The sequence below is a fragment of the Rhamphochromis sp. 'chilingali' genome (assembly GCF_963969265.1).
Source record: "Rhamphochromis sp. 'chilingali' genome assembly, chromosome: 3".
Lineage (NCBI taxonomy): Eukaryota > Metazoa > Chordata > Actinopteri > Cichliformes > Cichlidae > Rhamphochromis > Rhamphochromis sp. 'chilingali'.
Window position 1 is genome coordinate 3,077,034 of NC_137931.1, and position 144,179 is coordinate 3,221,212.

General features: G+C 43.4%; 3 protein-coding genes across 5 annotated transcripts; all 3 read left to right on the plus strand.

Moving 5' to 3' along the window:
• The first annotated feature begins 8,344 nt into the window (after positions 1–8,344).
• LOC308394661 (histone deacetylase 4-like) lies at positions 8,345–95,664 on the plus strand. 3 transcript variants are annotated; one of them, XM_080879068.1, is made up of 27 exons: positions 8,345–8,835; positions 12,880–13,231; positions 34,287–34,355; positions 43,581–43,897; positions 52,602–52,752; positions 56,238–56,361; positions 58,295–58,413; positions 67,195–67,323; positions 67,416–67,525; positions 67,992–68,126; positions 68,249–68,441; positions 74,481–74,704; positions 80,650–80,865; positions 81,151–81,346; positions 82,022–82,155; positions 82,260–82,362; positions 82,524–82,570; positions 82,689–82,796; positions 84,204–84,259; positions 84,554–84,641; positions 84,740–84,859; positions 85,740–85,837; positions 86,607–86,725; positions 86,913–87,046; positions 88,430–88,514; positions 88,876–89,020; positions 90,881–95,664. In XM_080879068.1, exons 2-27 carry the CDS (start codon positions 13,210–13,212, stop codon positions 90,921–90,923), a joined length of 3,285 nt encoding a protein of 1,094 aa, XP_080735194.1. In that variant the 5' UTR covers positions 8,345–8,835; positions 12,880–13,209; the 3' UTR covers positions 90,924–95,664. The 3 variants fall into 3 exon arrangements, with proteins under 3 accessions (XP_080735194.1, XP_080735192.1, XP_080735193.1); XM_080879066.1 differs by lacking the exons at positions 8,345–8,835; positions 12,880–13,231 and adding an exon at positions 17,572–17,714; XM_080879067.1 differs by lacking the exons at positions 8,345–8,835; positions 12,880–13,231 and having other exon boundaries at positions 34,226–34,355; positions 90,884–95,664.
• A 2,062-nt stretch (positions 95,665–97,726) lies between these two features.
• Positions 97,727–108,742, plus strand: LOC308394563 (ribose-phosphate pyrophosphokinase 2-like). Its single transcript, XM_080878937.1, has 7 exons — positions 97,727–98,052; positions 100,743–100,926; positions 102,922–103,020; positions 103,325–103,449; positions 106,282–106,455; positions 106,540–106,699; positions 107,722–108,742. The coding sequence occupies exons 1-7, from the start codon at positions 97,931–97,933 to the stop codon at positions 107,812–107,814; spliced, it is 957 nt and encodes a 318-aa protein (XP_080735063.1). The 5' UTR covers positions 97,727–97,930; the 3' UTR covers positions 107,815–108,742.
• A 2,217-nt stretch (positions 108,743–110,959) lies between these two features.
• Positions 110,960–112,832, plus strand: LOC308394564 (thymosin beta-12). Its single transcript, XM_080878938.1, has 3 exons — positions 110,960–111,117; positions 112,418–112,530; positions 112,622–112,832. The coding sequence occupies exons 2-3, from the start codon at positions 112,431–112,433 to the stop codon at positions 112,651–112,653; spliced, it is 132 nt and encodes a 43-aa protein (XP_080735064.1). The 5' UTR covers positions 110,960–111,117; positions 112,418–112,430; the 3' UTR covers positions 112,654–112,832.
• Positions 112,833–144,179: the final 31,347 nt, after the last annotated feature.

Sequence of the window (144,179 nt, forward strand, 5' to 3'; positions counted from 1 at the left end):
AGTGTAATCAAATTAACGCATTCTCATACCAAAATATGGCAACTACTGATTTTTTCCCCTTTTAAAAGAGCAGGTAGAAATTCTTTGAGGCTTAGCAGTTTCTCAATCCCATGTGGTCCTTAAATGAAAATACTGACAATACAACTGAATAAAGTCTGGGATGGTGGATATACAGGCTTACTGCTAGACTGTTTATACAGTCTTTGGTCAGGAGCAACAGGAAATAGCACATGACCTCAAAAAAACATGCGATGCAGTCTCAGGATGTTCACTGAAACATCAATCATAAGCTGCAAAGAAACTTTCTGCAGCCTTGCCTGTGTTCTCGCCGCTACTAGCACATGTTTCGAGGTTACAGACAGATTTTCCACAAGCTCCTGTTCGCCGGGGGGCAGGATATTTGGTTGTGGTTTCAAGGTGAAACGTCACCAGCGGTGGAAAGCAACCGGCTACGTGAACTGCTGGACACACAGTTTGCTTCATGCTCCCACTTCACTACAGTTCAGATGGAAATGTAGTGTTTAGACATCATTTGCTTTTCAAAAAAGCAAACGTAAGAGCCTACGGAGGCGCCGCGGCAGGAAGGTTGTGGGTTTTAATCTCTCTCTTCGTGGGCTGGGACCTTTTGCCGTGGAGTTTGCATGTTCTTGCTATGCCCAAGTCAGTTTCCTTTGGGCTCTTTGGGTTCCCCCTCCTGTCCAAAAACCTGCACATTGAGATAAATGTGACTGTACACTGGGAATGGATGTAGGTTCACAAAAACAAAGCCATGTATAAAATGTCAAGCATATCGCATTAAAAGTAATGTAAAAATCACTTTTGTTCCCCACTCTGACTCTCACTTTGAACTTCAGCAGATTGTTTTGATCATGTCTATATGCCCACATGCATGGAGTTGCTGGCATGCGATTGGCTGATTCGACACCGCTGCTAATAAACAGCGGAGCAAGTGGAGCTAAATAAGTGGTCAGTGAGCGTATATAGCAGCCCATTTCCACTCCATCCTAACATGCTCACCATGATGAGTTTGCCTGTTAAGCATGCCAGCATGAAACAAAACGACACAGTGGTTCTATCATGTTCAAGAGAAGGCAGGCATTTCTACAGCTCATATGTCATGGACTGCTTATGAAAATGATGTGGATCGCTAATGAGCGCTGCTGCTCAGTAGGAAAATAAGTCAATTTGACCTCATGTCAGAAGAATTAGTCAAAGGCTCCAATTTGAAACCACCAAAAAGCCAAAAATGATCAGACCAGTTACTTTATTGATTCTCACAATATCTCAGATTTATCTTGTGAACTGGGAACTGTGCCAATAGATGGCCTGATTTGTTTTTCTTCTTGCTAGGAGTGCTCTTCAGAAAGGCTTTTAAGTCTGCTTTTTGGTTTTTTAACACCCAGATGCTCTGGAACATCATGTTGGGTGGGCTCCCCTCTGCCGTCATCAGGACAGCTAAGACCGAGAGCGACCCGTCAGAACAACATTTCTCAGTTTATCGCCCCAGCAAACTGGTTTATGTGTAAAAAGCAGGACAATCTGGGGTGCTATTACTTTATAGGCACACACATGGAAACGCACACTCTGCCTGAATGGGACATGGAGGCATATTCGTCTGTCACGAGTGAGCGCGTGCAGTACATGCACCTTTTACACACATGCACACGCACATAAAAACAGTATCAGTAATAAGGCCTGGGAGCTGTTGCTGTGTGAGAAGTAATTACTCCATGCAGCTCAGCGGGGCTTTGATGGAAACTTTTAGACTAACTGGCTCGACTGTAAGAAGCCTCGGCTCTGCTTCTTTTTAACAAGAACTCTTTATGGCTTCATTTGCTCTCTTTTCTCTCTTAAACGCTCCTGTTTCAAGGAAACCTGGAAGGGCCTGATGTTTTTTTTTTCTACACGCACGCAACCTAACACACAGAGAAAAAGTTGCAAACGCCATAATTCCACCGATACGTTAGAAGTTGTGGCTGCGCAGGCCGATCACACGCTGCCAAATGCGGTGTGAAGATGTTCAGAAGCGCTTTCTCCATGGCTGCCGAGGTTCTTTATGACACTGAGGTCTGCGAGCTTTGTCTGCACGCTGCGACTGACTCATGTGGGACCGCGCTGGGTGAGACGACGGCTTCCCTTCACAAACCACTAACAGCCAGTTGTGTGTGCACTGCAAGTGGTCTGGTCTACAGCCCGTGTGTGATGTGTCTGCTGTGGTAGCACAGCCGAGGTTTGCGCAGGCCCTGCACGCTCACCAGCCTGTTGACTTTCTAGCCTGATTACTACTCCTCTTCCCAGCCTCTGGCCAAAAAACATGGTGTATTTTTGGAACAACATTACTCAGGATCTGTGTTTTTAGCCAGAACCATGTAAGGTTCTTTGGACCGATGCTTTTAAACACATCATGCTCCAAAGAAGCACTCATGACCTAAACTCTAAAGTGGAAGGAGGTGATGGCTACTCCCCTGGATGCAAAACAGTTAACACAATCAGTGATTTGGCAACTCGAGTGTGTTCGCTGAATTGCAAATGTGCTGCTCTGGGCAATATAAGCCAATCTAATCCCTGCTTTGACATCATTGCCCTGGACGCACTCACACACTTGCTCGTACACGCACTTTTGACTGTTTTATGCATGTCTGCGTCAGCAAAAGCTTGTACACAAACAATACAGATGCAGATGTCCAAGAGCAATTTGTGCTCCCTGACAACACGAGTATAAACTCTGTGCTTTTGTGCAGAGCATGAGACAATGAGGGCATATTACCTTCCAAATATACCGAGAGCCATGATTCTTCTTATTAACACAGCTTTTACAGCTGTTTATTCGTTGCATTTGCTCAGCTACAAACAAAATGTGTCATTTTGCTCAAGACAAAAGTAATAAACTACTGGATAGACTGTCATGTGATACAAACGTTTAGTCAGACCAGCCATTAGCATTATTTTTCACTCTTAACTTGACTAACTTTTGGTAGTTACCTTTCTATTTTCTATTTATTTTTTATATCGTAGAGAAAGGTATGATTTTGCAGTTGGCCCTGAAAGATATTAATTAAACTGGAAAGTCATGTCTAAGTTCTGTAATTAGATGGTAAATGTATCTTATGTCTGCATACATAAAGAGAAAGAAGGTCAACAGCTCCAAAGACCTTACACGAGCATATCAGAGATGCCTCCAAGTCCGACTGCCTTACGTAACTGAAACTCCCTAGCTCATCCCTAAATGATCATCTTTTGTTGCTATGGATACAGCTGTCCCTCAGGGGCCTGCTGCAAAGGAGGAGCGACCTTGATTAATAAATGCAAGTCGTAGTGGAGCAGCACAAAGCTGGCCCGAGTTAAAACTAATAAAGAAGGTCTTCTGACGGCAGTGAAAACCTTGACAGTGAGAAAGAGAAGGTCAGCTGGGGCAATTAAGCATCTGCCCCAGCTGAGGTGCCCTTGAGCAAGGCGAGGACTTGCTGGTGGACCCTGACCTGTGATCTCCCTGTAGAGGAGGAGAGTGAATGAAAAATGATAATGAACCAACTCCATCCAACATTAATGATAAAAGAAACTACCAGTATGATGCTATGTAATTCTAAATTATTATAAATTACTTGGAGATAAAATAGAAAAATACATAATAATTTAAAGCATGTGACAAATTTTGTGTATGTTTGCTAAAATAGTTACGCTAATATTAGATAAAAATATTGCATGCTAAATAGCAGGCCAGCTAGAAGAACATGTCTAAAGTAGTTGATTGTGTGTAAATTATACACATAATCAACTGAATTACCTAAAAGGAGTGAAAGACTGAAATTTGCAACTGTTAATTAATTATGTTTGAAAATGTAACAGGTGAATAATTCAACAAAAAACAAACAAACGCATTAAATAGCGGGCTAAGGTAAAAGTAGGCTAACTGTTAATGCTAGCCAAATAGCCAATATTAAAAGTACTTTAAATTTATAAATGGTGCAAATAAACTGAAAGAGGAAGAAGGAATGTGTTAAATAAAAGTAGCCCTATCTGAAAAGCCTGTTAGTTGGAACGAAACTATAATTGAGCTTAGGTAAAAGTAACAAAAGGTAGAGTAATTTAACACATTTAACATATATTGTGTAACAGTCACAACACTGTGGTTACAAAGGTGTGACACGGTAGGAACAATACTCAGGTAGGCTGTGACGTTTAAATTATCCCTAGTTGATAGTAAGAGACCCAAAGTGTGCCAAGAAAATGTCCCCACACCATTACTGCAGCATCAGCCTGAACTGTTGATGCAGCATAGATGCTTTCATGTTAATCTTTGCCAAATTGTGACCCTACCACCTGTCACAGCAGAAATAAAGAACTTTTTTCAGTCTTTAATTTGTGCACTTTTGGTGAGCCTGTGTGAAATGAAGCCTCAGTTTCCAGTTCTTAGCTGACAGTAGTGGCAGCCTGTGTGGTCTTCTGCTGCAGTAGCCGTGTGCTTTAAGGTCCCAGCCGCTGTGCATTATCTTCTGTGAAGTTGCTGCCATGTGATTGGCTGATAAAACATTTGTGCTGACAAGCAGTTGAACAGGTGTACATGGCAATAAGTGGCCGATGAGTGTAGTTCTTCACGGTAATGGGTAAAAAAGTTTAGAACAGGTGCTTTACTGATGAAGCCTGGAGCCATATAAAACCTGGAGGTAGGGTTCGATTTTAACTTGACCCACATATTGACAGTTCAGTCATGTTGGGAAAATTCAAATCAAAGATGCTAAAACATCTACATACTAGATAAATAATGGCTTAGTTGCTTGATGTGACGGCTAAAATTATCGCACGTCACATGACAGCCTGGGAGACAAGTTTAGAAAATTTAGAATCAACATTTCTCCTTCAAATATATTGAAAATATTTGTGTGCTGCACAATATTGTTTATTACTTAGTAAATACTGATATCTATGACTAGCTAGTTTATTGTGATGGTGCTTTGTTTTCTCTATTATTATGTTGCTCTTTGTTGTTTGCTGTCTCCTCTGTTTGTTTGTTTGTTTGTTTGTTTTTTTTTCTCCATACAGGTGACCCAGGAGTTTTTTTTTTTTTTTTTTTTTGTCTCTCTTCCCCCCCCTTCTCACCGTCTCTTCTCCCCTTTGGTTTTCTTTCTTTCTCTCCCCCTCTCTCTCTCATTCATTCCCCCTGTCCTATTTATTAAAAAAAAAAAAAAAAAAAAAAAAAAAAAAAAAAAAAAAAAAAATGACAAAGGATGAACTGAAGCTCTGCCATCACGTAATGTCGCATACTGCTGTTTCTGATGTCATTTAGAAAAAAAAAAAAAAAGAATGTGTTTTATGTACGCTTTTTGCATACCTTGGATTTGTACTAATTATTACTAATTACCATATTAGCTTATAATTAAAGATATTGTTCCATCTAAAAAAAAAAAAAAAAAAAAAAAAAAAGAAAATATTTGTGTTGGAGCAATGTTCATGAAAATAAAAAATGAGCTTCTTTCCTTTCCTGAATAACAACTTCAGAATCAAATCTTTCCAAAGCGTCTCCGCAGACTTCAGCGAGCCACCGGAGCAGCCTCAGGGTTATTAGAGCAGACTGAAATCATAGCAGAGCTCTGTAGTCTACTCACACTGGGTGAATAATAACGCTGTCTCCGCCCTCAGATGTAGCCTATATAGAGACTGGTTAGCATATTACAGTAATTGAGTCAGCTGAGGCAGGCAGTAGTGTTGCAGGTTTGCCTGTGGGTGGCTGCTGAGATGCACAATCAAATACAGAGTAATGGAAATAAAAGCATATTGGATTAGAGCAGGCAGCATGGAGGGCGTTTCATGTTGCAATGCACAGGAATTGGATAAAAATGTTTGTTCCATTTTGCTGCCGTTGAGCAACTGAAGTAAGGCTAGAAATATTGCATTACAGGCAGAAAACTGCTGTCACATAGTAATTACAACATAAATAGATTAATGACGCATTATGAAATGTTCGGTTACTGTTGAGGATTTGGTCTCTTTCTGCTTTTGATGTCAGTACACTGACTGGAACTTAGTCTACAGACTGACATCAGTGTTCTTCAAGCTCTTTCTTGTTCTGTTGCAGCAACAAGTATTGCTTTTACATAAGTGCTCAGATACCAGTTTAAAACTCTATTGGCCTACTGCAATAGCACTGCAGTACTGCTACTACTAGAACCTTCTTGGAGTGTAGTAATGACACTAAGGCAGATAAAGCTTCTATAAACTAAGATAAGGTTATTAGAAAAAGTCATTTATAGAAGTCAATCAGCAGAACACGAAAGAGCAGATTAATGATCACAACCCAGAAAAATGAAAGATCCAAGACTCTTTATTGCCATTATGCAAGCATCACAAAATGATGGCAATGCTTCCTCACCGTGCATAAAATTAAACACACACCCATGCCCATATATAACTAAACATAGATACGTACGCACATACAGTGGGGCAAAAAAAGTATTTAGTCAGCCACCGATTGTGCAAGTTCCCCAACTTAAAATGATGACAGAGGTCAGTAATTTGCACCAGAGGTACACTTCAACTGTGAGAGACAGAATGTGAAAAAAAAATCCATGAATCCACATGGTAGGATTTGTAAAGAATTTATTCGTAAATCAGGGTTGAAAATAAGTATTTGGTCAATAACAAAAATACAACTCAATACTTTGTAACATAACCTTTGTTGGCAATAACAGAGGTCAAACGTTTACTATAGGTCTTTACCAGGTTTGCACACACAGTAGCTGGTATTTTGGCCCATTCCTCCATGCAGATCTTCTCGAGAGCAGTGGTGTTTTGGGGCTGTCGCCGAGCAACACGGACTTTCAACTCCCGCCACAGATTTTCTATGGGGTTGAGGTCTGGAGACTGGCTAGGCCACTCCAGGACTTTCAAATGCTTCTTACGGAGCCACTCCTTTGTTGCCCGGGCGGTGTGTTTTGGATCATTGTCATGTTGGAAGACCCAGCCTCGTTTCATCTTCAAAGTTCTCACTGATGGAAGGAGGTTTTGGCTCAAAATCTCACGATACATGGCCCCATTCATTCTGTCCTTAACACGGATCAGTCGTCCTGTCCCCTTGGCAGAAAAACAGCCCCATAGCATGATGTTTCCACCCCCATGCTTCACAGTAGGTATGGTGTTCTTGGGATGCAACTCAGTATTCTTCTTCCTCCAAACACGACGAGTTGAGTTTATACCAAAAAGTTCTACTTTGGTTTCATCTGACCACATGACATTCTCCCAATCCTCTGCTGTATCATCCATGTGCTCTCTGGCAAACTTCAGACGGGCCTGGACATGCACTGGCTTCAGCAGCGGAACACGTCTGGCACTGCGGGATTTGATTCCCTGCCGTTGTAGTGTGTTACTGATGGTGACCTTTGTTACTTTGGTCCCAGCTCTCTGCAGGTCATTCACCAGGTCCCCCCGTGTGGTTCTGGGATCTTTGCTCACCGTTCTCATGATCATTTTGACCCCACGGGATGAGATCTTGCGTGGAGCCCCAGATCGTGGGAGATTATCAGTGGTCTTGTATGTCTTCCATTTTCTGATGATTGCTCCCACAGTTGATTTTTTTCACACCAAGCTGCTTGCCTATTGTAGATTCACTCTTCCCAGTCTGGTGCAGGTCTACAATACTTTTCCTGGTGTCCTTCGAAAGCTCTTTGGTCTTGGCCATGGCGGAGTTTGGAGTCTGACTGTTTGAGGCTGTGGACAGGTGTCTTTTATACAGATGATGAGTTCAAACAGGTGCCATTCATACAGGTAACGAGTGGGGGACAGAAAAGCGTCTTACAGAAGACGTTACAGGTCTGTGAGAGCCAGAGATTTTCCATGTTTGAGCTGACCAAATACTTATTTTCCACCCTGATTTACGGATAAATTCTTTACAAATCCTACCATGTGGATTCATGGATTTATTTTTCACATTCTGTCTCTCACAGTTGACGTGTACCTCTGGTGCAAATTACTGACCTCTGTCATCATTTTAAGTTGGGGAACTTGCACAATCGGTGGCTGACTAAATACTTTTTTGCCCCACTGTATGTCTATGCACATGTCGTCATCCACATAAACACATAAACGTTTGGCCTGAAGATGTGCAGGCTATATATAGCTGTGATCACGTGGAGCAGACCATCACGATAAATGCCATAAGGTAGCATAGGTGCCTCAGGATAGTAATAATAAAATAAAGGATAATAAATCCCAACATTTAAAAGCAATATTTTTAGGGGGGGGGGGGGGGGGGATGCAACAAACTGCAATAGTGTCTAATTATAGTGCACTACAGGAAGGGGATAATGATCCCGTGATTCCATAAAAACGCAGTAAAAGTGGAAAGTGTGTGCATGCACATCTATAGCTGGCTCATAAAGCTGCAAAGTTATAAAAACATGGTAATGCGTGTATGTGACGCTCGGGGAACCGCATGCACGGATATTACAATACAGGACACGCCCCAGAAAAAGTTCTTTTCCTCGGCCATAATCACAAGCATTTATCCAACCTGCCACACACACATACAGAGACACACACAGACACACACACATATACCACGCTGTCTGCTCGTAGATGATCACATTTTCATCAGCCTGACCCCGCCTCTGGTGAATGCAGGGGCGCTCCATGTGACGCTGGGGCTGTAACAAAAATCCAGTATGGCGGAATCTGTCAGGAGATGATTTTTTTCTTCCCCTCCTCCTGCGTTGAGGAAAAGAGGAGAAAAAAGCCTCGGAGTGCTAACATGGGAGAGATTTTTTTCTTTTTTTTTTTTTAAGAAAGGCCAGCCGCTTTGGGACACATGCTGGGACGACTGGCCTCCTCCCGGCCCGTGTATAGGTGAGCTGTTTTGGTGTGCCTGTGGCCGCTGTGGCTGAATGTGTAGCCTCGCTTTGATGTTGATATCCAAGGCAGGGATGCGATGCACGGGCAGGCTTCATGAAAAACCATGTCCGGCTGAAGTTTTCACTCCGCTCATCTTCGCTTTCGCCCTCTCGCTTGCGATTGAACGTTTTAAACGACTCCCCTCGGAGTCTGAGTCACATCTGAATCCTGGTAGAAATTATTATTTTTTTCTTTTCTTTTCTTTTTGCGACTTGTAACGATTTAGCTACAAAATATCCTTCACGGTTTTATTGCACTATTTGCGGGCGGGAAGTGTGTTGGCAACAAGGGGAGAAGGGGGGAGAGGCAGGAGGAGTGTGTGTGTGTGTGTGTGTGTGTGTGTGTGTGGGGGGGGGGGCAGGCGGTGTTTATTATGCCGATTGTTGCTGAGCTATTTATAGAGCCAAAGACTCTAACGCGATAAAACACTGAGCTCGTGCGCATTTTGTCGCTTTTCCCCGTGCTAATGGCGAGGAAGGGAAAAATTGCTTGAAATGAAGGTAGGGGCCCGCGTGAGTGTGTGTGAGTGTGTGTGAATGGTTCGGGATGGGCGGTGGTAATTCTCTGCATGCGTCAATCTTTCTGTTTTTTTGTGAATGGGGGCGTACGGTGCCGTTAAAGCGACATCAAAGCAACGCGTTAGGGGCCGATTCAAAGTGTCGCCTTCCGCACGAAATAGTTCTTATGGGGAAACGTTAGTTTGGGAAGGTGAATGAAGCCGTTTGTCGTGTTTGAGAGTTTGGGTTTGGGCTGAAAGGGGGAGGAACTGTGTGTACCCACCTTTTTGTGCGCTTGTGGCTGTCATCTGTAGCTGTGATGTGCATATTAAATTTCTTTTGAGGGTTATTTTTATCTTACATGCGTTCTCTTTTGCTAATACTGGTGTCATTTTGAAGCATCACTCTGTTTTTTTTCACTCTTTGCTCACTTTGGGCTTCAGGGCTTGTCTCCCCAGATCTGTCACCCTGCATCAAGCAAGCTCATTTTTAGGGACAATGGCCTATGGGATACACGCACACACACACATATGAGTACCCCTCCCGAGACAGATGAGATGCCCCGGGGGGATTGGTGTTGCATGAAGCCCCCCTGGAGTGTCAGCATGACACACACAGCCCCCCCACCCTACCCTGCCTGCCTGTGCCCTCCCTCCACCAATCCTTGCTTTGCTTTTCCATCACAAAGCGCAAGTGTGCGTGAGCTGTGCAGTGACCGACTTTTTTTTGGTTTGGGGGGGCCAATTTGTCCTGCGGCTGCAGTGTCTGGTCCTCTTGTCTTGAGAGTCCCCCCTTACCCCCACTCCTTTCCTTTTAATGCATACACACACACTCGCATGCACATCCCATCCTGCTTCAGAGGACGGTTGAGACCTCTGCAAACACACACACACAAGGGCGCTGCCCCCATACCTCGTGTCTCCGCGGCCAAATCTTTCAACCTCACCCCCGGGCAGTCTGGCCCCTTGAATTTTGTACTAGTAGTAAAGTCGACTTGATACTTTAGGGCTGAGCTGTTATTACATCTGACACCGGTGCTCCGGGCCCAAGGAATCCAGGCCACTCTCCGTAAACAAAGAAAAGAACAATCGTATATTTCCAGAAGCAACAAGAAGACAAATCAGTTACCTCCCAAAAAACAAAGAAGAGCCTCCTGCCAGGCAAATAACAGAATCATTGTCTCTTTTGCTTTTTAATGGGATCTTTCCACCAATTTCTGCCGTGAACGCAGTGCATCCTACTGGGGAGTTTTGTGAAATCCCCAGTGCGCCTCAGTCAAAAAGACGCTATCTCAAGGAAAAGCTATTTATTGCCTGATTGGTTTACAGCTCCTCGCAGTGTATCATTGAACCCGGGGTTGCGTTGACTTCTTGGAACTCTGTATTTTACTCTGAAAACTCACCGGTGCATTTCTAGGAGCAGGATTTGATGATTTGCTAAGGTTGGAAATGTTTGCAAATCCGCATTAAGATGGATTTTGTATCCCTGCAGCCAGAAGACTTTCCAGTATTGTGAAAGTTGTTTATTCTTATTAAGACTGCTTACAAAGTGAAACCATTAGTTCATTAACCAGATGATTTATTTGCAAGTATGAGAAAGGATTAATTGTGCAAACCTGCGTTGGCTATTTTTGGGCCTCAATCTGTTGTTATGCAATAAAAGACCTAAAATATGCTTTACTAGCTGTAGTTAACTCATGACTTCTACTTACAAACGCATGTTGCTAGAGTTATAGCAACAATTATAGATGACCAAGCTAAATCTGTCTGTAATGTAAGTGATATGTCCTCAGTAAGCAGCTGGCGCATCACTATAAGATCAACGCTGTAAATAACTGCGAGTGAGAGGCATTTAAAGGATGCACGTGTTGTTTTTGATACTAGCAGCAGTCCTTGCAGTCATCTTGTGTACAGACCTGATAACAATACAGTAAATATCACGGCTTATATAACTGTCTGTAATATCTGGATCGAATAGAGTACTAGAGCTTGGCTGATACTGGATTTTTAGGGACCGCTCCTGCTTTGTTCATATCAGGGGTGTCAAACGTAAGGCCCGGGGCCCACAATAGACCCGCCAAAGACTTTAATAAGTTTTACAGCTTATAAAGAGCTTCCCCTGCAATCATTCTGTCACGGTCCTGGGTCAGTGACCCAGTGTTTTGAGTTTCTTGTGTATTCTGTTCTTAGTTCTCTTTGTTGTCCCAGCTTGTTCTTTAGTGTTGTGTCTTAGTTTGGTTTTCTTGTATTCTGTTTAGTTCTCTGAGTATTTAGTAGCTGCCCTCTGTGTCTCTTTGTTGTTGGTGTTGTCTGTGTTTCTTAGCTCCTCTGTCTCCTCTAGTCTAGTTTGCGTCTGTGCTAATTCCTGTTTTACTTTGAAGGTCTGTGTCTCATGTGAGTGTATCCTACTTTGCTCCCTTGTCTCGTCAGTTCTGATTTCTCCCAGCTGTCCCCTCCTTCTGTGTCTCATCCCCCTCGTTACTTCCCAGTGTATTTAAACCCTGTTTCTCTGAGTCAGTGTCGTGTCGACCCTCTTGCTGTGTGGATCGCCCTGTGTCTGTGTGAGTTTTAGGTCATTGTTTCCCCAGTTTAGCTTAGTTTGCTCGTTTTTCTGTGACCAGCAAATAAAGCTGTGATTTTGAGTTCACCCCCTGAGTCTGTGAGTCCTGCGCTTTGAGTCCTCATCTCCTGCCTGCCACACAGCGTTTCATGACACATTCATGCTCCGCTAAAGTAAAGAAGTAATAGATGAACAGTGAAATGACAGAAATGTTTTTGGGTTTTTTGCTAATTTAGAAATTTATGATTTTTTTAAAAAGATTCACAGTAAAAAAAACACTAATGAAAAAGAAAACCCAGGATATTTTCTGTGTATTAGCAAAAACCTTTTGTCTTATAATTTCTTGAAAGTCTTGGCGTTGAGCTAACAGAACCTTTTCTGTCATTTTACACATTAATTTCTTACAATTTGGCCGTGAAGAGCAGTGCTGGCAGATTTCTTTCATTTTTTAAAGCAGAATTACTTTATGATGTAAAAAAAACATGAAACGTGCCGTTGAAATCGGCTCGTTTTCTTTGAATGAAATGTCTGAGGGGTTAAATGTTTAGTTAAACTTTAAAGTGACAGAAAGGAGAGCTTCACTGGTCCCGCCCACTTTGACATCCTCGGTTCATATGCTGTATAAAAATACCGTGTACATGTAGCTACAGTACATCGGCGCTGTTTGGAAACGATATCATGGGGAAATTGCTTCTTAACTTTCTGCTAATGCAGTTCCGTGTGCTCAGCTGTTATGCTGCGTGTGCTGCACGGTCCTGGGAGTGCAAACCATGTGAACAGCATCTTTCTGCTGTAGTGTCTCCTGCAAAAAAGGTTTCCTATTTATTCTTATGGAGCAGCATACACACAGCACCGACCTGTGACAGGCCAGCTGGTGTCTCTCCTTTGCTCTCTCTTACGTGAAGCGTTTAAATAAAACATTGTCCTTTTCATCCTCCCACAGGTTGGTGCTAAACAGCGAGTTGCCACTCTGATTGGAGTTGCCGGATCAATAAGCTAATGGAGATTGGCTGCTGCCGGACGTCTGCTTCCTGTTTCCCGTTTGACCGTCCTGAGTGTTGGATCAGCCTGAACACGCATTCAAACCCACACTGTCCTCCTCCTCCCAGCTCTGGCAGGCTAACAGGCTCCTGATCACCATCCTGTAAACCACATCCGTACTTCAACTCAAACACACACAGACATCTGTCCTTCAGTGAACACACGCTCACACGACGAGCTGGGTGCACACTCGCCGTACTGCGTGGACGTCTGCCTGACCGACCTGGCAGCAATGACTTCACACAGCCACCAAGGTAAGATGTTTGTCTACCACTTTTTACCTGTTATGCACCGGGTGGAAAGGGCCTGCTCAGTCTTCTAACTCTCACAGGAGTAAAAGGCCAGGCACATGCGTCCGGCTGATATTGCCCTTGTGTTAAACAAACAAATACCACAGTCTACAGCTGCATGCAGATGCTGCTTCACTATCCAGGAGTTTAATGTATCAGTCTGCCTTGTAGTCACGACGTATTTGCCGCAGAACAGGAATTAAACCAGAGAAAAGCTTTAAATACTTTTAATACATGAAGAAAAAGAAAGAGAAAGTCTGTGAATGTTGTTTCAGAAATACAGAAGTACAGAGACTGCACCTGTAAGCCGCTTTGCAACCCACCCCCAACCCAGCTCCTCTTGTACCTTCCACTTATTGTCATATCTGATGTGACTGATGCCTGCCTCGCCTCCACACCACCAAATAGAAACCCTGCAGGTGGAAACAGCAATCCTTTTTGATTATAGTGGGCCTGGCTGAATTGTAGGTGTGTCTAGGATGCTGTTTAAAACCATTTTTAGAGACCTAAAAAACTACCTGTCATGTGCAGATTAATGAAAATGTATCCCCTTCGGCGCCGTCACATTAAGGGAAATCTGTCTGCTGCTACATCTGCCATATTGGCGTATGCGAACGCTTTGATTGTGAACAGAGGCGGATCGTGGCTCGCTTCAAATGCAATAAAGCATTTTAATCTGGTCTTATAACTGTTAATGGGCTCGATTCAATATGAATGAGCTCCGGAGGGGCGAGAGAAAAACGTCCACGGCATCAGCTTAGTAAAAAGAGCCTCCCTTTTTCCTTGTTGATGACTGATCGCTGCTTTGGAAGCCTTCACTTGCACTTCCGCGAGCTGATACATTATTTAGCGACCAGCTGGTGGATGAGAAAGGTTAGCTTCCTGCCACTGGCCGACGCGGTACCTGACAGCGTCGGCTGTGTTTACTTTATACACCTGGGAGTGTGTGCAGTATAAATACCACAGCTGGGGCAACCGCTGGGCCCCGAGGGATCGGAGCGAGCCGTAGTCTCAGCCGGCGTCCTCAGTCCTGCAGCATCGCCACATGTGATGCACATCACAGAGGGTAGAGTGGATATTTGGCCTTACATGTGCACGCTGTTTAAGATGACTATAGATCAGCCAGAGAGGTCACACACTTTCCTTTTCCCTAAGTGTTTCCTTTATAAACTTGGATTAGAGCTGTGCAATATTTGCGCGCACGCGCGCACACACACACACACACACACACACACACACACACACACACACACACAGTTGTATTTTACTATCTTAGTGGGGACATTAATTGACATAATGCTTTCCCTAGAGCCGCTTACCCCGACCCTAACAATCAAAAATGAATGCCTGGCCCTAAACCTGACCAGAACCTGATTGTAGTGAGTCTCAAAAATGCCTTCAGACTCGGGATGAGCATTTGGTCCCCATCAGTATAGTAACTTCCCAAGTTTTTGGTCCCCACAATATATGTAAGCATGGCACACACAGACACAGACACACACACACACACACACACACACACACACACACACACACACACACACACACATTAACTCATTGTCATCCGCTGAGCTGACAAAGCTAATAAACTGCTAATCCCGAGCAACGATTTTGACATTAATAACTGCTAATTTATGCAAGGTGACACGTTAAATGATGACAGTGGAAGTGTCAAACGGAAGATAACAAGTGTCAAATAATATTCAGTAACTACATTAATTGCACGTAGGCCTGTGAGCCTAGAAGTATGTTTTTATTTGTTTTTTAAATAAGTTTCAGTTTCTGTTTGAGGATGACTGAGCAGTGAGAGTGACTCACACCTGAACATGTTCAGTTACTAGCAGCCTGTAACAAAAACACACCATTTTTGGTTGAATCCATGAAAAACACAAATATAGACAAAATATAGGCAAGAAAGCTGAGAGCTCCTTACTCCTCCTGAGAGTAGAGCCAACTCTCTTTTTCTCTTAGAAACTGCATTTTCATGCATATTTGCGTGTTTCAACAAGTCACTGCACCTATTTCTCATTTTGCTAGCGAAACACAAAGAAACCAGAGGTGGCTCAAGGCTTTTGCACAACATAAGTGAGCGCGCAGGCGCCTGAGGGGTTAATGAGTGGTTGATATAATTCGGGGAAAGGTCTTTCAACGCTTTAAAAGTGGTAAGTAAGCATTTCAAATCGAGTTATGGTAGCTTTAAGTTAAGGCTGTGAATGGACGTTAATAAAGTTAAACGCAGCGGCTCATTTCGTTACGTTTACAGATGCCTTAAAGGGCTGATTTAACATTGCACTTTGGAGACTTGCAAGACACCGATCCTCACCTTTTGCTCTTGAGTGTAGATTCACTTCCCAAAATATCTTTCATTAGACCGCGTCTGCTTAGCAGAGAGTAGCTGAACTCCACGAGAAAAATCAGCTTCGGTAAAGGAACTGAAAAGGTAACGCAGGCTCACGGGGTTTTTACGATCAATAGCTGCTCTTGATTTATTTATTTATTGTTTTTCCTCCAAAAACCTCTGAAATAACACACCACTCATTATTTGATGTCAGTGCGACTGTTAGAACGAAGCAAACAGTGATATTGAATCAATGCCCAGCTGTGAGCAGGAGCCAGGGCAGGAAGCTTCACTCTGTTCTGGGCTGATAGAAGAAGATAAACTAACCAGCTCCTGTCACAATATGAAATGAACCCTTTTTAATTTCCCTCCGCTCCCTCTCGCATCCTCAGCGTGCTTCACCCCCCCTCCGCTGGAAGCGTGCAGAGGGATGCCCCCTGTTAGCTCACCTCTCGCCGACACAGAAATAGCTGCGATTCTTTGTGCGAGGCCCGGAGATTACGACTCATACCTGTTGAGCGGCTGTTTCCCGCTGTCTTGTTTGCTGGCGGGAAAGCCTTCAAGAGGAGGCGATCCCGGCCCTCGAGAGCGCTGCCAAGTGTGGGCGTCAAATTTGAGGTGTTGCTTGTCTCGTTTGAATGACAGCTTCGAGACGCACTTGTTGGATGCCGGCGCAAAGAGGGAGACGGAGAGAGAGATGGAGAGAGGCAAGCCAGGAGACATTTTAAAGGAATGCGACGCTGACCTTGTCAGCCTTCTGTTTCTTTTTTTTCCCTCATGAAAATGTGTGTGACAGCAGTATTTACAGAGCGAGGAATCTCTCCGGAGATCTCTCTGCTAATAACTGCAGATGCAGGAGAGGCTTCTTTAAGACTGTCTGCCGCTATCACCGTTAAGGCCAATTACTTTCATTTAGAGTCACAATTAAAACAACAGCGCCTGTGTTCTCGAGGTGAACAATGAGACTTTCAGATCCACGGCTTTGTTGTGCAGTGTGATCCAAAGCTGCCAACTTTCTTCTGCTCTGCACTTATTTCCAATCAAGCTGTGTGTGTGTGTGTGTGTGTGTGTGTGTGTGTTTGCCATTTTTTCTAATCTGTAAATGAGCTTACTAGCAAGCACTGTTATTTATTTTTCCCCTTCCAGGACTTACTCATTTTCTTAAAGCAGCTAGATTGGCAGGATTAGGTTAGATTAAATATCATTTATCACAAATCTCTTCCCAGAAAAATGAAATATAAAACAGATTCTCAGGTTTGATTTCCAAGAACAACAACAACAACAACAAAAAAAGGGGGTCAGCAAACAGGCTGGAGTGTTTGCACAGGAGTGATTGCTGTGTGTGCCAGGAGCTTTAACACATTAGCCTGCGACATTTGTTTTACACTCGTGCTTAGCGGTGAGCTAACGTGCTCGGTGTGTGGTGTTAAACAGGGCGGTTGTCTCTCTAAATGTCACGCACGGGATTGATAAGAGCTCAGAGTATAGAGTCCTGCAGCGCCCACGCAGATTCAGAAACATCAGCTCAGGTCCTCGGCAGGTGTTGAGCTCTTCTCCGTGATGACTGAGGGAGCCTTCATGGTTGTGGTCGTTCGGCGAGCACCCTTATCAGTTTCTGGGCTTCCGCCTATAAAAATAAAAGGAAGCAGGGCCCAATAAACTACACAAGTCCGAAAAAGAAAGGGCAAAACGTATTAATTATTAAGTAACAGAGAAATGGATGAAAAGGTTTGGGTGGTTCCTGTCTCTCTCCACTGTTACTGTCCAATAAAGGTGAAAAACAAACAAAGAAGAAGACGCGTGTTTTCCTGCGATCCATAAACCATTTGCATATAAACATAGAAGGACTACCTCGGAGTGGAAAAATCCATCCTTTATTAAAAGTATTTGAAATATTAAAACCAGACTTTAAATCCGCTTGATGTTACCAACAGCCTTTGATTTCTGCTTTTAGAGGTGGAAGCCGGTTGGTTGGGAGCGTGCAGAGAGCGAGAGAGACGCTTTATTGTGGAACTGATGCGGGCTGGATGCGCTGTGAGTGGAAAAGGAGGATGTTAAAAAAAGAGCAGCTGGCCTCCTCTGGTGTTGCAGTGCTGCTGAAGAGGGAAGGTGATGCCGCTCGTTGGCAATGATTTGTTTTCATCTTAGTCAGAATCGCGCCGGCTTTCCAGGAAAGCCTGTATTGTTTACCGCTTGGCCTGCAAATGAATCACACACACACTGTCACACACTCTCACACAAGCATGCACTCAGGCCACTGAATGGTTACTTAGTAAGTGGCAGGTGTTATTTTGTGAATGAGAGGTTTGAACTTTACATTGTTGCATGGGGGGGGGGGGGAAATTAATAATTAACACGTTCTGCGAACGCTATCAAAAGCACGTTGACAGTGGGACATAAAGTGTGTTCAGATTAGATTTTTTACTGCTTTATTTTGCAGGGTCTGTGTGGGCGTGAGCGCCTTTTATGGCTCTGAACCGGTGAACTTGACACAGTGCTCTTTTCCTCGAAGGCTCAGCGGTATCTAGGTTACAAGCGCCCGTTAGGTTTACGCAGCTCGGAAACGCCACAAATCGGCGAGGAAAATAACATAATTTTAAAATAAACACTAATGAGGAGGGTCAGGACATTGCATTGCATGGGCTGGTACCCAAGATTAGATAATTCTCTCGAGGTCTCACACATCCGCTGATTTATGTCTTAGACAAGCTAGTCGTGCTGCGGTTGCATTAAAAAAGGATTTATGGTCAGGGAATAGCAGTAATTTGGTACAGTCATTCCTGTCCTTTGCTTTTTGGTATATACAAATATTGCTTACTACCGGTAGGTTAAAAGTACACTTTTAAAACCGTTTCTAAGTTAAACGCTCTTGTGTTCCCCCAGAATATTTTTTTTTTCATGTTTTCACCGATCACTGTTTATACGATGCTTATAAACATCAGGTTTGGCTGTGCAATAGACCGGCGACTTGTCCAGAGTGTACCTGACCTTTGGCCCTATAATAACTGGGATAGGCTCCCTGAATTGGATGAGCACTTAAGAAAATGGATGGGTGGTTAGATGGACTCCTGGTTTGAGCTCTGCTCCACTCTGTAAAAGTGTCTGTAGCTTTAATGGAGCTACTGCTGTTAATTATGAACCTTCCAGGAAGTGGTCTGCAAGTTACTGTAGATAATGCTAGAACACCGACTCTCTGGGTTTCTGGTTCCACTTGTGATAAACTCTAGAATTAATGCAACTGTGCACCAAATCTTCATCATCTTGGGGTAAACCTGTTCCTCCTCCTGACATCGTTATCACATCATGTTTTTGATAGAAAGGCTTCAGGTCAATAGATGTGGTTCCATCATTGGATCTTTTTGCAGATTTTGATTGTAGTAAAGCATCTTTCTGTAAGCCTCAGGGATGTCACAGCAATAGCGCTGGCACGATTAGTCGTCTAGTCACGATTACGTCGACTATCAAAATCGTCAACGACTGATTTAATAGTCGACTCATCGTTTGAAGCTTTGTAAGATCCCAAAAGACACAGGAATAAGTAGTAGGATTTAAGAGTGTAATAACAGACTGAAACAGAAGATGGCAGCACTGCATGTACAAGGATGCCAGCTGCCGTTAAACCCAGAAGAAGAAGAAGAAGAAGCTGTGTCCGGTATTGTAGCTGTGTCCAAATTCAGGGACCGCATCCTCCTGTGCCCGCATTTGTAGGCCGATTACGTTACAGCGACACGACGAAGACTGTCCAAATCCAAAGACTCCAACAAATGCGCCCTTCATTTCCCCAGATTTGAAGGATGGGTCGGGTGTATACTTCGTGGCCCAACCTATCCCAGAATTCATAGCGCAGCCCAGCTCAGTTTCCAACAATGGCGGCAGCTAGTTAGTTTTAACTTTACTCTTATTATTCTTTCTGGGTCACAAAATAAACGTTGAACATATTTTCAGGCGAGAATGTAGCTGTGTAAACCTCAAATATCTGCTCAGTTTATCAAGACACCACATATTTTCAAAAGCGCCCCGAGGTTTTCGGAGACGTCTGTTACCCACTAGCTCGATAGCGAGCCGGGGGCTAGGCTCACTAGAGCCGTGAGAGCACCGGACTCCCGGCAAATCGTTTTCAAACCCACCGCCGTCTTTCGCTACTCAGGTTAAACATGATATATGAGTCACTTAGATAACTTAAAAATGTTATTGTTTGGCTTTTTTCAGTATTTTATTTGTTCCTGAGTGAATCGGTTTGTCTGAGATTAAAGTTATAGTTTTTACACAGCTGAATAAATGTCAAGCAGACAGCTGATTATCAGAAGTGTGAGATGCTGGAGAATTTACTCCGGTGTCCTGTTATATTTTAGATAGCAAGGAGTTTATTAAACTTCACAGAAACAATCTGCAAATATCATTAAAATTTTAACAACTATCATCTTGTCTTTATTTTTAGTTAGCACAGACCTTAACAACTTAAAGCTGTAAGCTAATGATAGTTATATAAGAGCAGATGCTGCTGGTGCAATAAGCAGTACTTTTACGTCCAATGGATGATGATCTGATTAGTCGACTAATCGCAAAAATAATCAGTGACTAGTCGACTATCAAAATAATTGTTTGTGGCAGCCCTACACAGCAACACGAGACGGTTTATGGCATCCAGGCATGAAGAGAGCAGTAGCAGAGAATTCCTAGCAGCAATTCAGAGTTGCACCCAGTTAATCCGCTAAAGCACCAGACCTGCGCTGGCCTCTGTGCTGCATCTCTGAGCGCACAGTAGGTTAGGAGAGAGATACGATGGAGGGTTTTTTTTGCGACTTTACAGCTTTTGCCAGTAATAAAATGTGATTTGTGTCACTCATAAACAGAAAAATGCCTTTATTTTGATTTAGTGGATGGATTATCAGCCGAACAGGTAAAACAGTATTAACATTAACATTTGCCTGGTTCTAAGCTTGTAAGATATGTGAGCTAACTTAACAGTGAAACTTTCTTATTAAAAAGAAAATTGTGATATTATGAAAGAGAAAAAAAGGTTTTGAACCCAACTACAGAATATTTAGTTTAGTTTGCTAATCGCTCAATCGTTTTAGAAAAGTGCTTTCTACACAACCAGAGGAATCACCCCCTGCTGGCTATTAAAGAGAATGCAGGTCTGCATTCTCTTTAATAGCCAGCAGGGGGTGATTCCTCTGGTTGTGTAGAGCTCTATGGGAAAACAGCCCTCGGCTCTCTTGCTTCTGTAATCCCCACAAACACTTTCCCGATGACTCTATGACTTTAGCCGCTAGCTTGAAGTTATATTGGAATAAAGACGACGTTCATTTATAAATTTTAGTCATTTGCAGCGTCAGAAAGGAGGTTTGTTAATTGTAACTCATGATGGGTGCAGGAATTTTAACTATCAGATATATCGGCTGCTGATTGTTTGTTTTTTCCAAACGTATTTGTTACCAACACAGAGGTTGCAGTGTGCCCCCTGGTGGCCAAACTATGCGACATCAACACTCCTAAAGTGAATGAAGCATGTTTGTGCTGTCTCCCCTTTGTTTTTTAATTGTCATACATCGGCCAGTAAATGAAAATTATTTGATACCGAAATATTTATAAATAGCTAATAGCAGCCCATCATAACAGGTAGCGATGGTTGGGTTTTATCTTTTACTAATGAGCATTAGCCAGTGAAGTCAGATACACCCCTTCCTCGTCACAGGCAGTTTCAAAAGACCAAGATATTGATGATGAGGCTTTGTTTGGCGAAGGTTTCTTTTATCTCAGTAATGATATCCAGTGTTAATACTGTGAAAAATATTCTTAATGGGTTGTAAAGCTGGGTGGCTCTCTAGTTTCAGGGGTGCTAGAGAAATTAAAATGGTGGTTGAGGTATTTGAGTCGAATGCCTTCTGGAGGCATCCTAGGAGAGGTATTTTAAACATGTCCACCCAGGAAGACGCCCTAAGGCAGATCCAGGACACTCTGGAGAGATTATAGCTCTCAGCTGCCTGTGGAGAGGAAGGTCTGAGCTTCTCTTCTGAGACGGCTTTAGCGGGACAGCTAAGCGGTAGAAGATTGATGGATGGATGGATAAAAAGCACCAGACTCCAATAAAAACACATTTTCAACATATGGAACCATGAACCAGTATCTTAAATCAAGATCTACAGTATATGGTGACTTGTATGGCCACATGTTTTCAAGAGACTGTTTTTAGTGGTGTAGTACTATATCAGAAATGGAGAAAGATGTAAGGTTTTGCCAACTGGGCAACAGAGATGCAATAGTTTCTCTACATAATAAAGCTTATTTCCATACCACCACAAACGACATCATTTGTCATGATCATAAAGTTGATTCAGCATCTCTAAAACATTTTTGAGAAAAGGGGAACACTATAACCTCCACAAAAGTAGGATTTATTGCTAGGCTGTATTACATTGCATTAGTTTTAGCTTACAGACTTCATATTAGATTTATAAAACCATTTTTACATGCAGTACTAACTTCTGCCTTCCAGACAAGGAACAAGGGTTAGGAAGAAGAAACAACTTCATAATCTAATTTTCTTTCATCTCTCTTGTTCCTTTGAACTTTTGAACTTAGAAGATTAATACATGTATAATTTAAAACATTTTAATATCTGAGTAGCATAACCACATCAAATCATGTGAATTCTACTGAAGCCAAGAGCTGAGATGGAAGCAAGTGCTCAGGCCCAGCTCTCTATATGTCAGCCATGTTTCTGCTGAGCTTCCGTGTTTACTGAATTACTAAGATTTTGGATGACAAGAAATTTATATTATTAGTAATCACAGGAAACAGGATGTTGTAATATTTTCTGTGGACAGCTCATCAGCATACTACTTGCTCTCATGTTTAAAAATGACGAATTAAAGATTTCTTTGATTTCATTATTTCAGATAGTGACAGTTTAAAATTTTGACCAATTCTGATTAAATATTGTTCCGTGGCTGACGTATTAGGTTTTGTGGAGCATTGCCGAGGTTAAGTTAAATAGGTGGTTAGTTTGGTTTCCATTAAATGTTTTTCAAACTCTACAAGTATAAACACAGAGCCAAATTTTAACAGAAGTCCTGTGAATGTGGCCGAGGAGGTGGTCAGCACAAACGGGTAAAAGACAGCTATTTTAGATGCATGAAAACATTTCATAATAAAAGCCCTGTTAAGAAATGAAGGGTCTCTGACAAGTGAAATACTGGGACTTTTTAACATGGTTACAGTGTTGAGTTTGTATTGTAGCAAAGCTTAAGGACGTTAGCTAAAATGTTAGTTTTTTTCTAGACAAAAGTCTCAAAAACTCTTTAGGTACAATGATTTATTGAAACATTTCCTAACACAGATGAAAATACAGTGTATAAGGCAACAGAGTTTGCAGTTCTAATGAGCTTGAAAGTCAATATTCGTTTTAGCCACCTTTATTCTTCCGCACTGCCTGAACCCAAAGCTAGCTTTCTTGTAATTTCTTTAGGTCGTCTTCAAGAATAGTTCTCCAGGACATCTTTTCTACAATAATTTTCTCCTTCTTTGGATGTTTTTGCCTTTTGACCTGTTCTCTGCCATGATGATCCCACACTACTTCAATAATGTTGATGTCCAGGCTCTGGGGAGGCCAGTCCATGGCTGATAGTGTTGCACCGTGTCTAGGGCTGGGCGATATGACCCAAAATTCATATCTCGATATTTTTTAGCTGGATGGCGATATAAGATATATATCTCGATATTTTTTTTAAGCCATAAAGTAAGAACAAAAAGAGTTCTTAGTCAAAGCTGTGTCCCAGATGTCACACAAGCACTTTTATTAACATACAGCACAGATGTACATGAAAAATTACTCAAAATTAAATTATGAGCATTCATTAAATAATAATGCTCCATAAATAAAATAAAACAATGTTGTTTTTGTGCTAAACAAAGAGCTCACAATTGTGCAGTCAAAATGTAAACTAAAAGACGCTGAGCGTAATAACAAAGACAGACAGATTTCACAGCTGCTCTATTTCCAAGTTTTACTGCGTGACTGACAGCCTGGAGTTTGAAATCCACTTCATAACCACGTCTCTTACAGGTGCCATTTATGGTCCTTATACACACACAGTACGGTAATATTACGTTGATGGACAGTACATATCACTCCGCGAGGCTCCTCGGTAGCCGTAATGCGCCGACAATCTATCAAGCGGTGCAGCTCCGTAGCTTACCAAAGTCGTACTCAAACATTTTTGACAGATTGCTGAGCGCCGCGTACCACATAAAATCGGTTCGCGGCCACCAAGCACAACCAGAATTCATACATTAAGGCGCGCTGTCAACTTTTGAGAGAATGAAAGGATTTTAGGGTTAGCGCTGTTAGCTCGTTAGCATGTTTAGCTCGTTAACACGTTGACGCCGTCCAGCCCCACGCATGGGGCGATGCGCAGTAACTCGTTAACGGAGATTTGCCGTGTCCATCTTGTCGCTGCCTGCAGGTGAAGCGATGGGGGAGGAGGGGGAGTTGTCTTCAGTGAAGGCGAGGCGGAGTAACGTTGCGTAGAGACAAAAGTGGACGAAAGAGAGGCAAACTTGCGGCTCCACAACTATAATTATAACGTAACATAGACTATATCGATATAAAGGATATTGTCACATCTTATATCTCGTATAAAAAAATATCGATATGTTTTAAAAACTCGATATATCGTCCAGCTCTAACCGTGTCTATTTCTATCCAGGTTTAGTTTTACTGATTTGGCAGTGGAATCATTGATGGTACTTTTCTGTGTTCATGATTAAATCAATTTCGTCAGGATCCCCAACACTGACTGAAATGTGGCGCCAAACCCTGCCAGAGCATCCATTGTGATGACTTGAGATACATATTTACATTGACATGAACCAGAGACCAAATTTGGGTTCATCACTCCATCAGACCTGTTGCCACTTGTTGTCAGTCCAGTTCTTCTGTAATCTGACACACTTCATTCTTTTCTGTGTTTTCCTCTCTAAAGAATGGCTTGTTGACAGCCACCCTTCCACTGAGGCCATTTCTGATGAAGCTTCAGTGAACAGTAGATGGGTCAGCTGAAGGTTCAGATATATCTCTTAGGTCCTGAACCAGGTGTTTGCTAGACTTTTTCCTATTTCTTAACGACATGACTTCTCTAGGTAGTTGTACGTCTTCCATTTGTCCAATTTCCTCAGATTGTTTGAGGACACTCTGCAAATTGTGCTGAGATATGGCAACTCTTTGGGTGCCAACTCTTTGGAAATCACCTTGTGTTTGCAAAATACTATTTTATGCCTGTCAAACTGTGTTAAGTCTGGATTGTACTCAGACGAGGACAACTGGAGAACCGGCAGTCAAATAGTTGTCCCCGTTACACCTCTTTGAAGTTGTTTATTTGTAAAAAATGTTTGGAATCATGTATGATTTTCGTTCCACTTCTCACGTGTGCACCACTTTGTGTTGGTCTTTCACCTGGAATTCCAATAACATTGATTCATGTTTGTGGCTGTAATGTGACAAAATGTGGGAAAGTTCAAGGGGGCCGAATACTTTTGCATCCACTGTAGTTGCTGTAATGTGAATTCTCTGCAATGAGTCTGCGCGAGCACAAAAAATTAGGCAGGTCTGTGCGGACCCTTGCGCTCACTGTCCAATGCCAAAAGTTATGTCACAGGGACACAAGCAGACTTGTGGATGCCAAATGTATAAAAACTGGTTCATCTTTGGAATTTTTTATAGATTCACAGAACTGGTTCATCCCGTGGGTTAGGTGGCTATGCTTGAATGATTCATAGGTCAGTGTTAAGTGGCTGAGAACTATTGCTCAAGAGCGCTTTGCATTTTGCTTCCCAGGAGCCACACTCTCTTTTATCTTTGGGTGGTTTTTTGGGGGGGGGGGTTATGTGGGATGGCTGAAGATGTTTGCTGTGCAGTGCAGTGGGTATCGAATCCATATAGAAGTGAGTCATCCTTGTTGTGCTGTAATAAGTGAAAGGCAGCAGGTTAATGAGGGCAAATATAATGGATAAACATGGTTATTCAAACACAGGGACTTCAAATTAAATTGCCTTGTGTAGCTAGAAACTAGGGCTGTGCGAGATGGCCTAAAATCCATATCACGGTATAATTTGAAGCATGAGCGGTAACAGTATATTTCGCAATATCTTCTTTTCTTCTGTATAACATTTTTTACACACTATAGGGCACACTTAAAATCCTTTAAGTTTCTGAAACTCAGTTGTATATAGTATTTGTATTTGTATTCTATTTTTATCTTATTGTATATTTATTTTATTCTACTGTATATAGTATTTTATTTTATTCTATTCTGTACAGTTGTGTACTGTATTTATTCTTATTGTATTCTAATTTTTGCCTCATAACTTTTGCACTGTCCACTTCCTGCTGTGACAAAACAAATTTCCCACGTGTGGGACTAATAAAGGTTATCTTATCTTATCTTATCTAAACATCGACAGTGTGCCTTATCTATGAATTATGGTTGTGCTTACTGACCTTGAACCGATTTTACGTAGCACACGGCGTGCAGCAATATGTCAAATGTTTTAGTACGACTTTGGTAAGCTATGAATGCGCACTGCTAGGTGCATTGTCGGAGCATTACGGCTACCGTAGTCAGGAGCCTCGCGGAGTAATCTGGGTCCTAAACCAGTGTTGCCAACTTAGCGACTTTGTCGCTATATTTAGTGAGTTTTCAGACCCCTTAGCGATTTTTTTTTTTTCTTTTCTGAAAAGCGACTAGCGACAAATCTGGCGACTTTTTCTGGTGTTACTGGAGACTTATTTATGACGACTTTTTGACATGAAGGCGCGTATCGCTCTTACTCTCAACAAGCAGCGGTGCTGCCGTGGGCACCGCACCCGTGCCAAAGCGCTCACGGGCGGAGGATAGTCCTCCCCCCGCTGCTATCAGGGCAGCAGATGTTCACGCCTGTGCGTCCAAACTGCAAATGAATCGCGCATGAGCGAAGCCGCTGCTCCCGCACTGACTGTAACGCAGTCAGTTCTTCTTTTACTTGTATGCTGTTTTGTGGATCACAAGGTTTAAAACTATTTATAAACACACACACAAAGCAACTCCACCAGAGTGCCTATTTTGGGTCACTTTTGCCGGTCAAAGTGTGAGGGACCAAGCAGCCAAAGCAAAGAGGACACAGGCGAAAAAGTGTCTTCAAAAAGGGTTTTCTTTATTTTAACCCTCAAAGTCCAAAATTAACAACATTCAAAACCATTCTTAGCAGGCCCATAAAAGAGGTCAACTAAATATAACTCTACGAAAAGTAATTTCCAGAAACTTAAACAAAACAAAGTGAGACACAACTCACAAACTGACCTAATTACAAAGACACATGAGAGTAGCTTTTATAATGATTTGGCCAAACCATTTACACACAATAGGGGGGAAAACAAAAACACACTAATATTAACTAAGCACAGAATAACCTAACTAAACCTAAAACACCCCTGCTCCTGGTAAGCCCATGGTTAGTTCTGCTGAGCAGGCATTTTGTTCCCAGAGTCCTCGGCCACGCCTTTTGCCCAGACAGGAAACAGCCACCGCCCAAACCCAGGTAACTCAAAGAAAGAGAAACACACAATGTTACTATGTGCGCGCCTCATAATACCAGTGTTAGGTTTAACCAAATGATTAATGAAGAAAACTGCAAAGCAAACTAATAAAGTAAAAAATGGACTAATTTACCCCTGTGTGGCTGATGCATCACACCAAGCCCGGGTAAAGGAGCAGGGTTGGAACAAAAAAACAAAACAAACCAAAAAAGCCAAAAGCAATAATCACTAAAAGAAATTAAATTTGTAGTTCTAAATAAATTCTAACTGCATTTAGGAAGTTTTTTACTGTCTCTTCCACGATGTTATTTCTCTCTCCGACAGCGTAGGTTACAATTACATTAGCATTACCAATTATGCAAATTAGGCGATGACGTCATTTGGCGACTTGCAGGACAGCCAATAGCGATTTTCCTTACTGAGGAGTGGGCAACACTGTCCTAAACTCCGTCTGCTTCAGGTCCCAAAGTCAAACGAACACTGCAGCATCACCGAGAGTTAAAAACTGTCTAAATTCTTTCATCTGCAATAAAACGATCAGCGTTGCTGCTTTACCAGGTGTAACAATTAAGTTTAACATCCATGAAAACAGGATTTATTAAATTAAACAGAGTTAGAAGTTAGCAGGAAGCTAGCTCGCTAGTTTCCACCTAAACATGGTCTTCACAAGGTTTACATTGCACCACTTTGTCTTAGTTTAAGAGTTCTGCTCCAGACCCTCGTCGTGTGTTTACTATCACCTTTACTATCAGGCCTGTGGGGAATTTTCGCAGGTATGCCGTGGGACCTCTGCTGACGTCAAGCATAGACAGACACGCACATGCATTTACCCGTGGTGCAGGGTTTTCCCCCCTCATGCTGCTTGTGGTAAATCTGACTCAAGAGACCCAAACCACTGTAACTTGCTGTACAGTACAAGTGTGTATCCATGCAGTTTTCACTGACATCACCTTCCCAGGGGTCCATCACACACTTGCATCCTCAGCATTGCGACTTGTGTTGTCACTGCTTCTCCTCTCGGTCCTATCTAAAGTGCTGAAAAAAATACATCCCCAGACACGTAGCCTCATACTTTCTAGGTAATTGTTGTCGTGACCAAAAACTAATTTTGCAAGTTTATTAAGGCAGGCTTTAATAAAAAAACTCAGGCTCCCGCACTGTCGCACTGCTGCTGACAGTCTTGTAGTTTGCCTTATCGCACATGGCAGGGCCAGAAAGGTGATTTATTACCTTTCGTTTTTACTTAAAAATTAAAGCCCCCCCCCCTCCCTTTATTTTGACAGGTTGCTGCTCTGAGAAGCATTTACCCTTGCCTTGACAACCACCACAGTACAGGCATGCACACAGATCTCTGGATGGCTATACGTCTATATTATAGATTTGCTTTTTATTACACCTACCAGATACTATTATTGGGGAAGCGGCAGCATAGAGATTTAAGGAATGGGGTTGGGACTGGAAGATCGGTGGCTTGTCCCAACTAGTAAATGGAAAAAGTGAAAAAGAAACCTTTTTTTTCTCCTTCATCCTATTACAAGAGAAACTGAGGAAAGTGAAGCACACATAAGTATGACAGTGTTTCCTCACTGGTCCATCAGAGCTGCTACAGTAAAGCTGTATTTGGCTGCTGAGATGCACTGAAATAGAGGAAGCTCATATCAGGAGTTTCAAGTAAAGTGAAAGCCACTTGCAGCAGCTGACCAAAGTTTAAAGGTGTTTCATGCATTAAATGCATTTTTTCTTCTAACTCTATTTCCCCCTTCTGCTTTCACTGACCTCTGTCCAGCCTCTTTCTCCAAATGCACGCAGTCTCTGCTCAAATCCAGAGGTGAAAGGGTTAAAAGCTTTCACTGCAATGAAGAGGGCCCGGCTTATCCCCGAGTCTATTTTTAGAAGCACACACACAGAAGAGATGTGCACGTGCAAGCACGGCGAACAAACGATCATTATTTTTGGTCTCCCGTGTAGATTCTCCTCGCCGTGATTGAGCGCTTTGTTGCCGTGCGGCTAAAAATGGAGCACGGGGCGAGTGCATGCGTGACACGACCGCTGGCTCTTTTGTGCGGGCGGTCATTGTGCTAGGTGCATGAGCCTCATCGAGGGTAATTTCGAGCCTCATTGTCACGTTTGCCTGGCCGTCCACTTGTGCTGACATGTTGTTTTCTGCCCCTCCGAAACCCAATTACAAAATTGTGGCAGATTGCAAAATGCACTTCAGCGGCGTGTTCCCACAAATGCCGCACCCTCTCTCTCTCTCGCTGAACCCGGTGAACACAGATGAGGCTGCTGCCAGCCAGACGGTTTGTCAGCGCTGTCCTCCCATGCGCCACCAACTTGGCTGAACATGAGAGTCCCATCCCAGGACAAAGACAGCGCAGAGCGAACATGAGCTAATGAAGGGACGCATCTTTTGTCCCCGCGTCTTTTGTCTAGTCCCAGCTGAGAAACGGGATACACTGTGTTCTGCCAGCATGCTGTCAGCGGCAATTACGGTTTACACTGCTGCCTGGGAGCCCAATCCTTGTGCCTTTTGACATGGTGCTCCACAGTGCTTGACACGAAGCACAAATGTCTGGCCAGGGCATCAAGGAAATACTACGGTTACGCAAGAGGATCAACGCATCATCTTTGTCGGAACTCGAAGCACACGAGCGCTTAAAGAGTCGAGATGTGCGTGCATGGTAGGTGCGGAGCAACTGCGAGCTCTGATGCTGTGGGTGTTTGCTGTTGTAAGGCCCAGCGAGCAAAGCTTTACGGTTGCATCACAAATCTCCTAGCAACCATCATGGCTGCCCATTAAGTAGAGAATATTAAAGATGGACGCAAGATCGCTGTCAGTTGAAATAATTTGCACTTTTCAGGTTTTGTGGGTTAATTCGGGCTAAGGTCTGCTTTTGTTGTCACCAAATAAACGAATAACAGCGCACGCTTTGGAAACTCTTTTTACCTTCAACAGCCAGCAGGACGATGACGTGCTCGACGAACGCTGGAATCAAGTTAGAGTTTTAACATATGTTCATAACTTATTGGGAAGCTCTCACTTTTCTGCAAGCTTTCTCGTTTTGTTTTGTTTTGGGTTTTTTTTGTCTCCATAAATGTAAAGTTGAACCATGCAGCTCCATACAACCATACAGCTGCTCTCAAATGATATCGAAAAGCTTATCACTGGCATCAGGAGAATCCCAGTTGATAGGGATTTGTACGGAAGAGGATTAGGGCCACTGAACAAAAGCCTGTGCTTGAGATTTTTGTGTGTGTTTTGTTTCTCACAACTCTGAGAGAAAAGTCAAAATTCTTACCTCAGAATTCTTTGGGGGGTTTTTTCCCCAGAAAGAAAGAATTCTGAGAATAATGTCGGAGAAAAGGTTATTCTCAGAAAAAGTCGGAATTCAGAAAAAAAAGTCTGACTTAGGACTTTTTTCTGAAAATGTCAGAATTCTGAATTTCTGAGAAAAACCTAAGAATTCAAAAACAGAAAAATACGAAGTTTTACTTCTATTTAAAATGTCTTTTTATTTTGGGGGAATATACACCCCATTTTTTAAGATGCTCTAATTGTCTTCCATATTTTCATAAAGCAGTGTTGACTGGATTTTTCGCTGAAGTTGATTTTTAAGTCGATTGCAGCTCTGTTTGTGTCGCTTTGCCTCACTGCACAGTAGATTTAGTATGTATGTTGGGGTGAATCGAGCCATGCTGTTGTAAAACATGTTGCTGAAGTGATGAGGCCTTTCTGTTTTAAAATGCCCCAAAACTTGTATTTATATCATTCAGCATTAATGGTGCCTTCACAGATGTGAAAGGTGCACGTGCATTACTGAACCCCTGAATGCTTTTACTGCTTGGTAAACGCTGAAAAGGCTGCAGATTCAAACATTGTAAAAGTACAGCAAGCAGCAATCCGGCAGCTGTCTTGGTTCCAACCAGGTTGTGTTATGAATGCACATTTGGCGCTCTCATATTTGAGATCATAGTCGAAGGAAGTGGCAAATATCATTATTATGCGCCACAGTCGAAACGGAGTGTGAAAGGGCCAATTTATGGGACCGTTCTTGTACAGTTGTGTGCAGTGGCAACAGGCCCGTTGCCACAACCCTCTGTTGAATGTTGTGGCATTGTTTGCTTTTGGTGCACAGTGAATTCAGGCCTGCACGTACTGAACATGACTTCAAGTATTCAAGATTTTGACTGCTGTGGAAGTCAAATTGGCCTGGGCTATTTGCTATGATGCAAGCAAACCAGTTGGTCTTCACCGTGTGGCGTTGGTGGTTTTCTCTAAATCAGCTGCGTTATCTTAAATGTGCGGCTTTTTTGAACAAATCTCACACGTAAGTAAGTCACACGTAAGCCCTTATGGTCTGTGGCAGTTACACAGCAAAACAGCGTTTTGGACACGCGTCTGCAGCGTAATGACCAATTTCCAACTCATTTCTGATTTTTCTGTCACATGTAAGATGTGACCACCTTGTTTTTCCGAGTCTTCCAGCTTGAAACGAAAGGTCAGATGGTTGTTTTCTGACCGTCCGCAGGACGCAAACTTGGCCGGGGCTCACGCAGGGGTCACTCATTCTCTTTTTATCGGGGTCCCTGACGTCAGCCGGTGCCCTTGGGAAGCGAATCTGCGACCCAGAGGAAAAAGCCTCTTCAAGGAGAGGCGTGTTTGATTAATCGTATTGTTCCTGTCGGGTTCACCTTGCTCGCTGGAGTCACCCTGGACAGAGCAGCCAGAACGGAAGTGCGCTGAATGTAATGAGGGCCGGAGCATCCTTCCTCTCTTTCTCAGTTACTGTCTCGCTTTGTAAATGCCACAGCGGCGCAGACAAACGTCTCATTCTCTTTTCTCCGGCATAACAAAGGCCTCTGTCAACATACAGTATGCTCTCGTTGCCAGGACCGGTCAAGTTTGCCTCTTGTCTCTCCTTGGAGATGCGGCGGACGGAGCCCCTTCACCATTTTGCTAAGCTCGTTAGTCCTGCACCCCCCCCCCCTCCCCACCCATTTATATTCCCTATGACAACATATTTTTGATGCAGCTACGCTAACTTGAGTCGACTAACTCTCTGCCTGAGGGTAGAAGAAGCTATTTATGGCTCCCTGTCTCCCGATTCTTACCCAGTGGAACTGAAGGATGGAAGGATGGAGAGGAATGGAGAAAGGGAGATATGAAGGAGCTACATTGAGGTGTTGGGGGGGGGGGGCTCTGCTGTGTAACTAGGCTACATTTAAGATTGATGGATCCTGTCGCCAAGGTATAGGGCACTACTTTGGCGGGTTATCGCTTCATTACGTTGCTCTCCGACTGCTGTGTGTCCCACTCTCCCTCTTCAGTGCTCCAGCACACACCTATGCTCCCTCCTCCCCACGTGAGTGTCGGGTATCAACCCTGCGGTTTGGGGCTGAAAGCTTATACGCTTTGTCTAACTAACCACAGACAACGACACGCGCACCCCTCCACCAATTCCCCACACTTAAAAGTCGGAGATGTAAAGCTCCCACCAGCAATTTGTGCAAAAGCAGGGCGTAGAATTACTCCAAGCCACAGGTGTCATGCACAGGCAGATGCACCTCATTTCCATTGCAAAATGCAGCAGCGTGTGTTTCATTTGAATAGGAACCTCAGGGGATATCGGCTCTCACCGATGCGGACGGGTTTGTTTTTGGAGAGGCTTTGACCACCTTGTAATATTTCCTCGCTCTTTACATAAAGTCTGCAGGAGTTTGAATTTGAATGTCACCTGTGTGTGTAGATCTGTTTCAACAGGGCCAAATGTGACACTCAAGCCCACGCCCAAGCCCTCACTTGTTGGGGGGACAGGGTGGTTGAAGGTGGAGGGTTCGGGGGTACTGGTGCATCAATTCGCGCAAGGTGGCGCGAGACGAATGCACGTACATAATCAGCGCAAAACGCATCCCTGCAGCTTCAAGGCTAATTAAGAGCGTGCGTCTGTGTGTATGTGCCCGTCTGGTCCAGAGAGAATTCCAGAAATAGATCACGCACAGCGAGACGCTCGCCCGTTTCCCTCTCCTTTTTTTTTCTTTTTGATGCCTCCGGAGGGATTTTACATGGATTTTCATCTCGCGTCCAAAAGGAATAATTGCATATTTGTGCCCCTCAGATGTTTTTGAGCCTTGTGCTCAGGATTTTTAGATGTAAATGTATTTATATACAGATGGCTCAGGTGCTCGTGTTTACTATGAATACACACACATATAGAGGGTGGATGAAGCAGCAGTAGTCGCAGGTTTGTGTGCGGTTGCAATGCATGCACTATTTCAATGTCAGTGTTTTTTTTTTTTTCTCGTTTCGCCGTTTCGTTGCTTTTTCCTCCATCTTTCCATCGCCTCATCATCCCTGCTTCCCTCTACCTCTCTCCCCTCTTACCCCCTCCATCCCCTGATGCATCCTCCTCCTCCACCACTACCCTTCTCCGTGGCTCTGCTTTTTATAGCCATGTCTTCCCAGGGCTCGGCAGCTACAAAAGCCTTTTCATGTTGCCACTATAATTACAGCCTACACACACACAGACACACACATGCGCACACATGCACATTAGAGGAGTGTCTTTGTGTCTGTATGCATGTGCGTTGTGTGTGTGTGCCTGTGTGTGCTCCTGCATGTGCCGTTACACACAAAAGGGTGAGCTATTTTTACCTCTCTCCCTCCCTCCCTCTCCTCCTCTCCATCGCTCCCCCCACCTCCCCTCATCCCTCTCTGCCGCCGCTGCTTGCTGCCAGCCACATTTGCTATGCTGAGCACAGGCAGCATCAGTCGAGCCCCAACTCCTCTCCTCTCCTCTCGCACGCCGAACTCGCGCGCCCCTCGGCGTCCCCTCAGAGCTTTTCCGAGCACCCCTGCGGTCGCGAAGACCCTCCGCGCATTCACCACTCGCTTTCTCTCTCCGGCCAATGGAACGCGCTCAGGTGTCGGTACCGTTGCCGCTGCACGCGCCGGCCGCAGCGCAGATGACCTGAAGCCCGCTTGTTTGCACTGTGGCTCTGTTTCTTTTTTTTTTCTTTTAAAAAACTGCCCGATTAGGTTTGTCGCTGGAAGCTTGTCTCAATGTTGCGGACCATATTTGAAGCGGAGTGTTCTCTCTCTCCCACAGAGGGAATCCTGGGAAAGGAGCAGCCGCTCGAGGTCCTGAAGACATCGGCGCTCAACCACATCCCAACAGGTTGGACACTCTGGATGTTTGTTTGGGTGCACGTGTATGTGTGTGTGAGCTTCTATAAACCAGAGTGTGTGTGAACAGACGTGATTTCACTATTAACCACATCCTGTGTGACTTTGCATGCGTGTTTGTTTCTCCTGGGATGTCATAAATTGTCGTGCCGTTTGTGAAGTGCCATCACGTCAGAGATGTCTCTGCACTTTGTCCGACTGAAGGTTGACGGCGTTTGACGGGACGACGCCGTACTTCTGTGTTTTATTTACGCTGGTGTCTCAGCGTGCCGTTTGTTTTTCCTTTTTCTTGGTTTTTTTTGCTGAATGACAATCCAGCAGTGTGTTTGCGAGCTCACGTGAAACTACACCAAAACAAACTATTCCACACAGTTTCATCTCCCCCAAACAAATCACACCACTTCCTGTGAACCCCGCCACCCCGAGTATGCTCAAATCGCCAAGTGTTTATTAGCAGCATACAAGCGTGGAGAGTTCATAGCAGCGAGAGGACAGAGGAGACATGGAGCAGCGCAGAGGGAGGCCAGAGTACAGAAGTGAAAGGGGCACAGATGGAGAGATGAGGTAATCTGAAGGAGAAATGAGTCTGAGGTAATATATGCATAATGCATTATCTAATTCAGTAATGAGGGCGCTTCTAATGCTTCTAACACAGAACAATTTGGATTGTCGTGGTTGAAAAATAGTTACAAAAGAAAACAAAAATGGCAAAAGGCTGATTCATAAATTTCCTCCCGTGCTGCTCTTTCCACGGCTCTCCCAGAGCAGCGATGAAGAAGTGCTGTAAGCTCGAACAGCCTGTTGCTTCAGGGGAGCAAACAGCAAAGTTTCATCTTTGGTTCGACCCTAAGCGTCTTGGTCTTTCACGGGCTTCACGCGCTCTCTCTGTTGGGGTTGTTTTCTGCGCGCCTTCCGGCTGCGCTGATAAAATATTGAAATCTGCCGGAGTGACTTCATCAGATATTCTCCAAATCTGTTGTCTTGGATACAGAGCGGCTCGGGGCCCTCCGCTTTGGTGTGACCCCGGACCGTTCGGTTCTTTCTCCTGAGAAGCGAGAGCTGCGGGAAATCTTAACATCTACATCGCTGCATCATTAAAGCCGCTTTTGTCATGTGATCCTAATGTAACCAGATGCTGGTGGTTGCATCTTAGCACACAGTGCAAAGCTCTGGTCGGTGCACCTGCACGCAGCTGTGCAGGTCCATTTTTTCACCAGCGTTGTGTTTGTTTTGTTTTTTTTAACCGAATAAATTGCGTTTCCTGCAAATCTGCAGAAGCTCAAAGCAGAGATGTCGTAATTTAGCCGCAGACTCTGGTGCCAGCTTCTTGTTTGTTAGGATGCTGACATATCTTATGTAATGCTAAAACGACTGCTTGGAGGTTTTGAAGTGCTAGTTAGACATATCAGGCACGTTTGAAAAGTGGAATTGAGAAAAAAAGTGGCACTGCTTTCAGACATTCTCTAGTCCAAGGAATAAATTGAAGAATAAAATAGTCGGCAGATCATTCCATCAAAAAATGACATCGCTGCACGGCGTTAGCTTGGGCAGGCCTCAAAGTCGAGCTCATCCATAGTCACGTCAGACCAGCTGGTGGTGTGCTGTGCTCTGTTTGGTCAATTTCATGTGAGGTTGACTTTTTAAGTATCTTCACGCTGCCCGTAGCTGCTGGGATCTACAAGCTGCTTTGCAACCCACCTCGCCCCTTGTGTTGGACCCCAGCTCCTCCTTTCACGACCTTTTTTTTTTTTTTGCTACTGATTTGTGTTTAATGGTTCTGCTGCTCTCAACCTCTGGGTTTCCATGTCTGCAGATTGAAGAGGAGTTGCTAAAAATAATATTCAAATTTTTTTATAAATAAAGAAATAAAGTAATGCAAATGGCCGACTTCCTGTTTTACTGCTTTGCTGTCACTTTAAATTGAATGTAGCATTAGAAGTATGAGAACAAATGTTCTCTTGATCTGAAATATGAACAAATCAGCTGATGATATAAAGAATCATCAGCTGATGCCCTAAACAAGGACAACTGACAAATTTCACAACCCCTCCCCCTCCTCCCCCTGCAGAAGTAGATGTAGTTCAAAGAGCGCTCACCTCTCTCTGATAGTGCACACCTACTCTACTGAACGCATCTTTGCGTTGAAGCCCTCACCATCCTCTATTTGTGCGTCATCCCAGATAGCGAGGTCTGACACGCTTAATTTAAAGCCTGGTCGCAAAGGACTTCTGCACGTACCGCACCTCGGCTTCACACGTCGCCCCGCTCTAGATCTCACATGTTGTGTCTCTGCCGTCTCCTTCCTGTTAGCCCGCGGTGCCGCAGACCGCTCTGTGATGTCATTGAGACGGCGACAAGTCGGGGCTTGCATTCAGAAGAGCAGGACTTGCTGCACCTCGACACGTTCCCCAACGCCACGCCTTACCTGTTCCCTTTCCCTACTTTGCCCGAGGTCTGTTTGTGTTTTTTCACTTTTTTCTTTTTTTGGAGGTCGCCGGGCCGTTTCAGAGCCAGTCTTGCTCTGATAGCTCTCACTGAGAGAAAAACTAAAAGAGATGTTCACGCAGCCCGCTCTCAGAGGCCGATAAAGCGACCGCAGCTATTTTCCATCATCAACAGATGTGCTACTTGTTGCCTCTCGTCGCACCCTGCTGCTAAACTCACTGTGAAACCTGTTCTTTGTCTCTTTGCACGGCGCCAGAAAATAAAAAAGAGAGCGACCTCAGTCACATTTTGCTTCTCTAAACAGCTCCGCTCGGCTCTCAGTATGACATCTATTAAGCCTAATGAGTGTGGAGCTCAGCGAGTCAGACCGTGGGATATACGCTGTGCTATCCGAGTCTCAAATCAGAGACGCCAGCCCTCTGCATTGTCTGGTATAAATAGATCCGCAATTGGAGCCAGAAGAGTTGTGGAGTGCGCCTGAGGGGTTGTAAACAGATTGTGATTTGTTGCGGAGAGATGGAGGGAAGAAAGGTGGAGAGGAGGGAGGGAGGGAGCTGCTGAGCGGGTAAGGACGCAAAATAGGGCTGCAGGATAGGGGACACAGGGATGGAGGGTAGAGGAACAGCTGACAGGGAAGGTGGCAAAGGGGGACAAAGTTGTTAGATGATAGAGGGAAAAATGTTTAGGTTATGTGCTGTCAGAGAGGTTGTCGTTGATGCTCAGAGATCTTCTGTGTAAACTTCAAGGAAGAAAAAGGGAACAGAGATTTGAGGCTTCAGCCGTCTTTGTCTTTCCTCTCTGAAGCCTGAGCTGATCCAAGAGGAAACAAACTGGAACTGAGCTGGAGTCCTCGCTCCTGTCAAGTCTGATTCAGGTACAGCTGCGCAAGAAGCCTGGAAGTCCCTGCGGTCGCGCAGAGACGGCACGTTTGTTAGTGTTTTGGTTTTGGTGGAAGTGCCCTCATATTATCTTCTATCTGGCCAACATCAGTAAACTGAGGTACGTGTTTGACGTCAGTGCTTGTACACGGAGACGTGCCGATACGAGAGTTTATCTTTTTCTTTTTTTAAGAAGCAGGTCGGTCTCAAAGGATTTTCACTGACTGTGAATGTTTTTGCTTTGTTTTTGTTTTTTTGAAGTATGCCCCTCCTGTGCTCGCGCTTAGTTAAGATCACGTCACGTGTGTTTGACGTGTAAAGGCGAGGCTGCCTTGATGTTCATTCAAGCGAAATAAGATTGTGAATAAACATCTACTGTATGCAGTTTATTGACCTTGACCAATGTAAGTCATTCACATAATAAAGCATCCACAGTAAAGACAGCGTGAGCGAGCAGACTCAGCAGAAGAGAAATCTTTGTTTATGCCCAGTGGTGATGTGAAGATTCTCCATATGCACAGTTTGTCATACATTCATGTTTTTCCATGAAAAGGAGCTTAAAAAAGAACTTAATGTGTTTCCACTTCACACTTTACCTGAAAAACCTTTAAACAGTTACCTCGAGAGCTGTATTGATTTATTAAATTGGTTTGGATATTCACACAAACACAAACATAAGCATTTGTCATTTTTACCTCCAAAAAGTGGTCGCTTGCTCACTAGGCCTGTGTGAGACCTGTAGCACGGATCATCTGGCAAGTTGCTGGGAAAGTTTGTATTTCCTGATCAGTTACAAAAAGTTGCTGATTAATGCTGTAAAATGACTACTAGAGCCCCAGTGCCGCAGGCTTAGAAACTAGTAGTAACCACCGATTTCTATGGAAAACTGTATGTTCAGTGACTGGTTGGCAACTGGTTGCTGGAGGTTGCTGGCAGTCACTAGAGTGAGGTCAGTCACTGTGCTTTGCATGCAAGGCACACACTTGTCTGGAAACTACCGGTGACGAGGGTAATCTGTTAGCGCCTAAAACAAAAAAAGAACAGTTTCACTGTAGCAACCTGTCATAGATTACTCCGTTTTCCCTCATGAGGTCTTCGGCTGGTGTCAGCATTTGATTTCACAGCAACTTCCAGAAATCTCCAGCAACCAACTCTGGGCCTGTGTGATTGGGGCCCAACGTGTCAGTAGTTTCCCTCCCAGTTAGCCTGTTTACATTTACGCACTGAGCTGCTGCACTTAACTTTTACCAAGTTTGTGCGTCCCGTAGACGCTTTTGTTATAACGCAATGAAACCTCTGCAGCCAGAGCAGCAGGATGACATGTGTGAAAATATTATTGTATCATTTAAACGTTTAACCTACCTCTAAATATACTTTAAATACTTTTTACAAGCATATATTTTATAGTTTACGGTCATTAAATGTCATAAGATGGACTTTTTCTTGTTGACTTTGTCAACCTGTTTGGTCACAAAATGCCTAATAAAAAGTAGCTGTTACTGTTCAGAGCTCAGCTAAACGTTCAGGCTGTAAATGTAAAACTTGCCTGTAGGACAGGAAGCTGTAAATACCAAATTCACATCTCTTCTATTGACAGTTATTTTTAGTTTAGTAGAGCAGTTTGCATGAAGGACAAACACTGTGCTCGCTGAGAGCCAGGTAGTCATCAGAGCGATGTTGCAGTAGAGAGCTCACGTGCACCTCCAGCTGTTCTTCTGAACAGAATTTCAAAATAAAATGAAGATGCTGGGATTTTTTTTAAAAAAAAGCCACTTTAGATTCATCTGAGTTGGTCGAGATATAATTGATTGAAGTGTTTAACATTAATCCCAAATTTAACTACGATCCTGCAGCATTAATACGTCTGGGATCCTCACTCTGTTCACCTGAAACCATTTTGCGGTTTTATTTGTTTGGGAAATGTAGGCAAATTCCAGGCTGGGAATACGAGCTCACAGCATTAAAACCGCAAGGGGGGGGGGATAGTTATTACAAGTAAAAGGGGGAGGGAGGGGGCGGATGAGGAAAAAAAGGCATGCGAGCCGGTTCAGATGGGACGGCCCGCCGAGTGAGCGCGAGAGGGGGGAAGAGACATCGGTGTCTGCAAGCGAGCATGGAGGGTTTTCCTTGGCCTTAGAAGTAAAGAGAGCAGAGAGGGTATGGGAGGAGTGTGTGTGTGTGTGTGTGTGTGTGTGTGTGTGTGTGTGTGTGTGTGTGTGTGTGTGTGTGTGTGTGTGTGTGTGTGTGTGTGTGTGTGTGTGTGAGACGCTGGTTCCTGGAAAAGCAGAGGGCTGCAGAATAAACAGGCTGCATGCCTGAGACTGCCCTGTGATGTCACCCCTGGGCAAACGAGGGACGAGGGGAGGAGAGAGAAAGGAGCAGAGAGAGAGAGAGAGACGCCCATCAGGTTAAAACAGGAGGCGGGGGGGCGAATGCCGAGCCAAAAGTGACAGAGGCTGAGCTGGAAAAGACAAGTCAGATGTGCAGGACGTACTGTCCTTCCTTGTAACGGCCCTAAAGGAAGAAGAAGGAAGAGGGGAGGAGGAAAAACAAGGAGGAGAGGACGAAGAGGAGGAGGAGGAGAGCACTGATGGGTGCGTTTAACGGCCGCTCTGATTCACACCTTTCTCTCGTCTTTTCTGCATCATCTTCTCCTTTTGTGCGGCTCGCAATTAGCGCCGGTGCCTGAGATGTGAGGTGTGTTTGTGCGTGACCATCAGCGAGAGAGTGTGTGTGAGGCTTGTGTGTGTTTTCTTGTGGCAGAAGAACACAATGTTCGGGGAGAGAGTGTGTTTATGAGTTATGGATTTGCATTAGGAGCCGCGGCACTTTGATAAGTGTCGTTTTCAGCCGTAAACACATCTCCGGTGTGCTTTCCCCACTCCTCTCTTAGCACTTGCTATAGCTAATATTAGATGAGGAAAAAAATGAATGAAAAACGAAGAAATAGGCCTTATTCCAACCAGGACGTCAGATTGCAGGCCTGAAAGTGCAGCACGGAGTGCTTTTTAACCTTCAGCTAGCAGAGGACTGTGAAGTAGCTCGTTCAGACGCAGGAAAAATGATGACTGAAGAGCAAGAAAAGCAACTTTTCAAAGCAGAAGAGGCCAACGCTCTCAGTCTGTGGCAGCCTGCTGAAAGAATTATGCTGATAAGCTTTTGATAACTTTAGTTCTGTACAGGTTAAACTCGCGCCTCAGTTCTTCAAAGGGTGTGATAAGATCGTGAATCTTTTCAGGACCTTTGGAGGTCCAGAGTTTAAATACAGCATGTGCATTTAACTGCTTGGTCCTATACTGTTGGACTGTTGTGTGGAGCAGTTTCTCTTTTAAATAGTTGTGAGTGATTTTTACAGCTCCTGCAATGTGTCACAAAGAAGTTTGATGTTATTCATTACATGAACAGGTAGAGACATTCATCTATCCGTCAGCTGCTTTAAGGCCTTTAGACGCGTAACATTTGATCATTTTGCGTGTAAAACAGTTTTTTTGGACTCACTAATGCAGAGGTTCACAACCACGAATTTGATACGTTTAGTTTTTCAGATTTTTCTGATCCAAATGAGCAGATTCGACCAATAAGACCACTGCATTTGGCAACAAGCGTGTTTGTAGCTCAAAAGTGCTGAAAATAAAATCATATGGAAAAAGTCAAATAATACTATTTTACCTCAGGCACACAGCTAGACACTCGTCAGATGTGCTCACTACCTGACGCCCTTTATGATACAGCTTCAACCGCTGGGTCAGGTTCTCTCTGCTTCTGCTTTTGGATGAACGCAGAATCGCTGGTTCCTCGTTTTTATGTTAAGAAACATCAGGAGGGAACACGCCTGTATTTCGTGTAGTTTGTAAATCTCATGGAAATCTTCCATCAAGCCTTCACAATTACGGCTGACAGCGGTATGGGAGTTTCACTACAACCTCAGCAGCCGGTTCCTTCTTTAAAAAGCAAAACCCAAAGTTTTCCATGCGTTTCATTTATCTTTAGATCGGACTGCTTCTCTGTCTTTGCTCTGCACAGTGATTCACGGCTGTGGGAGTTCGTCTGTCTTAAACGAGCTCACCTCGCTCCTTCCCTCCTCGCCTGCTGGTCGGTTTCCAGATTGTAACCATCGTCGCTTCTAACATGAGCAAAGGGCCAGAGAGGAGCCAAAACTCAGGGCGTTGCTCCATTTTTAATTAAATATTGGGTACCTTGTTAAGCAGATTCACAAATGGAAAAGGAAATGAAAGAACAAAAAATCCAACCATGTAGGTTCTTTTCTTGGAAGGAAAGCAATAGCCGGCTAAAAGAAGGGATCTCATGACTGGGAAATGTCAAACCTCATGTCCTGCAGGGTTGAAACAAATCAACCAGCGCGGACTACTGACTCATACGTTGTGTTGTTGTTTTTTAAAATCCCCCACATGACGACAAGTCCTTAAGGAGCCGCTGGGTGTTGCTGCCCTGTTCTCCTATGGCATGGATGGCGGCAACCATGTGGATGTGTTTCACCCCGGCACACGGAAAACACCGGCAAGAAGGCGGCAAGCCGAGTCGTTTGAGATGTGCGGTTACACTGGAGGACGTTCAGAAGTTTTTTCTGTGGTCTGTCTGCAATCCATTGCAAGGATCTTCCATAAGAGGCTTTTTACACGTCTCTGTGATGCAGCGAGAGTGCGTCTGTGCTGGAGCCTGGAACAAACTGGAAATGTTTCAGAGGTTTGTCTGAGGAAAACAAAGATGTGATCAGTTTGTGGCTGTTTGAAAGGTCGAGCACGAATACGATATCCTCAAAAAAAAAAGAGTGTAAATGTGCCGCTGTGTGTTTTCTATGAGCAGACCTGGCTCTGAACCCTCCTATTAAGTGTGCCGCTGATGGCGTGTTTGCCTCTTTATTAACACAAAGTATCTCTGGCTCTCGCTGCACTCTCTGCAAACATGTAGGTAAATAATCAGCCAATCGACTCCTATTTATTCAGATTAAATGGGGAGGAAGCTGCCTGATTGGAGGGCTTCCTGGGCAGTGATTTGTGCGCAGCCGGGCTCCAGGTCAATGCGATCTTTGTGGGAAGACGCCGGGCTTCTGCAATTACACACGAAACCGGATTGTTTGGCTTTCCTTGTATATACAAAAGAGACGAGGGGACAAAAGGGCGCTATTTTTATGAAAGCTTTATTTAACACTTTCTCTCAGGGATCAGAGGTCAGGGGTTACTGTTGGAAAACATTCCTGGAAGTGGTATAAGCAGGAAAAAGCAACATATATGTGGCTATTAAGGTGATTTATTATCAGGGGAAATCCTTCGACCTTACATTGCATGTTCACTTGAGGCCGGATTTTGAAATAAAGGCGAGCAGATACGCAGGTATGCTTCCGTCCTAAAACTGCACAGCTGCTGGGGAGCGTGAAACCGCAGAGCTTCGAGTGACTTTTCAGGTGCTTTTCAGGCAGGTAGAAACACAGAACAACAGTTAGCAGGGCTTTGATTTAATCCCATTCATCCACGCAACCTTGCAGCTTTAAGTGCTCGAGAACAGGATCAATGTGACACATGTGAACATGTTACAGAGAGCCGTTGGGATCCACTCTCCTTTTTCCTATTTTCTGCTGCTGGGTGTCAGACTTTTATTAATTGCTTTCACGTGATAGTGGGCCCAATCTGTACGTTTCTAAGCTTTACTTTGCTGCTTGTGATGCTGCTAAAAATACACGAGGAGCTGATGCTCGCTGAGTGTCTGGAGAGGCTTTCGGTTAGAAAATACGTCCTTGAATGTTTTAATAATCTGTGGTGAGATGATGGTGATGATAATGTTGGCAGCTTGCTTTGCTGTGAGGTGTCACCACCTGTCAGGAGCAAACTAAAAAAGCAGATGCCTTTCTTCTTCTCTCCCGTCATCTTCCCTTGCAGTCGACATCAACTCTGCGCTGCCCCTTCGTCTCCCGCCGGCCGCCATCCCCATGGATCTGCGCGTGGACCATCACCAGCAGCAGCAGCAGGTGTCCTCGCTCTCCCCGCCCGCCCAGCAGTCGCCCGGCCAGCCCGGCGGCGGCAGCGGTGGCGGCAGCGTGGTGGCGGCATCGGTGCACGAGCAGCAGCTGCAGGCTGAGCTGCTGGCCCTGAAACAGAAGCAGCAGATCCAGCGGCAGATCCTCATCGCAGAGTTCCAGAGGCAGCACGAGCAGCTGTCCCGCCAGCATGAGGCCCAGCTGCAGGAGCACATTCAGGTACGGCCGCGTGTTTGTCAATGAATGAAGTTCAAGTGCTGGAAAAAAAGGAGGCATTCAAAACAAATCTGAAAAATTTGGCCCACGTTTTCCAGAAATGGCACTAGCAGTCCTTAAAGCTGCAGTTTCACATCAGCCAAAAGAAGAGCAGTTAAAGCTGTGACGGCCCGGCAGGATTATTTGGACGTGATTGCACAGTGATTCCACCAATCACAGCTAGTTCACCTGTGAGTCCGTCTGTGAACAAAGGAAGGGCTGCTAACAATGCTGGAAGAAAATGTTTTTCTAGACTTGACAAGGAACACGCTAAAATCCAGTAGGAGGCTTCCTGTGCCGCCTGTTCAGAACATTTCAACTTAAAAGCAGCGCGTTCACCCCTCCAACCCTGTTCTGATCCGGTTCGGAAATGATTGAAATCCACCCTCAGTAGTAGGCACGCTCCATGATTCAGGAGCTTGTAGACAAACCTTTTTTTTCTGCATGACTTTATCAGTCTGGGGGAATTTTTTCACAGTCTTAGTCTGTTTTAGTCTGCTTCCATTTACTGTGGGTTGCAGCCACTCGTTTATGAACAGCTCTTAATGTCTGACCGCAGTATTTCAGTCGGTTTGAGGTCTGGACTTTGACTTTTTCATTCTTTGTTTTGCAGATTTGTTGTTCAGTTCAGTTCAACTTTATTTATACAGGGCCGAATCACAAAAAGAGTCGTAAAAGCGCTTTAGATAGGCACAACTTTCTAGAAGCAAATAATACACACAGCCTTATTTGTGTTGCATCACCTTTATCAAGTACTCCCACTCGAACTAGTTCACTTCAGTTTTATTTATATAGCACCAAATCACATGAGTCGCCTCGAGGCACTTTATAATGTAAAGTAAAGACAGAGAAACCCCAACAATCAGACCCTCCCCTATGAGCAACCACTTGGAGACGGTGGGGACGAAAAGCTCCCTTTTAACAGGAAGAAACCTCAGGCAGAATCAGACTAGTTGTGGTTGAGAGGAGACATGCTGTGGAAAAGAGCCAGAGATTAATCATAACTAATGACCAAATACAGAGAGGTGTATAAGCACAGAAACACTCAGTGCATCATGGGAAGCGTCCAGCAGCTTAGATCAATTGTAGGATAACTAAGGGAGGATTCAGGGTCACCTGATCCAGCCCTAACTATATGATTTATCATATCTGCCTCCTGAATCCAAACTGGGAGCTGGTTCCACAGATGGACCTGAAAGCTGCAGGCTCTGCCTCCCATTCTACTTTTAAATATTCAACACTTGGCTTTAAAAGCAGCAGAGTATTGAAAACAGACAGACAACAGCCTCTTCTGGTCCACAGCTCAACAGATCAGCATTAGACCTGGTCGCGGTCTTTCCGGAGGACTGCACACTAGGGCTGCCACAAACGATTATTTTGATAGTCGACTAGTCACCGATTATTTTTGCGATTAGTCGACTAATCAGATCATCATCCATTAGACATAAAACTACAGCTTATTGCACCAGCAGCATCTACTCTTATATAACTATCATTAGCGTACAGCTTTAAGTGTTTAAGGTCTGTGCTAACTAAAAATAAAGACAAGATGATAGTTTATTAAATTTTAATGAAATTTGCAGATTGTTTCGGTGAAGTTTAATAAACTCCTTGCTATCTAAAATATAACAGGACACTGGAGTATATTCTGGAGCATCTCACACTTCTGATAATCAGGTGTCTGCTTGACGTTTATTCAGCTGTGTAAAAACTATAACTTTAATCTCAGACAAACTGATTTACTCAGGAACAAATAAAATACTAAAAAAAAAAAGCCAAACAATAACATTTTAAGTTATCTAAGTGACTCATATATATTTAACCTGAGTAGCGAAAGACGGCGGTGGGTTTGAAAACGATTTGCGGGGAGTCCGGTGTTCTCACCGTGCTAGTGACCTAGCCCCCGGCTCGCTAACGAGCTAGTGGGTAACAGATGTCTCCGAAAACGTCGGAGCGCTTTTGAAAATATGTGGTGTCCTGATAAACTGAGCAGATATTTGAGGTTTACACAGCTACATTCTCGCCTGAAAATATGTTAAACGTTTATTTTGTGACCCAGAAAGAATATTAAGAGTAACATTAAAACTAACTAGCTGCCGCCATTGTTGGAAACTGCGCTGGGCCGCGCTATGAATTCTGGGACACAGCTGCTTCTTCTTCTTCTTCGGGGTTTAACGGTAGCTGACATCCTTGTACATGCAATGCTGCCATCTTCTGTTTCAGTCCGTTATTACACTCTTAAATCCTGCCACTTATTCCTGCGTCTTTTGTGATCTTACAAAGTTTCAAACGACGCGTCGACTATTAAATCAGTCGTCGACGATTTTGATAGTCGACGTAATCGTGACTAGTCGACAAATCGTGGCAGCCCTACTGCACACAAGCACATTTACGTAGGTTGCAGACTCTGGAGGCTCAGTTTAGATTAATACCTACCCACTTTACCGTAAATTCACCATAACATGGCTATTGGGTAACTGCTAATAGCTAAACGGCTAACATTAATGTGTTGACGTTTATTATAACTTTTAAATACGTCAGCGTGGTTGAAACAGGAGCTTTACTGACCTGTTGAAATTCCTCAGAGTGATGTTCAGTGTTTTGAGGTATCGACACTGCTGCAAATGGGTAATCAAAGAAATTTGAGTTTTTTGTATCGATTGGTTACTAATTTTAAATTTGTCAGACTTCTGGTAAGCATCGGCTCTCTCCACGATCATTGTAAATGCGGCTAATAAGCCCTGAAGAGTGAAGCAGTAAAACTGTTAATATTTTTTTGTTGTTTTAAATACACAGGTTGTAATATTGTTGTTGTCAGCGAGGAACAAACGCTGTTGGACACTGATTTCACTTTAATTCTTCCATCAGTGTAAAAGCAGAGCAGCGGGCCTGTTACTCAAACCTATTTAAAACTGTCCTAAACAAAGCAAAGACAGACTTTGATGTAGTCTGCCGCGGGATTCTTCATTAGCAGACTAAACTCAGCCTGTGAGACCTTTAAATGCTGCGAGTGAAGAGGGAGCAGAGAACAAGGAGGCAGTCTGCCTTCATTTATTTTAACTCCAGAGATGGAGAAGAGCAATATGAGCATGTGGTTGAAGTCGGAAAATGTGCGAAAGACTTTTTTCCCCTGGTGTTACATAAGTTATGCACAAGCCCTGTTGTAGCCTTACTTTAAATATCCAGAAATATACGGTGTGCTCAGGGCGACGTGAAAAAGTGAAAAGTTCGGTTTGGTGTGAACGGCCCGGGCCGGACGCTTGGGGAACATAAACAGAGCTGCACAGGAGTGTGCGCTGGAGCTTGGATCACATGTCACAGTGACCTGGAAATACAAAGTGAATCTAGATCATCACGCCCACACGCCGAAGCTTTAATACATCAGCCCCCCACCCCCACCCCCGAGAGCGCCGGAGCGCTCCCGAGAGGCAGAAATGTCACATAAAGATATTCCAGTATTTGCTCTTTTTTAGAAGAATACTGCTGTAATATGAATTGTAATACACGCAGATACAGCTGAACTACTTATTATTTCAGGACTTAGAATAAATTGTCTAAAAATGGATTGTGGGGGCAGAAGATCAGATGGCGACGTGCAGGATTACATTAGTTTGAATGTCACATGCAAGTCTTTGCTCTCTTGATCTCTTGGTGCTCAGCTTCCCTCTTTACGAACCTTTTTATTTATTCTTTCCTTTTCTCGTTTCTTTCGAGCTTGTCTTGCCTTTGTCTTTTTGTGCTTCCTTCTTCCTTACTGGTTCTGCTTTTTTCCCCTTGCTCTTCCCGTCTCTAATTTTCTCCTTTCTTGTTCCTTCTCTCACTTCTTCCTTCTGTCTTCACATTTAAACTTTTCCCTCATTTGTTTGTGTGTCATCCGCTCCTCCTACTTTCTTCTGTCTCTTACTTTTGGTTTACATTTTTCTTCATTTAATTTTTTTTGTTTTTGTATTTCACTGTTTTTTTCCTCTTCCTGTAATTTCACTCTATTGTATCTTTTTCCTTTCTAGACGTTTAAAATGATCCATTCAGTCTTGTGATCATGGTCCTGTTGCACAACCCCGTTTGGGTCCAACCTTATCTGTTGGACAGATAATAATAATAATAATAATAATGGAGTGGATTTATATAGCGCTTTTCAAGGCACCCAAAGCGCTTTACAATACCACTATTCATTCACTCTCACATTCACACACTGGTGGAGGCAGTTACGGTTGTAGCCACAGCTGCCCTGGGGCAGACTGACAGAAGCGAGGCTGCCATATCGCGCCATCGGCCCCTCTGGCCAACACCAGTAGGCAAGTAGGGTAAAGTGTCTTGCCCAAGGACACAACGACCAGGACAGAGAGCCCAGGGATCGAACCGGCGACCTTCCGGTTACAGATGCGCTTCCCAACCCCCTGAGCCACGGTCGCCCACAATGACCTCACTTTGACTCTACTGTGGTATAGAGTGGATTTCATCATTGTATCGATGACTACAAGGTGCTGAGGCCAAATCGTGGCCCTTCACCACCATGCTTGACAGCTGGTATGATGTATTTGGTTGTTGTGCGTCATGGTCAAACTTTGGTCTCATCCAAAGGACATTGTTTCAGAAGTCTTGTGTTTTGTTCAGATGCAGCTTTGCAAACAGAAATTGTTCTTGTCCTGTTATTTTAAAGAAAAGAGATTTGCCCCTTGTTACCCTCCAACCTGTTCGGTCTTTTTCCAGCTGCACTGTCATGAACTTTAACATTTACCATTTTAACTGAAGCCTGCAGAGTCTGAGATGTAGCTCTTGGGTTTTTTGCAGCGTCTCCGAGCATTGCACGCACTGACCTTGAGGTGAATTTCGGGTGAATTGTCCACTCCTGGGAAGACTGGCAACTGTCTTGAATGTTTTGTACTTGTGAATAATCTTTCCCAGTGCAGAATAATGGACTTCAGATTGTTTGGAAATGACCTTACAATGCTTCCCAGACTGATGGGCAGCACGAGTTGCCTTTGTTTTTTCCTCCTTGGCATCGTGTTAACACACAACTGAATGCTCCAGACCAGCAACCTTACAAAACTTCTGCTTTTACAGAGGTGCTCAGAATTACTGGTGATCGGCTAATCAAGTGCATATGATTAGCAGGACTTAGAAAGCTGGAAGGGTGCACCTCTGCATTTTGTTAAATAATCTGTTGTAGGTTGTATTCACCTCATGTTAAGAGCTGCTAAGGACCAGGTTACATTTTTACTATGTTCTGATATGTAAAACCTTCAGACTATAGGGAATTATGATGCATTTATTGTAAATTCCATACACAGGGCTGCACATAAGTGGTCCGCAGGTGCGCATTCGCTGTCAAAATAAAAGACGCGCGTCAGATAAGAAGTTGGAACGCGCGTTTGCTGGAACGCGTACATAAGATGTTCTGGAGGAGCGGGAATACGCACTTCTTTTGCGGTGGAGGAACACCAAAGTTTTCCGTCCTGTTTTGTCATTTTTGTGATGCCGAGGGATGAGCGAGGATATCTGAAGGTGCGTTTGAGTTGTGGCGGCGCGCAGATGGAGGAGAGTGACGCACAGACTGAGCAGTGAGGCCTGTCCTCAATCAGCTCCTGTGTGCACGCACGCACAGAAATCTACAGCCATTAAAACCTAAACATCCTCTTAAATGTCAGCAAGCACTCGAACACATGCCCACAGTAGCACATACTCGAGTACCCATAGCAGCAGGCGTACATACGCTGATTCACATGCTAACAACGGGGAACTCTCAGAAATTGAGACAGTCGGAAACTCTTCAGAGTATTTAGTCAAAAAGTGGCAACATTTTCTATAATAATAATAATAATGATAATAATGGATTGCATTTATATAGCGCTTTTCGGGGCCCTCAAAGCGCTGTGTACATCTCTGGCCTAGTGAGCCACAGGGGTTTGGGCTGTGTGAATGTGGGTGGCGAGGTTACTTTGAGCCTTGCCACCCACTCAATCCCTTATCCCCCAACCTCGATTGAAAGACCAAAAAAAGGAAAAAGGATTCAGGCGTCGGGCTGGAAGCCAGCCAGACAGCCGATGAGCTTTTCTCACGGGCCCCACCTCACCTTCCTCTCACCTTCAGCCGCTAATTTATTCACAGACCGGTCTCGAGCATTTGATTTACCCTGGCGGTAAACACGAGCGCATGTCCCGGCTACTGAGCGTTTATTTACACTTCTTAAAAAAATAAAAAGACGCCATCACGACCTGATTACATGCCGTTACAGTAAACTAATCAAATATTGCCACTGGTTTCACAATGATAAGGGAGAAAGGAGCCCAGGGTGTTGATTCCTTGGCACATCAGCAAGAGGTCATTATGTTGCTGGCGGAGTGCAGGCAGCTTGCCTATTTATTCCATATTACAAAGTGATTCGGAGGCTTGACTCTGTACTTTATGTTGTTGAAATTACGGCTGCGAAAAGGGTGAAAGTGAGCTTCAGCCTGCGTTTAATTTAATTGATGCTTTTAGGCTCTGGGTCTTAGGACACTCAAGTGGGATGAAGAGGTGTCTCCAAGCACAGGTTGGCTTTTACTGTGATTTTATTTTTGACCTTTTTGGTTTCAGCACAAGCCGTCAGGGCACAGGTGAGTTTGTTTCTGCGGTATAAAAGCACAGGGAAGGCAGATTTCAGAGCATTTAACAGATGCTCTTCTGTCTTTTTTCTGAGGAAGAAGCAGATTGGATTATGTGTTTTTTTTACTAAAGCCTCATCCCCCTGTTAAATTGTTTATATTTATTTAAAGGCTTAAGCTTCTGGCCTGAGGTTTTTGGGGATTTTTTTATAGAACTGCAAAGGTTTTATTTCTTTCCCCCTCCTTTTTTTTCTTTAAACAGCTGTCAGATGTATTTACTTCAGATGGCAACTCAAGCAAAGCAGAAATGGGACTACTCGACTTTTAAAGACGACCAAGTAATGAAATGGTTGCATTTTTAAGATCTTTGCAAAGTGATGGTATCTGATAAGGCGAGCGGGTTTAGTCCGTGAAGTGAGCCAGTAGCATCAGCGGATTTCTTTGGTGCAATAGATTTAGTATATTTAATTTAGGCATATAAAACTTCACCATCATGCTATGATTTTCTTTCCTTTAAGTTCCTGACGTTCTTAAAAGTCGTTCGAATTTGAGCACCCAGAATGTCCGGGATCACAGACGGTGATTGTTTTGTTTCCTGTTCAGATTCTTTTGCCATATGATGATGATGTCACATGTCATATGGACCATCCATTTGCTGTGACACTTGTGTTTAATACTCAGATCCACTGATCTGGAAGAGCCACTGTGATTCAGGCTCTTATGTGCGCTCAGATTGTGGGGAAATAAAACGTCTTCGGGACTTAAAGTTGTTCGATCGGTGCAAAAAGCGCGTCCAAAGTGCAAGTTAACACCATTTCACAGCCACAAGGTGAAAATATGACTATATAAGAAAGTAATCATGGATTGAAGGTGAGCCTAGGATCAAAATGTAGGTAAACAATGAGACCTTTCATATGCCGTGACCTGTTTTGATCAACCAACCAATCCTTCATGTTGACATGACCTTTAAAAATGAACCCCCAAAATTCCCTTCTTGAGGTTAAAGCCACAAATGAAACTTCTAAGGCACTAATGCTTGTTCCTGCTCCTCTGCATCATAGACATTAAATTGGTGCAGCTTTGCTACTGAAAATGTGATATATCCTGTCAAGTTGATGCAACAGAAATTGATTTTGGCTTCAGGTTGTGACATCTGGAGCTGAGTTTTAGGCCTGAAAATTGAATGTCTGTCTCTTGTTCTTACAGACGTGAGGGCTCAAAAATGCTTTCACCCACCTCAGAGTGTAAAACCTTTGCACTTCTTCATTAAATGCACTAATTGTATCATACATAAAAAATCAATGATGTGATTCTGAGGGGGTCACGTGGGAACTTTTTAAAAAACGGTTGATTTATGTGGAATGACCCAAGTGGTAATAGTTCTTCATATACAGTAGCCTACTGTATACTACCGACCCCAGCCAGTCGCAGCAGCTGGCCACATGGATCTGCTGGAAGTTTCTCCCTGTTAAAAGGGAGTTTTTCCTTCCTACTGTCACCAAAATGCTTGTTTACAGGCGGTCATCTGATTGTTGGAATTTTCTCTGCATTATTGTGGTCTTTGTCTTACAATATTAAGCACCTTGAGGTAACTGTCATTGTGATTTGTTGCTGTATAAATAAAATTGAATTGAGCTATTAGAAAAAGCGTATTTGTGAGTTTCACGTGGTCACTGGTAGGTAGCATAGCAACAGCAGTGACTGTAGTGAGACATGCTCACAAAAGTATGGGATGAGTTTGTTGTTTGGACATGTGTGGTGATTACGGAGAAGGAAACATAAAGCTCTTGTGAATATGGTAAATATTGTATATAACCTTGTAGTTTTCTGTGTTTTTGCATGCTCGTATTGTTGTTGACCTATTTATTCCTGCTGTGTTCACTCTGCTGCTCTAACAATGTGAATTTCCCAACTCTGTGACTAATAAAGCCTATCTTATCTCATCTCATGATATGTAGACAGATAGATGTGAGGGCTAATAAGGAACAGTTCCAAACTTCCGTGCAGGATACTTGGAATTATCTGCAATCAGTCGCCCGTTTGGTGAATATTTGCTAATGTGATTGTGGTCTTTCTTCGTGCAGCAGCAACAGGAGCTCCTGGCTTTGAAGCACCAGCAGGAGCTGTTGGAACATCAGAGGAAGATGGAGAACCACCGTCGGGAGCAGGAGCTGGAGAAGCAGCAGAGAGAACAGAAGCTGCTGCTGCTGAAGAACAAGGAGAGGGGCCAAGAAAGTAAGTTGAAGCAAGATGAGTGATACTGAGAGCGCTAGCAGTCAAACTGAATCTGAAGCCAAGCCTGCGCCCTGTAGCCAACTTTCCCAGTTTGAACAGCAAAACCATATGAAATCATATATTGAACCAGTATAACAGCAAATGTAACTTATTTATTTTCTCTCATCTTCAGTTCACACTTTGTCACCACTGGTGCCTCAGTATGTCACTATCTAAGCTGATCAAAGCTCCTACGAACCTGCAGTTGTCATACAGAATTCTCTACCACATCTATACTCACAACAGAATCTGCTGTGAATCTCTGTGGGTCGTACCCAGTAATGAATCTAATCTGGGTTTAACTAAAACATAACAGGAGCCAAGTTGTGCTTGTTGCTAACCACTGTTTGTGGGAGTCTTTCCTCTGAGTTTAATAAATACCTTCAGGTTTATAGGATCCATATGAGTGTCCCCAAAGCAAGAGACTTGCGTGCATTTATGTTTTCCATAAATACATACAGAACTTAACCTACTGGGATGCATCAACAGGATAACACTGGAAACAATAATTAGAGGTTGTCGTCCCCATATTAGTAGCTTACGTTATGAACAGCATTTGATTTCACACTCAGTTCAGTGTTACAGTTACAGCATATAATGTCGTGTGTAGGGTACCCACCACCACCACCACCACCACCACTACTGTGAGCTATTGTTTCCTGTCTATACAGTCAGGAAGCTTGGTAGCATCTGCCAGAGTTATCGAGAACTCTCTGTTCAAAAGGACCGTTGTGTTTGTGCGCTTCTGTGCGTGTGTGTTTGCATGTCTGTGTATTTCCATTTTACTTGGAGAACCTGTGTATTTACTGTGGTAAACGAGCTGTATTAGCCCGGTGGCCTTGGCTGGAGCTGGGCCGAGTTGTTACCGCTGCCTGCTGGATGTCTCTCAACAGTTCATTGAAAGCAAGTGGACAGGAGTCCTTGAGAGCCGTTTACACACTATATGGAAAATGGTTACAGATCATGTGTGTGTGTGTGTGTGTGTGTGTGTGTGTGTGTGTGTGTGTGTGTGTGTGTGTGCGTGTGTGTGTGTGTCCAAAAGAGCAAGAGAGAGGACTGCAGTGTTTGCTCTCACGTGTATCTGCAAAGGTGCAGTTTGTGGTCTGTAAATTTCTTAGTTTGTAGCGTTTTTCTTTCTTACCACAGTTCTTTATCCAAGAAGTCTGTTTTTGCTGATTCACTGTAAGACGAGAGCATGGTTTTTTGATTGATTGGTTATTTTAGTAATTAATCCGCTGATTCTTTTCTCAACTGATTCTTTTCATTTTAAAAATCGGGAGATAGTCGCAGTTACTTAAAGCCCACTTTCGTATCTTTCTATTGAGCACCCCAGATTACACAGAAAACTGAGACAAACACTAATTTCTGCCTAAACGTCTGAGGAAGGTCAGACGTTCAAGTTTTACTGTTCAATGACTTCCAGTTGACGAGTTGATTTTAGCTTCCAGATGGGATTTATGCATAATAAGTTTAGAAAATACAAGACAACTGAACAAATTAGCCCTCTTCCTGTTAAAAGGGAGGTTTTACTTCCCACTGTTGCCAAGTCCTTGCTAATAGGGAGTCTAATAAGCTTAATTTATAACAGTATGTTTGCACTGAAGCACCGCAGCAATTTCCTAATGTTGTAAACCCGCTCAACATTTGGCAATAAAACCCTTTCTGATTCTGATTCTGATCTGATTGTTGAATTTCCTCTGAAGATAAAGATGGGACTTTCTGGAAAGAAAACATTAATAAATCTTTGGTCCTGATTTTGACTTCTTTTCTTTATATGCTGGCAGTGATGTGGATGTTTTGTCTGAGTGGCAACAGCTTTCAGAATACTGGAGCAGGTATTCGTGCAATAAGTGGTGTTAAATGGTACAAAGCTGTGGCAATGTTTGATTCCCCCCTTAGCTTCTGGGGGCAGTGTCCTATATCTCAGGAGTCCAGACTCAGGAATCTGTAGTCAGTTGATATGTGTGCAAGTTTTGGTTTAAGATAAAAACTAAATCACCGCCAAACGAACTCTAAACTTTTAACCTGCATGTAGTGATCGGTTATCCAAAATTACCTGATCTGAGGATTAGGAATAAGATCTCTCCTGTTGGAGGTCTTAGCTGGGATAGTCTAGTTACACTGGAATACCAGAAGTCTCATCTCATGCCTATAGATGTTACATATGAACATGCAGATATTGTTAGGGGAATTTAAACGGGGGGATTTAGTGGCAGAAACACACACGGGCACAGGATCGCGGTGAAGCAGATTTATTTACAGTGACAGGGGAATATTTACAAGGGAAGGGGCTATGTACAGTGGCCGGGAAAATGTGCGAGGAGACAGAGCCGAGGGGATGAAACGGAGCCGAGGTATGCGGGAGGATAGATGGCGCACCGGAGCTACCTGAGGACGAGCGACAAAACAGAGTTAGGGGATAACGTCGAGAGTAAAACTGAGGCGGACGGGGAGAGTTGGAGAGCTTACTTGAAACACTGAAATACAGGTATGGCAGTGGTCACAGGCCGGCGCGAGGTAAGTCTCTGTCACAGATCCAAAGAGGGCCAGCACACACAGGCAGGCGGCGAGACAGGCTGGTGCAGAGGGAAAGCAGGCAGGAGACGGATCTTAAAACATGCAGCTCAGTAGCGCGGAAGCAACAGATTAATCTTGCAAAAGCAGGTTACCACTTGTGGAAGCGACAATACTGCGACACCAGACGTCCGTTACTCAGCTCCATAAATGCTCCCACTGATGACGTCCGATACGCCGCCCGAATGCCATCAAGCACCGCCCCGCCTACCTGCGTCTCGAAAAGGGAAACAAAAACCCAGGAACAACAACACGCATGCCCACCAACTCCTAATAGATATGTGATTACAGAGATTAGCCATTTAAAACTGGAGTCCATCCATCCATCTTTCCTTCCACTAATCCAATTTAGGGTGGCAGGGGCGGCCTGGAGCCTATCTCAGCTGTCATAAAGCGAGAAGCAGGCTACTCCCTGGACAAGAGGCCAACATTCACGCCCGCATTCACATGTAGAATCACCAGTTAACCTAAAGCCATGCATGTCTTTGGACTGTGAGAGAACCAGAGTACTCACAGAGAATCCACACAAGTCGTGGATTCTAACCCAGGACTTGCTGTGAGGCAGCACTCTGCCACCCACAGTATTAAAAACCTAATGAAGACAGATCAGCCAAAGACAGTATCTGCTTTGAAACATGTTACAGTGGAAGAGTGTAATAGGGTTCGTTTCACACTTAAGTGAAAAAGATCAAACTGATTATGAGAATTGTGATGAGACATCCAACTATCGCGTCAACCACCCATGGACACTTGGCCCTTTTCCGCGCAGTCTTCCTACAAGTTCAGTCGCGGTGGCTAACTTGTTATGGTAATTGCTCGTGATGTAGCGTACATTCAGCTGTAATGACTTTATCCGTGGCTTTCTCTTTCAGGCGCTGTGGCCAGCACCGAGGTGAAGATGCGTCTCCAGGAGTTCGTCCTGAATAAGAAGAAGGCACTGGCCCAGCGTAGCATCAACCAAGGAGGCCTCCCCAACGACGCTCCCTACTGGTACCGGTGAGGAGCATCTTTTGTGGTATTAGCTCAGCTAGTAATGCACATGATGCACAGTTTGTTTGACATCAAATCATTCTCCCTCCTGTCAGTGCGCGAGCCGCCGCTGATTCTTTGTAATGACTGTAAGCAGCAGAAGACTCCTGAACGCATCTGCAGGTCTTTCTAAGTGTAGGATGGTAATTCTGTCTCTGACAGCGGCTGAATAATGTATTGGATTGTATCTTAATCTGTCAGCGAGCTTCCGCTCCTCCACACCTGCCACACTGTGTGAGCCCGACTGAAAGATGGATCTAGCAGGGTTATGAAACAAAGATGGCAGCGCGCACACACACATATGCTCACACGCACACGTGATAGAGCTGCATATTGGAAGCTGATGATAGGGACCCTCACATTGAAGACTTGGCCTTGGATGGTTATTGTAGCATCTCGGGAGCCTTGTGCAGGTGTGCACACTTGCTGTTTCCTCTTTCTAGGTTTGGTGGCCTCCCGTCACATGTTTTTTATTGCCCGTCAGTGACATTGTAGACAGCGTGCTCAATGCAAGCTACAGAATTTAATATACAAACACACATCAGTTATATTTATATATAAATACTCCAATCACTGGACGCCAACTTTTCCTACTCGCAAGGAGTTTGCAGTCCTGGTTTGACTCTGTGTGAAGGAAACATGAAGATGTGAGTTTAACGACAAATAGTTGAATAATGGTAAAATGGACTCGCGGTGAGTAAAGACAGTCCTCTGGGACTTTTGACACTGGGAACACAATTAAAATTCACATGTATTCATTCATTCTTTACTGTCATTAATTCGTTTACTTGGAAAAAGTATATTTTTCAGTTTTGAATTGAATTTCCAGTAATATCAATTCTCAAAAACCCGTAGAACTTTGCAACTCAGGTGAGAGACTTTAGTTCAACCAGTGTAACGTGCCATCAGCTAATTGTATATTTTGTATGAAAATGTATATGCAGTTGACTTTTCTCTCTGTGTAAATAACTCAGAACTGTAGAATAAAAGCACAGCCCTTAAATTAATATTAGCGCTCACTACTGCTGACACAGGCCTGACATATATTCGCCTCTGTCAGTGCGCCCCAGGGTGGCTGTGGCTACAATGTAGCTTGCCATCACCAGTGTGTGAATGTGTGTGTGAATGGGTGGATGACTGGATATGTAAAGCGCTTTGGGGTCCTTAGGGACTAGTAAAGCGCTATATAAATACAGACCATTTACCATTTACCATATTTAGCTTTGAAGTTCAGCCCTGGATGTAGCACATCCGAATATTATTCCCTATGACTACATGCGTCTTTGTGCTACAACAAAAAAGGACTGAAACCACAAATTGCAAACGCAAAACCAAATAAATAACGTTACATAATCTTGATGTGTGACCCAGTGAAACACCCACAAGTGTTGACTTTCAACAGCTCAAAGTAACACAAAGTGTATCTTTCTATATCTGCCTGCTTCTCTCCTTTTCTACGCCTCTCTCTGTAATCTAAATTTCTCCACTCATTGGACTCAGTTTGGAAGAGACAAGTGTGTGCATCCGCTTGTCAGGAACATGCATTTGGGTCAAAGCCAACACGGCTTAACTTTGCCTGCAAACACCACCTTATTTTGCAGGCAGTGAACAGATGGCAGCACATTTCTGTGTTCTTGCCAAGGGATTTGCATGATGCTTTAATCATAAAGATCTATGACAGCCATGAAGTTCGTTACTTTGTCTGGATTACTCATTGAGTCACGTGTACAGTGAGTTATCGGTGTTTTGCCTTGTTGCACATGTTTTGTGATCTTGGTGGCCCCTTTAATACTGTGTGTGTGTGTGTGTGTGTGTGTGTGTGTGTGTGTGTGTGTGTGTGTGTGTGTGTGTGTGTGTGTGTGTGTGTGTGTGCGTGTGTGTGTGTGTGTGTGTTTTGCAGCAAAACCCAGCACAGCTCTTTGGACCAGAGCTCGCCTCCACAGACTGGCGTGTCCACCTACAACCACCCTGTGCTGGGCGTCTACAACCCCCGGGATGACTTCCCACTGCGAAAGACTGGTGCGGTCCCCACACACACACATACGCATGTGGATACACTTTGTTTTGGCAGTGCAGACTCATCTATTTGCTGCATGCACACATGAGAATTACACACACACAAACACACACACACACACATTGAAAGTTTAATGTCCAGTAGCTGCCATGTAGACTCACATCTAGAATTATTTAGATGGCACTGAGCACTGCTCCATTAATCACATCCAGATTAGGCTGTCAGGGTCTCCCAGCATTCCCTACATGAGAGCAGTAGAGAGTGCAAGTGTAGGTAAGTGTAGTTCAGTACAGTGAGCGCTAAGAAACATCAGCTTGACACTGATAGTTTGAATAGTAAAAAGTTACTGTTTTTTACCAAAATATGACAGCTATATTTACTGTTATTTCCTTTAATGTATTGGATATTTGAATATTAAGACTAACTGGCTTGAGGGCTGTGTTAGTAGTGAAGAACTCCAATTACCTTTGGAGTTCCCCAGGGCTCTGTTCTTGGTCCTCTTAAACTTCCACATTTCCACAGGTGCTTTTGCAGGTGTCTTTTCTTCAATGTTTAAAAAGCCACTCTCCCTTTACATAACAACATAGCTCAGTGAATTTGGGTGTGGTACTACTATAATGTGCCACCAAAGCAGCAAGTCAGTTGGTGAAATTTCAACTGCCTTACATCAAGTACAATGCCAAGCATAAAGCACACTACCAGTAAACTCTGGAGCAGTTTTAAAAAAAATAAACCTCTATTTAACCCGGAGAAAATAAATTCTTAAGTAGGGATGGGTATCATTTAGGTTTTATCCGATACCAGTCCCAAACTGGTACTTTAACGGTGCTCGAACTGGTGCTTAAAGAATGGAGAACACACAATTTGTCCTAAACCTCTCATGTTTAACTGTTTTCCACTTTTTCTTTGGTCATTTTAGCCTTTTTGGCCAGGGTGAAGGGAGTATCTGCCATCAAACAAGAAGACAGCCGCATGTAACTACGACGGTGTTTGCTAGTTCACCTTACATGCATTAATGTAATAACGTGGTTAGCCTACTCAACGTAAATTATACATGAACAACATTAAGCTACTCACGCAGAGAAGAACGGCTGCTGCTGCATCATCATCCTCATCATTCCTGCTACACTGGCAGGGCTAGGGGCCAGGACTCTCCTCTTCGGGTTCTTGGGGGATGTTGCTAACTCCGGGTCCGATAACAGGCACCAAACCCGCAGTAGATGTGCTCGGTGTGAGGTCTCGCAGCAAGCTATCAAATACGGCGCATTTCTCGGCTTTTTAAAAAAACGCTATGCGTCGCCAGGTGTTTCATCGGATTCGAGGTGTTACCTCCTTTGACAGTATCACAGTATCAGCTTAAAGCACTTGTTGCTGCTGAGTTTGCATCTTTTGCTGTGAAGTACAGCCAGACTTTGACCGCTTCGCCTTGGACATTTTTAATCTGTAGCTCTGCTCTAAAAGAACGTACGTACCTGGGCCCGCCTACTACGCTCGCAAAGGTAAAATGATTGGCTAAAATCTAAAGTGTATCACATCTCAGGAAAAAAAAGCACCGAAATGTGCGCTGCTTTTCGGTCTGGTTACTACCGTTTATGTCAGAACCGGTGCCATCATGGCACCGGATACCGGTACCCATCCCTACTCTTAAGATTGAATCTCTTTTACAAGAGCATCCTGGCCAAGAAGGACAGCAGTACTATTATAAGTTGCATAAATTAACAGCACATACACATACAAAACAATACACCAGGTGAGTACAAGCTTTGAGAAGAGTTTGGGGAGGGTCCTTATTCTGTTCCCGCATGACTGTGATCCAGTACATAAAGTCCAAAAAAGGCATGGTTGGATGCATTTTGGTGAGTTTAACCCCGTTCAACACCTTTGGGATGAACTAGATCAAAAAATGTGAGTTCAGTATCAGTGTCTGACCTCACAAATGCTCTTCTGGATGAATGGGTAAAGATTTCCACAGATTTATTCCAGACTCTTGTAGAAATCCTTCCCAGAGGGGTGGAAGCTTTTGTAGCTGCACCATACTGATGCTTAGGGTTGTAGGATAGGATAGCATAAAAGCTTTAGTAAATTTAATGTGTAGGTGGCCAAATACCTTTTTCACATAGTGTATGTAAGATATGTACACACAAGCGCAGCATGCACTTCTTATTGTCCAGAAACTAAAACAGATTCACAGAGCTGAAAGTTTTGTTTCACATTCGGTGCTCATCATGTCAAAAAGAATTAAAGCAGTTAAAACTGCTGCACACACCACAGAAATAGATAAAAGTTTACTTGTGGTGCACAATCTGTCATTCTTTGGGTCTGCTGCTCAAACATCAGATGTCTTTAAAGCTTTAGCGAGTAAAACCAGCTGTGTTCAGCGAGCTTTTGTCAGGTGTGTGTGTATGTGTAGCTCTGTGTGGGTGTGCGAAGTGCGAGTGGTGTGTGCGGTGGTGTAGCCGTGAAGCAGCGGTCGTCTTACAGTGCAATTATTCACTTAGCCCAGTGGCAGGCCGCTCCAGCCCTGTTGACTCTGAGCCTGCAGGCTGCTGGCTACGACAACAGATAGACCACAGTTGACACTGGCCCACACAGCTGCATTCCACCCTGGGAGATCAGCAGAAGGAGAGGAAAGTGAGGGAGAAAGAGGCGAGTAACATGAAGGAAGAAAAGGAGATAATGAGTAGAAATGAGTGAAAACAGAAAAAGGAGAATGAAGAAGGTGCTTGCTAGCTTCGCTGATCATTTCCTTGAGAAAGATGATTAGAGCATAGAAAATGAGAGCTGGCATGCAGGATTTAAACTAAATCCAGCAAGTGCACGATGATTACACACTTAGCAAAATCTGCTTTATGTGCAGAATGGAAAAAAAAAAGAGAGAGAAAAACTGGAAGATGGCAGAGAGTGAAAAGATCGTCCCTGGAGTGTCAGCCCGTCCCTGGATTTCTATAAGGCTGAGGATTGTGCTCTGCTGCCGAGAGAGAGGGGAACCTGTGCCGCCCTGATATTTGCCCACAGCACTGACGTGCTTTGCGGGGTTTACTTATGGTAATGGCAGCTTGGTGGAGTTTAGAGGCTCTTTTATATCACCGCCAGGCCATAAAATAGAGGACTGGAACCCAGAACTCCCAGCAACGGCCGAAGGAAGCAACAACGCTCTTTTGTGCATCTCCCCGTCGTCCTTTTTACCATTTTACAGTGCAACGACAGAACAAGCCAAAAAGTTTGCTTTCTTTTTGAGTCCCGGCTGATTTGGTGACAACTGTGGTTACTTCTTGAACAGCGTGAGATTTTAGATTTAATGCAAGCAAATCTGTAAGCAGTAAAACGGACTCATTGTTTTCATGCTTTCCTTATGGCAGCAAGCAGCCTTTCACCTGTAATTCTTCGTCCATCAGTTCACTTTGACTACTTCTAATCTACACATAAGACTCTGCAGAATGTTACAGCATGGAACAAGTCCCAGAAATGTTTTAGCTTTTGGTGCACTTGTTCTCCATTGTACACTCAGTGTGTGGAGAGCAAAAAAGGAACCATATTTGCTGGAAATTGTATCTCAAAACCACCCAAATGTCATCAGGTGATGATTTTTTCTTTTTATACTTGTCCAACAACAGAACAGGAAGTCTACACCAGACGACATTTCAACTTATTAAAGGCCAAGCTGTGGGAAAGGTGCAAAATTGTAACTAAACACATGGTTTAAGTTCTAAGCAAGCTAAAGGTGTAAAAGGTAGAAGAGTCAGGTGACACAAGGTGTTTCCTGAGGACCTTTTGTCCCAGAACATCAAGTGCATTCACTGTACCGTCCGTCTACAGAGGAGACGATGAACATGTACGTCTCATGCTGTCTTCAGAAATGCTGTGCACTTTCTTCCACATTCACTCTGTCGTTACAAAGAAACACGCTGGCACTGCTTCTTGGCCTGACCATCCCACTACAGTGTGGTATGGGCAGGTGACGCCTTTGTCACTGCAAAACCAACCGTGGTCGAGAACAGCTGCTTCCTGTTGCAAACTACAGAGGCATTTGCAAAGCCAGCTAATAGGGGATTTGAGTCTTTGACACTATTTCTGTATGCATTTAGGGGTGAAAGAGCACGACATGAACAATGCCCCTGTCTAGAACATGTTCACACACCAATAAAGATATGAGAGGGGAAAACAAAGTGAAGCCTTCTTGTCTTTTCACTGATGAGCGAGGCTGTTTTGTGGCCTCACTGGGCAGCATGTCCATGTGGAATACAAGAACGCATACAGTACATGCTGCTGCTTGATAACTGGACCGTATAAATCTCCCGTATATACAAAGCAACATGCGGCTGTGGGGGCGTCACTCACTGAATGCTAGCTGGGCGCCCTGGTTAAGGCCCCGTTTAACAGGGCCACAATACACCATTTATGTAGCCATATCGCTCTGATTGCGTGTGCTCTTGCTTTTCACAGGCTTATAATACAACTTTCAGACTATCACTAGTCGGAGTTTGCAATTTTGAACAGCAAACTTAAAAAAATAAATTAATGTAAAATTAATTAGCCTGTTCTGTGCAATGATTGCCAAAATTAGAGAATGAAGATGGGTCCAAGAAACATGATAATGCAGCCTTAGATATAACCGATTCCCTTAACACCGCGTGTGTTTTTATGAGCACCACATTTGGTCTTGTTTTCTCTTTAGCCCTCAAAGAGCAGAGAAAACCTATTTTCACAGTTATTGACATTTTCGTCAATTCCCCTCGGCTTTGACTTTTAAAAATGTCTTTCCTCTTTCCTCTGCTAATAACGAAAGCAGAAATCTAATTACTCAAAGGGCCACTTGTTATCCTTCCTTCTTCTGTCGTGCCATTTCTTTGTTTTCCTTTCAGAAAATAAAATGCCTATTAGTATTTTCAAATTCTAAGAAAAACAAGATCTGTCATGAATCTTCAAAGATGTAAATGAAATGACGACTCAGGAGTTATTTCTGATTTGATGGATGCATTTATTCAAACTCTTTCTCCTCGAAAGGTCGTGCTCATTCAATATTGATCATGACAGAAGACATGTTTCTTTATACTTTGCTTTCAAGAAGATAGACTTTGTCTGAGGTTTTTTTTTAAGTGGTTATATCCAGTAGTTCCCCGGTGCCTACAGGTCTTTCAGAGTTTTTCTTGAGTGTCTTCAGCCATGTGAAAAACACGGCGGAGCCTCTGTCATGGTTTGTGACTGCATTTCAGTCAGTGGTGTTGGAGATCTTGTCAAAATTGATGAAATTATGAATACAGAAAAGTATAATCAGATTTTCATCCACTATGCAATAGAATCTGGCGTGTCCGATTGACACTGGCTTCAGTTTTCACCATGACATGCTCCTAAACACACTGCCAATGCGATTAAAGCAGCGGTCCCCAACCTTTGCGGCACGGACCGGTTTATGCCCGACAATATTTTCATGGACCGGCCTTTAAGGTGTCGCGGATAAATACAACAAAATAAAACTAGTACCGGTACCGAAAAAAAGATTTATTCATAACACACGTGAAAAGACCCAGGAAAACAGAGTTAACGATAAAAACGATGACAAAATAACGCTGAAAACCGATAAAAACCCTGAAAACCAAACATTTCACACCTGGGCCTCAACTCTCGCGGCCCGGTACCAAACGACTCACGGACCGGTCCGAGGCCCGGGGGTTGGGGACCGCTGGATTAAAGCATACCTGGACAGAGACCAGTCATGGTTTGGCCTCCTCAAAGCCAGAAGCCCAGCATTACTGACACTTAAAAAAAGTTTTGAATGTCCTTGAAGAAGGACAAGCAAGGCAACCTTGCATAAAGAGTTCAGGCTGTTGAACATTAAAGCTTATCATACGAAATATTAACTTTCAAACTCGTCAGAATTGTGTAAATCGTGTTTTTAACCTTATACAGTTTTTCCATACATGTGACCAAAAGGGAGTAGATCAAGACTTTTGTACAGTACTGTAGATACTAGGGATGCAACGATACTCGATATTGAACCGTTCGATACAGTGCTTTCGGTTCGGTACGCATATGTATCAAACAATACAAAAATTTTAATTTATTTTATCAACTTTTCTTCTGACGATGCTGTCTGTGTTGAGCGCTCAGTGGATCTGCGTTCGACTACTCCGCCTAGGCTGCACTGTCAAGCGCAGATCCACTGAGCGCAGCACAAGCTAGCAAGACAGAAGCTAAGCTCGTTGCAACATGGCAAATTGAACCTCCCCCACCCTCATTCAGATCTGGCCTTTGGAATTATTTTGGTTTTCATGTGACGTATGACCCTGAAGGTAAGCGCGTCATGGACTAAAGTAAAACAGTATGTTGGATGTGCCATGCAATGCTCAATTACATGGGTGGGAACTACTGCGTTAGCGCAGTTAGCTCGTTAATGTGTTGACGCCGTCCAGCCCCACGCACGGGGCGATCCGCGGTAGCTCTTTAACGGAGATTTGCCGTGTTGTGGCGTTAACGTCATTTCAGATTAACGCTGACAGCACTAGTGGGAACACAACGAATATGACTGCACATTTACTCCGACAGCATCCTAGTGCAAAGACAAGTGGAAGCAGACAAAAACAACAAGCACGCATGCTACAAACTTTACCCGAGTCATTTAGACAGCCGTTAGCACAGGATTCTCCTTATGGGGACCTGATATGTTTAATATGCTGCTGAGAATATAGCCCAGAAGAAGCGTATAGTAGAGCTTTTATTTTGAAAGAGCCATTTCTCTGTAATAAACTCTTTTCCAAAGATGAGTGATTCCTCCATCAGATAGTTATTTTTTTTTATTACTTTGTTGTTTCAGCAACATTAAATTTAAAAACTGTACTTTTGAGTTAAAATACATATTTATAATTTTAATAAATGACAAATTAAAAAAGCATGAACATTTTTTGTATCGAAAAAATATCGAACCGTGAATTTTGTGTATTGTTGCACCCCTAGTAGATACAGTAGTTTTACTACTAGAACAAATATTAAAACAGAACATATCAGAATCTCTTGTTGTGCTTGGTGAAAAGTGATGAAATACACCGGAACATTCACAGCATTCAAAAAGTCAAAAGCCTTAATCAGCAGCCTTCATTTTGACCAAATATTGTATTTGTTATGACAAAGACCCTTTTTTTTTGGGTTTGCTTAATTTAGATCTAAAATCTAAAGCAGAGTCACAGAGTTTTTATTGGATTTGTAGTAAATTGGCTTTGAAAACCACCTCCCCTCAACGTTAATTGGTTTGACTCCATCTGGACTGAGCTCTCCTTCCCACTTTGTGTTACTGTACCTTCACACCTCATATTTCACACTTGTGTCTTCTCCACACATTTATTTTTACTTGACACTGCAAACGGGAACAAGTTCATCTGTGATCGTTTCCCAAAAGGAACAGTTGCTCCGGTGATGGTAGCTTCTGGGTGCTTTTACCTATCCTGTCAGTCTTAAAAGAGATATAGTAGACGGTTAAACTGGTTATGTCATAATAAAGGTTAGAAGTGCCCTGTTTTTGATTTTATCTATCCTCTGATGACTGAAAATTGGATAATAAATAGAAAAATTATCCAAGGCTGCTGATTGGCAGGGTAAAATAAACCGAGCATTAGCCTTCATGGTCTGAGCCATGAAAGCTAATGAGGTGACATGCCGTTCCCTTCTGTCAGTATCCATTCACAAGTCCGTGACAGCGTACACAAAAGACCAAAAGACCTTTAGCCAGTCAGACACGGCTCCCAAATTGGAGCTAATTGCTTTTTAGCCACAACGTCTTTGGGAAAATCAGAATGTGGCTTGTTCGAAAGCATCTCAGTAGGCGGGGGGAATTGTACACTAAATGAATAGCAGCATGTAACAGTTTGTCCACCTAACAGGTTTCGTAACAGAGCCGCTCGGTAGAAGGTGCTCCCCCGGCTGATCAGTGTGTAGAGCTCCCAGTTTAAGCTGAAAGTCTGCGTGACTGTAGCTCAGGTAACTCTCACTTCCTGCCGATTGATTCATCCAAAGCTGCCAGTTATCTGTTTAACATCAAGGAGGTTTGACAGGGGTGCTGCTCCTCAGCTGGTGTTGGCAAGAAACCAAAATATCCCATTTACCAGAGGTGACAGAAGTGGAGGTTAGTGCTGCGGTGCAGTGATTTCCAACCAGGGCTGTGAGAACGTCAAGGGTTCACAGGGGGAACATGGAAAGATTAGTTTAATTATCGTGGTTAGCTAAAGAATTGAGCGAACCCGAAGAAGTTTGAGCAGAAAGTTGGCACTTATTGTATTGGACAGGAAGTGCAAAACAGCAGCCATGATGCTTTTTAAATATTTGATGCATTAGTTTCCAGACAATAAAATATAGAGAAGTCATTAAAAACATCTCATCTGCCTTCTTTCGATGTGGAGTAGTGGCTCCACGCTGACTAAAGCCGGGCATACACTCTGCCATTTTTGGCCCATTTTGAGATGATTTTTCAGTTGTGTGACCGTTTTTCGCCTTAATCGTGTGTCGTGCATCGTGTAGTATACACGTGGTAACGAGAGACAGAGTTTGTGTTATAACCTTCATGTTATGGACGCACAGTGTGAGCACTCAGGTCGCATCAATGCATTAATCACAAACCTCTTGAAAATGTTAATTCGAAATGAATTGGTGACATGTAGAAACTGTATTTTAAGGTTTTTTTCTCATTTCAGTAGCTTATCAAAGCTTTCTTCATTAAGGTATTTATGCGCTTACGATAACAGAGTTCAAATTGGATTTCAAAAAAAGAATTTGGTCTCTTTTCAATCTTCTTTCAGCATCTGAGCCCAACCTGAAGCTGCGCTCCCGGCTGAAGCAGAAGGTAAGCGAGCGTAGGAGCAGTCCGCTGCTGCGTCGCCGAGACAGTCCCATCACCAGCGCCAAGAAACGCTCGCTCGACATGGCAGGTAAGAGGCAAGCAAACGGCTCGCTCAGAGTTTCATTCCACACTGCTGCTGGTTTCTTGTGTGTTTGATTTGTGTGTCTGCGCGCGTTTCAGACTCGGCATGTAGCAGCGCACCCGGCTCGGGCCCAAGCTCTCCAAATAACAGCTCCAACAACATCCCTAATGAGAACGGCATCACTGTGTCAGTCTCCAACAACACGGAGGTAACGCACACGCATACATTTGCTGTTATAGATGCCATTTATCTTTCTGTTGTTGTTCTTGTAATTTTAGCATAAAACTTATTAAGCCTGATCTCTGAAATTGTAGCCTGGCTCCTTTGTGCCAGCGATGTGCTGCAGGTTCTCTTATTAGCTTTAAAACATTGCAGCCTGGAGTACGTATGAAGGCTGTGATTGAGGGATGTTCGGATTATTGTTCTGTGGACAAGGAGGCAGGCTGAGGAGCTGGCAAGATGCTATTTGTGGCAGCCATTAGGGGCACTCAGGCAGTGTGGAGGAGGCTTCTGTCCGTGACAGTTTTACATCAGCAGTGAGGGTGCAAATGTAGATCTTTCCCCGTGTGTGGACTTTTTCTTCTGTGTGCTGTTTGTTTTTTTTTGTTATCTGTGTGCAGGAGGTTTTTTCCCTTGATGCAAACACAGATAAATCATTTAAATGTGTTTTCCAGGCATCTTTGGCCCAGAGGCTGTGCAGCGGTGCTGATCGTGGCTCCGTTAGCCAGCTGTCCCTCTACACTTCCCCATCTTTACCCAACATCACCCTGGGGCTGCCAGCCACTGCCACGGCCACTGCTGCTTCTAATGTAAGGAGGAAACTTGACTGAACAGCTTGCAGACTGTGCATCTCTCTAACTGTGAATTTGTTTTGTTTAGAGTGCACTGTCTCCAACTATCTATTCAAATATGCTTGCACGCTCTTTTCCAGGTGACCTCAGCCCAACAGGATGGAGGCCTGCAGCCAGCCCTCTCCCTCAGCCCTCCATTCCTCTCCGGTGGCCACTTGACCCCCTACTTGGCCGAGGCTGGAGCAGGAACAGGCGGGCACGGTGCACACAGTCCCCTGCTCCAACACATGGTGCTCATGGAGCAGAGTCCAGCGCAGAGCCCCCTGGTGACAGGTAGGGGAAACAATTCAGCTTTTATTAAATACCTTAAAGCATAGACTATATATACATGAAAGATGGCGATAGCCACTGGTTTCCAAATTAGCTATTTTTTGCAATCACTATAGTGATCTGAAGGCCGACATGACCGCATCTGGATGAGAGGGTAGACCTCGGGTGTTACCTGAACCCTGGGGACAGCAAGCTGCCCCCGTTAGATAAACAGGCTTAAAACAACATATACTTAGAGGAGAAAACAGCTGCTTCCCTGGAGTGTCCTTTAAATAAAACTGAATATTGAACAAGAGTTAGTTAGTTATCACCCAACTGAGCTCATATCTTGAAGGTTCAAACTCATCTTGGTTTTTGGGGGATAGACAAGAGGGTGTTGGTATTTAAGAGCCGTTCTTAAGTAAGGGAAACACTGTCAGCATCAATGTTCCCTCTAAGCTGCTGCCACGTCTCTGTGCACAGAAAATCTGCGTTGCGCACAAAAAAAATCTAACCTGAATTGAAATTAAAATAAATACGTTAACAATTCTGTTTTACAGTCTTAGTCAGTGACTGGCTGCTCCTGTATGGGATCAGAACGATGCCACCTTATCCCACAGTCCAGCCAATGATGCGATTCATTATTCGTTTAGCACAAATCTTGTGTAGTCAGTGTGTAGTCAGTGTGTAGTTAGTGTGTAGTTAGTGTGTAGTTAGTGTGTAGTTAGTGTGTAGTCAGTGTGTAGTGTAGTCAGTAGTGTTGTGTTGTGTGTCAGAACAATGAGGCGACTGCTGAGTGTTACAGGTGTTACAGCAGTGACACATCTGCTGCTGTCAGGCCTGCAGGTATCAGGCTGTTGTTCTCCTTCATCTCATAGTGGACAGGAATTATTTTTGGAGCGACACAAATAATTTGTGTGGCATCAGATTTGATGCAGAACAGCTGATTGTTCTGTAAATAGTTTGAAATCTTTATTTAAAAACACCTTGGCTGCATTTTTAGGTAAACAGCTGCAAAACTTTGTTGTTTGCAAAACTCAGTAACTTTTTGAAGAAGTAACTCTATAGTTACCGGTAATTGCCCAACATTGGTCATTATTTACTGTATTTGCAGACAGAGTTACAGACTCTCTCCCAGACCACAGACTCATCATACAAGTCAGAGCTTTATTAAAAAAAAAAAAAATATATATATATATATATATATATATATATATATATATATATATATATATATATATATTTTTTTTTTTTTTTTTACTTCCAATAGTGTTAACATGCTACAGGTCGTGAACAAGATTATTTTTCTTTTCATTGTAAGTGGGCTAAAGCAGTTAATTAAAAGTAGTCTAACATAAATGCTGTAATTAGATTATTTTAATAAACATGTAACTTGGATGGATTGGATGCTGGCGTGACCACAGTGCACACGTCTGCTGCTGCTCACAGTGGTCCAAGGGACGCTCAGAGAGTTTGTGTGTTCGCTCAGACACATGAAACATTAGAGGTAGGGCAGGGTATCGTCACTCATTTCTAGAATCGATTCAATTCCGATTCACAAGGTCCCGAATCAATTCGATCCACGATTCGATTTAATTCGATTTGATTTGAATCTGGGAAATTTTGACAGTCAGAAATATTATAATTCAGATCAGCACATTTACATATTTTTGTATCTATAAAAAGGAAGCTGACACACGCAAGACTTTATCAAAGGTGTGAGCATCACAGCAGAGGCCTTTGTGTCAAAGTAGCTGAAGATAAAACACAGAAAAACATGAAGGTTTTCCTGGCCTGGATTTTATAAAAATAATCTGCAGTAGAGCTGGGCGATAGAACGATAACGATATGTATCGCGATATAACTTTTACTCGATAGAAAAATTAAACTATCGCGATAGAGCTCGCCGCTCTTGTCCTCTTTAAAAAAAAAAAAAAAGTCAGCCAATCCAAATTAAGTAGCGCAGAGCCGAACCAATCACAGCCGCAGCGTCACGTCGCGTGACTTGTTACGTAAAGCACAAGTGCCAAGCCGCACGTGTGTTTGTTTGGGAAACAGCCAGCGCGTAATGGAGGAAATGAGTGTGCCGACTAGAAAAATCAACCGAGCGTGACCGAAGAGAAAACAGATGATGGTTCCAACGCCGGAGAGATTGTCGAACGGAAGAGCCATAGAAGTTCCGTAGTGTGAAGGTATTTCGGCTATTTCAAGTCTGACAAAAAACAGAGTAGCGTGCACTGTAAATTGTGCCGAAAGCAAGTCTGGAAATACAATAAACTGGTGCATGCGTCACACTGTGCGCCACGTTATTGTTTCGGTGAAATGAATTTCTACAATACTGTTACTGTTAATTCTACTCTCTGCAGTGTTTAAATGCTTACATATACACACAGTTACTGTCCCTCCACACATACGACTCGGTTCTGCTTCTATGCCCCAGCTTTGTTTACTTTTTCCCACCGAGGCTTCTAGACTTCTGATTGGCCAACATTTCTGCACGGTTAGGAATCTAGCTCCACCTGCTGCTTTGGCATGTTCATAGCAGCGTTTTCCTTCATTTCTGCCTTTATGTGTGGACGGGATTATTTTTTAAAACGAAAAAGGAAAATCTCAGTTTTCAAAAATACCCGTGTACGTGTGGACGTAGCCTCAGTCTCTGACTGGAAGCGCTAATTCGTCATTCGGCTTTTGTCAGACTGAAGTAACTGTTAAAACTGTTTGAAAAGCTCAGCTATACAACAAGGAGAGATTGAGAATTTCCTTTTAGTTCTCAGTTTATTTGATATTGACAAAAGTTAGTCAGTTTTGTCTGTTCTTCTGTAAAACAAACTAAGATTTATTTTTAGAATTAATATTTTGTTTCTAAGTGCAATTGACAGTTTAGTCTGTTTCATTTGTTCTATTTTGAAACTTAAACGCTTTAGCGGCTGTCTTTTGTGTAGTTTGTAATATTTGCCTTTATTTATCTGAAAAAGTCTCATGTTCCTTAAGTACATCTACCCTGTTGAACTTATTATGGGAAATAAATATTTAAATAAAAACAAGCTGCTGATTATTTCACATTTTACTTGTGAGCAACGGCACATTTAAATCTTACAAATATAGTTATTTGGCTTATATCGTGATAGATATCGTTATCGCCTGAAATGAAAAAAAAACATATCGTGATATGAAAAAATCTCATATCGCCCAGCTCTAATCTGCAGTACATCAAAAAACGAAAGAAAACCATTAATCAACACATGAACATCACCTCTGAAGTTACAGCGGTTTTATTAGAGACACAGCGTTTTGCATTTTGCATAATTTTAAAAAGTTTAAATTTGTTCAGTATTGAACAGCAGAAATTAGGTTTTTTTTCGGAAGTATATAAAACGAAAAAAAAAACGTTGGCCGACAGCGCTGTAAACTTGTGCGTAACAAGAAAGCGAATAACGAAGAAAACAGATTTTTAGACGGGAAACTGTTCTTGAAGTACAGAGAGAGAGAGAGAGCTGTGCATCGTGGTCGAGTGAATTCATGACGATGTTTATGTGAAGTGTAGTTTGGATCTTCTTTTGCTGCTGGTTCAGTCAGTATTGTTTGGAGAGACATCAAACTAACAGCTTCAGAATCAGCGCAAAAAGGGCGTGAACACAAAGCGCGGACCCGCCGACAGATCAGAGTCAGCGAGCTGTCGGCTTTCATCCCCGACTGTGAGAAAGGCGACATCTCACTGATTCTGATCCGCGGGTCGCGCTGTGTGTTTAAGTCTTTGTGCAGAAGCCGTGCACCTGCTCTCATTTACTGTCTTAGCTGTTTGGTGGTTGTTGAAATTTTGTGATCTTTCACCTGAGATTCTGGCATTTCGGGCAAAATAAATTTATATTAAAAAATCGATTCAGGATTTTAATGAATCGATTTTACGTTATCCAAGCCAGAATCGATTTTAATCGATAAATCGATTATAAAAACCCACCCCTAACTAGAGGGAACATTGGTCAGTATGTATGGTAGAGGTAAGGAGAGCGCTACAGCAGTGAATGTACAGGCATCTGTAAAACACGGTGGAGGCTCTGTCATGATTTGGAGCTGCATTTCAGCCAGTGATGTTGGAAATCTTGGAAAAATTGATGGATCCCTCAGAGCCCGACATTATTGAAACAGTGTGGGATCATCCTGACAGAGAACAAAAGGCAGCCTAATCCGAAGAAGAGCTTTGAATGTCCTTCAGGAAGCCTGGAGAACTGTCCCTGAAGACTGCTTAAAGAAATTACCGAAAGCTCCCTAAGAGAGTCCAGGCTGTGTTGAAGAATAAAGTTGGGCCATACCAAATATTGACTTTCAGGCTTGTTAGAATTGTACAAACTCTGTTTTTACGCCTTTTTTTTGTATTTCCATTTATTTTCTGTTTTCCTAGCAAAATATAAAGAAATGAAGGACAGCTGAAGACTTTTCCACAGTGCTGTATAACAGTTCAACCTGTGTAGTTGTCACAGATGCTAAAATTGGCTGTAGATATCCAAAATATCTGTAAAGATGTTATTTTTGCTCTAAAGTTGGACATTTTAATAGTGCAGTTAATGGAGAATTTTTAGAGTTAGAGTTTTAGAGTTAACACTTTTAGAGTTGGTCTCAAGTGGCCATTAGAGGAACTGCAGTTTTTGGTACTTACTGCTTCGTTTTACAGCCTCAGCTTGATTAAATGTTAAATAAATAGCAGCAGTAGCTGAGAAAAAGCAACAAAAGAATCAAATGCAACGTAAACGAAAAGTAAAAATATTCATTTTTGCTCCTGCAGCCATCTGGTTTCACACGCACACATATGCACACACACATGCATACACACACATGCACGCACGCACACACATGCACGCACACACACGCATGGACGTGCAGAAAAATAAAACCATCATCGCTGTGTGCCCCCTCACACTGACAGACGTCCATTCATTAGCTCGACCTAATGAGCTCCTTTCATATGTCAGCATATGCTGTCTGAGTATGACATGGGTCCATTGTGTGCCCTTTCTCATCGGCTCATTCACTCACTACCACACTGCGTCTATTTTCAGTGGGGCATTAGCAGTGAATGAGCAGTGACGCAGATACAGACGCACGTATGAGAATGCGTGTATTCTTGTCCAAAAACGTACAGACAAGGACGTATCAATGCCCACGCACAGGCCAAGAGCTGGAGAGTGTGAATCGTTACGTGCAGCAACAAGCTACTTATCAGAAAGACGCACTTTTAACCATGAAAACTTAACACTAACTCTTGTGTTTCATGTCAGCTCCTCCCCGGCTCCTTCTCTTTAAGTTATCGGTTTGAAAGCACAGCGATGTGGTGCCTCTGAGGCTCCGCGTCTGCTTTCTTACTTTTTCTCAGTGCTGCGACACTCCGCAAGCTGATCTGAGCTGCTGAGATGATCTCGTGTCACTACAATGGGAGATTCACAGTATTGCAGCACAGATGGTTGTTTTTATTCGGTTCGCAAATACATCTGCTAACTAATCCGAGGTCCAACGACAACATTAGGAACACATCATATTTATCTAGAATATGAGCGCTCTCATCAGTGCGGTTTATACCAAGAGTTCGGGATTTTCCTCAGGTGTTTTCGCTCCAGTCTGGGAAGTCTTAACCGAGACTCCTGTGAGCTGTAATCGAAGCCAGCTGGACTTTACCTGCTTCCCCGCCCCTCTGCTTAGACGTGAACCTGTTCGTGATTCGATTGTTCAGATTCTCGCTTCTGATTTTTAATTTGGAAAAACAGCCAGAATAGACTGCACACTCAAGTAACCATGAATCATTATGACACCTAGTCTAAATAGTCGCTCCGGTGCTCAGAGCCACTTTAAGACATGTCATTGACAAAACACTGCTTCAGCACATTTTCCTAAAAAGCTGCACGAAACTGAAGCGACGTTGTAAGATAATGCATCAAGCGCAGGGCCCGGATTGGCCTGAAACAATGCTGCTGCTGTTACTGAGAAATCAAGCGCCTTGCCAGACTACTTTGAAACAATGCTTTGGTATCTGCTCTGCCTTATGTAGTAACGTCTGCCTTGTTTGTGTCTTAGGTGTAAGCGGCCTGTCTATGTCGTCAGCAGCGTCCATGACCAAACTGCAGCGGCAACACCGGCCCCTGGGGAGGACCCAGTCGGCCCCGCTGCCCCAGGGGACCGCGGCCCAGGCTCATGCGCAGGCCCTGGCACTGCAGCAGCTGGTGGTCCAACAGCAGCACCAGCAGTTCCTGGAGAAGCACAAGCAGCAGTTCCAGCAGCAGCAGCTCCACCTAAACAAGGTATTCAATTTGGGTTTGAATTCAACTTGTGATTTGTTTTAAAGGCAGCTTGTCTCCGGGCGCGTTTGAATGCAAAGTGGTGCCGTTTTGTTGAATCATGCATCCATGTTGCTTTATAACATGTCGTCTCAGGCAGGGGGTTCGAGTGGCCAGAAATCTGATATCACGTTCACATAAACTGATAATTAATGGAGGCTATGAGTCTCAGAGGGCCAGCTCTGGAGCTGTAGTGTAGTAGTTTGCGTAGGCAGCACCGGGCTACACAGCCAATAATGTGTTAGCTTTGGCTGTGTGTGAAGTTGTTGACTTTCCTCTGCCCTCTCTTTCTCTCTCTGTAGTATTTTTGTTTGTGAGTAGGTGGAGGCAGGTATGGGTTAACATGTATAGCTGTGTGTGTCTGTGTGTGTGTGAATGCTTGCATCCACGTCTCTGCGACTGTGGCCGAGACAGTTGCCACGGGCTGCGAGGTAACCATGCGCTGCCATGGCAACCGCGCCGGAAGCCTCTGCCTTATATGGGCATGGAGGAAGAGAGCAGCTGCCGCTTTACCTATTCAAGAAGGGTACGTGCTGGAGGAGTGGTGGGTGGATGAAACAAGGGATTTCCTCTCCTCCTCCTCCACCTCCCCCGCACTGCTCTGCTCCATCTCACTCCCTTCATATGTTTCAGAGATCTCAAGTGGCAGATTTTTACACAAACACCTTTCTCAACAGCCTCTGGCACGCTAAGGACGGCTTTCTGCTTGTTTTTGCCAGGACAAAAAGAAGAAAGAAAATCTCTATTTTAGCATGTTATTCTGTCAAATTAATACAAGAGGGGATAAAAGAGCTGGTTTTGTTCCTTTAAATATCTACTGTGAATGTAGATATAGATAAGATTTACTCTTTTTTTTTTACATCTGACAACTTGATCTAAACTCGAGTCCTTTTGGTTTCAAACTCTTATACTAGGAGATCTCTGACATGTAAAGGAAAAGGTCAGCAACAGTTTTTTATGTGTCCCAGAGTTGGATGAGAAGGTTGATTACTGTTATGCGTGCAGCTTACAGCCGGCCCAGCTCTGTCCTGATGTAGCAAAACCTGCCTACCAGCACCTCTAAACATCACTGCTACCTCATTTTTAAAATGTGTGCAAATAGCTTTGTTTTTGAAAAGCTATGATCCAGATTAGTCTTTGCCTTCCTTGCATTCTGTCACCACGTCTTTTGCACTGTTCCTCTAAAATTTGTCCTCATCTACTTACGTGCATTAGGCACAACATCATTTTTTGACATGAACATTCATGAAATGTGTCATTTTTGTTAGGTTTGTGCATTTTTTAAGCATTACGAAAGTGTCAGCTTCAGCTCAATTACATCCTCACTTGAAGACCGGTGCTACGGTTAGGGTAACCAGATCCTAGCAAACCAAAGAGATTATTAATGTAGGGCACAGCCTTCAGTATTATGGTAGTGAAAAAGTTTGATTTAATGTATCGCTACTTTTTAAAATGACACACAGCAGTACGGTGGCTCTGAGAGGTCATACACACTGTAACTTAAAATATCAGCAAATAGAAAAATTGCGCAAAAGGACACTAAACACAGTGGATTTTGAATAAAATACAACAGAAGTAGAAAAAAAGCAAAATCACAGAAAAGTGTTTTTGGGCAGACAGTTTGACGAGCTAATAGCAAACATGTATCTCTAGTATTATGTTAAAATGGTTATCATTTCAGGTGTTTTCTTTATTAATGGATACAATAGAATGAATATATGATCAAGTTAGGTTTCCTGTTAGCCAAATTTAGGTTGCTCTTGTTGGTTTGCTAGTGAAAACCTTTAATAGCATTAGCTAACTACTTGGCTAACGCTAATGCTGAATGCATTTCATTAAATGTAACATTTTACATTTTAATTCTGTAATACAATTACATGGAAAATGCCATGTAGTCAAATTAGCTAAAGCCAGCATTTCAGCCATAAATATGTTTGAGTGTAGGTTGCCTTTAGCATGTGTCATTCCCTTTATTTAAATGACACTTTTTCAAAGCATACAAAGAGAATAAAAAAGATGCTTATGAGGGCTTAAACTACACTACTGATGCATTATTAACTATATGAACTGAGGGTGAGCTAAAAGGCCGAGTGATACAGTTTGACTCTCCCACACATTGTAAGTGTTCATATAACTGTAATCCATTCTTATTTTAAATAGAATTACACTCAGTGGTTCCTGCTTTTGCACTTTAGGTGACACTTCATATTTTTTCTCAAGCAACCGTTATGAACATGGCAGTACTGTAAAACAAACACCACATTTAAGATATTCAAACTTCTCTTTTAGCACCACATATTGAAGTATAACCATATACCTAAAAGTCATTATTCGCTTAAAGTTCATAAAGCCATCCTGCTAACACCAATTCAGTTACTGCACTTTAAAATGCACAAAATGTAAAGAGAATACATAAAAAACTGAAACGAGTCAGGAGGAAACAGGAACAAAAATCGGATCTTTTCAGTTTTGTGCAACACTGCAACAAAAGCAGGTATGCCCACACACGCTGTGCACTTAAGCACCCTGGAAAGAGGCTGGCTGAAACTCAAGAACTGCACTGGTTTAGCATTACAATCTAGCACCACGCTGGAAACAGCACAAACAGTCAATTCTATAGCCTCAAAGTTCATCTTACCTTAGATGTTCTTCTTCACTTTGTACTTTTTTGTGTGAGCATGCAGATTCTAACACGGCCTTCCCCTGGAGTGCATAGGTGTACAACTTCTTACAACTGTATCCAAAGTTCCTCTCGACTTGAGTTTCACACTTTATGAGTTGTGCAGAGCGCCGTAGTGTAGCTGGTTTACATATTTGGTGGTTTAACAAGCGAAAGATCCCGAGTTCATCCCAGGAGGAGACAGAAATCCCTTTGGGGTTATGTCAGGAAATGCAATGGAAAACAAAAAAAATTAAAAACATGTAGCACCACCTGTTGTGGTGCAACCCGTTGTTAATAAGGAGCACACCGGCTCTGTTGGTCAGCCCAAAAAGGAAAAACTCTACAAAGGCACTTGTAACAGGAATTTCAGAAGAGAAAACATCCAACGGCAGCCATACTTGGTGTCTTTCTGCCTTGAAGAAAGGTTGCCCAGATTCTTCTAGCCACAGTTTCCTGCAAGTGTGGATCCGTTACATGGTATTCTTTATACAAGTCATCCATGTCCAACTTTCCCCTGATATATAGTACCTCAGCTGGATCAGAGAAATGGAAGAACCTAAATGTAAACATGCTTCTATTAGTTGCTGTCTGAGAAGCCATACCATTTTACAACAGACGTGCGCACAGTTTGTGTAGCTCGAACAAATAAAAGCAGCGTTTAATTTGGCTAAATAGCAGAATAATGCTAAAGATCAAACCACACACAAAAAGCAAGATGGCCTGGATCACGTATCAAAATTAGTTTAGTAAGAAACATAACTATAGTCAGAAGAAGGTTTTCTAGTGACGATATGGTTTTGGCTTGGGACGACCCCACACTCCTGTGCACATAGGTGGAAACCCTAAGACAGGAAGAGCAGGTATCTGTGAGAGAAGATGTCGTCATGTTTCTGAACTTCAGATAAAATATCTGTGTTAGCAAAAGCTTCAAAACTATCATGGTCCCAAGGTCTTGACACAGAGTTGGGGTTTTTTGTGGGGATTATCGCTCACAGTGTTTTGAGTTTGTCTCCTTGTTGGGTTTGTTGTGTTTGCACTCTTGGGTTTTCTCCTTCACTGTGTTCCTTAAAGGGAAGCCTCATTACCTTGTGTATTTATTGCCTTTTGTGGTGTCGTCCACCGTCTTCCTTCTTTTCTTTCTTCAGTAATCCGACATACAGGAGTGTTTGCATACATATACACAGAATAGTTTGAACTAGCGAGACCGTACCTACCTCTTGACAGTACCACGGTACTGCTTCTGGACGGGTGTTGAAACAGTGATGAAGTAGAGCCCAGAGGAGTAAACATTGTTTATCTGTCAAAATTTAGTAAGTAAAATAATAATATTTGATGGATGATTTCTTCTCTGATTGGCTCCAGTCAAACTTTTAGCTAATAAATCTGATTGTGATTGTGAGCTGCTAACCTCCGGATTACCTTTCATCTCACCGCACTGAACGTCTCAACAACTTTAAAGTTAAGGGAAATATTTTCATCCTAAGTTTGTTTATTAAAAAATGGCAATTTTATAAAAGTTACACATGCCATTTTCCCCCGTTTTCCTGTTATACCTGGGAGAGACCACTAGTCTCTGTAATGTAGGGGAGAAAGTGTCAGGTAAAATACGGACTACCGTATTCTACTAATTATGTAACTGATATGATAAAGAAATATATCTGTTTCGATAATATATGGTTTCAACATCGAACAGTTCTGGTGTCATTTGGCTCTTGAATGGGCACCAAGCTGTACATGAGTATACTGTATGCTCATTGGATAATCCAGCCCAGATAACAACATAGGCCAGTCAAGAACAAGTGTATGATTGCCTAACTCCAAAATAAAAGATGTTAAAAACAACACAAAGGAGCAGCTGGAGCTGGATGTGGGTTGCAAAGTGGCTTGCAGTTGCAGCAGAGACTATAGACAAGCTAAAGCAACTTGAATACTGGGCCCTGTATATGAACACAGGTATTACCTGAGTGTAGATTTTGTGGTCTAACATTATGCTCATTTAATAATTAGTCACATATAAATGTAATCAGTTAATTACTGCTATAGACAAACAGCCAGTTTACCAGTGTAAATTTATTTATTTATTTATTAACCTTTATTTAACCAGGAAGTGTCAGATTAGTGTCAGATTAGCACCAAGTTTAATAAAAACAGAACGTTTCCTGTCTTTTATCTTTATGTCTGCTTTAACTTGGCTGCTAATGAAATGAAGGGCATCAGTTTGAAGCAGATAGGCAGGAGGATTCTGGGAAAGTGGAGCGGGGGGGGGGGGGGGGGGTCAGAGGTCAGAGCAGGACGTGAAAAATGGGGGTAAAGAAACGTCTGTTTGGATGCAAAGAAGACGAGAACAGTAACACGGAGGAGGAAGAGGAGGAGGAGGAAGAGGTTGAAAGGGAGTTGGTGAATGCTCTGACGTCAAGGCTGTCCCCTGGCACTGAGCCAAGGGGACCCAGAGGCTCGCAGCTCTGGGAGCGCACAGACACACACATACACACACATACACAACTACACACACACACACACACACACACGCACACACGCACATACGCACGCACACACAGACACACACACACACACGCACACAGACACACACACACAGACACAGACGCACACACGCACACACACACAGACACACACACACGCACACACACACACGCACACACACACACACACGCAGACACACACACACACAACTACACACACCTGTAAATGTAGCTCACTCTTGAGACTTCCAGCAAACACTTCTTTCTCTCAGCCTTCATATCGTAAACTCTGTGGAGGCGAGTACTCTCGGGCCCTTTTAGCGGTTCGTGTCAGTAAAAGTGAATGAAGAGACAACTGAGTCACCGCTCGGTTAACGGGGGGCCCAGAATGAGTCGACTGTAAAGAGACGCGACGGGGAGCGGGGAATGTCTCTGTTCTGCGAGACACATTTTGCCCCGGAGTACAGTCGGGAGAGCGGCTACTCACATTCAATTAGAAAGGATAGGTTTGAAATGAGCAAGACACCAATCTGGCTGAGTAATCCAAATTAAGCTTGTTAAAAGAAGAATGCTCGAGAGGAAAGAGCGCTCTGCCAGGAATTTGTTTCAGAGGAGAGCGTGCCCGTTTGCCTTGAATGCAGCCTCACACGTTGGATTTTTCGCATCCCGCTGTTCGATTGTGAAATAAATTTCACGTCGCGGCATCATCGCCCTCACTCCCCTTTCTGTGTCTCCCTCTCTCTCTCTGCCTGCGCCGTGTCCCGCAGATGATGGCCAAGCCCAGCGAGTCGCCCGTGGGCCGTCAGCACCAGAGCCACCCCGAGGAGACAGAGGAGGAGCTGAGGGAGCACCAGGACGGAGGAGGCCTGCCGCACGGGGTCACCATCAAGCAGGAGCCCCCCGACCCCCAGGAGCTGCAGGAGGAGGTGCTGCAGCAGCAGCACAGGGAGAGGCAGGCTGAGCAGGAGCTCCTCTTCAGACAGGTAAAAGATGAGGAGTTAACTTTTAGAGCACCTGATTGGCTTAGATAGGTTGTAGGTGTTCCTGGGGAAGTCCTGGAGTGTGGCGGGGGGTGGTTTGAAAGAAATGGCACAGCGTTCATGAGATTAAGAAGCAAAAGGGACGATCAAAGCCAGATTATTTGTTTTGGCTGCCACCTTTTGGCCACAAGTTGCGCTTGCAGTAAAAAAAAGCATCAAAGAGTTTTATTATCTAAACATTTTCCAGAATTCCCATCCTTTATTTTTCACTTTTGTGCGTGCGAGCAGCAGGCCCTGCTGTTGGAGCAGCAGCGGATTCACCAACTGAGAAACTACCAGGCCTCCATGGAAGCTGCCGGCCTCTCTATCTCCTTCCCGGGACACCGCCCCCTGTCCAGGGCCCAGTCATCTCCGGCCTCCGCTTCCTCCTTCCCGATCAGCGTCCCCACGCCCGATCCTCCAGTCAAGCCTCGCTTTACCACAGGTCAGCATCGCCCTCCTCTCCTCCCACTGAAGCATCACGTACTGTGTGCGTGCTCGTTTGCTTACACGTTAACTCAAATCTACAATCACCGTAAAGCAACCAGTAGGATTCATCGGCAGTTTAGCCGCCTCCCTGTGAGTTTAATTTCCATCTTAATGCACTCGGGACTGGAAAGAAAAAGAAATCACCCAGAAATCAGGTGAATTGGCCAGAAAACGTTGGGCTAGTTCCAGCCTCCATCTGGTAGCAGAAATAGACGAGCTGGATCAGTGAATCTTGCCAAAATCTTTGTCTCTCCCACTCTGTTGTTTCACTCGTTGAGGAGAAACCTCTTTTTTTTTTTTTTTTTAAATCTCCTCCCAGCCGCTTCAGCGTGTCTTTTAGGAAGCGCACTTTTGTGACAGTTCTTGCATGCGAGCACCACAGCTGAAGATATTTTTAGTTTGGCCTACTTTGCTCCGATTCAGTTCCAAACTACAGAAAAATGTGCGGGAAAAGCACAGCTCAACAGCGAATATCAAACAAGGATCTGATGCCTCAGCTTTTCAAAATAAAAGAGTAAGGCGTTCATCTAGACCGCTATTGTGTAGATTAACAAAAATGAAGGTGGTATTTCACAATCAGTGTGTACGAGCATTTGAACGAGTGTAGTGAATGTTTCCATGTGTTTCCAAGGCCTCGTGTATGACTCCCTGATGCAGAAGCATCAGTGCATGTGCGGCAACACCAACAGCCACCCGGAGCATGCGGGACGCATTCAGAGCATCTGGTCCCGACTGCAAGAGACTGGACTCAGAGCTCAGTGTGAGGTAGGCTTGCAAAAAATGTAGATATCCAGCATCCACCAGCCGTCGCACAAAGTAGTGAACCGCTTATGTGAGCTGAATCCATCTGTGTGTCTGTCTGTGTGTAGTGCATCCGTGGGAGGAAGGCCACTCTGGAAGAGCTGCAGACAGTTCACTCTGAAGCCCACGTCCTGCTGTATGGAACCAACCCACTCCGACAGAAACTTGATTGTAAGCCTTTATACACACACACACACACACACACACACACACACACACACACACACACACACACACACACACACACACACTCTCACACACACACTCTCACACACACACACACACACTCAGCTGCTGATAATGTCAAATTGAATCTTTGTTTCCTGCGACAGGTTCAATCACTCCTATGTTTGTTCGGCTCCCGTGTGGAGGGGTGGGGGTAAGTAATGCTTGTTTGCTTTGTTTAAAAGGGGCTAAAACAGCTCACACTTCCTGCACTATTCAACATCGGTTTCCAAGCCAGTTTATCAACATGAGACTCGGTTTTCTGGTCTTAGGTGGACAGCGACACCATTTGGAATGAGGTCCACTCCTCCAGCGCGGCTCGCCTCGCCGTCGGCTCGGTGGTAGAGCTTGTTTTTAAAGTTGCTACTGGAGAGCTAAAGGTAACCTTGATTACACCTGTCTGGTGCTTCTTGCTCTGTTTCCCACTGCGATGCAGCAAAGTTAATGTGTTTTATGTGCTGCAGTTCTGCCACAGTCTTTGAAACTTCAGAGTGAAGCCCAAAGTTGCCACTTAAAATTTAAGATACCCCCTTTCATTCGTTCTGCATCACCCAGCCAGAGCAGGCTGAGCTTGGTATTTCCAATGTCCTTTTCTTCAGCTTTTTCCAGTTCCACTTGGGAGATACCACAATGCTCAAAGGCCAAATGAGATATATATAACCCCCCCAGTGACTTCAGGATCTGCCCCGGGGTCTCCTCCCAGCTGGGGGTACCCAGAAAGCTTCTGAAGGGAGGCACCTGGAGACATTTTAATGAGACACCTGCAACACCTCAGTGGGCTCTTGATGAGAAGGAGCAGGGTCTCTACTCAGAGCTTCTTCTTCTTCTTCTGGATGTCTTGGCAACCACATGCTGCTACTGAAACATGTGGTTGAAGTAGCAACATGTGTCTGTTGCTGTCGCTAGGTGAAGTCCAAAACATCTTTGTGATTGCTTTGGTCACTAAAAGATTGTGCCAATCTCTTGAAGTTTGTCAGCTTGTCTCCAATCATTCACAAACTGGTGAGTCAGCAGTAGTGAAACTTTAATCAGTGCAGTTCACACTGAAAATCATTTGCCTTCAAAGTAAACGCGTCTCTGCTACCACCAACATGCTTCAATAGGTACAACTCCCCATGCACAGTTGGCCAGTGGTTGCAGACAACTCGGTGTCTACCTGAGAGCATCACTCACAAGTTTAAGCAAGAAGTTTCTAGAAAAAATAGAGCACGCAGCTTAATTCGTATTGGCTGCTTCACCTTTATCAATAACTGCAGAGTAGTTTACCTGCAGTCCCCATGTTTCACAGCTCACTGAGCTCAGCTCAGTTTTGTTTATATACCACCAAATCACAGCAACGGCCACCTTGAGGCGCTTTATATTATAAGGACTCTACAATAATTGCAGAAATGTCCTATGAACAAGTACTTGGCAACAGTGGGAAGGAAAAACTCCCTTTTTAAAAGGAAGAAGCCTCTGGCAGAGATTCTGTGGAAGAGAACCAGGATTAATAATAACTCCTGATTAAGCGCTCAGTGCATCGTGGGAAGCCCCAAACACAAACGGCCATCATTGCTTGTTTTAACCCAAAACTTGTTGCAGCCTTATTGCAGTTATTAAACCCTCCGTTCGCTTTGTATTGCTGTGATTTAATGTTTGTCACACTCTCAGCGTTTCATTTGATTCGTGTGTAATAGTTTCCCACTTAAAGGCTAAGTTATGATGTTTTTTAATGGTGGTTAGGATCACAGAGGAAACAGTGATCAGTGCTAACAGACTCCTGTCGCTCCTGCCTCTTCTTTTTCCAGAATGGTTTCGCTGTGGTCCGCCCTCCTGGACACCATGCGGAGGAAAGCACTCCCATGTAAGGCCAAAGCCGTCACCACACTGACTTGGAGACACTTAATCTGCACGTATACAAAAACCAGAGCTGGAACGGGCTCGTCTGGAATAGAAATTACATAAACCATTGAGTTTATTTGCACATAAAATCCTGAGAGCCTTTATTCTGCCAGCTTTCTCGGGCCCTGCTTTATTTATTTTCCATATTCTCCTCAAAAAGTCTTTAAATTGTCCCATTACAAAAATGAAAATGGAGCTCTGGCAAAGATATTCATAACAAACAGGAGCTCTTGCCCTCCGTCTGCTGCTGTTTCAGGGGTTTCTGCTACTTCAACTCTGTGGCCATCGCAGCCAAACTGCTGCAGCAGAGACTGAATGTCAACAAGATCCTCATTGTGGACTGGGTGAGTCACATGATCCTCTGTCATGTGACGCTAATCAGAAGATGCAGATTTTTCTTTTCTTAAGACCAGTTAGATTTATTTTCTTCTTCTACTCTCAGGATGTTCATCATGGCAACGGCACCCAGCAAGCCTTCTACGATGACCCCAACGTCCTTTACATCTCTGTTCATCGCTACGACGACGGCAACTTCTTCCCTGGAAGCGGAGCACCTGATGAGGTGAGTGTGTGACCTGATCAGAATTTTCCCACGTTTTACTTTTTAGTGGCCACTTCATTAGGCACACCTGTGCAGCTGCTTGTTAATGATATGTAACCAGCCAATCACATGGCAGCAGCTCGTGCATTCAGGCATGTGGACATGGTCAAAACAACCTGCTGAAGTTCAAAGTCAGATCAGAATGGGTGATTTAAGTGACTTTGAACGTGGCTGGACTCCTGATCTGCTGGGATTTTGCAGCCACGTGATTGGCTGATTAGATAGTTGCCTCAATAAACAGTTGACCTGGTGGCCAGGATACGCATATTAAATATGGCCAGCTTCACATAACAAGATAAAATTGTGTATAATTTAGCCCTGTCAGCTTCACGCTGTGTTTTATGGCTCAGTGTGATGAAGAAAAGTTGCCTTAAAGGGAGACGAGCTAAAACGAGTTGTTCCACACAGCGATTGAACTGAGGAGTATAAAATAAATAAAGATCATTTTAAACATGAACTCGAGTCCAAGAATAAAAACCGTGGAGCTGCAAAGGATAATGATAATTGGTCCACTTCAGCTTTTTGACAGTTTTTAGTTTGGTTGCCAGTTTTTTCAGTCCACACTTCTTGAAGCTGGTCGCACTCCAAGTTTATGTTATCTGTCGGCTCCGGGTGTATCTTGTTCGTTTCCAGTTGAACTCTCTCCAAGGATCACTTTATTAATGCTCTGTTCTAATCGTAGTTTTTTTTTAAAGACATCTTGATCAAAAGGCAAGAAATAATCTGAAGTAGGGAGAAGCATCCTGTAATTACCCAAAAGAAGCTAAAAAGCTTAAAAAAAGGACATTTTCCTTTTTATTTGTGTCGTACACTCACTTGAAGTTTGTGCTCCTCTCCACAGGTGGGCAGTGGCCCTGGAGTCGGGTTCAACGTCAACGTTGCCTTCACCGGAGGTCTCGACCCGCCCATGGGAGATGCAGAATACCTGGCTGCCTTCAGGTACCAGATAAACCTTCAGCACATGTGAGGGGTCGGTTTAACTTTTGACGACAAACCTCGGAGTTAAGCGCCCTGCCTTTAAAGCCCTGCTCCCAAATAAAGTTTTCCCTTAAAGGGAGGGCGTATATAATGGCTTCCATTTGTTTGTTGGCCTTCAGACTTCACAACAATATGCGGGGCCTTGAGTGTTTGACTTTGATCGTCATTGTTAGCAAGTTCAAAATTGACCTTAAAAACTGTTCAAGAAACCATCTCGATTAATATTCATCATATGAAAGAGCGTGGAGAGAGCTCTGTGACAAACTTCTTACTGTTTCAGGCTCTGCTCTAAGCATGTGGGTAAAGATAAGAAAATACACAATGAAAGGTGAAATGGTCAGACGTCAGCGTGTTGTAATAAAAGCATCACAAAGTTTTCTTCCAGCTCTCTGAGAGCTCCTGTTCCTTTGTCATGATACCAAATGTTTCTTCAGGTGGATGTTTCTGTTTGGACGGCCATAACTGATCACATGATACTTTCTTAATAGATGAAACTGGATGAAACAGATATATTCAGCTTTTTATCTCATGAAACAAATAAAAGTAACTGTGTGACGCTCATTAATAATCAGCTTTAATAATTTGCCGAACTTTAATGAAGCAACTGTTTGTCATGAAATCAATAATGATTGAAGCTTGCTTCTCCTTTGTGCGTCGCCTTTGTGCAGATGATGTTGAGATGTTGGCTGATGCACTGTTTAATCTTTGAACCCCGCCCTTCCACTCGCAGGTCAGTGGTGATGCCGATAGCCAGCGAGTTTGCTCCAGACATCGTGTTGGTCTCTTCTGGCTTCGACGCCGTCGAGGGACACCCTCCCCCGCTGGGCGGCTACACTCTGACATCCAAATGTGAGTGGGAGATTATCGGTAGTGTTTCTTATCTCGCGCTCCAGCCGCTCCACACGCGCGCGCGCTGCTGACCGAGCTTTGAAGCCGAGTCTAACAGAGCGCTAAAATGTTAACGAACTTCAGCAGCTGTGGAAGGCATTCAGATACATTTAAGTGCATTCACCTCCTTCCTGTAAACTCTCTTCAGGTTTCGGTTATCTGACAAGGCAGCTGATGACCCTCGCCGGAGGCCGTGTGGTCCTGGCTCTAGAGGGAGGTCACGACCTCACCGCCATCTGTGATGCCTCCGAGGCCTGCGTGGCCGCCCTGCTCGGCCAGGAGGTAAGGAGGTCACTCTGAAAGCACGCAAGGCTGGAATCCTAATAAAAGGACGTCTCAAAGGGTCGACGTTAGAAACAAAGACCGGTCGAAGCAGGACTCGGACCACGCTCCTTTGTTCCTGCTCATCTTACACATGATAACTGACTGGAAGTGGACATGAGAAGAAATGGAGAAGTTAGTGATTAAGTAAACACATCTCGGCTCTGTATGTTCTCAAAACGTATGCAAGTTTTAGCCAATAAGAAGAAGTTTGGCTTAAACGGGTGGAGCTAAAATAGCCAGTTTTAATAGTGTGAGTCGACTCCATTTTACTCTCCAGCCGTGAAGACTAAAGTCGTCACAAAGCCGGGCATGCAGCGTGGACACACAACAATTCAGGTTAATTTTATTTATATAGCATCAAATCCCAACAGCAGATTGCCTCAAGGCACGTTTTGCTGTAAGGTAAAGAGCCTATAGTAATATGAGTAAGCGCTTTGGTGACAGTGGGGATGAAAAACATCCTTTTAACAGGAAGAAACCTCGAAAATAACCAGGCTCAAGGAGGGATGAGTGCGATGACTCAAGAAGAAAGTCACCTGGAACAGCGTTTCCCAACCACTGTACTGCGAGAAATGATCAGGTGTGCCGTGGAAGATTATCTGCTTCCACCTGATCAGTAATGACCGGTGTGAGTAACGGGCAGAACAATTACAGTCTCTTCCACTAGAGGGCAGTACAACTACCTGCTCTAATTAAATAGGTTGCCGAGTGCCAGTGAAACAGAAGACGAAGAAGAAATGACACAATAGTCATGCTGTGAGTGAGGCAGCGCAGTACGTAATAGCAATCGATAAATATTTGAAACGACAAAGTAGTCGTAGTGCCCGAGGGGGGAGTCGTAGAGCAGTGTTCAAAAGAAAGCAAAAAAGCTAACAGAGCCTGGTGCCCAGAGAAAAATGATCAATATGCTTTTTGTGAAATTTGTTTGGTGGTGTGCTGTGGGATTTTTCTCATGTGGAATATGTGGAATATGTGGAACGGCTCCGAAAGGTCGGGAAACACTGACAGAACTTTCAAATGTCACCACAGGGTCAACAAGGATTCTGAGGCCGGGCAGCAATATTTTACTGGTTCATTTCTTTCTGGTTGTTTTCTTAAATAGTTATTGTTATTTATTAGATTTTTTTTAGATATATTTATTGTATTTATATTATTTATTTATAAAATAGTCTTTATATTATTATTGTATTTATTTGTTGATCCACACTTAAACTCCGGGGCAGTCGATAGACGTCGCTGTCCTGGAGCGGCTGAGATTCATTAAAAAAGGCTGGCAGGTCATCCTGTTGAAGCTGTTGCACGCTCATGTTTGTGTTTTCTCTGTGTTTTTGTCCCATGCAGCTGGACCCACTGCCCAAGGCTGTCCTCGAGCAGAGGCCAAACCCCAACGCTGTTCGCTCTCTGGAGAAAGTCTTGGAGACTCACAGTGAGTTGACCGTTGCAGGAGCACCGACTCATAACACCGATACCCACAGGGACAGAGTTTATTAGAAACCTAATCTGTATCTGTAGCTTCATAAACAATCCAAAGGGTTTAGCCTTCATGGAAGTAGCACGTGAAAGGCAAGCTGAGTAACACTCAACATGTCATTTCTCTGTGACAAAATAAAGTCTGCAACATTTTTATTAGAGAATATCTATTTTTACTTTTTAAGATTCTCTCTGGTTCATTTTCGTGTGAGCTTCATATATTTAAGGTCAGCCCTCTTAATGCTTTACTTTTATTCACTTCCTCTGCGTTTGTTGTTTTTTCTCCCTCCTGTCTTTTATCTGCTCCGTCTTCTCAGGTAAGTACTGGCGCTCGGTGCAGCGCTACTCGCCGCGGCTGGGGCTTTCTTTGCTGGAAGCCAAACGGGGAGACTCGGAGGAGGCTGAGGCCGTCAGCGCCATGGCCTCTCTCTCTGTGGCCAACTCTAATGCCATGGAGCAAAGGTAAGGATCCAAAACCACAAGTAAACACAGTGTTAAGAGCAATAGTCTTGACTTAAGAGTAGTTATACACTTTATATAACCTTTAAACCCGGCAACAGTAAAGTCACTACTTTCTGTCGTTGACATCAAGTCTGCAGTCGGAGTAACGTGTTGTTAAATATATTTAATCCTGATGGAAACCTCCAATAAAACCTCCGAATAACTCAAAGATTCATTCGTTTACTGAACAACTTCTGCATATACTGATCAACTGCACATATATTTTGTAAATATACTCCCTGGACTATATTTACAACTTTAAAGCCTTTAAAGAGATAACATAGATGAAATCATAGTGACTTTGTTTGTCTTTAGATAGGGTCAAAGGTCATTTATAAAGCAACCTAAACAAAGAGCCAACAAGAACATTTTCTACTTCTTGTACCGTAGTGGATCCACCTCACCCTGTCCCCCACATCCTCCTCCGTCACACCAACCAACATGTGCTCCTTTACTACATCCATGAATCTTCTCTGTTCTGAACATCTAAGCATCAACTCAGCTTCCTGTGTTTTTGTCAGGGGCATCATCTCCAAACCACAGCAGCCCTCACTAGCATCTTGTAAATCTGCCCTTTCACTCTTGCTAAGGTCTTAAATTAATGTCATTTAATATTTAAATAACTGACTTCAGGATGCTAAAATGGCTGAAATCATCTGCACAAAAGAAGAAAAAAAGTATATAAGGTGAAAGCAGAGAGGAACTTTTTCCTGATGCTACCCTTTGTTTGAATGGCTTGAAGGAGAGATTTAGATGCATGGGTGTAGATCTACCTGCTAACAAGTGCTGAGTAACGTCCTGTTAGTGCAATTACAAGAAGCAATGTGTGCTATTTGTCGGAAAATAGCATTAAATGTGATCCAAAAGGCACAAACACAGTCCAGAGGTCCAGTTTACGAAGTTAAATTAGCTGACGTACCATGCAGCGAACAGCCGCCACATCGACCACTTCAGGTCAGAGACGCGATCAATCATGCAAACTTTAAAGGCCTTTACACACCAGATGTGTAAAGTTTATGACCTATTTTTAATGTAGCCGTACACACCAAACACACACTCAGCTCAAAACGCACTCGTACTGAATATACAATGAATATACAATCATATAGTAAAACAATACTATTTTAATAATAGTAGTAGGAATACTAATACTATTTAATATCAATCAATATTCACTATCAGACGCACAGTTGGACATTGTTTTGGGTCAACTGGCTCTGAGTTCAAACTGCTTCACTGACATCATGAAACATACGTGAAAGCGATCGTGATACAACTTTAACTGTAAAACATCAGGACCTGCTCATCGTTGCTTGATGTTGAGTCAAGTCTTTTTCACAGTGCAATCTATGAGGACGAATGTCAGTGTGTGTACATACGTTACACAACAAATTTGCATCCAAACATTTGGAATTTCGTGGGTTTTTTGAGGGAGTTGGGGGGACAGTTTGCAATGTGCTTGGTGTGTCATGGCCTTTAGTCTTAAAAACCTTTAAATGCCTCTATATCAGTAAAAAAGACCCTGTGTGTAGGTGTCAGGAAATAGCAAATAAGCTATCGAGACCAAAACTGTTTTTGTTGCCAGCTGCCAACATGTTTTTTCTGCTTTAGAGTTGTAGAGTTATTTTAACATGAGAGTTGATGGGGATTGACTCACTTTTGGAGCAAACCCCAAGTGGCCGCTAGAAGAATTGCAGTTTTATCTTTCCACACTGGATTCCCATTCTTTCAGTCCTCGATGGTGCTGGTAAAGTTGAGGAGGCATTTTGTTAATGACAGCTTGAGGTCTAGTATTAATATTTCTGTGTTATATCTCCTCAGCAGGTCTGAGGAGGAGCCCATGGAAGAGGAGGAGCCGCTGTAGTGGACGAAAACGTGAGGGTGTCACCGCGTTACCATTGACCTCTCCGGAGAACGCCTCTTTGAGCAGCAAAGAGTCTCGACTGATCCCTTCATTTAGTCCCCAATAACCCCACTCACCACGTCAGTCACCTTGATTGGCGGCCCCTCGGCCAAAAAAACGAGGGAGAGGGGGTGGGCTCAGCCTCAAGAGTAGGGAGCCAATCAGAAGACAGAGGAGGACTGAACTGGAAAAAACTTGTTTAAACATACCGGCAAGCGCTCGCTCAGAGACGTTTTATCTGTCAGTCTTCGCACCCCCATGTTAGCCCTCGGCGGCTGATCAAGTGATCACGGCAGCGGGCGAGCGTATTTGGAGCGGAGCGATCGGGAGAGGGCAGGGGCGAGATCAGATCTCGTCACCGAAAGGTGCGATGACACTTCTGTGCAGAAAATACGGTGCTTTACGCGGCTGCCCTCTGACCACATCCAGTACGGACACGGGGACAGCAGACGTCCCCAGCTGTCAAGAGGCAAGCGCGGGGATTTGTTTTCTTTTTTTCTTGACTATTTTCCCTCCCTAAAGAAATGGGGGGGGGGGGGCATCATGGCAACCGAGAAGATAATTTTACTAAATGTGTTCACTGTGGACTTTGGTTGGGCCGAAGTTTGAGTAGGCTTTTACAAAGATTTTAACGGTGAGACTCCGTCGCCTCGCCGGACCAGCCTGTTGTCGAAGGTTGACGAGTTAGAGGAGTGCCTTGGTGAGGGTCCGCTGGATTTCACGATTGTTCAGGAAAAGATTGCCTTAAGATTTTTCTCGCCGAGGAATCGGCCCGAGGGTGCGGGAGACGGAGGAGAGTTTCAAGTCCTTTCTTGTGGGGGGGGGGGTGATGAAAAATATAGCAAACAATCTTTCAGCATGTTTACTTGGAACGTGACGAAGACAGCATTTATGTCTCTCACGGCCTCTCTTGAAGAGTTACTTTACTTTTTTTTTTTTGGATGGATCTATTTTTCTGTAAAAAAGGAAGAAAAGAAAGAAGGAAATGAAAGCGCTTTGTAAAGGTAGTTGCCAGCTTCAGTAGAGGAAAAAAATTAAAGGTGCAAACATGGAGACCTTCAAAGAAGGAATTAGAAAAGGTTTAGCCTTTAATGTAGCTTCCCTTTAATCGAAGTCGTCGCTTTGTAAAACGCATGCATTTGAGCAGAGAGGCCAGACATGTTTTTTTTCTTTGTTTCTTTTTACCTGCAAGATATTTTGAATGTTATCCAAAAGAGAAAGCCAAGCAAGAGAAAGCCAAAGCATGAGTTTGGATTTACAGCAGCACTTAACTCCACTTAGATGGCAAGCCGACAAACATTTCACGTATTGGCCCTTTAAGACAAGGCGCCCAATACCCAGTTCAATGTTTACTGATTTACTCCTTCACAGATCAGGTGTGTGCCGAGCCCATGCTTTGCCGGTTGGCAACTACCTTGGTTACTATTGTGAGCTAAACATCAGCCATGTATATTGAATTGAATATATTTTGAGAGGCAGTAATCGAGTATTGTCTTTGTTTGTATTTTACATGTATGATTTTCGCATCAACTTGTCAATTCTGCAACGTCAGAAGTGTGTTTGGTAAGCGTGTCCACTCCTTTTTTCTTTTTTTTTTACTTTTTACTGTATAAAATTATTTTTCTAACTTTTTCATCCATAGATTTTGTTCTGTGTTTTTATCCGTTTTCTGAATAGTTATAGGGCTGCCATTCACGTCCTTAGTACTGTTGTTCTTTCTTTCTTGTATTTATCAGAACTAAGGAGCAACTCTTTCTTTCTTTCTTTCTTTCTACGGCTCCCTGAAGCCTTTCTGCATTTTCATCAATGATGTATTTATAACATGTACTGTTTATAGGAGATTTGTATATGGAAAAATTTATAAATGTACTCTAAACTAATGACAGCTATGATATTGTGAGCAAAAAAAAGAAAAGCAGTATGGTGTAAGATGTTACTCCATGAACTTTGAAAAAGCAGCATATTTAACTCGTCATCGACTGCACTGTTTTCCAGTGGTCGCTACGCGGCACCGCGGTTGACTTTTTAAACACCTACAGAGTCAAGACATTTGATCACTTTGTTGCCTAACATTTCCTCTGGTGCATGTGCGACATGCGCTTACCTTTCAACTGTGATAACACCCAAAAAACAAACAAAACGACGTTTAGAGGCCACCTTATGTAGCTAGCTGAGTTTTCTGTGGTGGGAAAAGAAAAGAAGGGGACACCTATGTCAACGAAAGGATTTCTTTCTTTTTGTTTTTCAAGCAGCTCGGGATGGAAAACATCAGCCAATCATTTCAAAGTCCTTCTCTAAGCATGTGTGGCACTATCATGACGTCGGTGTTTCCTTCTTCCTTTTCCTGCTTTGAACTGACCTGACACGAAGAGTAGATCGAATACATTCGAATGAGCCCCCATCTGTCAACTGCTTTGTTAAACACCTGATTAAAGACGACTGTCATGTTTATTTTTAAAGGGACTTTTCATCCCCCAAATCAAATGAGCGTGTTTTTCCTCTGGCCTGTAGTGATTTATCCAGTCGGATTGCTCCGGTGCGAGTTGCCCATTGTTGATGATATCAGCTGTAGACATTCCTGTGGCTTTTGAATATAATGGGACTAAAAAGAAGTTTCCTTGTGCTGCTCAAAAAGAGGAAAAAAGATGACCCACTTATACAAAAATATCCACAAATCTTGCTGTGAGGAGCTACATGTAGAAGCTATTTTCTTTCCACCAAAATACATCCACCATCTAACTGTGATTAGGCTTAGATGCCATATTGCAGATGGTAATGCGGATGTATTTTTGCCCTCGCTATTTTTGTCAGTGGAGACTCGGGAGATCTGAGTTTCTGTTCTGACCCATTTCTGTATAAAATGGCAACTTTTTGAGGTTTTGGATGTTACAGTTTAGGAAATGATTAAAACTAATAAACAGGGGCTTACGTTCCACGGGTGTTAACACTTTACTGTTGCAAATATGACAGGATTGACAGGAGTTCACAATCAAAAATCAACAACTTCTTTTTAGCTGATTTCATGTTCAGTGGCTGTCCTGACACTAAACGAACCCAATATGAGCTTTAATACTATCTGCATACTTCTTTTGGCTAGCGGATCTAGTCAGTAGAAATAAATTATACATAAATTATCCATGAAGACGTTTGATTTTTGGAGGACACGTTGCTGAGTTTTTAAAATATCTTTTATGTCTTTGAGCATCACAAGGTGAGTCCCATTTTTTTTGAACCCCAATTGATTTATCAAAACTTCAACCATAATTATTTGCCATACTATTGGTAATGGCATTTATAACAGCCAATAAATGAGAATTTTAAAAAATAAAGAAGAGAAACACCCTTCACCAAGTTATGAGTGTTGACATTACATAGTGTGTCCACCAGAGGCCACTATGCAGCGCCACAAAGACAACCAGCTGGTTTGAGCATAGTTGGGCAGAGCATAAATAAGTAAGTACACCCCCCCAAAAAAATTAGGGTAAATTTTTTTGTTTGTCCAAAAGAAAAACGTATATTGGTATATCACAATATCGGATTTTCAGATCACCAAATGTTGGTATCAGTCTTAAAAATCCTTTATCAGTCAGGCTATGGCCAGAAAAGGCTGAGTTTTCTAATCCCAGCACAGTCGGGCAGAGCTTAGACAAGTAAATAAATAAGTACACTTAACAAATTTTAGGGAAATTTCTTTTGGTTTTTTAAAAGGAAAAAAATATCAGCCGATATCTCAAAATATATACATTTAAAAAAAAAATATATTGGTATCTGTCTTAAAAATCCCTTATCAGGCCAACTCTAGCCAGAGAAGGCCCAGCTGTCTACAACCAAAACTGGTCCACTTACAGCAGAATAATAGACGTGGATGAGCAGTAGGACAGGCCAGAGGAAAGAAATGTCTAAATTTGAGTTGATATAATTTTCTAAACTTGTAAGATTTGCGGTTAAGTTGATATTTTTCATCTCTAACCAAACATTCCACTTGTTACTTGCTTAAGTTGTAGATTTTTTTACTACTCTTTCTTTTTTTGCTGTCTGCTCGCGCCAAACTTTAACTCTTTGCATGGTTTGTGAGTCAGCATGCCTGCTTGTCTGTGTAACAAAAAGTGTATTTGCACAATAGAAGAAGAACACTGGAGGACTTATATATTTAAAAAAAACATAAAACAAAAAAAAAACCTCCCTTGGCAGCTCCCAAGAGCTCCAGGAGGGATGTTTTTTTTTTTCTTCCTCTCTGGTGGGCAAACAATTCAAAGGACTTTGTCCAAATGACTCCACTGAGAAACATTTAATATCATTCTTATTGGATAAGTGATTTCAAGCACTTACGACTTGTATGAACTGTGTTTGAGAGAAACGTGCTCTGCCAAACCTCTGCTACATTCAGACCTTAAAGACGCTCCCAAAGAATGTTCCTCTTTCAAAGATTTCTAAACGGGCACTGGAGAAATCAGTTGAGAAAAAGGTTTGGGGGGAAAAAGGGCATCGTCGTTTGATTGTCACACCCACCTCGGCCAGTTCTATACATATATATAACCACTGTGGCTCAAGAGCAATTCTTGGTTTACATGTAAATGGATTAAAAAAGTTATTTTTTGTTTGTTGTTTGTCTCTATTGATGAAAAATGTTATCTTTCTTTGGGACCTACGCTTTGGACATTTCATCTCTGACATCATCTATAAAATATATTTCTGAAAAATACGAGCGGCTCCAGTCGTGTTATTGGTTTGTCATCATTGACAGCATTGGGGTAACTTGTTGCTACCTCGTGAGGTTTTGACCTCAGTGACCAGGATTCTGGACCTAATCAATACAATCATTGGTGTCTGGTCACGTTCTAGCTGATGATGTTCTTTGATCACACAACTGAAACGATTACTCAGAGTCTGTGATAGTGCAAATCAATCCAAAATAATCAGTAGTATTGGTTTCAGGGTATCTGCAGAGCAGACAGTGGAGTCATGCTCTTTCTTGAGCTGAAAAATTAGCTGGCCACCACGTGACGGCAAGAAAGAGCACCACGAGAGGCATAAAGTCTCAGATGACTTCTCTCTGAGTAGTAAATCGAATTACAAAACCCAGTGTCACAAGTGTGCAGGCTGCATTTGGGCAAAGGCCAAGCAGTCACTATCAGCTGTGGTCAAACATTTAGTCTAGAACATGATTTAAACGTCAAAGTTTGAAAGATCAAAAACGCTGATAAATAAGAAATCTGGCATTCATCTGATTGCATTTCTGTATATAGCTTAGAAGCAAAATGACGTACGGGGTCACAGGAATAAAAGCTCGTCAGTCGTCTCAAATCATCACGCGGTTTCTGCTCCATCTCTGGTTTGCCTAAAACTTTAATACTGCAAAGTTCAGATCGATCTAATCACTGCTGATAGATCGATTTTGACATATTTACTTTTATGTACAATATTTTTTTTATTTGCACTTGTTGACCTTTAATAGCTTTTACTATTGTTTAAAAACTTTACGTGAAATATTGGATTCCTCCAGGGCAGTGTAAGTCCAACAACAGTAGGTAGAGTAGCTCTCAAAACTGAATATGAATATGCAAACATTTAACAATATTATTTATTAAAATGGTTACCATTTCCAGAATTCTGTTCTATTTGGATTCAACTATATACTGATATTTTTGTTTTTCTGGTAAGGGTTGTCATATTTGCTCAATCCAGCATGAAAGTTGAGTGAAAATATAACTTTATTCACTTTTGTGATAAAATATTTTCTTAAAAATATTCTATATGCTTCATTTTGCATGCTTGTGAATTGCAACGATATACCATTCAAAATTATCACTAGTTTTTTTTATTTTAATTTTTATTGGTATGTTTTAATAGGTGTGACTTTACAGGACAGCTTGAATGTTTAAAAATATTTCATACTCAGCTATTTTTCAACGTATCTGTCCCACGTTACACATCCCACAAACACCAGTGAGAATTCCAGGCTTTTATCTTTAATAGTGTCTGACGCCAGTGTCGTTTTCAAACATTGGCTCAGATTTTAAGTCGAAAAAAGAAAAAAGAAAGGTAAAGGAGTTGGATGGACAATTTTTCAAAATAAATAATCTAGAAAAGTATTTCATATATAAAACTACAATTTCACAGCAATTATTATGTTTGTTCAAACGTTGAACCACACTATATTTGGGTAAATCTGGGCTCGTCGAGTGGAAAATGTTGGAAAGATGTGAGGATTTTAGATGGATTGAGCCTTAATGAGAATAGCATGAGGAAAGGCTTTCGGGTATTAATAATTAAGAGCGAATTTAAAAAGGAAAGCTTGTTTCTCTTGGAATGAATAATAGCTGTGTAGTTATTAATTCATAAGAATATTTAACAATTAGTTTGGCACATTATAACAGCATAAAAGCTGGGGCATTTTACACTACGATGCTCTCGACAAACTAAATGGAAATGAGGAGATATATATATATATATATATATATATATATATATATATATATTTTTTTTTTTAATAGAATAAAAGTTTAAGATTGCTTAATGTGCACTAAATGGGAAAGCATATATATTTGTTGTGCAATAAAATGTTGATTCTGATTATAGTATCAATATATTAAAGAGTTAATTTATAAGGTAATAAAGTCACATGCTACACGGTGAAATCTGAGCAGACATGGGGTAACCTGGGACAGTGTAAGCCAATAAAAAGATCGATTTGAAAGATGTCTTGAGATAACGTTCTTCATTCATAAGTGGACAGCTCTGCCGTCCAATGAGGGGCAGGCACTTCCCCTCACCGTGCAAACGCTGAGCTCGTATTTCCTCTCCGCCGACGGTCCCAGCAGCGGTGCGATGCTCACTCTCCAACCTTAAGCTTCATTTCTTCCCCCTTCTCTTCCCCCCAAAGCACCCTTAAAGCGGGGACACCTCGTGTCTTTTATACCTTTCTTCATTTTTCTTTTTCTCGAACAAGCAGCTCCAGGTTTTTGGACATGCCTAACATCGTGCTTTTTAGCGGGAGCTCCCACCACGACCTGTCCCAGAAAGTGGCGGATCGGCTGGGACTGGAGCTGGGGAAAGTGATAACGAAGAAATTCAGCAACCAGGAGACATGGTGAGTATATTTGGGATTTGCAGACTATGCTAGTTATCTTGACATTAACGCGTAACGGGTTTGTCTTCTCTTTTTGCCCTCAGTGCTTTGGCTCGGTGTCCCCATGTGGGAGGGTTAGCTTCTGGCTAACAATAGTTTACTATTCACGTCTACACGTGACTAGCTAACCACATGTAAACATAGCAGGTTAGCTTGCTAAAGTTGGGGCGTCCTTTATCGGACACCTGCGCTATCCTTATCATTGAGGACTTGTTTTATTACTTAAAATGCTCTGTTCACCTGTCTTGCGTGCGTTCAAAACAACAGGTGTAAACCAGCGTCACGTAACACTTAATGCCGTATTTTGTATCTGCGTCGCAAACTCCACAACGAGCTCGTGTCTTATCAAACTCGGCTTTGTAGCCATTTAAAGGGATTTTCTGTTAGCTAGGAAAACGCTACTTTTGAGAAGGGAACAGGCTGTTACTGCTGTTAAATAATTTAAGTTAAATTGTGGTTATTACGGTATAACTGATTCAAGCCTCGCTCGTCGTTGTCTCGGTTAAAGTGCGCTGGTGTGCGGGGGTCAACTACGTCCGATAATGGATGCTGGTTTACCCCGCTGTCATTTTAACACACTCTTGAGTTAGCTTGCTAACTTCATAGACCGAAATATAGCTAAAGGCATCTGAAGGCATTAGCATACATTTAAAAAGTCCACAGCAGCCACAGAGATACGTTACATGTTAAATAAGAGCACAGCTTGTTTCTGCTGCCTCTGTGTATGAGGGAAGATGGTTAACTGTCCACTGGTTGTGTCACATGCGCTTAATTTGAGCTTATATCCACAATACCGAGCTCACCATTAGTTTATCCAGTGCCCACACGCATGCGTCGACCCTTGTTTAATAACTTTCAGCTTTCCACGGGGCTTTTATTACTTTTACTGCTTGTGGACTTGAATGTGTGCAGCCTGTCTGAACTCTCCTGCGGGATGATGACCTTTTGGTTTCATGTTTGCATGCTTGTGCTGACCCCGAGCTCTCAGCCCCCAGCAGCTTCAAATTCAGCACATATGGAGCTGCTGGGCTTCTTTTGGATGGAGTAACACGAGAAATGTAGTGTCTTGATTTTTTTTTTTTGGGGGGGGGCTGCAGTGACCATTTCATTGCTGGGGGGGTTACTCAGAGAGGATTTCCTTGTGTGATGCACTCGACTGCATCTGTTGTTTGGTCATCTGCAGTCTCTCTTAAAGGTGTCTGGATCCTTTTTCCATTCACAGCTTTTAAAAAACAAAAATCCAGGGAAACTCTTGATTATCTGCGGCGTGTTTGCTCTCCTGGGAACGCAGCTGTTTGTGCGACACAAAACAAAGATTATTTTCTCATCCTCTCACAATAAAGGGAGGCGATGGCAGCTCTTCTCAAATCTTCCGACTAAGACTTCACTTTGTGACAAAAACAAGAGCGTAAATCCCTGGGAATAAAACGGCATGGAGACTTTTTATTTGTGCTCTTTTTCCCTTGATGATCAGGCTGGGGAAAATACTCTGTTACTCAGCTCAAGCTGATGGAGTTGAAAGACCCAGACATGGAGGATAAAGGGAGAATTTGAGGCTATTAGTGGACTAACTTTGCAGACTTGGAGCGATATACAGTATCAGTGTTTGCACAGCCTCTGCTGATGTAATTAAGTTCTATTAACTGTTTGTCTAATCGTGATTCTCCCTCTGCATAGCTGTGCGTGCAGTGATCACATGACTGAGGTTGACGGGACTTGGTCATCTCCCACAGAGGAATGTCACACACACACACACACACACACACACACACACACACACACACACACACACACGCAGTGTCAGCTTCACATGTTCAACCAGAGCAGAGGGACTCAGCCCAGACTTGGCCTTTAACACTAAAACCTGCAGTGTCCCACAGTGCAGTTTGTGTGAGTGTCAATATAAAGGTAAATGTATTGTTGGGGATTTTCTGAGCATCACAGAATCCTGTAGTTTTAATATCAGATTTATAATATAAAGTGGTCGAGTGCTTTTTTGTTGTTGTTGTTGTTTTGACTGATCCATCCTTGAGTTTTTCTTTTACCTGGATTTAAGCAACAAGACACCAAAGTTATGTTTCTGTCTTTGTGCTCAGTTTATGTCTCTGGTAATTTTGCATCTTTGGCCTTTTGGAGATTTTTGGGCTTGTTTTGAGGCTATATTCTGTCTCGAGTCTTTTAAAGTCTCTTTGTGGCTTTTTAGTGTTGTTTAGTTTCTCTTTGTGGTCTTGTGCCTCTGACTTGTATCTCTTTGGAAGTGTTTTTACGCTGTGGGTTTTCTTTATGCGTTTTTTCCTTTTTGCGTCATTTTGAGTCTGTTTTTGGTGACTTTGAATCTTTTTGACTGTTTTGCTTTGAGTCTCTTTGGTAACTCTGAGGATACGTTCTGCGTCTTTAGAAACTCTAAAGCTTGTTTCTCATCTCTCTTTTTTTGTGGTCATTTAAAGTCTTTGTGGCTTTTGTTGTGTCTCTGTGGTCTTGTACCACATTGGTTGAATTGTCTGTTTACGTGTGGTTTTGGTCGTTTTGTCAAATGTCTCATTGTCTCTTCAGTCTTGTGGGTTTCTTTGGTCGTTTTACTCAAAGATCACAGGGTCGTGTGTCTGTGTGGATGTAAAATATATTCTTTTGCCTGCATTTTTGTTATACAGTGTGGAAATTGGGGAAAGTGTGCGTGGTGAAGACGTGTACATCATTCAGAGCGGCTGTGGGGAAATTAACGACAACCTAATGGAACTGCTAATCATGATAAACGCCTGCAAGATCGCCTCGTCATCCCGTGTCACTGCTGTCATCCCCTGCTTCCCCTACGCCCGACAGGACAAGAAGGACAAGGTAAACGCCTCACCACTCTGAAACCCTAACACCAGAAAGAGTTCAGAACCAAAAGTACAAACGTCACCTCTGCTTGTTCCTGCGAGCCACATATATATTTATATGACCTTAATCCTGTAAACTGGCATTTAGTCACAGGCTGCAGTGCAGCTGTGAGCTTATACAAACATAAATGGTCCTGTGGGCACCGGCTCGAGTGGAGGCTGCTGGGTAATAAGTGAAAATCTGTCTTTGTAGGAGACGTTAAAATGCAGATTTCAAAATCTCAAGAACGAGACCAAACAGGTCCTCGGAGAACGTTTCTGCTTCCCCTCTGGCAGGTTGACGCATTAACTTAATCGCACTGACGTTTTAATAAGAAATCCCTCAAGGTCAGCAGCGGCGTCGGTTTGCAGGCAGAAACCGGCTCAAGCTGCTGATCTTGTAAATCATTATCTTGTGTTGCCACAGTTGTTGGTGTGATGAGTGTGGAGAATCACGTCTGCACGAAGCAGCGAGATGGACGCGGTTTTCAACTAATTAGCACCTGCAGAGGTTCTGATCCAGCGAATTAGCGTCCTGTCTGACTCCTCCTTGCTTTCCACCTTCACTCTGCCTGCGTGTGCGCCGAGCTCCACTTATCTAATAAAGTCTCATCGTAGCACGTGAGGGTCAAAGCTCTGTGAACACTTTCTTACCTCATCCTCGTTTACACCAGATAAAGATTCTACTTTAAAAACGTGCCGATTTCAGGCTTCCTGCCAGATTCTGTTCATTTGGAAACGCTATACAAACTTAACCCGGTTCACATTTCACAACACAAACAGCCAAGCTGTCGCTGGGATTTGTAGTACATATATTGTCCAATATAGTGCATGTGTTGGTGGCTGTCAGGTTACTGTTCTTAAAGAAGGGCAACAGGAGAAGAGGCTGATGGTGTCAGATTACACAAGAACTGGACTGAAAATCAGTGGCAGCAGTGATGGGGGGGATCAGTCACATACTACTGACAGATATGACAAGACAGCCGGCCTTGAGTTCAGGCTGTGTTGAAATACAAAGGTAAATATTGACTTTCAAGCTCATTAGAATTGTGCAAACTCAGTTTTTGTCCTATATGTTGTATTTCTGTTCTGTTTGCACGAGCGACAACAAATCTGCGAGCTGTGACTTTTGCACTACAGGATATAATAGCCATATTTACCACATTCATTCTGAACAACAAGCTCATTTTGTGCTAGATTATTATTATTATTATTATTATTATTATTTTAAGTTAAATTTGATCAAGGCTGAAAAAGCTGGATCCCTGAGGCCGCCCACCTCCACGATACATAAGTGGAAGGAAATAGATGGATGGAGAAAACAGGTCTAACTTCCTACAGAGCTGTAATGTGTTTCAGGTGAATAATGAACGTCCTCCTGACAGCTCAAATCTTTTTATCTCACGTACTTCAGACTCCACTCACAGCTGCTCACTTTATCCTGGTGCAGTGAGCATCTAGCCATCATGAATATCCAAGCGCCACATTTAGTCTAATCACCGGCCTAAGCGCCGCTCCACCGTCATGAACACGTATTCGAGTGTTCTGTCAACAAGCCCTGACGCGTCTCTCGAGTAGACGCAGCAGCTAAACAGCACAGGCCCCGAGCGGCAGCCAGACCTACATTGCTGGGGTGACCCCCAAAGCAAGGACTCTGACAAGGACGGAGCCGTCTACGTGTGCCTTCAGCAGCTGACAATCACAACACACAAACTTTGAACTTTGTAGCAAAACAAGGGAGGGGTTTTATTTAGGTTGCTGGAGCTTTTATAGCTTTAGTTTCATTTTTGTAAATAAAATGTGTGAAAATGAAAGCCGGCTGATTAACATCAGCACAAATGTTCAAAGGTGCTGCGAGTCAACATAAAATGATTATACAAACAGTATGGTCACCATATAGGAGGGGGAAAGTCCTTTCGGCGTATTTACCCGTGCATACTTGCCTCCAACGACTGTCTCAATGCTTCCTCAGAGCCGAGCACCCATATCAGCCAAACTGGTGGCTAACATGTTGTCGGTGGCTGGTGCGGACCACATCATCACCATGGACCTCCACGCATCACAGATCCAGGTTGGTGCACCAGTGTTTCCACCTCTTACTGCCAAACTTGACGTACAGACTGAGAAATCGCCACATAAAGACCATCAAATCTGCCTGTTAGCACCTCTAAGTCTCACACACGGCTGCACAGGTGCTTGTAGATGGACCTAATACTGCTGCTAGCTTCATACGAAGCTGCCAGTTTCACAGCAACAGTTTCTTAGAGTGATTTGAAGGTGAATGTATGCTTGGATCCAGTTCTATTTGTGCTACACGTGTTGTGTTTGCATGCATAAAGAGCTAATTGTCGTTTTACTCTGGTCCGGTTTTTAAGGGCTTCTTCGACATTGCTGTGGACAACCTGTACGCCGAGCCCGCCGTCCTGCAGTGGATCAAAGAACACATTCCTGAGTGGAAGAACTGTATCATCGTGTCTCCAGATGCAGGAGGAGCCAAACGGTAAGCCGCAGCGACACGAGATAGCGGGGTTAAGGAGCACCACGTATCTCTGCATGATGTGAAATGCTAATAAGCTGCAGACGGACTGTATGCAGTGAACTGTGACCACTGTTTTTATTTATTTGTGCCGTCTTCAAATTCAAACTTCATGTCCCATCATGCCTGTGTCTCCTAAGCGTCTTTGAGAGGTTTCTGGATCATGACTGGAGTCCAGCTTTGGGTGCGCAAGAACGTGACGTGCAAGGCTGTGCCATATCTGACTGTACGCAATTGTATCATTATATTGCGTTATCAGCGATATAGCAATGCGTTGCGTGTCCTTTCCCTCGAGCTGTGGATGAAAGTTACTGATGTGATGGTAAAGGAGGGCTTTAAGCAACTCCTTAAAGCACTCGACCCAACACGAAGATCCCAGGTAGAAAAATGTTTTCAGTTTCAATTCTAGTGTGAGACTGTCTCGTGCAGGCTCATTTTATGCTATGTCACTGCAGTTGTGTTACTGTGCTGCAGCTGCTGGCACCTCGCAGCAGTAGATTTACTCTTTAAATTAAACAGCGTGTCGTCAGTGGCAGCGGCTCATTGGAAAAGTCGTGTTTGCTCTAATAAATGCTGCCGTCTGCGAGCTGCAGTCGCCGATACAACACGGTTCAGTGTTTCTTTTTTCTGTGTGAGTGTTGTGATGTCATTTTGGGGCTGTGTTGCTCGCCCTCAGCAACGACGTGTCTGTAAAGCCTCAGTGCTGATGGTGACTGAGCAAAAACCACATCATGAGCTTGAAGGAATGACCCACAGAGCTGAGGCAGGAGTGTGTTGAGCACACGTTATGGGATCACTGCAAAAGAATGATGCCTCATGGAAGGTTCCTGAAGGGGAGTAAGGGCCGCTGGCCAAACAGCGACGCTGGGGGAGTAAAGGCCATAAAAGCTGGACTGGAGCTCCTCCTTAGTAAAAAGCTTCTTTTCCACCAGCAGCTGCTTGACTTGGCTCATCTCTGTTTTTAGGGTTTCCCATTATTAGGTGGTAGCATTTAAGACGTGACGTCAGCAGACTGCAGGCCACCGATTGGACGAGGAAAATTATTCCACACTAACCAACGACAAGGTGCAGATGTTTACCATCTGTTTAGCAGCAGGTGTACCATCACCTCGATGTGCCCCATTGTTGTGTTTGTGTCACATAAAATGACATCACAGGACATCCCGGCCACGTTGCTATAACAACTCCACCCACATTGAAGTGGTACTAATGGAAAACAACTGAAATAGTCGGTTGGGTCTATGCTGGTGGAAAAGAGGCAATAAAAAACAGACAAAAGGCTCTTATGTGTCACATTATATTTTATCACCTGCCCAGTGTCATCTGATTGGTGCATGACTGGTAAAGCATGATGGAGGTAGCATCGTGCTGCGGTGGCTAAGACAAAACTCTGAGGCATGTGACTCCGACAGTGTTGGGGAGTAACGGAATACATGTACCGCCGTTACGTATTTAAAATACAAAATATGAGTAACTGTATTCCGTTACAGTTACCGTTTAAAAAGGTGGTATTCAGAATACAGTTACTTTGTTGAAATAAATGGATTACACTGCGGTACTTTCCTGTTTCATTTTGTCGCGGGTCAGGACTGTTTGGGTTTTGTTTGACAGCTACGTTCTGTTGTTCCAGGCGGCAGCGTTACGGTTGCCATGGTTACAGGGCTACGCTCTCTCTCTCTCTGCGACTGTGTGTTTCCTGGGTGAGAGAGCGCCTTTTCGTTGTTGTTGTTGTGCTAAGCTAACAGGCAGAATGCTACAAGCATAGCTCTAAAGAATGTAGCATCATGGGCAGTGTAGTCCGTGCTGCAGGGAGAATGGACTGCCATACACGTTATGTGTCTGTGAGCGCGAGGAGGGAGAGAGAAAAAGGGGAGTGGAAAGGTACGAGTTGTCATCGAGCAGAAACGGGAGCTGGAAGCATGTAAATATAATAATAACCACTGCAGCCAAGAAGAGTGCCTGACGAGCCCAGTTGTAAGTAAGCTATTAAGACTCGACTGTACACCGTGTTCGTGTTTTCCTCCGAAAACAATAAGTTCCGTTGGAGCAGTCTTTCAACGCCTCTCTCTGTCTCTCGCAAGAAAAGTTGACCCACACAACAAAGTAAAGCTATTTTTCGGCTACCAGCCGACAGGGACCCCGCCGTATTAGTCAGAGGTCCCTTTACTACAGTTCGGAGTCGCGGACCTTCAGTAATAGTAATAAATCACACAGCAATAGTACATTCACGTTGTTGTAAAAAGCATGATAATATATTAAGTAATCCAAAGTATTCAGAATACGTTACTGTCATTGAGTAACGTAACAGAATACGTTACAGAATACATTTTGGGGCATGTATTCGGTAATCTGTAATGGAATACATTTTAAAAGTAACCTTCCCAACACTGGACTCCGACCACATCAAAGGTCCTGAAAGTGGCCGTGCACCTGGTCATATCAAGAATACACAGACTGCACTGACCCCCCCCCCCCAAAATCTGTTTGGCCATTCGTTTGTATTGAGTGTAGAAAATATACTTCAATGTTTAGTGTAGGGGGAAAGTGATGTGCTGATTCAAGCTTTAGCTCCGAGTCTTTTCACAGTGACATTAGGAGAGATCAGCAGAACCTCGGTGATTATCATCTGCTTAGTTTGCCAACTGCTTGCCATTTTGGAAGTTATTTGATGTCATCCTGTAGAGAAACGAGGGCGCACTGCGGGGATTTCAGTCACAGCTTTGTAGTCGACTTGTTTGAGAAGCAATTAAGGGTTGAGTCTGTGCATGTCCCTCTTCTTTCCTGTCCCCCGCTCAGCGTGACGTCCATCGCGGACCGTCTGAATGTGGACTTCGCTCTCATCCACAAAGAGAGGAAGAAGGCCAACGAGGTGGACCGCATGGTGCTGGTCGGTGACGTCAAGGACCGCGTGGCCATCCTGGTGGACGACATGGCCGACACCTGCGGGACCATCTGCCACGCTGCCGACAAGTCGGTGTCACTTAGATGGTTTTGTCTTTGGCTCGTTTTATGTATAAATGTAGTGACTTTTTTTGGTAATTGTTCCACTTTTAGGCTAATCGATGCTGGAGCTGTGAAGGTCTACGCCATCCTCACGCACGGCATATTCTCAGGGCCGGCCATATCTCGCATCAACAGCGCCCCGTTCGAGGCTGTGGTGGTGACCAACACCATCCCGCAGGAGGAGAAGATGAAGGCCTGCCCGAAAATACAGGTATACACAACAGCTGCCGTCTTTAGATGAGATGGTGCACAGAACTCAACCGACTGATGTTCGGTTGGTTGGGATCGTCACTGGCTACAGCAGTGCAGCAGCTTATTCTACCAGTTTACCACTTTGGCAGTGATAAAGGTGTCCAGACCTGCAGCGGTGGATAGTGTGGATCCTGTTTGGATTTCCAGGAACTACATTTGGCTAATTAGGTGTAAAACTGCAGCTGAAGGTCCTCAAACTCCCTCATGTAGTTCTGCTGTGGTTACAAATGCTCAGCTTTTGAGTAGAACCACAGTGTAAGATCATAATACAACAGTGACATCCAGTGGTATGACCTGTTCAGCTTTACAGGCCTGGTTCTTAGCTGACAGCTGCTGAGGTAAACACTTGGCATCAGGTTGAGCTTTTGTTTGTCTGCAGTTTCTGTCCTTCAGGGAAATGTTGCTGTTGTAAGTCGGTTTTCTTTAATTCTGTTAGAAACTTCCAGATTCCTGAGAATTCAAACACCAAAATGTAGCTTTACAAAAATGGATGTTAAGTTGGTTTTAATTTTTCTTTCTTTCTTTCCTATGACCATTCTACATATTTTCATCATCTCTTTCTTACTGTCTTTCTCCTCCACTGCTCTCTCCAAGCCTCCTCTGACCTGCAAAGGTCTGCAAATGCTCAACAACTCCCCTCAGCATCGCTGTCATCAGTGACTCATCGACTCGTATCAGGCTCCTTTCAGGAAACTTTCCAGCCTCCTCCAGAGTAAATTGTTGTGAGTGCTTCACACCCAGCATGTTGGGGTAAACGGTGATCTGTCAGCCTGTGCTCACTAGACGAACACTGGCCAGAGCATTGTTAAAATGTGTTCAACAAAAGGGTTTTATACACAAACAGTTGTAGAAACAGGGTGGCCAGCCACGGCTGCCGCGCAACAAAAAGAAGAAGAAGAAGAGCAAGGCTGGAGGAGGCTTGCAGCAGATGTGATTTGTGCTACTTTCTATCTCACATTACAAACTCGTTATTTCCTGCAGGTCATCGACATCTCCATGATCCTGGCGGAGGCCATCAGGAGAACCCACAACGGCGAGTCGGTGTCCTACCTCTTCAGCCACGTACCCTTGTAGAGAACAGGAGCTCGTCAGGCCACGGGGCCAACGCTTTCGGGCACACCTCCTCCAGTTAAGGCTGAAAACAAAAGAGGCCTGATGGCTTTCAGCCAAAAGCCCATGTGACTGTTTAAAGGTCACGCCCACATTGCCCTTTACATCTCACCCAGCAGACAGAGAAATATCACTTCCTCCTCCGAAGACCAACTTTGTATTTATGAGCTTTTTTTAGTTTTTTGTGCCCCCCCCTCTCAGTTTCAGTATTGCTAACCTTGAGCCCAGCACTCATTGGCCTCCACTTTAACCAAAGGGTCCCTTATGTAACACCGTGTATTATTTGTACCTCACTTTAAATTAAGCTTTCCACTGTGTCGTGGGTCAGCGGTGTTTATGGCCCTTTATGCTTCACAAAGTAATAAAACATGAAAATGTATCCGCGTCCCTGCTGTCACTGAAGTGTTTGCTTTTTCAGAGCTGCTGAAAGTTTTCTAGTTGTAGCCGAACTCTAACACTTTGATTCTGGTAGTTCAAGCTTAGCGCCGTATTCCTGAGCGTAGTTCAGAAGCTGCATGGCGAGCGTAACTGTACCGACGTGACCACGGGCACAGTCGAGTCAGAGCTCGAACACTTTGTTTTAGTTCCTCGTTTCTTTGCCTGGTTCAGCTGCACGATGTTAGGGCAGCCTTCCTTCCTGAGAATCGCACTAAAAGGAGATTTAACGACGAATACGAGAATCCAAGAGGTCACGATGAGAAATGGAGCATCGAGCTTTGTTCTAGTGTCGATTTCAGCCGTAATTTGTTTTTGTTTTAAAGGTGAATCAGCTGTAATGGGTCACATTTGCCTGCAGGTTGATTGAAAATGTGATTTCTTCTCTTTTTATATATACATATATAAATATCTGTGTAACGCTTTGACAATAAAGCTTTTGACATTGGCTTACCGACGCTCTCCTCATCATCTCTGCGCTCCTGTTTAGTGGCACTAAAGAAACACATGAGCAGCAACATTGTAAAAGTGGTAAGATGGGGGGGTTAAAGTGTTCTCAACTGACAAGTTTGGGTGGAATATACTCACCTGACACTTTGTTAGGTACACCTTAGTAGTTGGTTGGACCCCCTTTTTTGCTTTCAGAGCTGCTTTAACTGTCCTGTAAGGTGCTGGAAACAAAGATTTAGATTCATATTCACATGACAGCATCACACAGTTGCTGTAGATTTGTTGGCTGCACACCCTCCTGTTCCAGTTTAGCGAGCTGAGACTGGTGGTGACTGTGGAGGCCGTTTGAGTCCAGTGAACTCCAGTTTGAGGGTTATTGTGCATAATCCTGCTGGAAGAAACCGTGAAAAGATGAATGGGCGTGGTCAGCAAACGCACTCGGGCAGGTCGTTCAGTTTAAACGATGCTCGAGGGGCTCAAAGTGTGCCAAGGAAATATCCCCCACACGTTACACCACCAGGAGAGGGAGCTGTTCTGATTCTACCTTCTGAATATTACAGCAGAGATCAAGACTCATCAGACCAGACGACGTTTTCTAGTCTTCTAATATCCAGCTTAGGTGGACCTGTTTGAACTGTAGCTTTAGATTGCTGTTGTTAGGAGTGACTCGCAGTGTGGCCTCCTGCTGCTGCAGCCCATCTGTATCAAGGTTCAAAGCATTTTACACTCAGACGCTCTTCTGCTCAGCTGTGAAATTATGTGAGTCATTGTTGCCTTCCTGTCATCTCAAAGCAGCCTGGCCTTTCTCCTCTCACCTCTGGCATCAACGAGACGTTTTCTCCCAGAGAACTGCTGCTCACTGGAGATTCTCTCTTTCACTCTGTTCTGGTGGCTGTGTGGGAAACTCTCAGTAGATCAGCAGTTTGTGAAACACTCAGACCAGCACACACTTAAATCACCTCCCTTCCCCATTCTGATTGTCAGTTTGACCTTCAGCAGGTCTTGATGTGTCTACATAAATAAATGAGGTGAGTTGCTGCCATGTGATTGGCTGATTACATATTTGAGTTGAAGAACAATTGAACAGTACTTGTAAACTTGCACAAATACACAGTTCATGTAAAGCACAGAACCTCTTACTTAGATAAAAATAAATAATCTGTCTTATCTTTATCTCAGAGGCCCTTTGACTTGTTTCTGATGTCTAAAAGGAGGTCACACCTTTAACTGTTTTAACTGACCCTGTTTACAGCCCGACTATGTGAATGCACGCAGAAAAGCTGAATTGTTGCTAGGTGATTGAAGAAAGTTTAAAGGCTGCATTTTTGGCAAATGCACTTACATACATTGTTCTTAACACAGTTTTTACTGCAGTCTGCCTAAACAGAGCTTTCAGTATCAGAGCTCTTGCCAGTGAGGTGGGAGGAAAAGAAGACCACAGAGAAGAACCATGGATGTATTGAAGGAGGTCGTAATGAGAGCTGGTGTGACAGGATAGGTCTGATGACCCTTCAGAGAGGCCTGACTTCAAAGAGAGACCTGAACTTATGTATCGGTGCATTACTGTGTCTATATTTTCCTAATCAAAGCCTCTGAATATGCCTTCTGTGGAGGGAATGGATTTCTGCAGTTTAGTCAGTCTCGATAAAGACGTCCTGGGAGTCTCTGGGGAGGTCAAAGGTCACAATTTAGTATAGAACTCCCTAACGTATGGTTGGATTTCCCACTTAAAGGCAGATCCTTTGGAGAAACTCACCTTGAATCCAATCTAATCTACAAATGAATCACAGTGGAAATGCTGCAAAAAGAGGGAGACGCACAGCTCAAATGAAGCTGCCACCAGGTGGAGCCCAGCACGCATGGAAGTGCAGTCAGTGGCACGTGGAAGTCATATCAGGAAGGACGCAGTTTTTTAACAATTTTCCACAGGTCAGGCCTTCAGAGAGCGATTTCCAGATCAAACTGAGCGAACGCAAAAGAGCCACTCAGTCAGACGCGTGCTGATGTTGCACTCAGTGCAGTGGCATCATGTTATGAAACTAGAGGAGTGGAGTGTACCATTCAGCTCAGTGGGGATTTCACAGTAAAAACAGACACAAAAAGCAGAAATCCACATCTTTCCATTCCTTTCGTCTGTCACGTAATAATAATAATAATACTAAGAGCTTACTACAAGAGGTGGTGGTGGTGGTGTGTGTGAGTGTGGATGGAGCATTCAGAGCTTTCCTCCAGCAGGGGGCAACGGAGGACGGTCTGGGGGAGCGGTGATGTCAGATGTCATTAGCATATTTCTGAGTATATCTAACGCTTGCGCAAAGACGCGCCACTACTGCTGCAACAGCGCGCCGAGCACAACCTTTCCAGACATCAGCCGACACATCGGTGAGTAAACAGCTGCTCGGCATCTCATGCTGCTTTTCTGTTTTTGTGATCAGCCTCTTTGTGCTTCACCGTGTGCAGCTGGGAGAGCTGAGACTGTCGGAGTCGATGCGGGTAAATGCGCAGTGGAGTGGATGTTGTGCCAAAAGTGATGCCACAGCAAAGAAAGAAAAAGGAGACAGAAGATGATTAGATTTTTTCCTCTTTTCTTTCTGTCCTTGAGTTAAGAGGGTTGCAGGTTTTCTAAGCTCCCATCAGAGTGTAAATGTGACAGCAGGGTGGGCGTGTGTGCAGCGTCTTTGTCTCAAGCATATCAGCCCATTTCCTTTGTTGCTGTGCGTGTGTGTGTGTGTGTGTGTGTGTGTGTGTGTGTGTGTGAGAGAGAGTGAGAGAGAGAGAGAGAGTCAGAGAGGGAGCCCTGCACCCACCTGGTTCCCTTCATAAAACCACGCATTTAGATATTTTCCCTCGTGGGTTTGTTCGAGCAAATGTTTAGGGTGGAGGTTTTTAAAAAAAAAAATAAATAAAAAAATAAATTTTTTTTTAACGAGCTGGGTGAAGCAGCTGAACGCCAATCAGGGCGGTGGTTCCTTGAAGATTGCGCACCAAAGGGAGAAGTACGTAACAAGTGAATTTTGCGGATGTTGTGCGCAGTTTCCATGCTAGTGGACGCTCATAAATCCATATTTTCTAACATTTAGAATATTACAGTTTTTATTCACTCAGCGTCATATTTTAAATAATGCGCACAAGTTGGCTCCCCCTCCCCCCCCCCCCTTTTTCTTTTTTCTCTCCCTCATATTTCTCCTCGCTGTGCCCAGCATGGGAACTCCTATTGTTATGTAAATGCGCGCTGAACGCCTTGGACGGGCTTCATTGTCTTCCCCCCTCCCTGTGTGCAACATCCCGGGTTGTGTGTGCGCACTTTTTGTGTGCGTGTGTTGGGTAACGGGATGGATGGCAGGCAGTCAAATCAGGCAGGGCTGAGCCGCAGGCGAACAAAAGAAGGCGGACTCACCGGCGGCACATTCGAGGGAAAAAGTAGTCTGCGGTTGCGCAGTCAACTTCATCTCGAGCCGTCGATTTCTGATGGCTGAGATTTTTAGGCAACGCCCTTCTACTGATTAAAAATGTCAGCTCGGTCCACATGCTCGGTGCTTTCTGCCCTTTCCAGAAATCAAATAAAAGCCACTGACATGTCAGATTTGATGTGCCGTGTATATTTAGTCTTTTGTTTTTTGTTGCACAACTTTGCGTGGTGAATAATATTAATCATCTCCCTGCTTGTTCCATCTTTTCTCAGACTAACTGCAACAATGAGCGACAAGCCCGACCTTGCAGAGGTGGAGAAGTTCGACAAGTCCAAGCTGAAGAAGACAGAGACGCAGGAGAAGAATCCCCTGCCTACAAAAGAAAGTTGGTGTCCTCGTTTCTTCTGGATTCCTCTTTTTTGCACGATTCTTTTCGTATCATTCCTTACCCCTCCTTTCCTCTCTCTCCTTCACAGCCATCGAACAGGAGAAGCAGGCGACGTCGTGAAGCCCCCACCTCCCGTCATGCACTGTACACCCCTCACCCCTCCTCCTGCATTGCCTTGTTTTCAGTCACTTCTTTTTAGCTGTATAACTCTGTAACCGAAATTATGAAACGATAACCAAGCTGCACAGCCTGTGGATGGATGATGCCTTCGCCAGAGCGCCCACCCCGACCCCCACCCCTTTACTACTGTCACCTTTAACCACCGTCATGCTCGTCCTTCCGCCAGGGAAGAGATGAGGAAGATTTCTCTGAGGCAGAGAGGGAAGGGAGGGGACTGCAGAAGATGGTCCGTGAATGTGCACGTCTCTCCTTTTAACACCGCCTTGACCACCAAGATCGACGTGCAGTGTCAAGAGAGCGAGAGGCCTGAGGGATGGGGCGTGGCCTGCGTCCCAGGAAGCTCATCACCGTCTCACCAAAACCCACCAACCACCACCCAACTTTCTGTGTGGCTGCTTTTGCGCCAAAGCTGAGGCGTCAAGCTTTTTTAGGTTTTGTTTTTGTTGTTTTTCTAATTTTCGGAAATGCACAACTTCGTCTGTACGCTGGCCAAAATGTACCCCCCCCCCCACAACCTGGAAAAAGAAACTGATACTGTTGTTTCAGTGTTTTCTTTTTTTCTTTTGTATGTACACAAGGATTTAAGAAAGTGTAACGGATGCCATCTAGATTCTGGGAGATGCGGTGAAAATGTAACGTGCTTTGGCCCTTTTTCGTTTGTTGTGTGGAGTGATTCAGGATGGCTTTTGTCGTCTCTGAATTGTTTCAAATGAGAGAAAAGGAAAAAATGATTCTGCCAATCGATTCCATGTGTTTGCTTTGAACCGTAGAGCGAAATTCTTTTGGAGTTTTGTATATTCCCAGCAGTCATGTTACTCTGCCACAAACCATTACCAGAAATGGAAAGAAAAAAAAGCAGTGAAATGTTGTAATAAAAAAATTTGTTACTAAAGAGGTGTGCTGCGAGAGTTTATCTGCACATTTAAATGTCCCAGTCCCCCACCCCCACCCTGCATGCTCTATCACAATCCTCACACTTGAAGGTAGTTAGCAGGAATTTAAATTGGCTCCAGCTTACAGTTCAAGTCTTAGTCTAACCTACTTTCCACACTACCTCACTCTTACCTTCCTATAGGCTTAACGGATGAGGCACCATTGAAAGGCTTAAATGTGTTCCACGGCCGGGATTTACCAGCACAGGAGATGAGGTTTTTTTTAAATGTTGTGTATGTGTCGAGGTGGCGGAAGGGAAATGAAAGTTGTTAAACCACCTGTCATGAATCTTTCCTCTAGAGGAAGCTGTGAACACCACCGTCAGCTCGAATTACACTTTAAAAGCCTGAGCTGTGGAGCAAACAATCTCAAGTTCAGGAAGTAGAGTAGACCAGCTGAGGAACTGATTGTGTAGGGCACTCTAACAGCTACAGGTCTGATTTGATGCAGCATGAACGTGCTATACTGAATGACAGGGGAGAATAAGGGTGTACCTATAACAAGTTAGCTATTAGCTGGGTCGGTGCACTGGTGAGCGGTGGCTTATTGGGACAGGATGGCCGTGACCCAGCAGGAGATTTGCTCAGTCCTTCACCCTAAACTGCATTAATCCTAATTTAGCCACCGCCTACACAGCCTTACTGTTATTACCATGACTTCTGTAAGACTTCCCGTCAGCAGCATGCATGCAGAGAACCTGCTGCATTTGTAAAGGTGGACATAATTCACGAGAGACCTTTTATTCAGGCTCTGGAGGAGCAGAGCCCTCATTGGCTTGCTTAGCACGGGCATAGCGATGAATGCCTGAACTATCAGCTAATGAATTCTGCAAGTAAGTCAGATGAGTCTTTGCTGCAGGACTGACTCTGTGTATTTCCCCGGGGTGGGGGCTCGCAATCACTAAAGACAAATGCAAAGAGGAGACATCGTCAGAGTTTGCCTCTTCTCAGGCCGAAGACGGGCTTGATCTCGGGCCATATAACAGTCCGAAGATCTTACGTGCTAGTGTAAGTGGATTAGTGTTAAGTCAGAGGCTGTTAATAAGGTATTAATCTGCATTGAGGAGGAGGGGTAGTGGCTATGGCAGGGAGAGCGGGCCCGGTCTTCACTCGGATGGGATTACAGCCGCCTGCGGTTCAACAGCATGCTGTGCGCCTCCGCTCGGGCCTGCATCAGGACCCCCAGAGAAAGTGACGGAGAATCGGGGTGGAGTCGCTGTTGTCTAGGGATGAAGGGGAAAGGGGAGATTTGAGGGGAGGGGTGCGTCAGATGTGTCAGCACTGTGAGCTCGTTGGGAACCTATGGGTGTCCTGCCTGGTAACCCATGGCAACAGCTGCTGCTGAGTCACGTCCTGGGGGTTGGGCGGTTGGATGCTTGTTGTCCTCGTGGAGAGCTTTTCTCCCTGGCACGCACTCGACATCAAACCTGTCCTCCTGGCGCGTTTTCAACACTTGGGAGATTATGAACGCGTCGGGTTCTGCTGTGCTGTTTCTGTTCAGACGTTTCAACCATCTGGCCTTGCAGCACGGTGACTCAAACTAAAGGCATGTCTTTGAAACTGGCCTAATTAACAGAGGGAAGTGATTGATTAATGGCTGCTCAGTGGACGTGCTCCATAGTTGCAACTCTATTAGCAGGCTGTTCGTCCCCCTACACTTAGCAGTAATGGACACACGGTTACTGGATGTGACTTGTTTGTGGCCACAAATAGGGCGGTTTGTTTTTAAACGGCTGGATGGATTGCATGTAAATTTGCACAAGACGTTAACAGTCCTCAGTTAAGGCGGGAGTGCCTTAATGGACCAACCATTGCAATATGCAGGAAGAGATAACGGTCTATAAGTCACACAGGTCTGTCGGCCAGAAATCTGTGCTTCGTATCCTGTTTAGAGCATTTTGTTTTGCACTTTGTTTTTACTTTCACTTTAACTTGCTGGTTAAATGAAGGCCCCAGACATTTCTTGGTTACACTAAAGGTCATTTTACACAGCGTGCTGCCAAAGAGCAATGCAAGATTCACAATTTTTCAGATCTGAACTTGTTGTGTGACGTGTACGCACACAAAACGTGTTGTGCTTTATGGAAAATTCATCCTTAAAAAAACACACTGTGAAAAAATATACAGTTGACATCAAGCAGTGATGAGCTGGTCCAAGAGACGTTCTGGATTCATCCAATTCTCAGCAGCAGACAGCCCACAGGGAGAATTTCATACATGGCTTTCGTACATATTTCAGGACGTCAGTGATGCAGTTTGAACCACATCGGAGGAGGCAGAGAAATAATTTCAGAGAGCTGATTGACCCAGAGCAGCCTTTAGTTGTGTGTCTGGAGTAAGGTAGGATCATTTTGGTATATACTCAGTACTGGTACACATTTTATGCTACAGCGTACCTGTTGCCTGATGCAGTGGTCTGATTGGTCTGGTCTATTTATTTGCACGTAAAAATACAGATTGATCCAAAAAACCCACAAATACTGCAAATGCACGTTGAAAACTGATGTCGTTCTAAGCGAGATGGCACAAGGTCATTTACAAGCATCTGCATGTGGCAAATTGAGTAAAAGCTGTCTCAACACGCTGTACAGTGGCACCAACTCTATAAGACACATTTTGCACATCAGCGAGGCACCAACAGCTTTGACAAAACATCGATATTTGGCATCCTGGAAATGAGTTTACTTTTCCTGTTATGACACCGGCATCTGCTGCACAGCAAGATAAGCACTTAGTCCCCCAAAAATCCAGATCCAATGTCCCCCGTAGCAGGTAACAAAGAAACGAGGAGCCACGTATTACTGCAGCACCTTCACCGAGAGCTGCAGGTACAGCTAGGTTTTCCACTGAGCCGACTGAGTCAAACACTGGGTCTGCTGTGGATTTCCATGGCAACTACCCACCCAGGAGCTATATATTCTGTTGCCTGCAGTGGCTCTCACGTTATCATTAATCATATCTGCTGTGTCTTCAGCTGTTACTGCTGCGGAGGGGGCTAAACAGGAAAAACACATTCTGTGAGCGTCATGATTGTGGTTTCCTGTCCAAAGCGTATCTCTCTGTACTATCTGTGGTGTCATTGTTGTGTGCTGGCTTTACCTCCAGAAGTAAAAACACATACATGAAGACAATGGCTAATATATAGCATGTGTTCCTTCTCTGCTTCTGCGACTTAAAGGTCACTGAATGCAATCACTCCCCACAGATTTTTTTTCTGCATGTGGTAGTGTTGAGGCTACCAGGCTAGCTCATAGTATGTGACTCCAGAGTGTAATTTAATACAGCTAGCAAAGTGCCCGGGGACTCCCACATGGTCATATGGATGAAACTAAAGCCGATGGAATCCTGAAAACAAATGAGAAGTAATATGAAAACTTTATTGGTTTATTTGATTTTCTGGCCATGCTCGTAACAGTAAACCAAACGACACAGCATCCACACATGAAATCAAACAAGACTTTATTTTCTTAGCTGGTTATAATGTGGAGAAAATGTCCTTAAATCAGCGATCTGCAGGGAGGCGACAGAATTACTCTTGTGATGATGTTTTTATGAGACAATGAGTGCTGGATTTTGTTACCCAGTAAAACAAATCACCAAATGGGATGATGATACATGGCTTGGTCTGGACAGCGCCGATGCACTAATGGTCAACTTAATATTTTATTAATAAAGATTAGACTAGGAAAATGGTTTCCTTTTTTAAAAGGGCTTCTTGCATTTTTCATAGCGGGGTGGGCGTGGTCTACTGTGGGATGTTTTGTCATCAAGGGTTGCACGTTTACAACCCGACATGGTTTAACCACAGAAATTAAGAAGAAATCAAAGAAAAAAGAATTGTTATTGATAGGAACAAAGAGATGCACATGACACTGTCCTGCACTGCTGTGCTGCAAGTTTGAATGCACTGTAACAATCGATGTAAAATCAAAAAACACTGCATGCTCACTGGCTAACAATTTATGAATGAAAAGTTGTTAGCCAGTGAGGACTCCCCATGATAATCCTGGAACTACAGATGAGGCCCATAATATCATCAGGAAGCTTTTTACTGAGCACACAGAGTAAGAGAGCCAAGGACCTTTTCCTCATAGGCTTTCTTTACAACCAGAAGTAACCAGAGGAGTCGCCCTCTGTTGGCCAATAAAAAGAATGCAGGTGTAAGGTACGTCTGTGGTGGCTTCGTCAGTCTTTAAGCGCTCTCTGTGCAATGGTAATATTTCTGTTTGGGCCTTGGTAGATAAAACAGGCTTTTCTCTAGTCCTAATGTTAGGCCCCAGTGACACAGGCCTAGAAACCAGCTTGGCAACCATTTGGCAACTGGTGGTTGTTTATTCTCTGACTGGTTGGTGAGTGGTCACTAGCAGTGGTTGTGAAAGCATTGCTAGGGACTGGTCAGTGACTCCCCCAGTAACCACCAGTTGTTAGAGAAAAGTATGTATTCCATGACCAGTTGGCAAGTGTTTGCTGGAGGTTGTTAGATTAGACATAAAGAGGTGTATAAGATAAGATAAGATAAGCTTTATTAGTCCCACACGTGGGAAATTTGTTTTGTCACAGCAGGAAGTGGACAGTGCAAAAGTTATGAGGCAAAAATTAGAATACAATAAGAATAAATACAGTACACAACTGTACAGAATAGAATAAAATAAAATACTATATACAGTAGAATAAAATAAAATAAATATACAATAAGATAAAAATAGAATACAAATACAAATACTATAGTGCTGCACCTCCTTGTGATTTCTTTTGATGCTTGCAGATTGGATGCCAGTAGTTTGCATGCATTCTGCAAACACTCGCAAACTAGCCAAGCAGAAGCAAAACTGTGAAAAGTGCCACGCGAACTGGAAGACGGGGAGCATTTGCCTTCAGCCTGGCACCATTTAAAATGCGTCAGTTGCAATGATAATGCATGCTTACTTTGATGGTAAACGCCCCGTGTTTCTGGTTTCACCATGGCTTGGCAAAAAGTGGCGAGTGATTTGCAGAAAAGTTGACAAACTACTGCAGAACAAAGGAATCACAAGGAGGTTTTTGGTATCTTTGTGACTGATTGCACCTACAGCCAGGCACAACTGTCAAAATGGTCACTGAATGCACATTTTTTCTCTAGCCCTTAGCTGTCCAAGATATCAGCTTAGAACATAACAACATACGTAGCTCCTCACTAGCAAAACCTTGCTACTGGAAATGTAATCAGGTTTTGTTTTTGTCCGTATGAGGAGGCTGTGTTGGGGTATCGTGCTGGAAGGTGCTTTTTCGTCGACACTGCAGTGATTAGTGGACTCCATTTTTAAGGTAGTGATAGTTGGCACAGTTTACTGTTTCAGTAAACTGTGCAGCTCAGCGGAAGAGAGAAACTAAGGCAGGGCACACCCTTCAGATTTTCCTGGAAAATTAACCCCGAGTCTGTGACTAGAAATCAGTTTACAGACATTTTTAAGGAACAGAGTGCTCAGATGGTCTGTTCTGTCTGTGCTACTCCCGAAAGTTACTCCTATACAAGGAGGCCTACATAAAATATTCTTTTGAAATATTTCAAGCAGGTGTCAAAACCTTTTTTTTTTTTTTTTTACCAGTCATGTCCTCTTTGTGCAATGTGTTTACAGATAAGTGATGTTCTGCATCTGGGGTTTATAGGAAAGCAGGAACTGTTTTATAGCATTTTTCTGAACAAAGACACAGAGTGTTGTAAAAAAAAGTCTAGTAAAACACACATGACACTGTAAAAAAGAGCACACATGTTCTCTTCCCCATAAAGCCAGAGTTAGCGCTCTTGTTGCACAAAATCATAATTACATCAGAGCCCATGGATTGGTAACAGACCGTTAAACAGTTGTACGGGACCCTAATTACACCATCACACTGATGCATAAAAGCACAGCCACACACTGAGCGGGCGTGGGCCCGTATTACAGAGTGCAGCAGGCAGCTCTGCCTGTCTATAGCTTGGGTTGATTATTCCAGACATGCTCTATTAGCCTGGCCCCAGGTGGGGCCTCGATCAATGGTGTTTAAATGATGGTGACGCTCTCCATTGCTTGTGAATGCATTAGCCCTAGCATTGTAGAGAATCAATGTGGCTGCACAGGCAGTAGAGCTCAGTGCAGCACATCAGAGTGTCAAACGGACTCACTGTGACTTTATGAGGCCCTCCTGTAAATATAATTTCTCACGTGACAACCACAAGTGAGTGTGAATAAAAGCTGGTCCTGCAGGTTACATATAGCCGTGCATGCATGTGTGAGTGCATGCATGATCAACACATGATCGCATGAAGAGATGTGTTGGTGAGTCACCTTGGTGCACTTGTGAAGTGTAAACAGGGAGAAGCTCTCAGCGACTGCTCTCCTGAGGGCTTACCCAGTGCGACAGCCGTGACATTTCCTCAGAGCGCAGAGGCTGTGGCTGCCATGCTGCAGACGCAACACTTCCTCCCTCGCCACGGGCACAGATCTGGGGCACTCTCTGCATCTCCTCTTCCTCCTCCCTGAAGCAGACACCTGACACTTTTGGTTTCTACTTTGCAAAAGAGCAGAGAAATGTTCTGCATTTGATAACTGTGACTCGGTCTACGGTGCTGTTCTGTTTTTTCACTTATGTGAAAAATTTTCAATTTACACAAAATGTTGCAATTTTTACTCTCTAACTTTTTAAACCCAAGGAATGCATTTGCAGCAAAAGGGCACATCTGAAATGATCCCTGAACCCTGATGAAATTTGAAACGACACAGACCGTGGCACCCTGAGACTCTCCGAGGCCAAGCTCATCGCTAGGAGAATGTTGATCATCAGCGTTAATTACCCTCTTAATCCCAGAAGAGATCTGCTTAATTACTGGCCCTTTGCAACTAACAAGCTTTACATGTCATGCCCTTATTTGGGTTTTATTAATCAGCAAGAGACCAACATGAAGCAGCACAGCACAGGAGGCTCAGGAAACCACCTTTCGAAGAAAGAAAGCATCTGCCTGGCTTCACATGCTCACTACCAGTTCTTGTTGTGCTTTTTATAATAGAATCAAGGTTTTACCAGTTGAACCACATGCAGACTGTACACAAGCTTTGGAGCTTGATGGCTGTTACTGAAATCAAATATTCCTTAAGGGTGAAAAAGAACAAGTTTGTGCAACCATGTTTGAAGACAAAAAATCTTTTATGCATGAGCGAACAGCTATTCCTGCCAGTATGATGAGTCACAGAAAAAAGGCAAAATGATGGGAACGACAGCAATCATTTTTACCCAACATTATTACTGGTATTTGTGCAGGACTCCCTGCTGACCACCACATATGTGATCCATCTGTGTACAAGGGTTGATTGCAAAATTGTGTCACTTTTAGTGCAACTATTTTTAGAGCTTTTCTAGAAGTACTATCCTGACCACTTGTGTCCTCTACGATACTTGTTGGATGCATAGGAGGTATAAACCAGTGTGATATGACTCAGTGCTTAGTCAAGCCTCAAGGTGAGCATTTTATACTTTGCCAGCTGGTGTTTTGAAATCAGATGTGTTGCGGGAGAGGCGGATAAGATTGACAGTACACACATTCACAAAGTTTACACAAAATAACCAAACAGTAACCAGACTTTAAATCATATTTGTAGAAATCAGAAGTTTTCAAAAGCTTGGCAAAAAAGGTTCGTCTTCAGCTTAAGATAAGATCACTAAATCTTTTTGGACCTGGAAACCATCTTTCATACTTTCTACGGTTGGATCTCCTCCTCTGTGAAATTAGCAACCCTCCACCTTTAGTCAGCCTCAGTCTTAGGGGTTTGCACCAGAAAACACCTTTTAATTACTTGGTCACCAATAATTTGCATAAAATGATGGCGACTTGTCTGCAAACATTCAACATTCACTCTCTGAGTGGTAGTGAAACTGGAAAAAGTGCAAATCAAACCAGAAACAGAGAAGTAAATGTAAATGTGCCTTGGCACTCCAGCTAACATGTTAAAAAAGTGCAGGTTTCACTACAACTTGGAGAGTTTGCAAGTGTTTGCAGACAAGTTGCCATCTTCCATGCAAACTACAGGTGACTGTGGCAACCTGTTAGCAACCAAAACAAGTAGGTTTTCAGTACTAATTTCACCTTGCCACCACTGTGAACCTCCAGGAACCACTTGCCAACTAGCTGGAGAATGCACATTTGTCTCTTGTGACCAGTAGTTGCCCAGTGTAACTGGGCCCTTGTTCACGTTACTCTACAACACCACACATCCACAATAATGGCCAAGTTAATGTCATGTCTGTGCAGTGTTGGGAAGGTTACTTTTAAAATGTATTCCATTACAGATTACCGAATACATGCCCCAAAATGTATTCTGTAACGTATTCTGTTACGTTACTCAATGACAGTAACGTATTCTGAATACTTTGGATTACTTAATATATTATCATGCTTTTTACAACTACGTGAATGTACTATTGCTGTGTGATTTATTACTATTACTGAAGGTCCGCGACTCCGAACTGTAGTAAAGGGACCTCTGACTAATACGGCGGGGTCCCTGTCGGCTCGTAGCCGAAAAATAGCTTTACTTTGTTGTCTGGGTCAACTTTTCTGGCGAGAGACAGAGAGAGGCGTTGAAAGACTGCTCCAACGGAACTTATTGTTTTCGGAGGAAAACACGAACACGGTGTACAGTCGAGTCTTAATAGCTTACTTACAACTGGGCTCGTCAGGCACTCTTCTTGGCTGCAGTGGTTATTATTATATTTACATGCTTCCAGCTCCCGTTTCTGCTCGATGACAACTCGTACCTTTCCACTCCCCTTTTTCTCCCTCCTCGCTCACAGACCCATAACGTGTATGGCAGTCCATTCTCCCTGCAGCACGGACTACACTGCCCATGATGCTACATTCTTTAGAGCTATGCTTGTAGCATTCTGCCTGTTAGCTTAGCACAACAACAACAATGAAAAGGCGCTCTCTCACCCAGGAAACACACAGTCGCAGAGAGAGAGAGAGCGTAGCCCTGTAACCATGGCAACCGTAACGCTGCCGCCTGGAACAACAGAACGTAGCTGTCAAACAAAACCCAAACAGTCCTGACCCGCGACAAAATGAAACAGGAAAGTACCGCAGTGTAATCCATTTATTTCAACAAAGTAACTGTACTCTGAATACCACCTTTTTAAACGGTAACTGTAACGGAATACAGTTACTCATATTTTGTATTTTAAATACGTAACGGCGGTACATGTATTCCGTTACTCCCCAACACTGACGGTGTGTGATTCCAAAACCTAAATACACCCAGACGCCTTTTGCAACCAAAGAATTGCCCCCTGCTGGCCATTAAGAAGAATGCAGCCTTAAGGCACTAACGCATTGGCTCCATTTTTAATACAAGTGTGCACTTTGTCCATCTTTTATGTGGTCTCTGGTTCGATCTCTTCTGTGAGTGTTACAAGGACTAAAATCTAGCAAGTGCGACTAACGCCAAGTAAAGTGTTGGTGTAGCCAACAAACCCATGTGCCAGCGCACCTGAAACCAGTTAGGGCTTTTGATTTTTATCTGTAGATGTTTGACTTGGAAGTCTTTTGTTGCCTTGAGCCATTATCTTAAGACCCAGATAAGCCTTGGGAGAAAAACAAAGAGAGCGATTAGATAAGTTTCCTCAAGCACTGCCACCTGTGTACGCCTCCACCTAAAACATCTGGAGATCAAACCTATTTATTGTTAAATTCTTCTCTCGCTCCAGCTGAACATGATGCTGAAATGCCCGAGGACTCCGTTTTCAGCCCACAGTGTTTGTGTGGCACAAATGCTGATTGATGATTCAGTTTTAGAAAGGCATGCTGCAGCTTTTCACACTGTCCTGACTCAAACTGTGGGCGACTGAATAAAGCTACTCTTCTCCTGCTGTAATTAAGAGAAGTTCCTGGGCTTTTGCCTCATGCTGCCACTTACACATTAAACCTGGCATGAATGGTATCTCTCAGTAGAGGTGCCAGTGTTGGTCAATTTGTGCTGTGTTATCAGGGTGGGGTTGCACTGATAATTTAATCTGTCTGGGCCTGTGTGTGTGTGTCTCGTTCAATCTTGCAACAGTACATCTCAGTTGTTCTTGCCTGAAGGAACGTTTATTATTGTGCACATGAGTACAGGAGAGGGATGAATAATGTGCTGTTCATTAACTTTGTTTTGACGCTCCAAGGTTTATGGCATGCACATATTGCTCTCCTCGACATAGCATTCAAAACTGCCTAACCCACTTCAAGGCGTCTCTCAGGCCTCCTCCGAGTGTTACATCATATGGAGTGTGTGACATGAGACTTGCAGAGTTGCTCAAACAATGTTGCTCAAAGGCTGTATTGTGCAACACCCAGCCAGGGTCTGAAATTCACACAAACGATCGATCTCAATATGTTTTAATCGAGGGCTCTCTCACGCAGACTCTGATTGAATCTCAGGGTGATAGCACCAGCTCCACACCCGTAATCCACTTAACGTATCTTGCAGTTGCTTGTCACAGTGTTTAGTTTTTATTTCCCTTTCTGAGGTCATTTAAGTGGTGATAACAGCTGCTGGTATTGCAGTGAGTCACTCTGGGCCAAGGTCGCCATTAAGCCGTGTCAACAACAGCAAGGCCCAGCATACTTGACGTACAAGGTAAGACAACAAGGAAGCTGGAGCTCTGCCATCATCCGAGAGAGTGCAAATCCAAAGATTAGCCCAGGTGTAAAATCTAATATTTATGGCTCGATGTTTGAAAGATATGTTCTTGTGACGTTCATAATCTTTTAATGCAAGTGTCAGATTACATTATGATTGAAATTGCCATTTATTTTGTTTTGAAATATCTCCACAACCTGCTGATGAACATACTAACTAAAACCCCGGCTGTGTATCAATCTCCACTGAAAATAGCCCTGTTTTAGAATAATGGTCAGCTTTTTTTGTTTAGTCAATGCCAAACGATATATCTGTATTCATAAACAGCCACCAGCTAACATAGGAACGTAAATATGACATAGGACATATTAAAAGAGTGACATGAGAAAAGAAAACAATAATTTTTTGAAAAAATGACCGCAGAGATTAAAACTTGTTCCATGTTTTGTGAATCTGAGGTCAGCTTCTTTCCCGTCAACCACCCGGCACTGTCAAGGACGCCGACACAGACCAGCTTCTGCGGCATCTGAGGAATTTTGATGCCGCAGCACACCACATGTTGTTTTGTCTAAACGAGGTCAACGCTCATGCTGGCAAAACACAATTGTTATTGCTAACAAACAGGTTAGTGAACATAGCCCATTGTCGCCTCCCCCATGAGGATAATATTAACATCTGAAACCTCAAGAACATGTAATAAATAGTTTTCGTGCCTTGAGGGAGAAAACAGTGCGGTTTCCTAAGGCATTAGAAACAAATCTCCAGGACTGGTGCCTGACCTTTGACCCCTGCTTTGGTTCCCAACAGGGATCAACTGAGTATGAGATTCATTATCATTTCAGCAGTTTACAAAACTGGATTTTGTACGTCTCAGCAACCAAACCCGCAGGCCTGCTTGCAGCCAAGATGTGCACAACTTCCTTGGCCTCCTGAATGTCCCAGCATGCCTTTCAGCGTGTGGTTGAATAAGGTCTTTTGTGTGTCTGAGTTTGGCTACACTTTACTTCCTTTCAGTAATGACTTGTGCTCACTGCTTTTTAGTTGGAAAGTTTCAGAGTAAGTTAATGTGATACATGAAACTGTACAAAAAAAAAAGTTTCACCAATTTAAAATGTCAAGAGTTATTTAAAGCAGAAGTTTATACCATTTTCATATGTTGTAGTCATGCCATATGAACTAAAAAAAACAACCCTTCCCTACTCATGTCATGTTTAAATACGTTCAGCAGACAGACAGCTTATCATTTCTACATTTCTATTAACTCTTTCAGGCATCCATGTTTAAACTATTGTGCTATTTCAGCTATTTATCCAATGTTTAGCTGCTAACAGCAATTTAGCAACCAATTCCACTGACTTATGTTGAGCTAACAGTTTTATTTTTACTGTTTGCTAACAATGTCAGCTGTTAAATCATATTTTAAGATGTTAACACAAACTATTACCTGACAGCAGTTTAATTTGCTGGCAGACCTTTAACTAAAGAGTTTACCACTTTTCATTAATCATTTTCACTGTCCATTGTAGTTCAACTCTTTGTTATGTTTAGCTAATAATTCTCTTCATACTGTTAGTAATAACTTCAAGTATTAGCCATAAATTAGCTAGTTATGGTCAGGTTAACAACAGAAGATGACACGTGGCACTGTTTCATTTCATTAACAAAAATTAAACCAAAATGCAAATGCAGTCATATGAAAAGCTAAGTGCACCCTTAATGCTACCATAAGAGTTAAGATGGGAAGTTGCAACCAGATATTGCTAATGAAATAGTAAGTGTGAAGACCTTTATAGTTTTGGTAGTTTGCCTGTCTGGATCGTTCATGGTAACGCAACGCCAAAGAGGCAAGACTTGAGGATCAGCTTTATGGAAGCATCTGTTTGAAAGGTTATAAGAGCATTTTCAAATAATTTGAAGTAAACCATTCTACAGTGAGCAAGATTATTCACAAGTAGAAAGGATTCAAGACAGTTACCATTCTTTCGTTGAGTGGACCCCAAGGTCAGACCATGCAGTGCTCAGAGAAACTGCAAAACCCCAAAGAACATCTCTGACTCTACAGGGCTCATTTAGCATGTTATATGTCAAATTTCATGACAGTAAAGTTAGAAAAAGAAAAGACTGAGCAAATATGGACTGTTTGGCAGAGTTTCCAGGAGAAAGCCTCTTCTGACTAAAAAGAACATGGCAGCATGGCATATGTTTGCAAAGCTCCATCTGAACAAAGCCAAAACCTCTGGAACGACGTCCTTTGGACAGATGAGACCAAAGTGGAGCACCACATTTACACCACCACAAACACATATAACTGTGAGCACAGTGGTGGAGGCATGATGACTTGGGGTTGTTTTGCAGCCACAGGCCCTAAGCACCTTGCAGTTATTGAGCAGACCATGAGCTACTCTGTATACAAGAGTCAAAGGTAAGGCCAGCTGACAGCTAAAGGTTGGTCCAAATTGGGTGATGCAACAGGACAATGATCCTAAGCACAGCAGCAAACCTGCAAAAAAATGGCTGAAAAAGAAAAGAAATCAACGTGCTGCAATGGGCTAGTCAAAGTCCAGACCTCAATCCAGTTAAAATATTGTGGTAGGACCAAAGAAAGATGGGCCAAAGGTCCACAATGATGTGAGACTTCATGTTTTTGCTGCTAAAGGTGCATCTAGAACAGACTTGGCCAACTCCAGGCCTCGAGGGCCGGTGTCCTTCAGGTTTTAGATCTCACCCTGGATCTACACACCTGAATCAAATGACTAGTTCATTACCAGGCTTCTGAAGAACTTCAAAACATGTTGAGGAGGTAATTTAGCCATTTAAATCAGCTGTGATGGATCAAGGACGCATCTAAAACCTGTAGGACACCGGCCCTCGAGGCCTGGGTTTATACACCACTGATCTAGAAGCTACAGAATAATGGGACGACTTAGTTATGAAGAATTATTGACACACTAATAGATTTTCAAAACATTTTATATCAGTGGATATGCCAGTCTACCATTGTGTCCCAGTCCCATGTGGTTTGAGTCACACTGTCAAAATCTTGCAGCCTGTCTGTTTAATCTTCACTGCAAACTATTAAATATATCTTACCTAATGTGTTTAATTAGAGAGCTTTAGTGCTCCTCTCATTAGAGCCTGTTGTGAAAATGAAATCAATCTAAACAAAGGGGTAACTAATATGGAAACTGATGGTTGGGGGAAATGACTGTATTCTCTCTTTCACTTCTGATACACAATGCTGCTTGTAAACTCTAGGAACCAGGGAGGAAACAGTGGACATTTTAGGTCATCTATTTTTTGCTGTTTTATCACAATAAAAACTGCAGGCTACAGTCAAACCTCTTTTATTGTCAGATAAAGTAGCTCCAGTCACAGACTTAGCAGACTGAGTCACTGATATCGTGCAAGCAATGTAGGTCAACATCCAGTCAATTAAGATAATGACACCAGATTTACTTACAGTGTGTACGTTATAATCTCAATCATAAAGATACAGCCAGTTACTGTTGTTGAGGCCTGGGAGATTATATCTCTGTTTGTGTGCGCACAAACCAACACGTCAGTGTTGTCCTCGTGTTTACAACAAAAGTTCAAAGTATGAGAGCTATTCGTGTGGGCCGGTGAAATGTTCTGTTATGTTGAGTTTTGCAGGTTCCCTCTCGACCCACTGGAGTATCTGTGCTGGTGCTTCTGCACAAGGAAGTCAAGGAGCTGATTGCTCTTCCTGTTTTTGGGTTCAAAGCTTGGGCCAGGCAGCACTCTTTTCTGCCAAGTTTCCACCACCTGTGTATCAAAGGTGAGGCCACGTTGTTCTGAGGTCTGAATTAGTGAATTATGAAGGTTTATGGCCAGAACACTTGTTTATAGTAGCAGATATTTCCAATGAAAACAAGTCATTAGGCACAACAATGAGCCATGAAGGGACTCGTAAGGATCTCTGATTTTTGGGGTACTGCTTCGAAATCTAAATCGTCCAAAATGCTTGCTTTAAAGATTTTAGCCGTTGTTGGGTGAATAGAATCCCAGATGCTTGAGTGCCCCTTGGTTTTAGCAGGGATAAACAGCTGGCCCCTGTGTCTTTGTTGTCCGTTCAAGCCCCCTCCTTGCGTTCAGACGTGTGCCTGCACCCCCCTCCATCCACTCCACCTCCAACGTCGTAAGTTCGACTGGACCCCTGCCCAGGCGAGCACCGACTCACCCTCTTTGTCTGCAGATCTGGCGCATGAGCGGCTCTGGCAACTGGCACGGTGGGCCGAGTTCCAAACGCCACCCACGCCCCTATTGTTCCCCGTGCCCTTTTTTTTACCCCCTAAAAAACTCCCTGCTCTCAAGCGTAGGCATGCCGCCAAGACGGGTACAACAACAATCATGGCGTCAGTGCTCATGTGTAATGCGTGCGCTGCGACTGCCTCATTTGGCACAGCAGCATTGTTGTTACAACAAATTATTCGAACATCTTGAAACCAATGAGATCCCCGTTTGCAACATTATTGAATGTAATGAAACATGACATACATGTTGATCTTTTTTTTTTTAAAGTGTTCAAAGGCTAAAAGCCTGTTTACACTCACTATATGACACAAAATAGTGCACACATATAACCAAAACCAAAACCACATGATGCAAAAAAAAGCATCAAAAAATCCCTGGGGAAAGCCATATTTCACCACAAACAACAAGATCTAATGAGGCCTCAAATGTCAACCAAATGTCTGCAATTGTGCAACCTCATAACAACATTCCTCTCCAGAAACATTATGATAAGAGCTGAAGTTTGTTCTTTTTTCCCCTTTTAACTGTAGCATGGATGAATACAGGCAATAAAAAGTGGTACACCACTTGTGCGAAGAGGTGAGAAAACACAGATATCGCCTCGTCTTCTGCAATTGCTCTCATCAGAATGTAAATGTTTAGATTGGCAGGAGAAAGCTGAGGTTTCACCCCCACCCCCATCTGTTACACAGCAGATTAGCATTCCGATGGAGTTCGGACCTCGCTGGATGAAGGCGGGGAGAAAACTGATGTGGGCTGGGAGGGAATGTCAGCTGTGAGCTCGAGCGCCCCCGCCATGCCAGGCAAATGAATTCATGAGCAAGACAAATGGTGGTCTGATAACATTTACCCCAGAGGCTCGCTTTTCTTGGGTATTTAATTTAACCAAAGCAGCTGATTGAAGCTTGAGTATATCCCTAACTCAGGGATGTATATGTAAAATCGAACAGACTCCACCATTGCAGCCAAAACAATCACTAGTGGGAGCCAGTGCAGTGAATCCCCACTCAATCCAAACTTTGTTTTTATTTGATTAAGACGGAGTATTTCTCCACCCCGTGGCATTGTTATGAACATTGCTTGGCCCTCGGCTCCAATGAGAAATTTGAGACAAAGCAGAAGTGGATCAACGTGAGAGATGGAGAGAAAGCTGGGTGGGGTGGGGGCGTGTTGAAAGAGGTCTGCCACAATCCCCAAAGAATCCTCTTCTCCTTGTACATCCACCCTCCCCCAGCTTCTCCTCCTCAGAGGTCAGCACGGGGTTGCTTCCCAGAAACAAGCCGACCCTCAATCTCTCTGTCTTTCCCTTACAAATCCACCCAAACACAAGAGCGCTCGTAGCCCCGAGGGCAACAAAAACTGTGCGCCTGATGTAGCTGGATGGTTTACACACAGCTAAGGAATGTTTCAAGTGTGTGTGAGGAGTGATATGTGTCATCTGCAGTGTGTACGGTTGAGGTTCTGTGCGAATTTGTGTGAGGTCCTGTCATCCTTTTTGTTACGGTACACAAAGCTCACTGTCAGATTGCTTACCTGTGTTAGGAAGTCGGTTGTTGGTGTGACTCAAGCAACCGCATTTCTGAATAGTTTTCATTGTCAGAGTTGGTGCTCTTGTAAGCTGTTACAAACAAGCAGACAATGCTTGTTGTGGTGCTGAAAGCTTTGTGATAGCTTACAGGATTACTGCAGCTGGTAAACTAACTGCTAACTGAGCAGACTGGAGTAACACCATTTTGCTAGTCACAACAGCTCTCTGGGTCTTTTTGTATTTTGTCTGTAGAAATGTTTTGTTCTTACTCAATATTGTTTCACTGAAGAGGAAACAAAAGCTAGTTAGTGTGCTAGCTAATTAGCTTAACTGTGACCGCAATGCTGATCATTCATTTTCTTTTGTTTTACCTCATTTTGACTTCAGTAAATTCATCTGTTTTAAGCCAAAATAGGACACTGGTAGTTCTTTAATATAGTATTCAAATATCGCTTTAGCTCTCATATTTTCAGGGTGCCTGCTACTATGTGCTATTTCTAGCTAGTTTCTAGCTAGGTAGCACCTTTGACCAGCAATAAATGGTTACAACCTCATAACAATTTAAAGTTTTAGAAAAAATTTATATGACAGGTGTAAATATGGAGAATTAGTCAAAAGCTTCTTTGTATACACCACTGACTTTCCTCCACAGTGTTTTTACTACCATAAAGCCAAAAGAGCGGTAGGGGTTAGGGTTCATGTGAATTTGTAGCCACTTTTTTCAGATTACTCTAACATCATTTATATGAGCAGCAAATTCAGTGTTAATTGCACATTTTTCCATTTTCATTCAAATGTTTGCAAAAGTTCCTAGACTGCAATTGGTGCTGAAGCGATCCCAGAAGCTTGAATTTTCTGGATCATGTGCCAAGTGAATTATTTCCATTCACTCACCATATTTGTGGTCAATTTTGGTTCTCCTTCCATGATGACTGCGTGATTTGTTCTCTGAAAAGTCAACATTGTGTGATGGCTAGCTAGTAGACAACAGGGTTCGTTTACTTCTCCAAACTCACAAAAGTGAACCTTGATATTTATTGGCTGAGGATCTAAATCTCTTTTATGCCCGTTTTGACAGGGAGAACACCGACCCTGTCCTGTCCCCTCTCCCCTCAACCGACCCTGCTCCGGTCCTGAGCACTCATGAGCTGAGGCGTGTGTTCCGGAGCATTAACACCAGGAAGGCGGCCGGGCCGGATGGAGTGCTGGGCCGGGTGCTAAAAGACTGTGCTGCGGACCTGGCGGACGTCTTCACCTCTATATATAACACCTCGTTGTCGTGTTCACTGGTACCATCCTGTTTCAAAGCAGCAACCATCGTTCCCATCCCAAAACAGTCAAATGTTACATGTCTGAACGATTTCAGACCTGTGGCACTCACCCCCATTCCCGCCAAATGCCTGGAGAGACTGGTCATTAAACACATCAGAGCTGCTTTTCCACCATCCCTGGACTCGCACCAGTTTGCATACAGGGAGAACCGGTCAACCGAGGATGCGATCGCCACAGTGCTGCACACATTACTGAAGCACTTGGAACACAGGAACACCTATGCACGGCTCCTCTTTGTAGACTACAGCTCGGCTTTTAATACCATCCGGCCATACAAACTCCGTCCCAAACTCCACCAACTGGGACTTAACTCCTCTCTGTGCAACTGGTTTGTGGACTTCCTCACTAACCGTAGACAGAGTGTCAGAGTGGGTAAGAACACCTCTTCCACCCTTGTGGTCAACACCGGTGCCCCTCAGGGGTGTGTTCTGAGCCCTCTGCTATACACTCTCTTCACCCATGACTGTATTTCCTCCTGCGCGTCCAATCTCATTGTTAAGTTTGCAGATGACACTACAGTGCTCGGACTTATATCCAACAATGATGAGACAAACTATAGGACAGAGGTGCAACAACTAGAGTCATGGTGCCACGACAATAACTTGGTCTTAAACACCAAAAAGACCAAGGAGATCATTGTAGATTTCCGGAAGAGGGGCCATAACAACCATCTGCCTCTCTTCATTGGCAGTGAGGCGGTGGAGAGGGTGAGCAGTTTTAAATTCTTGGGGGTAACTGTGACCTGTCCTGGGGCAACCATATCACCTCAGTTGTACGGAAGGCCCAACAGCGCCTCTACTACCCAAACGCAATTTCATTGTTCTTGACAATGACAATAAATAAATAAATACTAAATACTAATACTATACTAAAAAAGTGCCAATATATAACTGATTATAACAATTACACTGAAGCAAGCTGATGATCCTGTCGAATTCTGATGTTTAAAACACTGAAATAACTGGACCTTTCAGCTATGTGCAGGTAGATATTAACACTCCTTAAAAAGATTTAATTAAAAAAAAAAAAAGCCAGTGCAGAGAAACCTTTAGTGAAATGTTGAGCATGGACAGTTTTTCACTGATTACAGTTTGGTATTGCTATGCTTGGTATTGCTTCCAGTTGCTTTGTAACATTAACATGGTTTAAATCCTGTGCCTATTACAAAAAGCTCTGCACTGTTTTAGCTTCTGTTTGTATGGTAAAGTTACAAATTGTATTTCTTGGATCATTTTGATTGTTCTTGAAACAACATTCTGATCTTGGGATGTTGAAATGCACCTCTGTTTTTGGATGTAAATGACCTGGGGGCAGATTTCAGTTGCATTCTGGCAGATGAACAACAAATGTGAGCCAGCTATGGTTCAGATGGGCTTTCGGATAAAATATGAGTTTCTAGCCATGGGAGGATTGAGCTTAAACAGGATCATCTCCAATGATCTTAGGTCAACTCTTCATTGTGGCTGATGGTAAACTGAGCATGAAAGCACAGTGACTCTCTGCAGACCCTACGTGAACATCTGTATTGGATCTACCTGTGTAATCTATTGTAGGACAGTATTGTTATGCTAATACTTACCGATGCAGCCTGTAGGCAAAGCTAGGCTCTTGAAGTAATTACCTTCCATTTTCAGTTTTCAAGTACCTAAAATGAATAGACTTAATGCAAACATAGTGGTGTTATCAGTGTAACTATGCAGAACAAGGACTTTGCTAACTTTTGAGTCATGAAAAGGAAACAGTGATAGCTTGATAGGTTTGGTGACATTGTGGGACTCAGTGGAGACAAGTGCAAGAGTAGTTTTAAAGTTCCGCACTAAAAGGGCAATGAGATTAGACAGTGTTGAAATCAAACATCAAGTTTCCCTGACAATGCAAGGTCTGTCAACTCTCCAGCTCCTGATATGGAAACAATAGGGAAACTGGCAGCCTCTCGCATTCCTGCATCCACCAGACAAGTGGCCTAATAGACAGCTCATAGCCATGCGAAACAAATCTATTTTCACATTGATGGGAACAGCTCTGCTAAATGGACTCCTGCTTTTTGTACTTCTGTGTCATATCAGGGCTTGCCCGGGCTCGGCAGCAGGAGCACCCAGTTGCCAGAGGGTTGAAATGCTTTAGCTGGATTGCGAGGCCGGGCTTGGTGCCGATAAATAGGACAACTAGTGCTCCTAGCTACAGTAATGCTGCACATTGGGAGGCTCTCTGAACAGCTATGGCTTAACTTTTTTTTCCCTGTTTCCCCTGAACAGAAAAACATGCTGATACATGTTCCTAACAGCATGCAGAGCTTAGGATGCTTTTACGGCTAAGAAGATTTTTCATGTTGGCTTAAGCATAGTGTTTTCATACAAATTGAGTCACTGGAAGCTAGCCTTGGCCAGTAAAGCCAAACAATGCAGAATTTGTTGTATTGCATCATTTTGATGATATGATATAATTGTGTTTTGCCTGCGAAGTATAGGAAAGTAAATCTAGCCACATATTCATTGCTAAATGAGCAAAATCAAGAAGAAGAGTGCATCTTAACTGGCACTACTCCACCGGCACCCACCAGCCTGTCAAAGAAAACACACTGAAACTCAGACACGCTAATCCTCTCTGACAAGATGCTGATCAGATAGAGCAGACTGCAGCCAGATACTTCAGACAAGACATGCAGGCCCTGTCAGACTCATGCAGTGTATGTATGTGTGTGTTTGACTTCAGGCTGGATGTTATGTAACTCATGACTGACAGACAGAAAGAAACACAGTCACACAGATTGGGTTTGAGGTACCCCAGGGCAATACAGTCCAGGTTTTCTGCTTTCTGCAGAGCTGACATGGCTTTCCTACATTTTAAGCATTTATTTGACACCCTCACAGATTGAAATGTTGGCGGAATAACAGGCACGGGTCCTGGCAAGGACACTAAAAAAAGAGATGAAAAAACATTCGTTTTTATTGAAGTAGCAATAAAATGACTGAAGTTAAAACTGAACTTGCAGTTAAAGGTCTTTTAGAAAATACACTTCTCTATTTTTTTTTTTTTTTTGAGAACTACAGCCTGCAATTAGCCAGTCTGCTTCTGGTAAGCTAAAGTAATACATTTACAAGCATCTAAAGCTTACATTTTCTATCCAGTTAATCAGTACAGATGCTAAATATATGCAGGAATTCAGGCTAACTGTTTCTTGTGTGTGTGAATGGGTGGATGACTGGTTGTGTAAAGCGCTTTGGGGTGCTTAGGGACTAGTAAAAGCGCGTTGGAAGATGTATATCTGTGTGGGTTCTTTCCAAGCTTCTCAGACAGAAAGGATGATGTTGGCCTTCAAAATAAAAGCTGTTCCTTACTGCTGAAACTAACATGTTTTAAAAATGTCGGCTTCTACTTTGAAGTCAGGCGTTCTTAGTTTCAGGGTTGGTCGGCACTCGTCACAGTTTCACTTAGCAAGTACCGTATTTTTCGGACCATAAGGCGCACTATCGATGAACGGGTCTGTTTTCATACATAAGGTGCACCGGACTATAGGGCGCATTAAGTGAAACAAAACAGTCAGATAAGTCAAACTTTACTCAACTCATTCTTCTAGATTCCTCCACTTCTGCTCTATTCCCATGTTGTTGCAGTATATTAATGACTAACCTCGTATTGTGGATGGATTAGCTCGGTGGTTCTCCTGATTGAAGTTTGGTCCGTTTACAGCATCCTGCCATGCGATTGCATTTGTCCCTCACATTAACTTTTATAGAGTGGAAAAAAGTTAGCATTTATCCTCCAGCTTCACTGTGTTTATGTTATGCTAACATAGCTGTGTCGCTAGCGATCATTATATACCAGCTAGCCCAACTTCAGTAATGTTACAAAAGTCACTGCTGTTTAGTTAAGTGATAGCCGAGCTGTACGTTTGAATTTTCTCAGAAATCTGTCAGTCAGAACATGCTATATCATGTTTAGGTGGTAACCAGCGAGCTAACTTCCTGCTAACTTCTAACTTTGTTAAATTGAATAAATTCTGTTTCCATGGATGCCTGGATGTTAAACTTAATTGTTACACCTGGTAAAGCAGCAACACTGCCGTGTTCGTTTGACTTGGGACCTGAAGAAGACGGAGTTTAAGACCCAGATTACTCCACGAGGCTCCTGACTACGGTAGCTATAATGCTCTGACAATCCATCAAGCGGTGCGGCTACGTAGCTTACCAAAGTCGTACTAAAGCATTTTTTGACAGATTTGTGAGCGCCGTGTACCACATAAAATTGGTTCGAGGTCAGTAAGAACAACCAGAATTCATACATAAGGCACAGATTATAAGGTGCACTGTTTTGAGAAAATTAAAGGATTTTAAGGGCACCTTATAGTCTGAAAAATACGGTACCGGGCAAGTGTTTGCTGCCAAGTTGGTGTCTGCTGTACAAACTACAGGTGACCACAGCAAACTGCTAGCAGTCAAAGTAATTGCAGGTTGTTGGTTTTTAGTGCAGCATTTATCTTTTTATCTTTTATATATCTTTAGTGCAGTTCATATCTCTGTTTGAGATTAATTTTACCCAATGACAGCAAGCAAGAACCTACCAACCAGTCCGGGAATATTAATTTTTTACCAGCAGTTGTTGCAAACCAGTCTCTAGGCCTGTGTTACTGAGGCCTAAAGTAACCCACTAAGGTACTGGAACTAAGGACTGGAAATAAATAACCTGGTTCTTCTAAAAGATAATTAGGGAGGCTCGGTATTTCAGTTTGCATGAGCTTTGCATTTGATTGATTCAGAGTAAAAAAAATGCTTTATATTTATACACGTGCTCTTTAGCTGCGCTTCACTTAAACCTATGTTTAAGTCCACCACTTCAGGTCTTGTCTTAATAAGTCAGTACTCTCCAAAAGCCCCATTTCTTTTAGTGTGTCAACTTTTGGAAGCCTCCTGAAGGTCTGTGCTGTCTGTACTTTATGTACATGTTTTCCCTGTAGCAGAAAGAAATAGACAAAAAGCTGATGTCAGCTACAAAGCATTTAAAATCTGCAAGTGAAACAGGCAAAATCTGTGGTACCTTCTGAACTGTAATAACACTTTTTTTTTTACTTTGAAGTGCAATAGTCTTTGAAGTAGAGTGCTGTCTCGACAATCAGTAAGGAAGTTTATATATGGTTAATATGGAGAGCTGCAGTATTTTTATCTACTTCCTATTTTTAAATATGCAGTCTGTAATTAACAGCAAATTAAAGTGGTAAAACCCATTATTAGGTCTGTTTGTTCCTGAAAGAAGAGACAAACCTCACCCTGTAATTCATTGTCTGCGTGTCCTAAACACGAGTTTTCCATTGAAACAACTTGTCTGGTCACTTTTGAAGTCATGCTACAGTATGTGCAGCATTGTGATGGAGATTTATAGCCTTCATTCTGCATTCATTCAGCAGGTTATAGCACTGTACTATCAAGTCTGACAAAAGGTTGAAATCTGTAATAAAACATGAGTGCCACGAGTGGGAGTGGACAAACCTATGAGGAATTGAAAACTTGTGGTTATAGCACAAATGTAAAGGTCACGGGAAAGCGGATCTCCTCGCAGACAAAAGGCGAACAACTTGTTTTCATGGGAACTGGAGTAGCAGTGGGTACGCTGTGTTTTGTTTGCTGGGTCTAGAGTACAGTTACAAAACCACTATGTAAACTTCCTCTAAATCAAATTGATATTGTGATGTGGTTTGGGTTTGCGCTAAATGGGTGAGAACCATTTTAGGATGTTTCTCGAGATCCTATTTTGGTGACTTTTCAGCTTAAGATCTAAAAAAATCCCCACTTATTCATATTATGGATGCAAAGTTATTTCTCATTCCTGATGTTGATAATGTTTAAAAATCTGTGTTTGTGTTCCCATCCTCAGCAACTTCCCCTCAGTTATGAGAATTTTGATCCAAGGATTACAGCTCATCTCTGTCAGGCAACTGCATCAGCCAGCGACGGCCTTTTTAATAAACATACAAAGGAAGAAGAGCAGGACTGACTTCACTACATTAGCAGATTGCAGACTTAAATAACACTCCCCTCCATTTATCAACACCACGTTGTCATGGAGATGTTCACCAGGGCCAAAAGTGAGCAGATGGCTCGAGAAATCGATGGCTGAGACTCAAACGAGCTGATCCGCTGATTTGCTTCAGACCCAGGGGGAGAGTGTTTGGGCTCGCTCTCAGCTTGTGTTTGTGCCGCCGTGTGTGGGTGTGTGTCTTTGCAGTGCGAGCTGGGGTCAAACGTGTACAGGCCTGCCACAGTCACCCAGAGCATGAGATTATTGTCTTTTACCTCTACTTTTGTCTGACATTTCAGATATTTCCACTAAGGGTGCTTGGAATGAGACGTTCCCAACATGAAATCAACACTATACACATTTAATGGTTGCTTAAACCTGAAGAAATATATATTTTTTTTGCCTTTAAAAGTTATTTTTAATGACAAATGTGAATACTTGGCTCTTTATGTTGCTTCTGGCAGTTAGCTGGGGAGACCTATCCATGCTTTCAGCCATGCCTGTAGGGCAGGGTCACATGATGGCTGGGCTTTACAGCCTAGTCTTATTCAATCACCACAACATGACCCATGAGAGATAGAAAGCTAACCCCAGCTAAATGTTTATATAATACCTCATTGTGGAAGAGCTGCCAGCGACTGAGCAAAACATTAGCAGGCCTTTCTAGCATCTTTGTTTTGTCTGGTAGCTAGCTGGCTTATCAGCTCCCTCTTAACAAGTAATATACAAAGTGAAGCACAATGGTCTCTCAGATATTGTAAACACGGGGCTAAAATTAATTCAAATGGAGGAAATCACTGTTTTTCACCTGCCTGCCAGAGGCCCAAATGATAAAATACTCAGTTTGACTAAATTCAAGCATCCAGTTGGAGACAACCAAGTAAACAAGCAATCATCTTCACCTGAAATGGCTTTTTAATATGTCTTTAGTCATGTCCTTATGCAATATGTAATCCTGTCCCAAGTGTTCATTAGTAACTTTGTTCCGTTTATGCTTTTACCTGCAAACACAATTTTTAAAGCTTTTATTTTGAAAAATACAGTGCTTTTTGCAGCACAAATACGAGTATTATTATCAATGGAGTTCAGAGAGAGAGCGAACAGTCGGTCAGACAGACAGTCTGCCCTTAATGCAACTTTCCAATATTACCCATAATCCACCGGGATGTATCTGTGCAGGCCAGTCCAGTTATCGTGCTCAGAAGCAGCCAATCAGACCTCATCTTATGTAATCCCTGCATTCATCTAGCAGCACAGCGCAGGCTGACAAATTGTGGAGGAGAGGTGTGCATGTGGGTGCGCGCACGTGCGCACACACACACACACACACACACACACACACACACACACACACACACACACACACACACACACACACACACAAATGCAGTTAACCCATCATTTTCCCTTTGAACTACACTACGCTTTTTCTCACTGTCCATCAAGACATATTCATCTCTTCTTCTATTCTTTAGTATTTCAATCCTTTGACACACACACACACGCACACGCACACACACACACACACACACGCACACACTCAATCCAGACCAGAGTAATTTGAACATTCCTCCTCCGCGAGCCAGCGTCTCCTGCTGCACATTCCTCAGACATTAGACTGAGCCGATGCAGCAGATGGGAATTACTGTAACCGCTTCTGTTCCACTTATGTCATCACACACATCGTATGTGAATTAAGAGTGAAGTATAAATTACCGCATGTTTGGGATGTTTTGAATGACGATGGTGTTTTGTTGATGCTGTGAGGTGGTAATGTGCGCTGCATGGCGAGGAATGTGGAAAGTAAAACTGCTCTTTATTATACAGCCGGGGGGATTATGGCAGTAAAATTGTTTAATGGATTATTCTGGCCGCAGCAAAACTGAAGCCCATTTTCCAGCATGCACTCCCTCCCTGCTCTAAATCTTTGAATATGTTTACATGCTAATAGCAGAGGCACAGCTATCCTGTGGCTTATTTTCCTACATCTTAAAGGCTTTTTTGCCTACATGTTCATTAAAGTTGTGCATGGCCACAAATAAAAAACATGAAAAAGAAAAAAGATGTCCGGCGATAAGTTGCACAGTTTCACCTGCAGCTCTCTTCACCAATAGGAGGTTGGGTTTAGGTGCAATTAACTCAAACCTTGTGCTAGTTAAACTCTTATAGCCTAACTTGTTGTATCGCACCCTGTAATTTACAAAGACGGGAGGCAGCTTTCAAATGTGGGGCTTTTATCTTCGACACTGTTACGCCTGCTCCTGTGGTATTCAGCTGATGACACTCCCCCATGATTCTCTCTCTTCTTTCCTTTTTTTTTTAGCACTGGACAGCAATGTTGGAAAGCCAGCTTGTGCTAGCTGAAGCGACTCAACCCCGTGCCCTCTGAACCATCACCCGCCTCCTCTCCTGTCTTCCCTCTGCTCCTTCACTGCCAGTTATTCTTGTTTCCCGTCTCTCACTGTACAGTGTTAACACACCCATGGCGGGAAACGCCATTGTCTTATTGGGGGAGGAAGGGGCACTGTTGGTTGCGGACAACAGCCAGCCAACAAGAAGACCCCCTGCTGCGACAGCTGCCGTGCTGTTCCACTGATCTGTGGGCATTCCTGCTCATTAGCAGTCTTTGTTGTTCATTTTGTGCGTGTCTGTGTGTGTGTGTGTGTGAGTGCGCACAAAGCTGGGTGATGAATTGACTGTGGCAGGTAAAGTAAGAGGCGCAGGATGAATATGCATTAGACTTCCCAGAAAGCCAGAAAATTTCCCATCGCTGGGACTGAAAGCAAACTTCACAGCAGGTGTGCCGAGCACAGAGCTCTTATTAAGTCCTCCTAACAGTCTGAACTCTCACTCTTTGTGACCACACCTGAGCTCAGGAGGTCACTTCTCGTGTTTTTGTGACGTGGGCGTTGAAAAACGAGCTCTCTCCTTTTGTGCGTTGTGTGGAACACACGTCCAGGCTCAGATTTGTCGTTCTTACCTCATGTTTTCACTTTTGTGCCAAGTGCCAGCGTGCAGCCTTATTTGGACACGAACGAACATGCTCCCATTTTCAGGAATTTTCTTAATGTGTCCCTTCTTCTGTGGTAATCGATGCCATGATAAGACGTACTTCTGGCTCAGAATCTCCTGGGGAAAAAGAAAGAGGAAGAAACAAAGCTCACCGAAAACCAAGCAATGCTAAATATATGCTTATCTTCCTCACTGTTTGCAGAAAGGAGGAACCTCCATTAAGACTCTCTGCGTGTTTTTAGTGAAAAGCTTTCATTCTTCACACATTTTTAATGTGAAAACTGCAGGTGAGGGTATGACTGCAATATTTACAACACCCTGGTGCTGGGTGGCAGGAATGAATTAAAGGTAAAAGGAAAACAGGTACGCGCGCTGCAGCAAATTATCCACCTCAGTCTCAGCTGGTTGTTGGATTTTAAAGCAAGTATTGAAGGTTTTCAAGCATGAGCTCACCTCTAAAGAATGTGGGCTGCCCCTTCCTCTGTTACACTGAAACCAGCCAGATAACCTGCCCATTACAAGGACAATATGCTACCACATCAAGAGGGAATTTTTCTCTCTCTACCACACATCTCTGAGCTGAGGAACCTTTGTATTTGGTACAGAGAGCAGCCATTGTTTCAGGAATGTGGGAGGGATGATGTGTTTTTTAAGGCGAGGATATGAGCTTGGAGCCCTGAAGAGTCCTCCAACAGCGTGCAATTTTTTGTGGTCGTCAAAATGGAAATGCCAACAACAGGAAACTTGTTTCCCAGTCTGTTTGTTATGATAAGGTTATCTGTTATCAGACTGCATATGGTGCTTAATGTCTGCAGTTTCTCTCTAATATGTCGGCCTGTTTTTTTGTCACTGTTTTTTGGTGGAGGTGGTTTTAGTTCTGCCGTTGTAAGTATAAACACGCCTGACATGGAGCTGACTCATAGCTGGTCATAGATCATACTTAGTGACCTTTGGGACAAACATTATTAACAGTTTATAGCTACAGTACGAGCACCGAGCCAGGTGAACTATATACTTTGGAAGTTGCCAACATTTATCTAAATACACTGGAAAGAAGCTCCCCTGTTAAATTACACAAAAGTATTAGCAGCTGGCTTTGCAAGCTAACAAGGGGCCCAACTATGGACAAGCATTGCAAACTAGCTGAGGTTATAAAAGGTGGTGCATGGCTGGTTCATGTAACACACGTGTGCCTATAAAAAGAAACCATGAATAAAAAACAAACATCTGATATTTTACAGTGCGCCTACCGTAATCTGATCTATAAAAACATGTATTTTACTTTGCTTCACACAACATATGCTTTGCAGTATAATGCTTATATGTTATGTTCCCATAGAAACACTGTATTATACTGTTTACAGCAACAACATTTACAGCATTTTCTCACAGTGCGTCTAAATAATTTTACCACAGGTGTTATTTCAGTCATAGAAGGAAGTGTCCCACAACAATAACACCTCATCGCTAATGACGAATAAAGGTTGCCTTATGGTCAAGCTAGCTAGTTCATGCAAGGCATTATCTGACAGCATGTGAAAGCAAAGATATTTAAAGGTGTTGTGAAAGTGGAGTAAGATGCACCTGCAGCTGAACAACAGAAATCCCACTTTGGCAGGTGTTTCTTTTCTGTGCTGACTTTTTGTGAACATCCATCATCGTTTTCAAGTATAAACTTGTTTGTCTTATTTGTGTTCTGACTGCTATCTTAGCGTTTTGGCAGATATGAGCTCCATGCGTCTTAAGTTATTTATATGTTTTTAATTTGCAAAAGAAGAACAAACATTAACACTTGTCACTTCTTTGCTTTGTAGGTTGAGACAGTTCAAAACTGATAATAACAACGTGGAACATCCCTGTCTTTGTGAATTCTGATAACAGGGAGGAAGAGGATGGTGAAGAGTTTCTGAATGAGAACTGAGAGCGACCTTTCTCCTTCTCGAAACCCTCTGCACTTCTGCAATTGCCCTCGCCAAGGAGGAAGTGGGAGCGCTGACTTCCTGCTGCTAACACAGGTGGGCGGGGATAAGGGGGGGGCAGACCCTACTTCATCATGGGTCCCTTTACCCAGAATCCATCGCGTGGATTCAAGCAGCAGAAAGGCAGGAAGTGTGACCCAGGCTTGATAACAGCGGGGGCGGCTATTTCTGAAAACGGCGAGCACAGAGCAGACAAGGAGGTGTCTGTTCTGCTTCCTGTTGGTTGTTTTGTCAGATGTGAGCGGCTGAATGTGTCTTTATGTGTCAAAATGAACTGTTTGTGCTCCGAGGTCACCATACTCAGTGACAGACAGAGAAACCTCTACATGGGCACCGACATGAGTTTGCATGGCAGATTTTGCACTTTCTTCACATTAACACATTTTAGCCACAACGCTTGAGCAGAGGAAGAGCAGCTAAGGTAGCAATGAGTCCTGTCTGTGTTGCAAAGACTTCAGGCTTCAAAATGGCAGCCTTGATAACCTCCAGATATTGTTATTCTGCGTTCACGCTGTGCTTTAAAGCCTGCTGCTGACTCCAGATCAGTCTTTGATAAAAACCTGATGTGGAATTTTGGCCTTCGCCGCCCTCTTTCCTTCCTTCCCCCCCCCTTTCCTGGGATGCCAAATAAGGCCAGGTTGCCACATCTGCTGAAACTCGAGGGCTGCTTTGTAGCTGCCTTTCAGAGTCTCCACATGAGACCGAAAGAATGAGACAAAAGGGGAAAAAAAGTTTGGTGTTTGTGCGTTTGCCCTGCTGACTTGATCGCGTTCTTTTACTATGAAAGCCATGACATCATCTGGTTTCTTTTTTCTCCCTCTCCTCTATCGTTCCCTCGTTTAAATTCTCCTGCACTTTTTTTTGCTTTCATATGTTCACTGTTATGTAAGTCTGTCGAGGCAGCCAGGGTGAAATTGTGAACCTTTTTTTTGCCTTGTGCAGACAACATTTCCCCTTTTCCACCCCTGGCCACAGCTGCTGTTTCACGGACTGTCAGAGTGCGCACAATTAACCCAACAGTCTCCACATGTCTTTTCTTGAGCTTATGCGACGAAATAAGATGGCCTAAAATGGTCATTTAGTAAGTCTCCAGAGCTGATGTAAGTGCCTGGATTTAAAGAGGTTATAAGATAGTTTGATGTGTAGAAGGAAGTTGATATGAGAAGCAACCGAGGCTGGCGTGAAGATTGAAGGACTGCATCTTGCTGCTTTGATAGACTTTTGTGCGGAGACACGCCTGTGAGACAACACTGAGACAAAATGTACATTTTCTGTCACGATGCAAATGTGGTGGCGTCAGCAAAAATGAATAAGCTGCGTTATTCCTCCCTGCTTGCAACTATTTCCACCTGATTTTAGTAAAACAAGCCCCGGGCTGGATATCTATACACCATCTTCCTGTCAAGTGTTACTTCCTCAAAGCTGTGTGTGACTGTGTGTGCGTGTTTTTTTACTCTAAAGTTCCCCTTTTGGAATGAGAGAAGCGCCGCGTGTTGCCTCAATGCGAGGAAGTGAGACGCAATGTTGTGGTTTACCTCAGCTCAACCAAGTAGCTCAGCACTCAGTTCAAAGCCAAGGAGATTAAAAGGAGCATGACCTGCACTCTGTCTTCAGATGTCGCCTCCTCCCCCTGCTCGGTGTGTTATTGTACCAGTCTCATTGTAAGAGCAGCTTTCATCCCCTGAATAGATTTTTATCTGCAGACAAGATTCGCCTCCTCCGTTTGACACGTCTTCATATCACACTACACATTCCACACCTTCAGCAGTGC

What these genes read in the sequence shown, in the direction of transcription:
- LOC308394563 (XM_080878937.1), top strand. Translation starts at nt 97,931, where the DNA reads ATGCCTAACATCGTGCTTTTTAGCGGGAGCTCCCACCACGACCTGTCC. An exon ending in GACAGGACAAGAAGGACAAG is followed by an intron (nt 100,927 to 102,921) that starts GTAAACGCCTCA and finishes ATGCTTCCTCAG; the next exon opens with AGCCGAGCACCCATATCAGC. An exon ending in TCCACGCATCACAGATCCAG is followed by an intron (nt 103,021 to 103,324) that starts GTTGGTGCACCA and finishes CCGGTTTTTAAG; the next exon opens with GGCTTCTTCGACATTGCTGT.
- LOC308394564 (XM_080878938.1), top strand. Translation starts at nt 112,431, where the DNA reads ATGAGCGACAAGCCCGACCTTGCAGAGGTGGAGAAGTTCGACAAGTCC. An exon ending in TCCCCTGCCTACAAAAGAAA is followed by an intron (nt 112,531 to 112,621) that starts GTTGGTGTCCTC and finishes TCTCCTTCACAG; the next exon opens with CCATCGAACAGGAGAAGCAG.
- LOC308394661 (XM_080879066.1), top strand. Translation starts at nt 17,633, where the DNA reads ATGCGCTGTGAGTGGAAAAGGAGGATGTTAAAAAAAGAGCAGCTGGCC. An exon ending in ACTCCGACAGAAACTTGATT is followed by an intron (nt 82,363 to 82,523) that starts GTAAGCCTTTAT and finishes TTCCTGCGACAG; the next exon opens with GTTCAATCACTCCTATGTTT. An exon ending in GCGGAGGAAAGCACTCCCAT is followed by an intron (nt 84,260 to 84,553) that starts GTAAGGCCAAAG and finishes CTGCTGTTTCAG; the next exon opens with GGGTTTCTGCTACTTCAACT.